General features: G+C 42.8%; 3 protein-coding genes across 4 annotated transcripts; 2 read left to right on the top strand and 1 right to left on the bottom strand.

The window, feature by feature from the left end:
• Positions 1–7732: 7732 nt before the first annotated feature.
• On the bottom strand, positions 7733–14542 carry LOC129818174 (ADP-ribosylation factor-like protein 9). 2 transcript variants are annotated; one of them, XM_055873848.1, is made up of 4 exons: positions 14174–14540; positions 11006–11180; positions 10453–10628; positions 7733–10047 (listed from the first exon to the last, which is right to left on the bottom strand). In XM_055873848.1, the coding sequence occupies exons 1-4, from the start codon at positions 14309–14311 to the stop codon at positions 9880–9882; spliced, it is 657 nt and encodes a 218-aa protein (XP_055729823.1). In that variant the 5' UTR covers positions 14312–14540; the 3' UTR covers positions 7733–9879. The 2 variants fall into 2 exon arrangements, with proteins under 2 accessions (XP_055729823.1, XP_055729832.1); XM_055873857.1 differs by having other exon boundaries at positions 9946–10047; positions 10373–10628; positions 14174–14542.
• A 28466-nt stretch (positions 14543–43008) lies between these two features.
• Positions 43009–93108, top strand: wwc1 (WW and C2 domain containing 1). Its single transcript, XM_055873801.1, has 22 exons — positions 43009–44099; positions 50364–50473; positions 50627–50830; positions 51323–51399; positions 53695–53774; positions 54945–55074; positions 57617–57766; positions 58026–58096; positions 60568–60810; positions 62303–62392; positions 69675–70264; positions 72993–73110; positions 80800–80970; positions 82724–82916; positions 83243–83383; positions 83565–83629; positions 84025–84178; positions 84479–84652; positions 86156–86248; positions 86934–87164; positions 88318–88436; positions 89053–93108. The coding sequence occupies exons 1-22, from the start codon at positions 43981–43983 to the stop codon at positions 89117–89119; spliced, it is 3390 nt and encodes a 1129-aa protein (XP_055729776.1). The 5' UTR covers positions 43009–43980; the 3' UTR covers positions 89120–93108.
• Positions 93109–93370: 262 nt separating this feature from the next.
• Positions 93371–106358, top strand: LOC129818167 (arginine--tRNA ligase, cytoplasmic-like). The gene is made up of 15 exons (XM_055873835.1): positions 93371–93520; positions 95322–95456; positions 95777–95965; positions 96233–96341; positions 96755–96855; positions 96948–97069; positions 97443–97563; positions 97806–97935; positions 98640–98744; positions 98964–99142; positions 99647–99756; positions 100526–100631; positions 102204–102376; positions 103408–103655; positions 106091–106358. Exons 1-15 carry the CDS (start codon positions 93476–93478, stop codon positions 106198–106200), a joined length of 1983 nt encoding a protein of 660 aa, XP_055729810.1. The 5' UTR covers positions 93371–93475; the 3' UTR covers positions 106201–106358.
• The last annotated feature ends 1867 nt before the right edge of the window (positions 106359–108225 follow it).

Here is a 108225-nt window from a genome sequence, read left to right as displayed (position 1 = left end):
AAGCCAGTGAATTCTATGCTTTACAGCTGGATGAGTCAACAGATGTGGCGGGCCTGGCACATGTCCGTTACATTTATGGGAAGCCAATTAAGGAAAACATCCTCTTCTGCAAACCACTGGAAACCAGGACATGAGGTTTTTTTTTAAAAAGTACTGGACAGCTTTGTGATGTCATGGACTTTGGTGGTTAAGATGTGTTGGTATCTGTGCCGATGGCATAAAAGCCATGACAAGGAGACATAGTGGAGAGGTAATGCGCGTGCAAGCAGTTGCTCCTGACACCACTTGGGTACACTCCAGCATCCACCAAGAGGCTCTTGCTGCAAACGAAATGCCTGACAACTTGAAAGACATTTTGGACACAACAGTGAAAATGATTAACTTTGTTAAAGCATGTCCCCTGAACGCTCGTATTTTTTGCATTATGCAATGATATGGGCCGCGACCATCTAACGCTTTTACGACATACAGAAGTGCGCTGGTTATCAAGGGGCAAAGTATTAACATGTTTTTTTTTAAATTGAGAGATGAGCTTAAAGTTGTCTATACTGACCATTTTCATTTGTCTGATGCTTGCATGATGATGAGTTTCTCACACGACTGGCCTATCTGGGTGAGTTTTTTTCTCGCTTGAATGATCTGAATCTAGGATTACAGGGACTCTGCAGCTATATTCAATGTATGGGACGAAATTGAGGCTATGATTAAGAAGTTGTAGATCATCTCTCTTTGCATTAACAAGGGCAACATAGGTCTTTCGATCATTGTTTGATTTGTTTGTGTGCAGATGAACTCAAGTTTACGGACAATGTCAAATGTGAAATAGCGAAGCACCTGAGTGAGCTGGGTGCCCAATTTCAGAGGTACTTTCCCATAACGGACGACACAAACAATTGGATTCGTTATCCCTTTCATGCCCTGCCTCCAGTCCACTTACCGATATCTGATCAAGAGAGCCTTATCGAAATTGCAACAAGCGGTTCTGTGAAAATGTAATTGAATCAGAAGTCAGGGGCTGCGCTTAGAGTATCCTGCCTAGGCAAATCGTGTCGTTAAGCTTGATGCCCTTTGCAACCACGTACCTATGTGAGTGTGGATTCTCAGCCCTCACTAACATGAAAACTAAATACAGGCACAGACTGTGTGCAAAATGATATTAGAATGAGACTCTCCAATACAACCCAGCATTGCAGTTATGTGCATCCTTTCAAGCACACCCTTCTCATTAACCTGTGGTGAGTTATTCATAATTTTTGATGAACAAGTAAGGTTTTATATATAAGATGGCTAAATAAAGAGCAAAGTTATTGATTATCATATTTCTGCCCTGATCCTATAAGAGTTCTTTGTCACTTCCCACGAGCCAGGTTGTGAAAAAGACTCACTCATTCTTATGTTTAATAAATGTATCATATTGTGTGTGTGGCAGGATAACAATGATGGCAAAAAACTTTTGAGAGTGCGCTAACACTGGTGCTAGAGGGGTTACGCAGCTGGAGGTTGAATGTTTGAAGGGGTACCGGACTATAAAAAGTTTGGGAACCACTGTTCTAGGGGATTCTCAGGAAACACTAGCTATATCAAGGAACAGTTTGTCCTTAACGAAATACGTATATGTGCGCATTAGGTTTGAATGCGCAACCTGGAAATATTGCATTCATAAAATGTTGCAATTTAAGGCCATTTTATATAGTGAGAACTAGATTCTTGCATCTTCAACCTAGACTCAGGAGCAAAGCAGGACGTGTACCCATCAATATGCTGTGATTTGTTGATTCAACTGAACGGATATTTACAAAAAATACATTCCATTTCATGTGCCACATCCGTTAACATTATTTGAATGAACGTTCTACATTACTATTGACATTTTTTAATCACAATACCAGGTAGCCATTGCGTGTGTACCAATGAGTTTACCAGTCAAATTGCCAGGGTTAAGGCTGGTTTTACAGTCTGTCTAGCCACATGTCTGTAGACAATTGCCGTAGCGACATCATTTACATTCTATTGTCGTCAGACATCAAACTTGTCTTTATGAAAAATAAACAAAACGAAAGCCTCTGCTTGCAGCCCGATGCTCCAAGTAGCATACTTTCTCTATTTTAACACCAATCATTTTCAAAACAATGTTTTGGTTCGTTGCTAGTTAGCTGGCTAGCCAGTTCAAGTAAAGACCAGAGTAAAGCTGACAATGTCTTTAGCTACTTTTTATTCATATTACAGGAAAAGAAACCCACAACATTATTCACAAGGTAATGGTGAGCTTACAGAAAATAGCGTACTGCCACATTGGGATGAATTAAAAGTAGATCATATGATCATTTTAGAATTCCTGCATCTTGTCACAGGAGGATTTGGTCAGGTTGCAGAGACTTATACTTTTTGTCATGTCTGCGACAAGGAAACTAACGGTCACAGCGACGGTCTACAGACATTCCAGTAAGGATGGTAGGGATGGGTGAAAAACAGTGTTAAGAAAAATAATATAGTGGATTAGAAATGATGTAAACAATTAAAATGATAGAACCCACAATCTATCTCTGATATTAAAGCTGATCTACCCCCATAAAAAAAAGTCCCTCTACTTTCCCACTGTGTCAAAAAACCTAAGATTTAAACAAATAAGGCCATCACTTTAACAACCACACTTCACTTTAGCAGTCAAACAAAACACACAGAAGTGTTACTGCAGTAGAAACATGGCATTACAATTCATACATAATTTAGGAATGACTGGTCATTGATAACAAGGTTGAAGATAAGACGATTGAAAGGTATGTTTCAATAAAAGCTGTCTGCAAAACAACTGCCTCCTAAAAGTTAAAACATACAAATATTTAATAATTCAAACAGCATGAATTTCTCAACAACAACAAAGTCCATACACCTATTTATATTAATCTTACATCAATTTACATGCTTAGCTTATATTAACTGGGTCATTCTATGAAAATGGTGGCTTCTTGAACAGCCAATGTTTTACAAATTGTAATAATAAAATAAATAAATAAACTTAGTCAGATAATAGTTAACCCCTTAACATTATAAATAAACAAATGACAGCTTAACATTTTTATTTTTTTACTACATTACATTAAAAAAATGCTTGTGCTGCCTTTTTTTGGCACTGGTGTTACCTATATTTTAGATGACAATTCAGGCTTTCTAGAATGTAATTTCAGTCTTTGATCATATATGCAAATTAAAGACAAAGGTTTATGGTAATACTAAGAAAGTGTTTGGATTGATAATTTACTTTAAACATGCATGTGTAAAGTTCTATTCTCTAACATTTTTCCATTTATACACATTTTTTTGTTGTAACATTCAAAATAATTAAGGTTGAGTCATCAAAATTGAATGATCATGTCCTTAAAATGTTTACTAATGAATGTAGCAACAGTTAGGTAGATACAAAAACCATATTCAATTAAATTGGGCAACTCTGATGCCAGAACACCAATATGCCATACAGTGACACAATGTGAAACCAATGACAAACATAAGATTATTTCAAAGAAATTGTATCAATTTATTAGTAATTTTTAATTACACATTTCAGATTTCATGAGATGGGTTGATTTAATATGAACAATAAAATGAGGGTTATTGGTCAAAGATTAAGACCAAAAGATTGATTGATTAAAATGTGTCTTGTGTCATAACACAACAGATTCGTTGTCTGTAAAGATGTAATATATAATTGTATTCGATTTCCAGCGTAAGATGCATGCAACATAATACAAACATGAAATCCTACTCTCACGCCTATCCACAAAATCGCGTAGCTTGTTAAAACAGTATATCAATTCTTGTCGTGACAAATATTGTGTAGGTCTACTTAGTTTTTCTCAATTGCTAAAACACAATTTCTGAAACCTTGCTCCATTTCCTGAAAACATTAAACACAAAACCTCATCTTCAAACACTATTTACATAACCTCTGACGCCTCTCGCAAAATGAAACATTCGCCTCAACTGTTTTACCTGTCTTCAAATTCAAACACTGCTCTCAAATCATAAAAAAAGTTATCAAGATGATATACTCTCAAGCAGTCAGTAAACAATACACCGAAAAATAGAAAACACATTGTTCAAAACATACAATTCTCAGGGAGAAGTACATTTTTAATCTAAAAAAATATTCATATTTTTCCGTCATTGTCTTTTGATGAACGAAAATTGAGCTACTATGATAGAACATGTTTATCAGAAATTAATACTCTGCCTTACTCTTTGCAATTTCGTTTTTTGTTCTTCCTCCTCCGTGTACCCCTATTTTTACAGTACTGTACCCTGCATCTCACAAACTTGTCCTTTGTCTCTGTGATACTGTAATTCTTGTTCTTTGTTGATATGAACCTGCAACCAGTCAAAATCTATTGAGCAGTCAGTACTGTTAATAAATGGAAAGCACATTGTTCAGGGCCATACAATTTGTCCATTGTACAGTAAACAGCCTACAATGCACTGTACTACAGTATACAATACTAAAAGGGACAAAAATCAAAGGAGTAACGTGATCAATGTGTTTCTTCTTGTCTTTGGGCTGGGTCAAACCAGAGCACTTCGTCGACATCACAAGCAATATTGTCCCTCCTGAGGCAACGGGGGAAGAAGCCTCTTGTGTGCCGTATCCAGCCCTGACATGATTCCTCACCTATATCACCACAGGCTAAATCCATGGCTTGCAGCAGATTTACTCTGGTCTAGGGTTGTCTATCATACACTTTCCATCTCCAAGAGGAGAAAAACTCCTCAATCGGATTCAGGAAAGGCGAGTATGGAGGGAGGTACAAGTTCATAAACTGCCCATTGATGTTTCAACCATTCCCTTACCCGAGCAGCTCGGTGGAAACTGACATTGTCCCACACTATCACATAGGTGGGAATGGGATTCTCATTTAGCTCTTGACCCTGCTGCTCTTGAACCTGCTGCTCAAATAAAATATCTCTTAGATTGGCAATAAATCTTAGAAGGTGCTCGGTGTTACATGGCCCGAGTGTAACATGGTGATGTAGAACACCATGGTTGCTGATAGCAGCACAGATTGTGACATTGTCACCTCCTTGACCAGGGACTTCAACAATGGCCCGCTGTCCAATCATGTTTCGGCCTCTCCTTCTCCTCTTTGTTAGATTGAAGCCTGCTTCATCGACAAAGATGAACTCATGGGGTCTACCAAGGATTCCAAGTCAAATATTGTCTGTGTAGAAATACAATATACTGTATGTAGGATTTTGTAAGTCATACAGAGATGGTGCTATACTGTAGAGTACAATTAGGCTTCTGATTCACATACATTGTATGTACTGAAGAGTAATGTCATTCACATAGTATGTGTTAGTACTGTAGACAATCTGGATTACAGTAAATGTTTCTGAATGTACACTTGCACATACTGAGCTCGCAGTTCTTTCACCCTTGGTGAGTTGCGCTCAAAAGTTACTCTGTATACTTGTTTCATTCGCATCCTGTTACGATGGAGGACACGGTCAATTGTGGAAATGCTCACACTGTCGATTCCCTGGAAGTGTGTGTTGTGTTGTATCACTCGTTCCTGGATTTCTCTGAGTCGTATTGCATTATCTTGAAGGACCATGCCAACTATAACGGCCTCTTGCTCCCGAGTGAATATAGCTGTCCTTCCACCTGCATGTGGCAGCCTTGCAATTCTACAAAAAGTAGTTGTGCAGTTACAAAACATATTCATGCAGTACAATAAATACAGTGGTTAACTTTACAAATGTCTATTGAAACAGCTGCATATAGTTTAGTACAGTAAATTTGCAATTACAAAAATACAGTAGTATGTACCTGGTCTCTTCTCTGAATGTTCTTACTATGGTGGACACAGAAAATCGGCTCAAATTGGGTTGCACTCTAAGTCCTGCTTCCCTCATTGTCAGTCCATGGACAAGAACATGGTCTATAACTGTTGCTTGAATTTCATCAGATATTTCCACTCTTTGTCTTCCTCTTCGTCCTCTTTCTTGCCCTCCTCCTCTTCGTCGCCCACCTCGCACTCGTCCTCGTCCTCTCACATTGTTTCTTCTATCCATTCTCAGACTTTCTCCTTCCCACCTTCAACAACCTGTTGGCTCTCTGAACTGGCTTATATTGGTCGTGTCGCATCATTTGAAACAGGTTAAATACATTTTGAGTGGTTGTGTTCAATCAATGACATGTGTTCTCTATTTGTATTTTATTGTTGCCACTTGTGTTGACCAGTATGGATGACATGTGCATTAGAGTGCAGAATGTGTTTTCAGAATGAGAATGTGTTTAGAGTTTTGCTGAAAAGTCTAAGTGAGATCTGCATATTGGGTTTTACCATGTGAAATGGTTTAAGGTATTGACAACAGACTGCATAATTAGCTAAATGAGTCCAGGCAACTGAGAACTTTGTTCAGCCAATGGGTTTTAGTGTTTTAGCAATTGAGCAAAACTGTAAAGGGTTAGTTCATCTGAATTACGCAATTACATATTGGTTTCCTTACCGTATACGCAGTCTATGGACAAGGTATTTTTGTATTTTTAAAATATAATTGTTGAGTTTTAAAACATTATTTTGAGAAAAAAGATTGTGGTGTTATTGATTGTAACTGGCGTTATTGTCATGTCCCTGGTGTTACCAGCAAGAACAGTAACACCAGTGATAACGCCAGTGACAAATCTGCAGACAAGATGGCATATCTAAGATGGCGGCCACTGTTGCTCAAACAACACTTCTTAAATTGTAAATAAATCACTTAATCATGCAATTTTAATTTTAATCCAATTTCCTTTCCCCTTTCTATAAACTGTATAACACCAGTGACACATCTTAAGTCTTTGCATGAAATCACCAAGTTAATCATCAAATTGTTAACATATGAAGAGTACACACTCACCATGTGCTTTTCAAAACAGTGCCGTCTCCAATGAACCTTTGATCCAGGAAGAATTTGGCAAGGATGTTGTATTTTTTCAAAGTTTTGGTGGTTTTTATACATTTTAACACCAGTGACATGAAATTGAGGGACAGCTATTACTTGTAAATTATTTGTAATATTTATTTGATATTTTAATTTAAGTAGTCCACTAAATAACTGTAATACTTTTCGTTGTATTATGACATTTAAAGAGGGAGAAAAATATATTTTTAAACTCAAAATGTCTCTAAACAATGACACCTGACTTGAGGGACAAGCCAATTTCATGGTACTGACCGTGCTCTACAATATATATATATACACTGCTCAAAAAAATAAAGGGAACACTTAAACAACACAATGTAACTCCAAGTCAATCACACTTCTGTGAAATCAAACTGTCCACCTAGGAAGCAACACTGATTGACAATAAATTTCCCATGCTGTTGTGCAAATGGAATAGACAAAAGGTGGAAATTATAGGCAATTAGCAAGACACCCCCCAAAACAGGAGTGATTCTGCAGGTGGTGACCACACACCACTTCTCAGTTCCTATGCTTCCTGGCTGATGTTTTGGTCACTTTTGAATGCTGGCCGTGCTCTCACTCTAGTGGTAGCATGAGACGGAGTCTACAACCCACACAAGTGGCTCAGGTAGTGCAGTTCATCCAGGATGGCACATCAATGCGAATTGTGGCAAAAAGGTTTGCTGTGTCTGTCAGCGTAGTGTCCAGAGCATGCAGGCGCTACCAGGAGACAAGCCAGTACATCAGGAGACGTGGAGGAGGCTATAGGAGGGCAACAACCCAGCAGTAGGACCGCTACCTCCGCCTTTGTGCAAGGAGGTGCACTGCCAGCGCCCTGCAAAATGACCTCCAGCAGGCCACAAATGTGCATGTGTCTGCTCAAACGGTCAGAAACAGACTCCATGAGGGTGGTATGAGGGCCCGACGTCCACAGGTGGGGGTTGTGCTTACAGCCCAACACCGTGCAGGACGTTTGGCATTTGCCAGAGAACACCAAGATTGGCAAATTCGCCACTGGCGCCCTGTGCTCTTCACAGATGAAAGCAGGTTCACACTGAGCACATGAGCACATGTGACAGACGTGACAGAGTCTGGAGACGCCGTGGAGAACGTTCTGCTGCCTGCAACATCCTCCAGCATGACCGGTTTGGCGATGGGTCAGTCATGGTGTGGGGTGGCATTTCTTTGTGGGGCCGCACAGCCCTCCATGTGCTCGCCAGAGGTAGCCTGACTGCCATTAGGCACCGAGATGAGATCCTCAGACTCCTTGTGAGACCATATGTTGACACATGCACATTTGTGGCCTGCTGGAAGTCATTTTGCAGGGCTCTGGCAGTGCACCTCCTTGCACTAAGGCGGAGGTAGCGGTCCTGCTGCTGGGTTGTTGCCCTCCTACGGCCTCCTCCACGTCTCCTGATGTACTGGCCTGTCTCCTGGTAGCGCCTGCATGCTCTGGACACTACGCTGACAGACACAGCAAACCTTTTTGCCACAGTTCGCATTGATGTGCCATCCTGGATGAACTGCACTACCTGAGCCACTTGTGTGGGTTGTAGACTCCGTCTCATGCTACCACTAGAGTGAGAGCACCGTCAGCATTCAAAAGTGACCAAAACATCAGCCAGGAAGCATAGGAACTGAGAAGTGGTCTGTGGTCACCACCTGCAGAATCACTCCTGTTTTGGGGGGTGTCTTGCTAATTGCCTATAATTTCCACCTTTTGTCTATTCCATTTGCACCACAGCATGTGAAATTTATTGTCAATCAGTGTTGCTTCCTAAGTGGACAGTTTGATTTCACAGAAGTGTGATTGACTTGGAGTTACATTGTGTTGTTTAAGTGTTCCCTTTATTTTTTTGAGCAGTGTATAAAAAAATGTTTGCAATACAACTGTCTTACATATGTTTTTATTAATAATAACAAAACATTTTAAACACCTGTCAGGAACGGGTGTGGCTGAAATAGCCGAATCCTCTAATTTAAAGGGGTGTCCACATACTTTTGTATATATAGTGTATGTACGCAATTTTCAGGGACCACTTTTGGTTTGTGAGCGCTACTTTCCAAACTCATGGATAGCATTTTTGTGTCTCTGTGTCCAGTATGAAGGAAGTTAAAAGGTAGTTTCGAGAGACAATGCTAACTGGCGTTACAAGGGCTCCAGGACCAGTGGAAGCAAAATAGCCCCATAACATCAACAATCCACCACCATATTTTACCTTAGGTATGAGGTACTTTTCTGCATATGTCTCTGTTTTTAAATGCCAAACATACCTCTGGTCTGCGTGGCCAAAGAGCTCTATTTTCATGTGATCTGACCATAGATGACTTGAAATGGAGCTCTTTGGCCATGCACATCAGGGGTGGGTTTGGCGTTGAAAAAGGGAAGCATATGGAAGCATTATTTGAATTGAAGAGGGCAGTCCATAAGCGCAAACTAAGGATATCAAGGATCTGGAAAGATTCTATATGAAGGAATGGTCTAAGATCCTTCCTAATGTGTTCTCCAATCTCATAGTCTTTTTAAAGAGGCTCAGTGTCGTTATCCTCGCAAGGGTACTGAAAACAGGGGTGCCAATAATTTTGTCCCCTATCTTTTGTCTATTTTGAAAAAAATGTATTTTTTATTACTTGTTAAACAAAATCTCTTTGAGCAACTTTATTAGTATAAAATATAAAGTATTTATTATTTTATACAGTCTTTTGTGCTCATCTTTATCAAGGGTGCCAATAATTATGGACCTGACTGTGTATCAAACAATTTTCGCTCCCTGCCTTCCAGATGGCCCTGAAGGATCTACTGTAGTTCAAAAGTATTCACACACAGTCATGGCCAATTGCCACTGGTCCTTACCACACGGGCACATCAATGGACCACTTTCCCCATCCCACCTGCCTGGTCAACCCCCTTTTCACTACTCCTGCCCTGGGGCGTCAGACGAGCTGTAGGAGCAAGTCCTGGAAGGCCTGCAGATTACGGGAGACAATCAGGCCATCTGAGCCTAGCTGGGCAGCCAGTAGGAACAGCCTCCTTTTGTCAGCCACCGCCCCCAGAGACAGGGCTTCATGGAGCTCCGACACACTCAATGCGTTTGGCTTGTCCTAGAGGGGACACAAGACGGACAGTGAAGTTTACTATCAAGTCACACTGGGTGTGATGAGCACCTGCTAAAATGACTAAATCATAAATAAAACAGTTTGACAATCTAAACAGCAATGCATGGATGTGTCACAATACTGGTCATGACAGTTGTAACATCACACTTATAACAGTATTACAAATTCTTTATAACACTGCTCAAGTGAGGGGTTACTAACAGTATGTGCTCACTGGAGAGCATTCATGTATCCAGTATACGTGTATCCATATCTGAGACACTCATATTGCCCACACTAAGATCAACATGTTTAGATAAAAATTGAATACGTTTCCATTCTCTTGGTGTTTCTATCTCCGATGGAAATCTGCCCATAGACAGTATAAGCCCGTATAATAGTCAAGGTCACTTGTTTGTTCCCCAGGACCACCACAGGAAGTTGTGAGTGCAGTCTGAGGAGGCGATGCAGCTCAGCCTTGGCCTGTGGGAGACGTCGTCTATCAGAGGAGTCAACCACGTACACCAGGGCATGCGTCTTCCCCAGGTACTCTGCCCAGTACATACGCAAATCCTCACCCCCTCCAACTGGAAGACAGCAGACAGAGGTAGGAAGTTTACTTGAGAGGTGTTGCTAGGCAATAAGGAAGATGTATGAACTTATGTTTTCTACTTTGTTATTTGTTTGACACACTACAAGAAGGCCAAATGAATTATTCCACTCAAGAAAAGGTAAATGATGCATGTTGTCCAAACGTATGAGTGAGTCTAAGCAAAGGCACATGATTATATTGCTTTTGGTAAAGCCACTGGCATTTTCAGGGCTAATCTGATAGTTTAAAATCCATGTGACAAAATTAAAGGTGATAGAGAAGGCTTAAAGCACTCTGCATGGAGTCTTACAGGCCAGTTGAATTGCTCTGCAAGCATATGCAAAAATCTGTTGTGCAAACTGCATAGCTTACTTTCTAGGAAATCCAGCTGACGGGCAGGGGCACTGAGGCTTATAAAGTTGAAGCCCCTGGTGGGACGGCAGTGCCCTCTCTTGTCTCCGTCTGTGGCTGTCAGCCCCTGAAGCATACTGCTCTTCCCAGCTCCTTCTAGGCCAAGGACTAGCACCTGGCGCTGTCCATCCTCCTCCTGCTCAACATGCAGACACAGCAGGATGCCATCAGAACATCTGTTCTCTCACAACAGCAACATGAAGTTATCTTATTCCATTTTTCTTTCTTCTCAAAGGTACAGATATATAGATCATTGTTGCTCCTGTAAAGTGCAGAACTGCAACATGTTTTGTTTACATACAGTGCCTTCGGAAAGTATTCAGACCCCTTGACTTTTTCCACATTTTGTTACATCACAGCCCTATTCTAAAATGGATTAAAATCCCCAAATTCCTCAGCAATTTACACACAATACCCCATAATGACAAAGCGAGAACAGGTTTTTAATACAAAACAGAAATACCTTACATAAGTATTCAGACTCTTTGCTATGAGACTCAAAATTGAGCTCAGGTGCATCCTGTTTCCAATGATCATCTGTGAGATCTTTCTACAACTTGATTGGTGTCCACCTGTGGTAAATTCTATTGATTGGACATGATTTGGAAAGGCACACACATGTCTATATAAGGTCCCACGGTTGACAGTGCATGTCAGAGCAAAAACCAAGCCATGAGATCGATAGAATTTTCTGTAGAGCCCCGAGACAGGAATGTCGAGGCACAGATCTGGGGAAGGGTACCAAAAAATGTCTGCAGCATTGAAGGTCCCCCAAGAACACAGTGACCTCCATCATTCTTAAATGGAAGATGTTTGGAACCACCAAGACTCTTCCTGGAGCTGGCCGCCCGGCCAAACTGAGCAATCGGAGAAGGGCCTTAGAGAGGTGACCAAGAACCTGATGGTCACTCGGACAGAGCTCTAGAGTTCCTCTGTGGAGATTGAAGAACTTTTCAGGAGGAATACCATCAAGGCCTTTATGGTAGAGTGGCCAGACGGAAGCCACTCCTTAGTAAAAGGCACATGACAGCCCGTTTGGAGCTTGCCAAGAGGCACCTAAAGACTAAAAATAAGATTCTCTGGATTCTCTGATGAAACCAAGATTGAACTCTTTGGCCTGAATGCCAATTGTCACGTCTGAGGGAAACCTGGCACCATCCATACGGTGAAGCATGGTGGTGGCAGCATCATGCTGTGGGGATGTTTTTCAGCGGCAGGGACTGGGAGACTAGTTATGATCGAGGGAAAGATGAACGGCGCAAAGTACAGTGAGATCCTTGATGAAAACCTGCTCCAGATCGCTCAGGACCTCAAACTGGGGTGAAGGTTCACCTTCCAACAGAACAACGACCCTAAGCACACAGCCAAGACAACATAGGAGTGGCTTTGGGACAAGTCTCTCAATGTCCTTGAATGGCCCAGCCAGAGCCTGGACTTGAACCCGATCGAACATCTTTGGAGAGACCTGAAAATAGCTGTGCAGCAACGCTACCCATCCAGCCTGACAGCTTGAGAGCATCTGCAGTGAAAAATTGGAGAAACTCCCCAAATACAGGTGTGCCAAGCTTGTAGCGTCATACCCAAGAAGGCTCGAGGCTGGAATCACTGCCAAAGGTGCTTCAACAAAGTACTAAGTAAAGGTTCTGAATACTTATATAAATGTGATATTTCAGCTTTTTTAAATTTGATAAATTAGCAAAAAAATCTAAACCTGTTTTCGCTTTGTCATTATGGGGTATTGTGTGTAGATTGATGAGGGGGGAAAACGATTTGATCAATTTTAGAATAAGGCAATAACGTAACAAAATGTGTAAGAAGTCAAGGGGTCTGAATACTTTCTGAAGGCACTGTACATCAGTATTTTTCACTATCTGTCCCTGTAGGATTACCAGTAAAGTATAGATAATGCTGCAGTATTTCACAATCACTTGCATTTTTGTGTGCAATGCAGGCAACAGCCTCTGTTGTTGTGACCCCACGGTACTCAAACCAAAAACAGATTTAATGAATCGCTCACTTATGTATAGAGCCATGTCATCATGGAATGCTCTGCCACCAGAGGTTACTCAGGCAAAATCCAAGTTTAGCTTTAAAAAACAGATGAAAAACATATTGTATCACAGCTCATCTCCTCTTTCTAAAGATCTAATTTAACTGTACAGTAAATAAGAATATAAAAATGTGTTTATGAATAGTGTGTAAATAGTATGTTGTCTCTCAGTGTCTTTCCTATATATAACTCTAATTTTTATTTTGAATTTAATGTAATATCTTATGATGTTCTTATCTCTTACTGTTCTGTACTTTGTATGTTTTATGTGGACCACAGGAAGAGTAGCTGCTGCATTTGCAGTAGCTAATGGGGATCCTAATAAACTAAACCGCCAATAGCTGTCTACTTGTGCCACAATAACTGCATTTGCACTTTGACCACTATGTAATGTTGTTATGGCACCAATGTTAGTTACATCAGCTCTATACCACATCATTGGTTTGTGAGAGGCAAATTTGAGGAGTCAGCAAGTTTCTCAGCAATTCTCGTTCGATTACATTAACTGTAGTCTAATCTGGCCTCTTTGTGTGAATCAAGACCAATGAGCTCCTGAAAATCATATTAGTTAATTTCAGGTAATATGCCAATGTCCGTATAGGGCAGGCTATAGTCAGAGGAAATGCTTCAAGTATTATTATGACTGTGAATTACTTTGGAATGATTTGCATTTTCTACTTTAACATTAGACTATTAGTGTGTATTCTCTTCTACTGTAGCTTTCTTGGACCGTAAATCTTGTATGATTCTCATTATGTGCATCATTCTTTATCAAAACCCTTCATCATTATCAACGTGAAGTCAGATTGTCAGTTTATCAACATGGTCTGAGATGAACGCGCATCATTGTCATTTGCATTCTCTGGGCTGGAAGGCCCCATGTCGATACATAAGTGATTCGTTAAATCATCTCTATGCCTGTATGCGTTCGATTCCACATTCCCCTTCAGAACTTTAACGCTCTGGCACGTAAAGAATCCAGAGATAAACCGTGAAAACTGTGCGTCTGTCCCCCGATTGTAACAGTTACAGAGCCATAAACTTATGCCGACTGAACATTCCTACATGGCAAAGCTTACCTCTTTGATCATGTAATATTCCGCTTCGGGAGACCATATTCGCCTTCTGTATAAATAATTTAAGGCGATAAACAGCGCGGACCCGAATGCAGCCACCGCTGCAGTTAGGGCGATGGATATGTGCCGAAGCAGAACCATGTTGCACTTCTGGAAGCCCGGATAATGTTGCGTTCCAGGACACAACAGATAGCCAAGGATGAAATTATCTAATCACTTCCACTTTTGAGTGCACCTGATCTCTCCGCTTTGTTTGTATTGGAAAGAGCCCCGTCAGCACCCTCCTTGTACCCTTCAGTCGGTTCGATTCGTGACGACAGCAGAGGGTACGGGCTGCGCAACAACAGCTACTGACTGGCCAAAAGTTTTGAGAATGACACAAATATTAATTTTCACAAAGTTTGCTGCTTCAGTGTCTTAGATATTTTTGTCAGATGTTACTATGGAATACTGAAATATAATTACAAGCATTTCATAAGTGTCAAATAGTTGTATTGACAATTACATGAAGTTGATGCAAAGAGTCAATATTTGCAGTGTTGACCCTTCTTTTTCAAGACCTCTACAATCCGCCCTGGCATGCTGTCAATTAACTTCTGGGCCACATCCTGACTGATGGCAGCCCATTCTTGCATAATCAATGCTTGGAGTTTGTCAGAATTTGTGGGGTTTTGTTTGTCTACCCGCCTCTTGGGGATTGACCTCAAGTTCTCAATGGGATTAAGGTCTGGGGAGCTTCCTGGCCATGGACCCAAAATACCGATGTTTTGTTCTCCGAGGCACTTAGTTATCACTTTTGCCTTATGGCAAGGTGCTCCATCATGCTGGAAAAGGCACTGTTCGTCACCAAACTGTTCCTGGATGGTTGGGAGAAGTTGCTCTCGGAGGATGTGTTGGTACCATTCTTTATTCATGGCTGTGTTCTTAGGCAACATTGTGAGTGAGCCCACTCCCTTGGCTGAGAAGCAACCCCACACATGAATGGTCTCAGGATGCTTTACAGTTGGCATGATACAGTACTGGTGGTAGCGCTCACCTTGTCTTCTCCGGACAAGCTTTTTTCCGGATGCCCCAAACAATCGGAAAGTTGTCATTCTCTCATCAGAGAGAATGACTTTACCCCAGTCCTCAGCAGTCCAATCCCTGTACCTTTTGCAGAATATCAGTCTGTCCCTGATGTTTTTCCTGGAGAGAAGTGGCTTCTTTGCTGCCCTTTATTGACACCAGGCCATCCTCTAGAAGTCTTCGCCTCACTGCGCGTGCAGATACACAGCTGGTCAGCTGGTCCTTTTGTGGCAGGGCTGAAATACAGTGTAAATGTTTTGGGAGATTCAGTTCATTTGCATGGCAAAGAGGGACTTTGCAATTAATTGCAATTCATCTGATCACTCTTCATAACATTCTGGAGTATATGCAAATAGCCATCATACAAACTGAGGCAGCAGACTTTGTGAAAATTAATATTTGTGTCATTCTCAAAACCTTTGGCCACGACTGTACTTTGTGGACGAAGCCTCTGAGTTCACTTTGAATGTAATTGCAGAAGGGCATGTCAGTTCCCTTGAAATAACAAAAATATTATCTATATAATAGTGCCTAAATATTTTCCCTACAGTACAATTTACTGTCACAGATGTCCTGTTTTCTTTTGAACTGTAGTTTATAACCAGATCATAATGATCTATATTTAAAACACTTCCAGTTGTGAAATTAGTAAATATTGAAAACATTTGTGAACCACACTAAAGTAACCAGTGGACAGTGAAATCATTGTCAAAAAAATGAAGAACACCTTCAATAAAATCTCACCATTGCAGGGCGTCACACACTTGTCACACAACACAGAGCAACAGACATTTTTCACCAAACCAATTATTTAATTGGCTCGTGTCCTTTGTTATAACGGAAGAGTTCCACATTATTCCAGATTTAAAACCTAACAAAATGTTAATATTCTAGTAAAAATAGGGTGGAATAAAATGTTGGGCATAGCCTCTCTGCATATGCTGCGTTCAAAGCAACTGGGAACACGGAAATCTCCAACTTCTGACTTTATTGCGTTCAAGACAACTGAGAACTCTGGGAGGGAAAAGAACAGCTCCGACTGGTTAAATCCAACTTGGAATTCCAAGTCCGAAACTCTGGCATTTTTCTAGAAGTCGGACTTTCCGACCTGAAGATCACTGACGTCATGATATGACCTCGTTTTTTTTCAGAGTTCCCAGTTGTCTTTAAAGCACATATAGATCTGACACAGCTGGCGTAAGCAACCAATAATACAAATTCAATACTCTGTTCTACTCTTGTGCCTATTGGCAAGGGGTCAGTTTGCAATAAAGCATGCATATGCCAGTTTTTACGCAAAAGTTGCCATTTATAAAACATTTACTTGACCAGTTGTCTTAGGTCTCTCTTTGTGTTGTTCTCTTGTCATGATGTGTGTTGTGTCCTATATTTTATATATTTTATATATATATATATATATATATATATATATATAGATATAGATATAGATATAGATAGATATATATAGATAGATATATATAGATAGATATATAGATATATATAGATATATATAGATAGATATATAGATATATATATATATATATAGATATATATATATATATATAGATATATATATATATATATAGATATATATATAGATATATAGATATATATATAGATATATAGATAGATATATATATATAGATATATATATATATATATATAGATATATAGATATATATATATATATATAGATATATATATATAACAAAAAATCTTCATCCCAGCACCCCTCCCCACAGTAGGCCTTTGGCCTTTTGGTAGGCCATCATTGTAAATACGAATTTGTTCTTAAATAAAGGTTAAATAAAAACATTAAGATAATGTGCTTAGATTCTAGAAAACTTGAGACCATGCGAGCATACTATTTCTGGTGGTTGAAGTATTTCATTGCAAGCAGGTAAACGGTATTTTGTGCAAATAGGGGATATGACACGCTTATTCATAAAACCCCAAAAATAAGAAAATACAACAAGATTGAATAATTTGCCCTTAGTGGGATGAGCAAAAATCTTTGCCATAACAATTTAAAAAAATCTATTTCGTGATTATTTTATTTCCATGATCATTGCAGAATCAAATCAAATCAAATGTATTTATATAGCCCTTCTTACATCAGCTGATATCTCAAAGTGCTGTACAGAAACCCAGCTTAAAACCCCAAACAGCAAGCAATGCAGGTGTAGAAGCACGGTGGCTAGGAAAAACTCCCTAGAAAGGCCAAAACCTTGGAAGAAACCTAGAGAGGAACCAGGCTATGAGGGGTGGCCAGTCCTCTATTGGCTGTGCCGGGTGGAGATTATAACAGAACATGGCCAAGATGTTCAAATGTTCATAAATGACCAGCATGGTCAAATAATAATAATCACAGTGGTTGTCGAGGGTGCAACAAGTCAGCACCTCAAGAGTAAATGTCAGTTGGCTTTTCATAGCCGATCATTGAGAGTATCTCTACCGCTCCTGCAGTATCTAGAGAGTTGAAAACAGCAGGTCTGGGACAGGTAGCACGTCCGGTGAGCAGGTCAGGGTTCCATAGCCGCAGGCAGAACAGTTGAAACTGGAGCAGCAGCACGGCCAGGTGGACTGGGGACAGCAAGGAGTCATCATGCCAGGTAGTCCTGAGGCATGGTCCTAGGGCTCAGGTCCTCCGAGAGAGAGAAAGAAAGAGAGAAAGAAAGAGAGAATTAGAGAGAGCATACTTAAATTCACACAGGACACCGGATAAGACAGGAGAAATACTCCAGATATAACAGACTGACCCTAGCCCCCCGACACATAAACTACTGCAGCATAAATACTGGAGACTGAGACAGGAAGGGTCAGGAGATACTGCGGCCCCATCTGATGATATCCCCGGACAGGGCCAAACAGGCAGGATATAACCCCACCCACTTTGCCAAAGCACAGCCCCCACACCACTAGAGGGATATTTTCAACCACCAACCTACCATCCTGAGACAAGGCCGAGTATAGCCCACAAAGATCTCCGCCACGGCACAATCCAAGGGAGGGCACCAACCCAGACAGGAAGACCACATCAGTGACTCAACCCACTCAAGTGACGCACGCCTCCTAGGGACGGCATCGAAGAGCACCAGTAAGCCAGTGACTCAGCCCCTGTAATAGGGTTAGAGGCAGAGAATCCCAGTGGAGCGAGGGGAACCGGCCAGGCAGAGACAGCAAGGGCTGTTTGTTGCTTCAGAGCCTTTCCGTTCACCTTCACACTCCTGGGCCAGACTACACTCAATCATAGCACCTACTGAAGAGATGAGTCTTCAGTAAAGACTTAAAGGTTGAGACCGAGTCTGCGTCTCTCACATGGGTAGGCAGACCATTCCATAAAAATGGAGCTCTATAGGAGAAAGCCCTGCCTCCAGCTGTTTGCTTAGAAATCCTAGGGACAATTAGGAGGCCTGCATCTTGTGACCGTAGCGTATGTGTAGGTATGTACGGCAGGACCAAATTGGAAAGATAGGTAGGCGCAAGCCCTTGTAATGCTTTGTAGGTTAGCAGTAAAACCTTGAAATTAGCCCTTGCCTTAACAGGAAGCCAGTGTAGGGAGGCTAGCACTGGAGTAATATGATCAAATTTTTAAATAAATTCTTAACATTTGATGGTTTCATACTCCCTAAATAACATATTCAACAAATTAGAATACAATTAATTTGAAGATTCACTATGCAGAAATTGTGCCATTTCCTGGTTGCGAAAATTGTAATAGTTCGCCAATTTCAGTTTGGGACTAAACCATCTAAAACGCTGTGAAATGTATTTTCCATATCCCAAAATATTGTATTTTCAGCTGGTGTACAAAACAGAAAGTAAAAGATGCAAAACCGAAACTTAAGAACATGAAACATAGCACATAGAACAGACCGCTTGTTAGACTTGCTTTCAATGAGAATGACAGATCTAACACACTTTTCTGCGAATTGGTTGGGTGGCCCAAAAAGTTACATATTGCATATTTAATTGGACCTACTTCAAAGTATTAAATAGATAAGCTATTTCAAATATTATGCTATATATGATCAGATCCGGACCTCAGGTTAAAATGTTACATTAGAACATAACAGTAGAACAGAGGATTCACTTTGTTATTTCAAATGTCTAGGGTAGGCCTAGACAATGTTTCAGAATTTGTGGGCAGTTCAGCATATTTAGGTTCCAGGGAAAATAAAATGCATAAAAAAAAAAAATATGTTATCTGCAAACTCGCCAAACCCACTGGCTCCAGGTCATCTACAAGTCTTTGCTAGGTAAAGCCCCGCCTTATCTCAGCTCACTGGTCACCATAGCAGCACCCACCCGTAGCACACGCTCCAGCAGGTATATCTCACTGCCCCAAAGCCAATTCTTCCTTTGGCCGCCTCTCCTTCCAGTTCTCTGCTGCCAATGACTGGAATGAACTGCAAAAATCACTGAAGCTGGAGACATATCTCCCTCATTAGCTTTAAGCACCAGCTGTCAGAGCAGGTCACAGATCACTGCACCTGTACATAGCCCATCTGTAAATAGCCCATCCAACTACCTCATCCCCATACTGTATTTATTTCTTTATGCACCCCAGTATCTCTACTTGCACATTCATCTTCTGCACATCTACCATTCCAGTGTTTAATTGCTATATTGTAATTACTTCGCCACCATGGCCTATTTATTTCCTTACCTACCTTATCTTACCTCATTTGCACACAATATATATAGACTTTTTTTCTACTGTATTATTGACTGTATGTTTGTTTATTCCATGTGTAACTCTGTGTTGTTGTATGTGTCGAACTGCTTTGCTTTATCTTGGCCAGGTCGCAGTTGTAAATGAGAACTTGTTCTCAACTAGCCTACCTGGTTAAATAAAGGTTAAATCTTTTTTTTTTAAATAAACTGCAACAATTTGCCATAGTTTTATTTCAGAAATAGTCACTCCTTTGCTGAATACTACAGTGAAAGACTGAGTCACTGCAAAACATTCTGGCAACACCTTCAAGAACTTTATCATCTAGTTTGCCATGGCCCTCCCTTTTTGAAACTTGGTGGCCTAATTCCAAATCAAACAGCAAACTAGAGAAGTACATTTCCTGAAGAAAATGTGTGTGCTTGCTAGCTTTTTCAAAAGTATTTATGGTTTGAAGTTAGTTATAGTAGTGGTAGTGACTGCAGTAGTAAGGGTAGTGACTGGTTATACTGTTGAAAAAGTAGGTAGATGGAAAAATGTATTAATTGGCTGATTGATTGGATAGAATAGCCTGAACACGAGAACGTTGGTTAGGTGTCTCTACCTTGAACGGTTCAAGAGTAACTGTTGGAGAGTTATTTTATGCAAATGTATATAGTTATAGTTGCTACAAGTTAATTATTTGAAGTTAGCCTGAAAATGAGAAAATTGGTTTGGTGTATAGCTTGAACAGTGAAACAGTTACTGTTGGCGAGTTATTTTATGCAAATGTATATGGTTCAATCGAGTACAAGCTTAACTGAATGACAACAGAGAGAATATAATAAGGAATTTTATTGAATAGTTTGGGGTAGGCCTCGTTTCCAAGGAAGGCTCCTCAGAGCCAGATGCTGATGACCGGTTGTCCTGTGCTGGACATTTGGCATTGAACCCCCCCCCCCCCCCCCCCCCCAATGAAAAAAAGTTACTCAACAGGGAGAAGGGACATGGCGGAGAAATGGTTGGATCTAAAGACAAGATGAATAGATGTAAAAGAGATGTATGTAAAGAATAGACAAAGTGCAATTCTTCTGTAATGGAAAGTATCATATGGAATGTGTTTGGTTGAAATGAGACATCTGCGTGTACGTCTACACAGCCACGCATGCAGTAAGAGACATGCATGATTAACATGAAACACTAACCTAGAATTGAATCCAACAATGCATGCCGTAATGATTGACATGAAACACTAACCGAGCTTTAGTGCATACCAAAATGCAGGACGATATGGGCATCTGCCCGAGTCACAGGCCCAATAAGGACCTGCTAAGTGCATTGTTACTCTGAATTATTTAGAATAAATGTTATGTATGATGGTACAGTTGAAGTCGGAAGTTTACATACACCTTAGCCAAATACATTTAAACTCCGTTTTTCACAATTCCTTACATTTAATCCGAGTAAAAATTCCCTGTCTTAGGTCACTTAGGATCACCACTTTATTTCAAGAATGTGAAATGTAAGCATAATAGTAGAGAGAATGATTTCTTTCAGCTTTTATTTCTTTCATCACATTCCCAGTGGGTCAGAAGTTTACATACACTCAATTAGTATTTGGTAGCATTGCCTTTAAATTGTTTAACTTGGGTCAAACTTTTCGGGTAGCCTTCCACTATCTTCCCATAAAAAGTTGGTTGAATTTTGGCCCATTCCTCCTGACAGACCTGGTGTAAACTGAGTCAGGTTTGTAGGCCTCCTTGCTTGCACATGCTTTTTCAGTCTGCCCACATATGTTCTATAGGATTAGGAAACTTGCGACCAAGTTTTAACTTCCTGACTGATGTCTTGAGATGTTGCTTCAATATATCCACATAATTTTCCTGCCTCATAATGCCATATATTTGTGAAGTGCACCAGTCCCTCCTGCAGCAAAGCACCCCCACAACATGATGCTGCCACCCACATGCTTCACGGTTGGGATGGTGTTCTTCAGCTTGCAAGCCTCCCCCTTTTTCCTCCAAACATAACAATGGTCATTATGGCCAAACAGTTCTATTTTTGTTTCATTTGACCAGAGGACATTTCTCCAAAAAGTACGATCTTTGTCCCCATGTGCAGTTGCAAACCATAGTCAGTTTTTTTAATGCGCTTTTGGAGCAGTGGCTTCTTCCTTGCTGAGTGGCCTTTCAGGTTATGTCGATATAGGACTCATTTTACTGTGGATATAGATACTTTTGTACCTGTTTCCTCCAGCATCTTCACAAGGTCCTTTGCTGTTGTTCTGGGATTTATTTGCACTTTTCGCACCAAAGTACGTTCATCTCCAGGAGACAAAACGCATCTCCTTCCTGAGCGGTATGATGGCTGCGTGGGCCCATGGTGTTTAAACTTGATTACTATTGTTTGTACAGATGAACGTGGTACCTTCAGGCGTTTGGAAATTGCTCCCAAGGATGAACCAGACTTGTGGAGGTCTACAATTTTTTTCCTGAGGTCTTGGCTGATTTCTTTTGATTTTCCCATGATGTCAAGCAAAGAGGCACGGAATTTGAAGGTAGGCCTTGAAATATATCCACAGGTACACCTCCAATTGACTCAAAATATGTAAATTAGCCAATCAGAAACTTCTCAAGCCTTGACATCATTTTCTGGAATTTTCCAAGCTGTTTAAAGGCACAGTCAACTTAGTGTATGCACATTTCTAACACACTGGAATTGTGATCCAGTGAATTATAAGTGAAATAATCTGTCTGTAAACAATTGTTGGAAAAATGACTTGTGTCATCCACAAAGTAAATGTCCTAACCGACTTGCCAAAACTATAGTTTGTTAACAAGAAAGTTGTGGAGTGATTGAAAAACGAGTTTTAAGGGCCTCCCGGGTGGCGCAGTGGTCTAGGGCACTGCATCGCAGTGCTAGCTGCGCCACCAGAGTCTCTGGGTTTGTGCCCAGGCTCTGTCGCAGCCGGCCGCGACCGGGAGGTCCGTGGGGCGACGCACAATTGGGCTAGCGTCGTCCGGGTTAGGGAGGGTTTGGCCGGTAGGGATATCCTTGTCTCATCGCTCTCCAGCGACTCCTGTGGCGGGCCGGGCGCAGTGCGCGCTAACCAAGGGGGCCAGGTGCACGGTGTTTCCTCCGACACATTGGTGCGGCTGGCTTCCGGGTTGGAGGCGCGCTGTGTTAAGAAGCAGTGCGGCTTCTTCGGAGGACGCGTGGCTTTCGACCTTCGTCTCTCCCGAGCCCGTACGGGAGTTGTAGCGATGAGACAAGATAGTAATTACTAGCGATTGGATAACACGAAAATTGGGGAGAAAAGGGGAGAAATTTTATAAAAAAAAGAAGAAGAAAAAAAGAAAAACGAGTTTTAATGACTCCAACCAAAGTGTATGTAAACTTCCGATTTAAACTGTATGTGGAACCCAACCACACATTCTGTAATGCGATTTGTCAAATATGAGACGTTTGCTTCTTTCGAATCCAGTCGTGCATGCAGTAAATGAGTGATGGGGACGCATGCCAAATAATGACTGACCCAAAAGCCGGGTGTAATATGAATGACCGCAACATACATGCATATCATTAGAAACTCTGCAACTAAATTAGCTATGGTAAGCAGCCATTGCTGAGAAGAAGTCAAATTGATTGGGCCTAACAAGTGAGGTGTAGCAGAGCATAGCCAGTGGCCTAGTTTCTGGAGAGTGATGGTGGAATTATACCTAATGTAGCTGCGGTGGTTACTGCTCCAGTTCTGAAAGAAAGACCAGTGTAGTTTAGAGGAGAAAGATAGCACCTTTATATTATTTAAGAAAGGAGAGGAATGAAACAGAGGGTTGAATAGGAAGGATGAAACGAGAATGAATGATAAGGACCGGAGTGGGGTTGAGCATGAATAAATATAAGCATAAAGCAAGAGAAATGATAAGTGTAAGTGGGTGCCATCATGATAGTTCTGCAGGAACCCGATTTAGATTGCTTAGGAATGAGGCTAGTGATTAAGGTGAAAAGACCACATCAGAAAAACCCTAAATCACATGAAGAAAATGGTAAATAGGAGTTGTGAACATTGAAGGAACCATGAATAACCAGTAAGAATACGACATCGGAGACGTCAAGCGGAGGAAACCGCCTTGTCTGAGGCTGCGAGCATATGCTGGAAAATAAGAAGTAGCAAGTAGTTTGTCTTGTTGTGATGAACAGTCGTTCTGATGAGATAAAAATCGGGAAAGATGGCACGAGACAACACAACTAGACGTAGTAGTGCCTGACTAATGTCATTCGCCCAGTGTGCCACATGCTGACTCTAGGCTTATGAATGAGGCCCACTAAAGATGAACCGAGTATCTGTAACGTAAAAGGTAATAACCAATGCCTAAAAATTCCCTCAAAAGTACACGGATGGGAAGCGTCCGTAGTAAACCCGTACTCAGAGCCAACTGTCTATAATGAGATCTGAAATCAGGATGCTATTGCTACATGACCATAGAAACTGTGGCACCAGCTGTAAAAAAGGCACTTGAGTAAAAGTGTTATTAAAAACGGATTGCTACCCAAACCTGTGCAGGTGCCAGATGAACCTTGTACTGTAGCAGTAAAGGAAACAGCGTGGTAAACCCATTGCTAGGTAGTCTTCATTTGTAACCAGAAGGTGGTGGCTATGGGACCAAACAGTTGTTAGTAGGGTATGATGTTTGAAGCTTGCATAAAGAAGAATTTCCACAGATCAGTTCAGCAAGTTGTCACACATTCTTAAGATACTGAAGCTCCACCTGTAATAAGAACAAATTGTTAGAATGATGACAAAACCATGAAATTGCATTTAATAAGCTACAGGCAACATTACTGAAGCGGAAAGCCACAGTTCTTGATTGATATATTACTGTCAATGGCCACCCTGCCACAGTTTGCTGCTGGAGAATATAACCATTAATCAAGATAGAACTGATTGCAGGGACCAACACGACCAATCATGTAAATGGAAAACATTTCGTTTATAACGAGATGAAATACAAAAGGCCAAGAGTGATGAGCAGTATTAGGTCTACTGAGCTCAGAAAGCATGGATTACATTCCATTTGAATCACTGACGAATCAATTGGAGTACTAAGCTAACATATTAAATTGTTTTAAGATGGTCATACCATGGATCATTTAGCTATTTGAATTAGAATTTTAATGCCCCCTTTGGTATAAAAACAAATATTAAAAAATGATTTGGTAAATATTGTATTTGGCATTTACTACTATAGCCCACAGAAACGCATTGAATAAAACATTCATAAATAGCAAAAAAGACAATCATAAAATAAATCATAAGGAAGAAGGGTTTGAAGTGTCTGTCCTATATCTAGGAGATACAAGAAAGCTCAGGAAATATTTTAGTTTTTTGTACACGTTTAACCCCTTATTTTTATTGGCACAAAACTACCTACATACTTCATTTGTAAGGGTTACCTGAGCGTCTCCCCTTTCCATAGAGTGGTCATAATACACTGAACAAAAATAAACGCAACATGCAACATTTCAAAGATTTTACTGAGTTACAGAGTATATAAGGAAATCAGTCAATTGAAATAATTTCATTAGGCCCTAATCTATGGATTTCACATGACTGGGAATACAGATATGCATCTGTTGATCACAGAAAGTAGAGGCATGGATCATAAAACCAGTCAGTATCTGGTGTGACCACCATTTGCCTCATGCAGTGCGACACATCGCCTTCGCATAGAGTTAATCAGTCTGTTGATTGTTGCCTGTGGAATGTTGTCCCATTCCTCTTTAATGGCTGTGCGAAGTTGCTGGATATTGTCAGGAACTGGAACATGCCACCGTACATGTCGATCCACAGCATATCAAACATGCTCAATGGGTGGCATGTCTGGTGAGTATGCAGGCCATGGAAGAATTGGGAAATTTTCAGCTTCAAGGAATTGTGTACAGATCCTTGCAACATGGGGCCATGCATTATTATGTTGAAACAGGAGGTGATGGCGGCAGATGAATGGCACGACAATGGACCTCAGGATCTCGTCACGGCATCTCTGTGCATTCAAATTGCCATCGATAAAATGCAATTGTGTTCATGGTCCATAGCTTATGTCTGCCCATACCATAACCACACCGCTACCATAGGGCACTCTGTTCACAACGTTGACATCAGCAAATCGCTCGCCCACACGATGCCATAAATGATGTCTGCCATCTGCCCGATACAGTTGAAACTGGGATTCATCTTTGAAAAACGCTTCTCCAGCGTGACAGTGTCCATCGAAGGTGAGTATTTGCCCACTGAAGACGGTTACGAAGCCGAACTGCGGTCAGGTCAAGACCCTGGTGAGGACGACGAGCAAGCAGAAGAGCTTCCCTGAGACGGTTTCTGACAGTTTGTGCCAAAATTATTCGGTTATGCAAACCCAGTTTCATCAGCTGTCCGGGTGTCTGGTCTCAGACGATCCCGCAGATTAAGAAGCCGGATGTGGAGGTCCTTGGCTGGTGTGGTTACACGTGGTCTGCAGTTGGACGTACTGCAAAATTCTCTAAAACGACGTTGGAGGTGGCTTATGGTAGAGAAATTAACATTCAATTCTCTGGGAACAGAGAATTGTATGCCAATTGTATGCCAATTTCCCACTCTCTCAACTTGAGACACCTGTGGCATTGTGTTGCATGACAAAATTGCACATTTCAGAGTGGCCTTTTATTGTCCCTAGCACAAGGTGAACAGATGTAATGATCATGCTGTTTAATCATCTTCTAGGTATGCCACACCTGTCAGGTGGATAGATTATCTTGGCAAAGGATGAATGCTCACTAACAGGGATGTAAACAAATTTGTGCACAATATGAGAGAAATAATATTTGTGCATGTGAAACATTTCAGGGATATTTTATTTCAGCTCATAAAACATGGGACCAAAACTTTACATGTTGCTTTTATATTTTTGTTCAGTGTAGTTTGTCGGCAGTTTGGACGCTACAGACGTTTTCGTGAGAAGTTACATTTTCTGGATGTCTCATGGTCTGACAAACACCAGTGTAGCTCGGCCACCTTCCACTGCAGATGCGGGAGGTTACTTAGATTGGTGCACAGTTGCGTCAATAGATTCTTAGAATTATATATTCATTGTAATGGTTTTGATTTTGCCCGCCTTGACAGAAGGCGCACCTTAGTTCCCGAGTCCACTCTTATCCAATGATATAGCTGGGAACAGCACGTCAGCAATTGCCCTGTGTAGACCAGTGGACGGGAGTGCTCACGGCCTGCGTGGGACGACCATGAATTAAAGACGTGCCGGTGTTATGGCGTTCCATACATTCTAAAAAATTAATAGAGAGGAGAGAGCGATAGCGATGGAACAGGAAACATGACAACATGTAAGGGGGAAAGAGTAGGCGCGTGGGCTACACACCGTAAACCAAACAAAGCCTGCACTGCAAACGTTCGCTAGATCAACATTACATAATAACATTTGCTTAGCCCTATGATGTGTGAACAAGATTGGCAAAAGTAAGCATGTCATTGAACTCTGAAGCCTACACCACCTTTGTTCTGTACATATGACAATACAATTTCATTTTATGGATTTGTGCAGGCAAGATATCTGCTACAAAGTCTATAGAGTATTATAATGGCCATGCCCATGCATTGCATGCAGAACTTAAGAATGAAGTGTCAATAAGTAACGTTGAAAATCATCAAATAATAGACTAAGAATGGATTATACTTGCGAGCCACGACCAGCTGCATATGTGTGCCCTTGTCCCTGCAGAGGATAGATTTGGATATATCTCTGTGCACTTCCTGCAAAAGAAGGTTTGACACAAGACAACATATTGTTTACCAGACAGGCCTTGTGGGTCTAAAAATGCCCGAGACTATGCATAAACGTGCATTTACAATGATCCATCCGGATCTGATAGCTGAATTAATTTATATTAACATGGGATGATGGCTAGACGTAGCAGCATGATGGGGGAATCAAAATCCCGCCAAGGACATGCGATGCAGTGATGAGAAACAAAAATAGCCTACAGTGATATCCTACTTCAGTGGCAAACGTCGGCTGTGCAAATACCCTGTAGCTGTGTGCTTAACTGAGCTGGGAGATGAGAGCTATCCCCTGCAAATCGAAATACAGAGGATAATGATAATGATAATGATCCGTTCGAGTGTCTGGGGTAACCGCTTGAATCGATTTGTGCAAATAATTCCACATGTTGAATAGCGGCTCATGAATTCTAAAATACCCCACGGATAATTAAATGAGCTGATCGAAATGAGTAACAATTCCCACGCAGAAATGCCCTCCAAGTGCATGCTGAAGCCTGAGGTAGCCTACACGATTGCCAAGATGGCAAAGCATGATGGTGTAAATCACCGAGATGATGTGTTTGAGTTGTCGAAGACTGTTGCTGTAAAAGAACAAGTGGGAGACAAGGTTGCCTCATTCCCATTGGTTGAATGGAAGGAAAGCGATTATTGCATGAGTGAGCCAATAGGTTAATCAGCAACCGTGGTGGAATTGCCTTAGTGTGCCATGCTCATAGGCTTAAGTCAAATCAAATCAAATCAAAATCTAATTTATTTATAAAGCCCTTCTTACATCAGCTGATATCTCAAAGTGCTGTACAGAAACCCAGCCTAAAACCCCAAACAGCAAGCAATGCAGGTGTAGTAGCACGGTGGCTAGGAAAAACTCCCTAGAAAGGGCAAAACCTAGGAAGAAACCTAGAGAGGAACCAGGCTATGAGGGGTGGCCAGTCCTCTTCTGGCTGTGCCGGGTGGAGATTATAACAGAACATGGCCAAGATGTTCAAATGTTCATAGGTGACCAGCAGGGTCAAGTAATAATAATCACAGTGGATGTCGAGGGTGCAACAGGTCAGCACCTCAGGAGTAAATGTCAGTTGGCTTTTCATAGCCGATCATTCAGAGATAATAGGTAGATAATAGATGAATGACAGTCTGCACACTTGCTTATAGGAAAGGAGGAGGAGAAACGTGAGGTAAAATTATGACACTACCCTGTAAATACCTGCTATGCTGACGAGGTAACATGAGAGTATTTTGCTGAGTCAAGGGAAAGTTAGAGGAAGTGGATGCTGAATTAGAATCAAACAGCGCGTCGAGCAAAGTTGGTGAAGATTCTGAACGGACAACATTAGTGTTGAAAAATGTAACAAAAAGGAAATTGTCTAAAATTGGAGTGGAGGATACGTGTATGAACGACAATTAATCGTTTCCTGTTGGGATGCGTTTGTTTTGAGAGGTTATTGTTAAAAGATTATAAATAGTGTCAAAAAGCTGTATGCAGACAATCTAAGTTAGTCAGTCTGCACATTCAAAAATTGTTGTGGAGATGACATCTTAAACTGTTCAAGAGGAATAGCATGTCAATATTTTTGATTTTATGCAAATGTTAAACATTTGTATTTTTTTATTTGTTTTATTTCACCTTTATTTAACCAGGTAGGCTAGTTGAGAACAAGTTCTCATTTACAACTGCGACCTGGCCAAGATAAAGCAAAGCAGTGTGACACAAACAACACAGAGTTACACATGGAATAAACAAACATACAGTCAATAATACAATAGAGAAAGTCTATATACAGCGTGTGCAAATGAGGTAGGATAAGGGGGGTGAGGCAATAAATAGGCCATAGTGGCAAATTTATTACAGTATAGCAAATTAAACAATGGGGTGATAGATGTGCAGAAGATGAGTATTCATAGGTTCATAAGTATAAATAGTATCAAAAAGCCATATGCAATTAATGTAAGGTGGGTCAGTGTGCACATTTCAACATTGTTTAATGTTGATATCTTAAACGGTTCAACAGGAACATTTAGAAGTTTTTACCATTCAAGTCTTCTGCCCTTTTATTGCCATTAAAATGCACTGGTAGCTCATTTAAATATTGTTGTAATACAAAAAGTATGGATGCTGTCAAAAATGTTTTCTTAAAGCTCCAATGCAGATGTTTTTATGTCAATATCAAATAATTTCTGGGTAACAATTAAGTACCTTACTCTCATTGATTTCTATTAAAATTGTAAAAAAGAAACAAAAATTGTTTCTTAGCAAAGGGCAATTTCTCAAGCAATAATTTAGCTAGGACTGTCTGGGAGTGGTCTGAGTAGGGAGGGGAAAACTGAAAATGAGCTATTATTGGCAGAAAGGGTTGAAACTCTCTTTCTTATTGGTCTATTAACTAATTTACCGCATGGTGATGTCACCAGGCAGGCCAAAACTCCATCCCACCAAAACTGGCTGAAATTTCAGGCAGTCTTTTCAAATAGCTCTTACACTAAAAGGGCATTATTCTAATTTTCACAATTTCACAGTACTATTAAAACCTCATAGTATGGAGCTATATACACTGAGTGGAGAAAACATTAGGAACACCAGCTCATGACATAGACTTCTCATCGACGGAGCTGTAGTGGAGCAGGTTGAGAGCTTCAAGTTCCTTGGTGTCCGCATCAACAACAAACTAGAATGGTCCAAACACACCAAGACAGTCGTGAAGAGGGCACGACAAAGCCTATTCCCCCTCAGGAAACTAAAAAGATTTGGCATGGGTTCTGCGATCCTCAAAAGGTTCTACAGCTGCAACATCGAGAGCATCCTGACTGGTTGCATCACTGCCTGGTATGGCAATTGCTCGGCCTCTGACCGCAAGGCACTACAGAGGGTAATGCGTACGGCCCAGTACATCACTGGGGCCAAGCTTCCTGCCATCCAGGACCTCTACACCAGGTGGTGTCAGAGGAAGGCCCTAAAAATTGTCAAAGACCCCAGCCACCCCAGTCATAGACTGTTCTCTCTACTACCACATGACAAGTGGTACTGGAGTGCCAAGTCTAGGACAAAAAGGCTTCTCAACAGTTTTTACCCCCAAGCCATAAGACTCCTGAACAGGTAATCAAATGGCTACCCGGACTATTTGCATTGTGTGCCCCCCCAACCCCTCTTTTACGCTGCTGCTACTCTCTGTTTATCTTATATGCATAGTCACTTTAACTATACATTCATGTACATACTACCTCAATTGGGCCGACCAACCAGTGCTCCCACACATTGGCTAACCGGGCTATCTGCATTGTGTCCCTCCACCCTCCACCCACCACCCGCCAACCCCTCTTTTACGCTACTGCTACTCTCTGTTCATCATATATGCATAGTTACTTTAACCATATCTACATGTACATACTACCTCAATCAGCCTGACTAACCGGTGTCTGTATGTAGCCTCGCTACTGTATAAAGCCTTTCTTTTTACTGTTGTTTTATTTCTTTACTTACCTATTGTTCACCTAATACTTTTTTGCACTATTGGTTAGACCCTGTAAGTAAATATTTCACTGTAAGGTCTACACCTGTTGTATTCGGCGCACGTGACAAACTTTGATTTGATTTGACTGACCAGGTGAAAGCTATGATCCCTTATTGATGTCACTTCAATCAGTGAAGATTAAGGGAAGGAGACAGTTAAACAAAGTATTTTTAAGCCTTGCGAGAATTTAAACATGGATTGTTAAAGTGTGTCATTTGGGTGATTTAAGTGCCTTTGAACGCGATATGGTAGTAGGTGCCAGGCGCACCGGTTTGAGTGTGTCAAGAACTGCAAAGTTGCAGGGTTTTTCAATCAACAGTTTCCTGTGTGTATCAAGAATGGTCCACCACCCAAAGGGCTTCATGCCAACTTGACACAACTGTAGGAAGCATTGAAGTCAACATGGGCCAGCATCCCTGTGGAACGCTTTCGACATCTTGTCCATGCCCCGACCAATTGAGGCTGTTCTGAGAGCAAAAGGGGGTGCAACTCAATATTAAGATGTTCCTAATGTTTTGTACACTCAGATTATGAAACACAGAAAAATCACGTTTTTGATTGCAGTGGGCCTTTAAGCATGTAAGTTGCTGTTTGCACATTTGAAAGTTGGTTTCGTGTTTATAGCTTATAGGGTTAAAGAGTTGTGGCGTATGTTCTAATATGCAAGTGAATTCATATTAAAACTGATTAAAAGATGGAGCAATGACAATCTATGAATCTAAGTGTTTCCATCATCATAAAGTTGGTTTGAAGTTTCTAACTTGACTGGTTAAAAGCAGTGTCACTGTGGATATCTACCTCTCGTTGTCGCCATTTACTCTTATGTAAATATTGCACATTTTAAATCATTATAGTTCAAAAAGCATAAATAGTATACAAATTCTGAATGCAAGCAATCTCAGTAGGGTCATTCTAAACACCTCAACATTGGTTTGATGTTGATAGATTAAACAGTGAAAGAGGAGATGTCTCCATTTTTGTAACCATTTAAGTCTTGTAACCATTTAAGTGTAACCATTTTTTGTAACCATTTAAGTCTATGGCAATTGAGTTGCATTGAGTTTTATGCAAATAAGGTTGTAGTATAAAAAGTTTAATAGTATCAAAAATATTTTCTCAAGCAAGCTAAGTTAGGGATGTCTGCACATTTCAAAGTTGGTTTCATGTTTATAGCCTAAATCGTTTAAGCTCTAGAGCTGTTAAATAATAACTAGATGGTCATTTTACATTAAGTAAAATTGTGGGACTTTAGCGCTTTAAAAGTATTTTTTTGTGGTATTGGAAGGAGTGTTCTGATTTTATATTTGAAAAGCAGAGAAGTAGATTAAGATTTCAGTGGCTCTAAGTTTTTGACTTAGTTGTTGACATTTTTTGGTCAAAATGTCAGTTGAGATAAAATGTAGTTGATGTAGTTACTAAAACAGCTGTACCGTTTGAGCTGTATAGTATATTTCTGTTCTGATTTCAGATTTGAATAGCAACGAAGTAGACTCAGATCTCATATGTTCTAAGATTTGTCTAACTTGCTGCAAAAGTGGTCAAAACAGCAGTTGTTTAAGTAGTTGATGCAGTTACTGAAACAGCTGTCACTTTTGATTGGTAGAAGATGACTCTATTCTAATTTCAGATTTTAATAGTAAAGAAGTTGTCTGAGTTGTTGGGAAAGTGGTCAAAGTAGCTGATTTGGACAAAAGTCACAATAGGCGTTTTCCCACTGTATTGTTCTTAGCCCCGGGCTATCCTTAATATTGCCTCAAGAAATTGCTAGTGTGTCACGCCCTGAACATAGTAAGCTGTTTTTTCTCTGTGTTGGTTGGGGCGTGATGGTGACTTGGGTGGGTTATCTAGGTGAATTTGTATGCCTATGGTGGCCTGATATAGTTCCCAATCAGAGGCAGCTGTTTATCGTTGTCTCTGATTGGGGATCATATTTAGGCAGCCATTTCCCTTTTGTGCTTGTGGGATCTTGTCTATGTTTAGTTGCCTGTCTGCACTATTTGTATAGCTTCACGGTTCGTTTGTTGATTTTTTGTTGTTTTTGTTCAGTGTTCATTCATTAAAGAGAATGCACGCATACCACGCTGCGTCTTGGTCTCTCTCATACGACGATCGTGACATAGTGTATCATCATCTTAAAACTAGAAGCACCAAGATGGTAAATCTGATCGTTTTCAATTTTGTAATTTCAATAGCTTAATTCCAATAAAAACATTGAACCCATCTGTCCCTGACTTTTTGTAAATATGTGTATTTTACACTCTAGCAGTACTTTCAGACAAATATCATAAAAAAACAAAACTTTCTGAGCATTTCATCCTCAAAGCGCCATGACGGTCAAGATGCATATTTAACAGTAGAATAGCTGGGCCTTGAGGAATACCAATAGCCATCAGTATAATAAATCAATTTAACTAGAACATATTTGAAAAGAACATAATACAATTTATTAGTTTATGTTACTGTAGGCTATATGTAAAAACAAAATACAAAAAAATATTATAAGTGTAATATTGTATTTGTGGAATGGCTTTGTTATAACTATTAAACAAAAAGCATGTGCGTTGAAACATAGTAAAGCTTATTTTTATAATTACAAAACAAATAAAAATATCCAAATCGCAAGACACGCAGTCAATTCAGAACATTTCAGTAGCCTAATCATCAGTATAGGCGCCAAGGGTGCTTCTGATTTCAGATTTGAATAGCAGAGAAGTAGAGGAAGATTTCATATGCACTAACTAAGTTGTTGGGAAAGTGGTCAAAGTAGCTGAAGTGTGTCAAAAGTTAATTGTTGCATTTTCAGTGAACTGGATGTTGTGATGTCACAATGGGGCCTTTGAAATGCTGAGGAAATCCCATGAAAGTGGATGGAGGACAAAAAGGACACAAACTGTAATAGTTTAAAAAGTATAAAATAAATCAAAAAGCTGTATGCAAGCACACTATACCAGACCAGTCTACACATTTTAAAGGTCTATGGTAGTGTGAAGGAAAATGTTATATTGGTGCTTTTCTAATAACCAATTTGACTGGGTTCAAGCTAGTGACTGATTGATTGTGCCTAGGAGGAATCCTCACTATAAATATTGTCACGTTCCTGACCTGTTTTCTGTTGTTTTGTATATGTTTAGTTGGTCAGGGCGTGAGTTGGGGTGGGCATTCTATGTGTTGTGTTTCTATGTTGGGCTTAATGTGTTGCCTGATATGGTTCTCAATTAGAGGCAGGTGTTTGACGTTTCCTCTGATTGAGAACCATATTAAGGTAGGCTGTTCTCACTGTTTGTTTGTGGGTGATTGTTGCTGTGTCTGTGTATGTCGCACCACACGGTACTGTTTCGTTTCGTTCGTTCGTTCTTTCGTTTTTTTTTCGTGTGTTCCTTCCTGTTCGTGCGTTCATGTTATATGTTCTCTAGTTCAGGTTTGGTCACGTCGTTTATTGTTTTGTAGTTCAAGTGTTCTTCGTGTTTCATCTATGTTTAAATAAATCATCATGTATTCATCACCCGCTGCGCCTTGGTCCGCTCATTCATCACAAGACGACCGTTACAGAATCACCCACCAACAAAGGATCAAGCAGCGGGTTAACGGGCAGCAGCAACGGCGCAAGAAGGAGGAATGGACATGGGAGGCAGTTTTGGACGGCAAGGGTTGCTACACATGGGAGGAGATCCTGGCTGGAAGGGTTCGCCTCCCATGGGAACAGCTGGAGGCGATTAGGAGAGCAGAGGCAACCGGAGAGAGGAACCGGAGTTATGAGGGTACACGAGAAGCTTGTGAGTCAAGCCCAAAAATTTCTTGGGGGGGGCCTACAAGGGAGTGTGGCGAAGTCAGGTAGGAGACCTGCGCCAACTCCTCGAGCTTACCGTGGAGAGCGAGAGTACGGGCAGACACCGTGTTATGCGGTAGAGCGCACGGTGTCTCCTGTACGTGTGCATAGCCCGGTGCGGGTTATTCCACCTCCCCGCACAGGCAGGGCTAGATTGAGTATTGAGCCGGATGTCATGAAGCCGGCCCAACGCATCTGGCCACCAGTGCGTCTCCTCGGGCCGGCATACATGGCACCAGCCTTACGCATGGTGTCCCCGGTTCGCATACACAGCCCAGTGCGGGTTATTCCACCTCCCCGCATTGGGCGGGCTACGGGGAGCATACAACCAGGTAAGGTTGGGCAGGCTCAGTGCTCAAGGGAGCCAGTACGCCTGCATGGTCCGGTATATCCGGCGCCACCTCCCCGCCCCAGCCCAGTACGACCAGTGCCTACACCACGCACCAGGCTTCCAGTGCGTCTCCAGAGCCCTGTTCCTCCTCCACGCACTAGCCCTATGGTGCGTGTCTCCAGCCCATTACCACCAGTACCGGCACCACGCACCAAGCCTCCTGTGCGTCTCCAGAGCCCTGTTCCTCCTCCACGCACTAGACCTATGGTGCGTGTCTCCAGCCCATTACCACCAGTGCCTACACCACGCACCAAGCCTCCTGTGCGCCTCCAGAGTCCTGTGCGTCCTGTTGCTGCTCCCCGCACTAGCCTGAAGGTGCGTGTCCTTAGCCCGGTACCTCCAGTTCCGGCACCATGCACCAGGCCTACAGTGCGCCTCAGCCGGCCAGAGTCTGCCGTCTGCCCAGCGGCGCCTGAACTGCCCGTCTGCCCAGCGGCACCTGAACTGCCCGTCTGCCCAGCGGCGCCTGAACTGCCCGTCTGCCCAACGGCGCCTGAACTGCCCGTCTGCCCAACGGCGCCTGAACTGCCCGTCTGCCAAACGGCGCCTGAACTGCCCGTCTGCCCAACGGCGCCTGAACTGTCCGTCTGCCAAGCGCCGCATGAACTGCCCGTCTGTACTGAGCCTTCAAAGTCGCCCGTCTGTCATGAGCCTTCAGAGCCATCCGCCAGACAGGAGCCGCCAGAGCCGTCCGCCAGACAGGAGCCGCCAGAGCCTTCCGCCAGACAGGAGCAGCCTGAGCCTTCCGCCAGACAGGAGCAGCCAGAGCCTTCCGCCAGACAGGAGCAGCCAGAGCCTTCCGCCAGACAGGAGCAGCCAGAGCCTTCCGCCAGACAGGAGCAGCCAGAGCCTTCCGCCAGCCAGGAGCAGCCAGAGCCTTCCGCCAGCCAGGAGCAGCCAGAGCCGCCAGCCAGCCATGAGCAGCCAGATCCGCCAGCCAGCCATGAGCAGCCAGATCCGCCAGCCAGCCATGAACAGCCAGAGCCGCCAGCCAGCCATGAGCAGCCAGAGCCGCCAGCCAGCCATGAGCAGCCAGAGCCGCCAGCCAGCCATGAGCAGCCAGAGCCGCCAGCCAGCCATGAGCAGCCAGAGCCGCCAGCCAGCCATGAGCAGCCAGAGCCGCCAGCCAGCCATGAGCAGCCAGAGCCGCCAGCCAGCCATGAGCAGCCAGAGCCAGCCAGCCAGGATTCACCAGAGCTGCCCTTCAGTCATGAGCTGCCCTTCAGTCATGAGCTGCCCTCCAGTCATGAGCTGCCCGCCAGTCATGAGCTGCCCTCCAGTCATGAGCTGCCCCTCAGCCCGGAGCTGCCCCTCAGCCCGGAGCTGCCCCTCAGCCCGGAGCTGCCAGTAGTCCTGAGCTATCTCTCTGTCCTGAGCTACCTCTCTGTCCTGAGCTACCTCTCTGTCCTGAGCTACCTCTCTGTCCTGAGTTATCTAGGGGGGACCGGTGTTAAGGTTCCTAGACCAGGGTCGGGGGGCGAGGATCGCCACTCGGAGGACGCTAAGGAGGGGGACAAAGACAATGGTGGAGTGGTGTCCTCGTCCTGCGCCGGAGCCGCCACCGCGGACAGATGCCCACCCAGACCCTCCCCTTGAGTTTTAGGGGTGCGCCCGGAGTTCGCGCCTTGAGGGGGGGGGGGGGTTATTGTTGGTGGGTATTATATGATAATTATTGGTCATTTAAGTAGTAGTAATTTATAGTGCAGAACAGAGCTAGTGCGAACCAGAGCTAGCTATTTGTAACCAGAACCAGAGCTAGTGCAAACCGGTCAGTAGATGTGTAGTTGTGTTGCCGGTTCTTTGGGCCCTACAGTATGGATTTGGCCAGTACTTGTGGTCAGCAATTGTGTTGTGGTCATTAGTTGTGTGGTTCAGTAGTTTTGTGGTTCATTAGTTGTGGTCAGTAAATGTGTGGTTCTGGTCAGTACTTGTGGTTAATAGTTTTGTGGTTAAGGTCAGTCATTTTTTTAATTTTACCAGGTAAGTTGACTGAGAACACGTTCTCATTTGCAGCAACGACCTGGGGAATAGTTACAGGGGAGAGGAGGGGGATGAATGAGCCAATTGTAAACTGGGGATTATTAGGTGACCATGATGGTTTGAGGGCCAGATTGGGAATTTAGCCAGGACACCGGGGTTAACACCCCTACTATTACGAAAAGTGCCATGGGATCTTTAATGACCTCAGAGAGTCAGAACACCCGTTTAACGTCCCATCCGAAAGACGGCACCCTCCACAGGGCAGTGTCCTGGGGCATTGGGATATTTTTTTTAGACCAGAGGAAAGAGTGCCTCCTACTGGCCCTCCAACACCACTTCCAGCAGCATCTGGTCTCCCATCCAGGGACTGACCAGGACCAACCCTGCTTAGCTTCAGAAGCAAGCCAGCAGTGGTATGCAGGGTGGTATGCTGCTGGCTATAATTGTGTGGTTCATTAGTTGTGTGGTCAGTTGTTGTGGTAAGTCGTTTAGTGGTTGTGTCAGTATTTGTGGCCAGTAGTTGTGTGATTGTGGTCAGTAGTTGTCTTCAGTAGTAGTCAATAGATGTGGTTAGTAGTTTTGTGGTTGTGGTCAGTAGTTGTATGTTGTGGTGGTCAGTAGTTGTGGTGGTCAGTAGTTATGGTGATTAGGTGTGTGGTCAGTAGTTGTGTGGGCAGAAGTTGTGTGGTTGTGGTCACTAGATGTGGCCAGAAGTTGTGTGGTTGTGGTCAGTAGTTGAGTGGTCAGTAGTTGAGTGGTCAGTAGTTGTGTGGTTGTGGTCAGTAGTTTTGTGGTTGTGGTCAGTAGTTTTGTGGTTAGGAGTTTTGGTCAGTAATTGTGGTCAGTAGTTGTGTGGTTGTGGTCAATATTTGTGTGGTTGAGGTCAGTGGTTGAGGTCAGTAGTTGTGTGGTTGTGGTTAGGAGTTATGGTCAGTAGTTATGTGGTCAGTAGTTGTGTGGTTGTGGTCAGTAGCAATGTTCCTTCTGTTTTTCAGCACTGAGAAAATGTCAGGTCTGCTCAGCGCAAACTTGAACATTGTGAAAATTCTGTGCAACTTCCAGTGCGCATTTACTATGAACACTGAAACGGTAACTTAAAGCAGTGGTCAAGTAGGCTACTGTGGCTATTTGATTATAATGTAGGCCTATCAGAGTGGCCTATCATAAAAAAACAATGGAGAAAATGCACCCCATAACATTATAACATGGAAAAAGCTGTTCTATCATTCACCCCAGTAGAAACCAATTTGTGGTGTTCAATGTAGGTCTACATTCCATGAGACTTTTGATAAAAACATGCATGGCTTGACATTAACCTGTTTATCCGCTTATCCATCAGACAAGGAGGGGACTGAACATGTTGTGTTTGATGCAAGAAACCACTTTACAAAATAAAAATGTGACTGACCAGCTCAATTTGGTTTTATGTAGCAAAAATTGAAATTGTGTTTTTTTGATTGGATACAATTAGAGACTCTGAATTAGAAAATGATATATCATACACTGCAGTTAATGAACAATGAGAAAGTAATTATGCTTCAAAAGTTGAACTTTTTGAGAATATGGCTTGTGAATATTTTGGTACACCTACTGGAGAGCTCTTCTTTGTCTACACCCATTAAGCATTGTTCACACCCTCTTAAGCCTTAGCACCACCCATCTCTTTAAGGATTCACAGTGTAGTAAACAACCAATGATTACAAGACTAAAAGTGGTGAAAGTAGTAGCAAAAAGTAGTAGTAAAAATAAACTTTATCTAGTCCTTGGCCAAATCCTAATCTGACTTTGGTGCAGGTCATGTTACCATCTCTGGTAAACACACACTATATCAAACCAAATCTATGGATTTGATCTATGGATCTGGTCAGTAGTGTTGTGGTTGTGGTCAGTCATTGTGGTCATTAGTTGTGGTCAGTAGTTGTGTGGTTGTGGTCAGGAGTTGTGTGCAGTAGCTATGGTCAGTGGTTGTGGTTGTGGACAGTGATTTTGGTCAGTGATTGTGGTCAGTACTTTTAGTTAGTAATTGTGGTCAGTAGTTGTTTGGCCAGTAATTGTGTGGTTGTGGTCATTAGTGGTCAGTTGTGGTCAGTAGTTGTGTGGTCATTAATTGTGTGCTTGTAGTCAGTATGTTGTTGTAGGTAGCTGTGTGGTTGTGGTAAGTAACCAGACGGAAGAATTTTCTTGTTTTTTAAATTTAAGGATAGCCAGGGGAACACTAACACAGACATAATTTACAAACGTAGCACTTGTGTTTAGTGAGTCTGCCAGATCAGATGCAGTAAGCATGACCAGGGATGTTCTCTTGATAAGTGCGTGAATTGGACAATTGTTCTCTCCTGCTAAGCATTAAAAATGTACCTTTGGGTGCCAGGGAAAATGTGTGTAGTAAAAAGTACATTTTATTTAGGAATGTAGAGGAGTAAAATTAAAAGTAGTAAAAAATGTAAATAGTAAAATAATGTACAGATACCACAAAAAACGACTTAAGTACTCTACACCCCTGGTGGTCATTAGTTGTGGTCCGGAGTTGTGTGGTTGTGGTCATTAGTTGTGTGGTTGTGGTCAGTAGCTGTGGTCAGTAGTTGTGGTCAGTAATTTTGTGGTTTTGCACAGTAGTTGTGATTGTGGTCATTCGTTTTGTGGTTCAGAAGTTGTGTAGACAGCAGTTGTGGTCAGTACTTGCGGTTGTGGTCAGTAGTTGTGGTCAGTAGTTGTGTGCTTCAGTAATTGTGATGAGTAGTTGTGGTCAGTAGTGGACACCATTTTTGGTCAGTAAAAAGTGGTCAAAGTAGCTAATTTGTGTCAAAAGTTGCAATGTTGCTTTACAGTTATTGGAAGATGGAAGTGATGATGTCACACTGGGGAGTTTTAGAATATTGAGGAAATCCCATGCAAGTGGATGGAGTGCAAAAAGGTAAAAAAGTTGTATGCAAGCAACCTAGTCTACACGTTTTAAAGTTTGAATGGCGTTTCCACCTTAAACGGTGTAAGAGTAGAAGTGTTCAAAATAATAATAATATGTCAGAAATAATTTTTACCATATTGAAGTTTACCACTATAAATCAGAAATAATTTGTGCAATTGTAGAGTGTGGCTGCTTTTGCAAGCCACACTAAAAAGTCCAAAGTACAGTATGCTGAATATTTAAACAGGGACTTTTGCTGTCACAAGTCCCATTAATAAGAGAATGTAATAAATCAAGAGTTGTGCTTTGCCTTCAGCAAGCGCACATCTAATAATAAGGGCGTTATTGTCACCATAACCTAACATAAGCATAAAATAAACGCCTGCAACTAGATTCCTTGCATACTGGTCTTGACAAGAAGAAAAACTGAGGTTTTCTTCTGCACTGTTCAACCAATCTAGTAAATGTTGAGGAGTTAAGATGAAGTGTGCCTTGTTAACGTCCTAAAACGAAAGTCCCTAACCCTGACCATACTGCTAATCTCATGCCTAACCTTAAATTAAGACCAAAAAGCTATAAAAAAAAAAACAATCATGAATTTTTACGATATTGCCAATTTTGACTTTATGGCTGTGGTTGTTTTCAGGGCAGAATTATAATGCTTTTTCACAATGATTTTATAACGGGAAACATGCATGGTGTGCGCCAAATGTATGAATCTCAATTTTGAGGTATGCAGTCTTTTCAGAAATGGCACATGCAGATATTTAATGTGACATTTAGGTAAAAGTTATAAATAGAAATTAGCCTTTAAAAAAACAAAAATATATTAAAAAAAAGTATTTTATTTTTTATTAACAACAAATCAATACAGGAAGAACATGTGGGAGCAAAAGTAAATATAAATGAGCCCCCAGTACTGTACATAGAAGCACCTGTATGACGTAATTCAACAGCATCGCGAGCCTTGAACTTTCGCGAATCGCACATGTGTGAAGCTAGCCACAATAAGGATTAGCCACAATAGAGGTATTTACAGTTTGCCTTCAAAATAAAAGTCGTCAATTGAATGATTGAAACAAAAAGTGGAATCATGCCTTATCTGGACTAGATAATGCTAAACAAGGTCGGAATGTTGTTATATAAATTCAACGACAGACAATCATTTGTTAATTTTACACCAAAAAGTTGAAATCCGTTGAAATCGCACTATGTAGTCTATGTATTAGACTTTAGAATTGCATTGGGGGCATACTTATATGCACTGTACAGTGTCCTCCTCCCAGAGCGCTAAGAACCTTGGCGTGATCCTGGACAACACCCGTGATCCTGGACAACACCCTGTCGTTCTCAACTAACATCAAGGCGGTGGCCCGTTCCTGTAGGTTCATGCTCTACTACAACATCCGCAGAGTACGACCCTGCCTCACACAGGAAGCGGCGCAGGTCCTAATCCAGGCACTTGTCATCTCCCGTCTGGATTACTGCAACTCGCTGTTGGCTGGGCTCCCTGCCTGTGCCATTAAACCCCTACAACTCATCCAGAACGCCGCAGCCCGTCTGGTGTTCAACCTTCCCAAGTTCTCTCACGTCACCCCGCTCCTCCGCTCTCTCCACTGGCTTCCAGTTGAAGATCGCATCCGCTACAAGACCATGGTGCTTGCCTACGGAGCTGTGAGGGGAACGGCACCTCAGTACCTTCAGGCTCTGATCAGGCCCTACACCCAAACAAGGGCACTGCGTTCATCCACCTCTGGCCTGCTCGCCTCCCTACCACTGAGGAAGTACAGTTCCCGCTCAGCCCAGTCAAAACTGTTCGCTGCTCTGGCACCCCAATGGTGGAACAAACTCCCTCACGACGCCAGGACAGCGGAGTCAATCACCACCTTCCGGAGACACCTGAAACCCCACCTCTTTAAGGAATACCTAGGATAGGATAAAGCAATCCTTCTGACCCCCCCCTTAAAAGATTTAGATGCACTATTGTAAAGTGGCTGTTCCACTGGATGTCATAAAGTGAATGCACCAATTTGTAAGTCGCTCTGGATAAGAGCTTCTGCTAAATGACGTAAATGTAAATGTAAATGTACAGCCTAACCTAAGGATTTTGCACCCATGAAATGGGTTATTAGCCTACTCAGTGACACTCGCAGAACACAACTGTGTAGAGTTTACACAAATATAAGCGTCTTAGCTCTTGTTGGAGGACTTTGACTGTGGGAAATCACCTTTCTAGTCAGTCTATTGTGTGTACAGTATTGGACATTCATATTGTACTGTACAGCCTAACCTATGGATTGTGCACACATGAAGCCTACTCGGGGACACCCACAGAACACAACTATGAAGAGCTTACACAAATATAAGCATCTTAGCTCTTATTAGGGAACTTTAATTGTGGGATATGCGTTCACTTTAAAGCCTATTGTGCGTATTAAACATTCATATTGGACTGTACAGCCTAAATATGAAACACCAGTGCGAAATGAGCCACATTAACTTATTATTATATTTTGTTGAATTTATATAACAACATTCTGACCTTGTTTAACATAGTCCAAATATGGCACGATTCCACTATTTGTTTTAGTTTGAATCACTTTCAATTGCGGATTTTTATTCTGAAGGCAAACGCCACTAATGGCGCTAATCCTTATTGTGGCTAGTTTCACACGGGTGTGAATCGCGACCAACCGAAACAGTACTCTGGAAGGCGACTTGCTACTGCCTCTTTAAGGAAAAATGGAAACATTTTAACAAACAATTATAGATAGATGGCTAAGTAGACAACTTCAATGTGGATTTACCGGAATTTTGTACGAACATTTACCGTGAATGTGGAGATAAATGGCGCTTATTTCTGTGGAATAAGGGGATATATGATAGAGCACGAGAGGGTGACTGGTTAGCATAGTTCTCGCTAGCTAAACATGGTGGCCAGTGAGCGAAAAGGGATCTAAAATATTTAAGAAAAGCTTCTTGTTGGATGGTGAGACAACCTTGGTGAGTGAGAGTAACCTTTCTACTCGTACTCCAAACCTTGGCTGGATTTGCAGGTTTCAAATACACTTTTCGGTTCATCTGAATATCCAGTAAGGAGTCGAGCTGTCCGGACACAATCCTTGGACAACCCGCTTGAAAAGTTATAATGAAGTTTGTTTCATGTTCTACAATGTATTGTACATAGACGAACAAATAAGCATTGAACAACGATGATTTCAAATGCGTGTTTGGGATTTATCTCGTGGAACATCACTCTCTCTCAATTCCAATGTGAGCATGGTTGTAATATTGTTAGCCTACTGCTGAGTTCAACGGCTACAAAATAACTAGTATTCTGTAAAGACATAATTTAAGCATCAGTGCTGGTAACATTGTTTCATTTAGGAAATTGTATCATATTGCTTCGTTGTGAAAACACCCACTATTTGGCAAACATTTTCTACTCGTACTCTGGGAACATTCACGGCGAGACGTGATGGACTATAACGTAATCCAACACACACACAGGCCAGAATTTGTGAATTGATGGAAACGAGTGATGGTTTTAACATTTGGGATTTTACGATACTTCATACAACAAAACGTGGATTACCTTCGATAGAATTTAGAGGACTTGCAGAGAATATTACATGGAGACTCGTCTGACATGCCAAGGAAGGAGTTACCACTACCAGAGGGTTGGGAAGAATCCCGGGATTTTGACGGGAAAGTCTACTACATCGACCACATCAACCACGCCACCAGTTGGATTGATCCAAGAGACAGGTATGGTATAACATTCCAGTGACTCTAAAAGCAAGCAGTTGAGTCTTGCTCATAGATTGGTGATATGCGCTATCAACAACCATCAGCATCCATCAAGTGCTCATAATCTAATGGTTCACTTGGCAATTAATGAATGGACTCAACTGCAATCTTTGAGTTTACATCACAATTTCTTAAGTGTCACACAATGTAACAAAGTAGGCTATAAATCTAGCCTGGGCAGCGGGGAGTGTGCGCTATGGAGCTGCACTATGGTCTTGGTTTAATGTGCCCAGCCGGTAATAAACAAGTGTCTCCCACGACCAATTCATACATTTTACATTTTTTTACATTTTAGTCATTTAGCAGACGCTCTTATCCAGAGCGACTTACAGTAGAGTGCATACATTTTATTACATTTTTTACATTTCATTACATTTTTTTTTTTTTTTACATACTGAGACAAGGATATCCCTACCGGCCAACCCCTCCCTAACCCGGACGACGCTATGCCAATTGTGCGTCGCCCCACGGACCTCCCGGTTGCGGCCGGCTGCGACAGAGCCTGGGCGCGAACCCAGAGACTGGTGGCACAGCTAGCACTGCGATGCAGTGCCCTAGACCACTGCGCCACCCGGGAGATACATACATAAAACATCCTCCGTTCAGGCTCTATAAGCATCGGTTTCCTCTAACTAGCTTTAATGGCATTTCGCGTATTGTCATAATAAAGCACAATTTTCCATCATCATGCTAGAGTGGCTAATGCTACTTCCTGATGTTGCCCCTCGCATGTAACAACCAGAAGTGGTCCGAAAATGGGGGCAAATGCTGTTTAATTACAGTATGTATACATTTCCCGTTTTTTTTTCTCGAATCGGCACGCCATTAAAGGTAATTGAGGAGACCGATGCATTTGCAGCCTGTATTTAGGATGTTTTATGTACGAACCGATCGCCGGAGGACAAGTGTATTATTACTGGTTTGGCACATTAAGCCCAGATGATAGTGGAGATCCATAGCGGCTGCCCAGGCTACTATAAATCAAGCCTAGGTGTTGATGGGGGAAAAAACATGAAGATTTTCCTCAGGAATGTGGCTCATGGTCAACGGGCATTCATTTGCATTCCTGTAATTAGAAATTAGCCCTCGAGGTTTGAGTTAGTTTCCCCCCTCGTAACATTTTAGTGTAATAGGCTTACAATATGTAGAAATGGGTCATGACAGCCAGGGTCTCATTTATACAGAAACTCACTGTCAACCATACTTTGGAACTAATTTCGTTTTACCAGTTACTTAAATCCACTCGGACTTTGACACAAAATCTCTTTTAATAGCTTAGTTCTGGAATTCTTGAGATTATGGGATTTTTTTATTCTCATTCAGCCATGGTTCTGGATAAGGATAGGTCTTCATATTATATTACAAGATTTTGAAAATAGGCTTTGTGTCAAAAGTTACACCTGTTTTCCTTGGTGGCTGTCATTGTTGCAGTCAGCACACAGAACCATAATTAAAAGCCAATAACATGACAGAAGCAAGGGCACAGATCTCCCCACCTCCCTGGTGAAATTCCTTGGTAGCAGCAAGACCAAGATGGCAGAACTTTGTAAACAAAGACCTCAACACACATTCCTAAAATGCAAGGCTGAGGAGGGCTGAGCACAGAGGCTGTAAAGACTGATTCATTTAAAATCCCTTTCACTGCTTGCCAATGTGCACAGGGTCAAAGTACAACATCACAACTTGGGAAAGAGTTGCGGTCAAAAGGAGAGGGGTTGAGCCAAGTGAGGAGCATAGACTGTCACTGTAAAGGGTCTGTCTTCTGTAAATCATATGCCTGTCTCCTAATATATAATATAGGCCATTTAGCAGACACTTTTATCCAAAGTGACAAGTCACACGTGCATACTTTTTACATATGGGAATTAAACCCACAACCTTGGCATCAATGGCGCCACACTCTACCAACTGTGCCATACAGGACCGTTTCTCCTATGCTGTTCACTGATCGGTTAGAGGGCACAGCAGAACATGAAGCCAGCCCAGAGTACTAAGTCTGAGATGAGACACAGCCATTCTCAAAGTATTGATCTGACTGAAATAACCATACCAGACTGGCCCAAAACTGTCATTGGACTTTTACATATCTTTCTACTGCTGTTCAGCACTAAGACATTTATTTTGCTGAGCAACAGCTGATGAAGAGTTAGTAGGAGGCCTACTGATGATAACAAATTCCTATTAGACTGGTCTGTCCAATTGGTGAAAAATGTGCTTTCACAAACACCTCTCACTGTGCAACCAAAGAATGTACCAGCCAAGTGTGATCAAAGTTCTATTATACATTCTACAGCTATTACAGGCCTATAAGATTTTCAAATACTACAAGATATCCCAAAGCTATTGTTGTATGGCAATCTGACCATGTAATCATGAAAACGTTTGCTCTTTGGTCCCCTTAGCCTATCAAACCTGAGTAATGTTCTCTTTTACACTCAAGAATGAAGCCTGTTAGGCTTAATGGAGATGGTAACTGGAGGACTCAGCCCAACATTCATACCATGCATACATGCATGCATCTCGTTGGCCCCTGCCCTGTCCGTATCTTTCTGGGTTGCATTCGCATACCTCAGCCAGACATATTGTTTATCCACCCTCATGGTGACGCACACACCCAGCGCATTCTGTCAGCTGAATGGAATGTTATCTCCCAGATACCAAGCTATTGCAGGAGGGGAGTTGAAGCAGCTCTACTTTATTGTTGGACCTTGAGCGCTATGAAATGTAGGTTGGAGTCTCATAAATTTCACTTGAGGAATTTATAGTGCATGAATGAAAGTCTGACTCATCATTCAGTTATGCTGCCACATGTTTGCACTCTGCCACACTCTTTGTCGCTTTGCATTAGAGCATTATCACCTGCTTTTGACTTTGTATGCAAACCTGCCTAGTGTTTTTTACACTGCCACTCGACTAACTAATAATGCTGCAGCTCACCTAGGGCCTCTTATCAACCATGCCTTATTAAAACTGTTTGCATACATGGAGATTCTCGGATTTGCGTGCACAACAAACTATTGGGATTTCAAACTGTCGCACGTAACATATACGCATGTTTTAATTGATAAATCAGTGCCATACAATATTTCTGCACTTGTGAACGAGCTTTACAACTCCACTTGGAAAATGCCCTGCATTCATGGTAACAAAAACTGATTAGAAGCACCTGCTGCTCATCAGTTGTTTACCTGTGTTGCCTACAAATACTGTGGATGTAAAATATTTGCACCTACACACTGAACAAGGCTGCAAAGCAGAAACGTCGGTGTACGCTATCCCTGATGCAGTGAAAATAATAATAAAAAATGAATAAAGCTTTATGTGACATTTTTGAGTGAGGACGCATTACAACTTTTTATTTATCTGAATTCATGGGTTTTACACACAAACCACACTACCGGGACAGTGCGATGGTCTCTTTTTTGATTATGGTAACAAACGCCCTCATTTACTGTATGATTTGGAGATGTTGGAACTGGACCGTGAGTTTCTAAAGCGCAGTGCCAAATTTGATCATATTTCTGTGGAGGTGTGTGCAGTATGTTTTTTCTTTTGCAGTGGCTTTTTAAAAACGAAAAATGCATATAGCGCGTGCCAAACACTTCTGCAAGATTGATTGTCTTGAATAATTTTGAAAGTAAATGTTGCATACAGCCCACACTGATATTCAAAAGATGAATTGTTGTTCAATATTTTGTTTATCAATACGTGCCTGTGTTTTATCTTCTGCCTTGGTATAGGCTCTGAGATTAAATAGGCTATTATGTCGCACTTTTGGCTATTGCACCGCAATACTGTAGCCTACCCATACTGTCATAGGCTACCGGTCTATTTACTTTCGAGCATGGTTGCCTATTGAATGCGTGATGGATAAATGTTAGCCTATTATTGTTGTTTAGCAGGAATAAACCAGTGATGTCAGAAAAGGGGAGACGTGCCCTGCAATATGATTGATTTGGGCCTATTTAATAAAAGTAAAATATTGTGTTCATCTTAGGTGACATGTTGCTATGCAATCTTCTCACCAACTGCAAATCTGTCTGTTTTATCATTAGGCCTACGTTTTAATGTTTTTGTTATTAGTCTACCATTATTATAATTCCTGTGTATCAAACACCCACATTTCCACAAAAATAACTATTTGCTTGCAATACAGTTGAGCAACCACTAGAAGTTTTGTGTATTCATGGTCTGAGATTTGCGTGGCGATGTGCACACTTTCCCGTCAAGTTCAAAATGGATAAATACCAACCTTTGCGGGAAAACTGGTGCAGACAAGGTTGTCTTTTTTTGTGCGCACGCACCTTTTGATAAAAGATGCCCCAGGAAATGCCAGACCCCCGTTCTTTGTTTGAAACACTTAACACAAAGCAGTCAGCCCAGGAGGACAAGTAGAGGCGGTTGAGATGAGGGGGGCACATCTGGGGGGGGGGGGGGGGACATCCAGGGGGTTTCAGACTGGTCCAGAGCCTTTCATCAGGGCACTGTGGACTTGGCATCTCTGAAGCAGCACTTCTCAGTATTAGTCTCTAAAGTCAGACTCTTATGGGTAGAATCCTCCACTACCGATGTGTAGCGCCCACCTGGGTGAAGCCACGACAGCTGCGATGGCACCAGAAAAGCACACCAAGTCAGTCGAATAGTCCACATTGAAGCTAACCGCTGGAGAAAACTTCAACGAGCCTGCCAACTCCAAACACCATCCCTTTACTTTGAGTCAAAACATAGCTGGTTTGTTTGCTAGCAAGTGAGCTAGCTAAGCTTCTTGATGACAGTGACGCATTAGTTAGGGGAAACCAACTAATGCTTGTATTTGTAAGCAACTCACACACACTGCCCATACAGTAGGCCTAGTAGTTTATGGGTTTACATAGATTCAACAGAATCTTGAAAAAACCCTATCCTCCAGGGGAGTGATTTCCTAAGGGTGGGTCGCGCCTGGTATTTCTTGTATCACACAGCTTATGGAAAAGGCTGCAAAGAAACAGGATTTGTTTTATCATGTGGTTCACAAAAGACAATTATAGAAGCCTTAAGGGGGTCACTCAATCACTACCCACATGAGTTATTGAAGACTCATCACTGTCTGAAGAGATTAGGAGATGTCTAGCCTGGTGTCCACTTCAGACAGACTGGAAGAGGTCTTGCATGCCAGTGAGTGGCTCACGCTAAGCTCTGGACCTATTTAAAGCCCTCTGATTGGTCTATTGAGACAGCAAGTCCGCGCTTTTCGGAGGGTGATGATGAATTCGGCCATCAGTTCCGAGTGATTAAGGGACTGGATTTGCAGGGGTGAGAGGACAGCGACAGTGGAATTAATCAAATAATGGGATGATGCGCACACAGTCACTCAAAGAACTTGGCACCAGCAGCCAGCTTTTCGGGAATTTTAGTTTTTTTTCTCCGCAAAGCCTTTTCCTCTGTGATACATTTAGAACAGGCCTTTTTCATTATTCATAAAGTAAAAAAGGAACCCGTTGGGTTTCACCCTGAGCAAAAGTCTCTGTGAGGATGGTAATATCTGCCGTCTGCAGAAAAGAGTTTGAGCAAAGGAATAGATCAAGACAAATTTTCCCACATGTAGCCTACGCCACTGATAACTGGCATAAGCTTATGTATTCTATCCTTCAGCCTAGGTTTATGTCATAGCTATGAGGGAAATTAGGATTAGGATAATTGTGAACCCAAGTGTGCCAAGTTAGATCAGCATGAAAAAGACAACAACCGAATATATCCAACCCAGCTAATGTACGAACTGAAAGGCTGATTCTTGGACGTTACTCGGCAAATAGCTCCCTTCCTTATTTCCATTGGCACTTTGCACATTGGTCGTGCTGGTAGAGTCTTTCTGAGGGGCCTTTTGTGTATGGTGGCCACTGAGGTCTCCTGGGTATCCTGAGCCTGGCTTGGTGTTGGAAAGCCTGGAGGGTTTGCCTCAGAAACCTCTAGGCAATTTGTTAAATGCCAGGTCCCAGCTTCCGGCTATTGTGCTTTGCAAACCCCACTCGAGGCGAATAGAGACCTATTCTAATTGGACCCCTTTTATTAGAGACACACACACATCGTGCAGTTCTGGTAGCCCTCAGTGACAACCAAATTATCTATCTTTGCATGGACCCTGGATGGCCCACTATCTTGTCATGGTCATCCTGATTTACTCTTGCTGTGACACCTCTAATTCTTACCATCAGTTGACTGTTGTTTCTTGTGTGTGATTTTCAGGCAGACTAAACCTCTGACATTTGCTGATTGCATTGGCGATGAGCTGCCAGTGGGTTGGGAGGAGGCCTACGACCCCAATGTCGGGGCCTACTATGTGGACCATAACACAAGTGAGTCCAATTCTCCATAACACTAACTTCTGTCACCCATATTCATCACACATTTGTGAAGAAACACATGGCCAGTCAAATCAAGATGCAAAATGTATTTCTCATTTTTTCTTGTTTCTTATGTTCTGTCTCTTTCCCCTCTACCACCATCAGAGAGCACTCAGCTGGAGGACCCGCGGGCCCAGTGGCAGCGGGAGCAGGAGGTCATGCTGCGGGATTACCTGGACGTGGCCAAGGACTCGCTGAGCGCCCAGAAAGAGATTTACCAGGTGAAGGAGCAGCGGCTTCGCCTGGCCCAGCAGGAGTACCGCCAGCTCAACGACGCCTGGAGGGACAAGTCCACCTCTCAGACCAGCTGTAAGGACAAGCCAGGGGGGCAGGTTTATGCGGTGGCAGAAGGAACAGGTGTGCAGGTAGCAACAGTGATGAGGATCAAATTGGGGCAGAGAAGCCAGGAAACTTGAAGGGCTGTACATAAACAGGGGGCAAGGAACCAAAGAGATTAGGCGGCAAAAGAGAAGAGAACTAGAGTGATTGGTAGTCTTTTATTACTCTTCTGAGTGACGCAACGCTTTTGACACTGGGGAGGTGCACATCAATTCGATCACAGGATTACAGCACATCATAGTTCACTCAAGTTGTCAGTAATTTACATTTTTGGGGAATTAAAGCTACTCCCTACTAATTTAACTTGACTCCATTCCTAAGAGGAATCCTCTGCCATTGCTCAGACTTGAAGGGGTGATTTACAGTATTTTGATAACACACAGGGGATTGATGAGAAGGGCCTTGAAGTTGAATAGCGCGATGTAGAGGATTAGATAACACCCTGGCTCTTATCTCCCACAGTGAATTCCAGATCGTCCTCCAGCAGTAAATATGACCCAGAAATCCTCAAAGCCGAGATAGTAACTTCCAAAAGTAGGGTAAGAAACCGTTCTTTTATTTATTTATTTTTTACACCATCTCTGTACTCCAACTATGGCCTGCTTTACTTGTGTTCAGTAATCATTAGGAATGGATGCGTATACCCATATGTGTCCTTAAGTCTCCTGCTTTGGCTTAATTCTCATCCCTAAGATTTGCAAACATTAGTGCATGAAAAAGGCTTAGTCCAATGGACTGTTGCTAAGTGACTGAGTGTCCAGCCTTTATCATTGTAAAGGAGGAATGTGTGTAAGTGACATCTTTGTCTGAGACCTCCACCCAGGGCTGGGTCCCAAATTGCACCTCATTCCCTATATAGTGTACTACTTTTGACCAGGGCCCTTATGGCTCTGGTCAAAAGTAGTTAACTACATAGGGTGCCATTTGGGACGAATCCCAGAGCTGCCGGTTGGCGTTGTGCAACATTATACAACGGGTGGGCTAATGCTGATTGGTTAAAAGCGCATTCTAGCCAGTGTCTATTCCACAAGTTACCACTAGCTAAATCTATGATGTTAAAATGCCTTTTTACTCTGTTCCATTTGACTGTGCAAACCACTGTCTCACCAGCCCAGGCTGGGAAGTTAACATGATTTCCACCATTAAAAAGCATATAAATGTTTTCTCTCATTTCTTTTAGACTAACATTTAGTTCTCAGCAGCGGAGATTTGTATAAACCTTACTGTCCGTCTCTCCGATATTTGCAACATTGTTTCAATATTCAAACTGTCCCATAGTAATGAACGTGTAGGGGTCGGGAAGAGAGTGGCAGGCATTGTTTCTCAGCCAGTCGAAATCATGAATCAGCTGGCATCATTTTTATGGATATATACAAATAAATATCAATTGAAAAAAGGTAAAACGTAACAAAGTGCAGCTAGTTTGCACTCTTTCCAGCTTCAGTTTGAAGTTATTGTGTCCTAACGAGAGAACATATTTTCTCTGCAAGGTGATATCGTGCCTCATTTAGCTCATTGTTATGGATGTATCCAAATAAATGTCACTAGAAAACAGCTTAAACAAATGCAGCTACTGTTGTTGTTTTTGCACTGTTTGACATGACTAAGTTAGCTGTAGTTGGCTAGCGAGCAAACAAGGGATAAGAATGTTGCCAGTCAGTATGGCAATGGAACATTTAGAATGAACGACTGGGTCCATAGATACAGAACAAAAAAGACTGAATGACTGGGTCGCGTCTCTGGCCACTGAACCAATAGAAGCAACGACCAGCCGGCTTGGCTAGCAATTGTAGTTTTGTTTCGGGACTGTATCTTGTGGAAGGATGAAATAGTATGAATAGGGCCTCCCGGTGGCGCGGTGTTCTAAGGCACTGCATCGCAGTGCTAGCTGTGCCACCAGAGACTCTGGGTTCGAGCCCAGGTCTCTAGGTGAACAGTGTTTCCTCCGACACATTGGTGCGGCTGGCTTCCGGGTTGGATGGGCATTGTGTCAAGAAGCAGTGCGGCTTGGTTGGGTTGTGTTTCGGAGGACGCATGGCTCTCGACCTCAGCCTCTCCCGAGTCCGTACGGGAGTTGCAGCGATGAGACAAGACTGTAACTACTAACAATTGGATACCACCACAAAGTTGGGGAGAAAAAAGGGGTAAAATAAAAAATAGAAATAGTATGATTAAATTCATCAAAATAGTGTTTTTAATGAAAATATGTCGATCATTATTTGAAAATGTTCGTCTCTGGCCCAACAACACCGGTGCTAATATATCCTCCGAACACTGGCTTCTCGGGCATTTTCACTTTAACTCCCTCTGTTGGATTTTTTGGTGATGTTTCCTCCATCTTTCCTTCACATTTCATAAAAAAAACAATAAGGGAATGTTTTGCTTTAATAATATGTAATTGGGCTATAAGTTAAATTATTTGGATATTTCTTCATGAAACAAACACAATCTAAATATAGCCGAATATAACAAAAGCCGAATAATTATATCCTCCGTAATCAATAGTATTACAACTGGGGATTTTTAATTTCAGTAAAATATGCAGTGTGTTTCTCTCAGTTGAATAAGCCGAACATAATCATATTGCCAGTAATCAATAGTATTTCGATTTGGGCACCGCCGCTCGGCCATCGCTCATCCATATACATATATGTACATATTCTCATTCAGCCCTTTAGATTTGTGTGTATAAGGTAGTTGTTGGGGAATTGTTAGAATACTTGTTAGATATTACTGCACTGTCGGAACTAGAAGCACAAGAATTTCGCTACACTCGCACTAACATCTGCTAACCATGTGTATGTGAGAAATAAGATTTGATTTGTTTGTCTCAGGTGAATAAGCTGAAGAGGGACCTCGCCTGCATGAAACAAGAATTGCAGCATAAAGAGCAGGGCTTTGAAACGCTGAAAGAGTAAGTGCAACCCGACATCATTACACGATCACAATTACACGTAGTAGTAGGCTTCTGCTTTTTTCGATACAGCCGTAAAAAGATTCCCATTATCAACACACTCGAGGCCCTCCTCTCACTATGGTCGAAAAGGCAGCTCCCTGGCTGAATTTGATGACCCTCAAAATGGTCAAATATCACAATTTTTGTCTGTGAAACACATTTCTCTTTGAATGCCTGGAGAGCCGCCTTTTGCATCTGTGTTGTGGAAAAAGACAGACGGGCCCTGCCTCAGTGCAGTGTGTAATTTCTTTCTAAAGGAATGACAAGCTACATAGTAGTTCGACTGGATTCCAACCGTTCTTCCGTGACCTTCATTTTGCTATCAAATTTCAAACCTTCCTTTGCTGTCAAACATTTACCAACAATCATGAAACCGTACTAATATACAAACACTGCAACATCCTGTCTGTCCTAAACTCTCCTTTCCCAGAGAAAATACTTCAGCGTCTTTATAACAAAAGACCAATATAGAAGTAGTGTATCTATTCTAACAGCATGTATTTATACTGAAGTGGAAAAGGCTTGGATAGGCTTCACTGGTTCTAGTTCTCCTTGGTCTTCAGTGAAGGAGTGCTGCCCCCTCCCTCCTTTCCTCCCTCCTTCGCTCTCTGAACAATGTGGAAAGACCTGTTATTCCACTGCATGCATGACTTGCTGTTGACTGACTTTACATATTTGATGCTGCTGCCACGGACGGTCTCTCCATGTGTAGCTGACTGTCTGGGCTTCAGGCTCTTTCCTCTCTCTACACTTGTGGCCCTTAAAATCCAGTTTGGTGCCCGTCCTGGATCCTTAGTTTTGTTATTGTTCACTCTAATCCAGATTAGATCAGGATGGTTTAAAAGTGTCACTAGTATTTTCATAGTGAAAATGAAACATGTTTTTTTAAACAACATACCTCTTTAACAAACACCAAACTAAAGATGAATAATATGAGAGCAAAAATGTACAAGGTTGATAGTGCTATCTATGTAGTTTTTAGGCCTACTCATTGATGCACAGTTTCATAACCTATATCACTGTCTGGTCAGTTTCCAACTTGTCTTTTTTTCACTCTTTCTCTCCCTCTCCCACCTTATCCCTGTCCCACCTTATCCCTCTTCCTCCCCTCCCGTCCCCTCCCTCCAGGATCGATCACAAGGTGTCCAGTGCGCCGTACGGCTTCAAGCTCCATGAGGCGCAGGCCATTCTGAACGAAGTCAAGTCTATCAAGGACGCCATCAGCTCCGGGGAGAAGGAGAAACAGGAGCTCATGCAGGTAAGCGGGGAGGGGGATGAGGGAGGGAGGGAGGGGATGGGGGTCAGGTGTTGTAGTGCTATGAGGAGATGGGTAGATGACAGCCTGTCAGCTTCATATGAGACGATGGGGGGATCAGAGGATGCGGGAGTGAGGGGGAGAACGGGTGGCTGTTTTGAGCTAGGCTGACTGGAGGAGGGGTTGGTAGTCGACCTACCTTCTTCATACTTCCTCCTCTGCTCTGACCTGAGGGAGTGGGTCACACGTGCGCTCATGCACACACACACACACACACACACGCGCACATCAAATGTGCCCCAGTTTTAATCTGGGTGGCAGTAGAAAACAACAAACTGTGTTTGTTAGTAGGGGCTGGGTTGTGTTTAATAATGCAGAGCCTCTCTCTCTCTCTCTCTCTCTCATGTGCTCTCATCAAGTCTCCCCTCCCCAGCCTTCTGCAGATGACAGTTCAGTTGTATGTACAGTTTAAGTCGGAAGTTAACATACACCTTAACCAAATATATTTAAACTCAGTTTTTCACAATTCCTGACATTTTAATCCTAGTAAAAATTCCCTGTCTTAGGTCAGTTAGGGTCACCACTTTATTTCAAGAATGTGAAATGTCAGAATAATAGTAGAGAGAATGATTTATTTCAGCTTTATTACTTTCATCACATTCCCAGTGGGTCAGAAGTTTACATACACTCAATTAGTATTTGGTAGCATTGCATTTAAATTGTTTAACTTGGGTCGAACGTTTCGGGTAGCCTTCCACAAGCTTCCCACAATAAGTTGGGTGAATTTTGGCCCATTCCTCCTGACAGAGCTGCTGTAACGGAGTCAGGTTTGTAGGCTTCCTTGCTCGCACACGCTTTTTCAGTTCTGCCTACAAATGTTGTGTATGATTGAGGTCAGGGCTTTGCGATGGCCACTCTAATACCTTGACTTTGTTGTCCTTAATTTTAAGCCATTTTGCTACAACTTTTGAAGAATGCTTGGGGTCATTGTCCATTTGGAAGACCCATTTGCGACCAAGCTTTAACTTCCTGACTGATGCCTTGAAATTTTGCTTCAATATATCCACATCATTTTCCGTCCTCATGATGCCATCTATTTTGTGAATTGCACCAGTACCGTCTGCAGCAAAGCACACTCACAACATGATGCTGCCACCCCAGTGCTTTCCGGTTGGGATGGTGTTCTTTGGCTTGCAAGCATCCCCTTTTTCCTCCAAACATAACGATGGTCATTATGGCCAAACAGTTCTATTTTTGTTTCAGCAGACCAGAGGACATTTCTCCAAAAAAAAAGTGCGATCTTTGTCCTCATGTGCTGTTGCAAACCGTTGTCTGGCTTTTTTTATGGTGGCTTTGAGGCAGTGGCTTCTTCCTTGCTGAACGGCCTTTCAGGTTATGGCGATATAGGACTCGTTTTACTGTGGATATAGATACTTTTGTACCTGTTTCCACCAGTATCTTCATAAGGTCCTTTGCTGCTATTCTGGGATTGATTTGCACTTTTCGCACCAAAGTAAGTTCATCTCTAGGAGACGGAACGTGTTGCCTTTCTGAGCGGTATGACGGCTGCGTGGTCCCATGGTGTTTTATGCTTGCGTACTATTGTTTGTACAGATGAACGTGGTACTTTCAGGCATTTGGAAATTGCTCCCAAGGATGAACCAGACTTGTGGAGTTCTACAATTCTTTTCCGAAAGTCTTGGCTGATTTCTTTTGATTTTCCAATGCTGTCAAGCAAAGAGGCAGTGAGTTTGAAGGTAGGCCTTGAAATACATCCACACGTACCCCTCCAATTGACTCAAATTGTGTCAATTAGCCTATCAGAAGCTTCTAAAGCCGTGACATAATTTTCTGCAATTTTCCACGCTGTTTAAAGTCATATTCAACTTAGTGTATGTAAACTTCTGACCCACTGGAATTGTGATACAGTGAATTATAAGTGAAATAATCTGTCTAACAATTGTTGGAAAAATTACTTGTGTCATGCACAAAGTAGATGTCCTAACTGACTTGCCAAAACTGTAGTTTGTTAACAAGAAATTTGTGCAGTGGTTGAAAAACGAGTTTTAATGACTCCAACCTAAGTGTATGTAAACCTCCGACTTGAACTGTATGTGTGTGTGATTTGTATTGTCTGTCTGACTGCAGTGTATGAAGCCTGTCCTACTCAGTCAGCATTGTCTTTTGCCAGTCTTGTCTTTGCTGGTTTTGCTTGAATTGTGTACTTTAATATTAAAGATGAGGTTCATTCCACTCTGTGCTTCAGTGCTGAGCCATTTATTATTTATTTTATCACTGACTGCACTGATTTTATCATTGATTTAAGTAGGTTACCATGTTTGGCCACTTGCAAAAACACATCTTTATGCAATGTACAGGACTCTATCTCTATGAACACGACTATGGTCTGTATTATAGATTTAAACCATAGGACAGGAGCTTTGTGAATGGAAGACACACAGTAAAATATGTAAACAATACTAGCTGTGACTTCTCTCTGATGTGTCAAGCCTGTATACAGTATGTTTGTCTCCTCTCCCTGTAGAAACTAGCAGTGCTTAAGGATGGCTTCCAGCTGGACTCAGTGGATTCTCAGTCTGACCTGTGGGGCAGCAGCCCCTCCCTGGCCAACTCTGAGCTGTCCATCCCTCGACTCTACTCCGAAACCAGCTCCCAGACAGACATACCTGCTGAGGTGAGAGGAGGTTTTGTTCAGTTGGCACCAAATGAACCAATTGGGAGGCACTACCTGGACTTGTCCAATAAGAAACGCTTGTTTTCTTTTTCTGTTTAAAAATGTTTTGCTTTGGTGTGCCGTAATGAACAGGACCCAGGTGTAACCTTTGGAAGCGTGCCATGGAATGATGCACAGATACTGGTTGCATCACTAATTGATCAGAATGTAGGTTTGTCACACCACACCTTCAGTTCTGTTATTCTTTTGTTTGAGCCAGTTTGGGACCAACACCAACAAGTTGGCACAGAAGGTTCGACTAAGCCTGAAGTATGAAGAAGCAAAAAGAAGGTAACTTGTGTAACCCAAATAAGGGGTTTTCAAACTTTTCTTTCCCAGGCCAACCGGCGACCCAGGGAACCCCATCGTATGTTAGCACATAAAAATAAAAATAAAGTAAAATTTAGTCTTCTCGTCAGGTGAATGATATTGGCAAGTAGAAGTAATCAACATTTTAAAATGACTAGATTTGGTAGACAGTTGTTTTGACCTCCCCACAGTTCATTGGAAGAGGAAGTGTAAAACTCTAACAATAGTCTATTAGCTAGAAAGGTACACTGCATGACCAAAAGTATGTGGACAATGCTCGTCGAACATCTCATTCCAAAATCATGTGCATTAATATGGAGTTGGTCCCCCCTTTGCTTCTTTTACAGCCTCCACTCTTCTGGGAAGGCTTTTGACTAGATACTGGAACATTGCTGTGGGGGCTTGCTTCCTTTCAGCCAGAAGAGCATTAGTTAGATCGGGCACTGATGTTGGGCGATTAGGCATGGCTCGCAGTCGTTGTTCCAATTCATCCCAAAGGTTTTCGATGGGTTTGTGGTCAGGACTCTGTGCAGGCCAGTCATTCCACACTGATCTCGACAAACCATTTCTGTATGGATCTCACTTTGTGCATGAAAAACAGCCCAAGACCATTATTCCTCCTCCACCAAACTTTACAGTTGGCACTATGCATTGGGGCAGGTAGCGTTCTCCTGGCATCCGCCATACCCAGATTCGTCTGTCGGACTGCCAGATGGTGAAGCGTGATTCATCACTCCAGAGAACGTGTGTTCACTGCTCCAGTCCAATGGCAGGAAGCTTTACACCACTACAGTCGATGCTTGGCATTGCACATGGTGATTTTAGGCTTGTGTGCGGCTGCTCGGCCATGGAAACCCATTTCATGAAGATCCCAATGTACAGTTCTTGTGCTGACATTGCTTCCAGAGGCAGTTTGGAACTCTGTCGTGAATGTTGCAACCGAGGACTGATGATTTTTACGCGCTTCAGCACTCGGCGGTCCCGTTCTGTGAGCTTGTGTGGCCTACCACTTCACGGCTGAGCCATTGTTGCTCCTAGACTTTTTCACTTCACAATAACATCACTTTCAGTTGACTGGGGCAGCTCTGGCAGGGCAGTAATTTGACGAACTGACTTGTTGGAATGGTAACATCCTATGATGGTACCACATTGAAAGTCACTGATCTCTTTATGGCCATTCTACTGCCAATGTTTGTGTATGGAGATTGTGTGGCTGTGTGCTCATTGTTAGTGATCATGGGAGCCCTGACATTGAGTTTGAGTGGAATAGGATCACCTGTTGCGCAGTGGGGGCCAGCTCCTCATAGCTGGTTGATGCATGGAATGAAATGTGTTCCTATAACCCCGAGTTGCGCAACATTTCCATAGGATATGCAATTGCGTGAGAAAATACTTTTGATGGCCTCTGTTAAAAAGAGGAAGATTCTATAGGCTAGATCTACTATATTTATTTATTTATTAAGCAACTTCCCTAATATTGCTTTGCTTTACAACCGGAGTAGCTTACCAGGCTGGCATGAAAATGAACTGTGGGAAAACGTCCTCCTTCAAGCGCATACCGATGACGTCTTCTATTTTCCACCGCCCCTGTTCCGACAGGTGCATGATAATGGCCCATTTCTAAATTATAACTATTTTCACACACATTATTTAGTACATGTAAAGATTAAATTGAGAATAGTCTGATGGGTGAGAATATTATCACACAGCCACCCAATCTCCACTTTTTTGGTTACATGATTTCATATGTGCTTATTAATAGCTCAACACAGAATAGTCGCATGTGTGCACGCCCTCAAATCGTTTGGAGAAAATATCCTTTAAATTTTAGTCAGCTTTGTTCAATTATATTCTTCATAATATAAAATAATACCACAAAATTCTAAGCATATCTTGTCTGCCAAATGAACTAGTGTAGCCCACAGCCATTTGGCGTAGCCAGATCAGGCACTACGTAAGGACAATTCATAGTGTGCTATTCTGTTCTTCTGAAATGGACTACATTTTCTTAATTTCATGCTTCTTTAGACCTGTCTAAAGATCAGTGTGGAAGCCAGGAGATGCTAAATGTGTTTGTTAATTAACGGTCAATTACTGTGAGAATGACAGTTATTGGCTTGACAATCACCGGCTGACAATTTCGTGACCCCCACAGCCCTACTCGTGAAACGCCCTCTTACTTCCTTCATACTGGACACAGACACATGAAAATGGTATCCACAATGGTATTCTGTTGCAGCTAGTGATATTCATAAAATCATTATTTTTCACGTTATCCAGATTACTCATTCCCAACGCAACCCATCAAGTATCAGTCTAGTGACTTTATAACTTGCCTTTATAATGACCTTTAACATATTATAAGCCATATTATATCTCTATTAAACTTCTCCTCCACACAATTAAATACAACATAAAAGAACATGAATTATATGATGTCCTCTCAACCCCAGGATTGCCACCATCGAGGTGCAGATAGCCAAACTGGACAGTGAGGCTTGGCCGGGGCTGCTAGACCCGGAGCGTGACCGCCTCATCCTCATCAATGAGAAGGAGGAGCTTCTGAAGGAACTGCAGTACATCAAGCCCTGCAAGAGAGCGCCCAATGAACAGGAGAAGATTGAGACTGAGAAGAAGATGCTTGAGAGAGACCTGCAGGCTGCCAGGGACAACCAGAGCAAGGCCCTGACTGAGAGGTGAGCATGGGAGGTGACGCGAGTGATGTGCCCCCTTTCGTTTATCCCCAACTAAGTAATCGTGGTCACCCTGTTGCTCACTGACTTAATGAGAGTTGGCCATCACTCCATCCCTGGGTAAGGTCACGGTCAGGGAAGGAGGGATAAGAGGGAATACAGCTGCACACCCGGAAAGCATTATGGTCACATACAATGATACAGGAGATTCAATTAGTCATCCACTCTTCTGTCTTTGCAGGAAACTTTTATTGCCACTTTTTGGCGTTTTAATGTTCCATTAGTCAGCACCTCACCAAAAGAGTGCATTATTTTAAATGAATTTATACATCTCATTTCAATGCTTGCCAGACAACGGGTCGGCGTGTCTGTTGCGTGAAGGAGAGAGGGGGCCAATGGAATCCCACTGGAACTAGGCTGCAGTATATTCACAGACAGGGAATAGATAGGCAGAGCAAGGCCCACAACATACTGTACTGTACCGTAGCTGCAGTGAAAAGACATAGTGCAAGTGCCTCAGGTGCAGCACCTGATATGACTGTTACATTAACACAAAGGTCTACTCCCTGATGTGGACATGGTGATGAACTGGGCCCCGTGGCTCTGTTAAATAGAAACTAGACTGAATACTAACTATGGAAAACAGACTGACGTCTCCGACTAGGTTCAAGAAAACACTGTCAAACAGGTTGAAAAGCATCACACTGTGCTCTCTATGTTGACCTAACGTTGTGTATGTCGACCCAATGCTGTAAGAGTTACTCCCAGACACACGACACACCTGTGCACCTTTTGTTGTTGGCTGCTTCAATCCGCATAAACTGTTTTCATGGCCCATGATTGTAATTGGATCACAGACTGTAGAAGTGGATAGTATATGTACTGTAGTGTAGAACCCATAGCCTCTTACCCATCACTAGCCCTCTGTAAGGTGCATTTTTACCCTTTAGTGATTGGACACCTGCACTCTGGATCAGGTAACCAAGGGGACTACAACAATTGGGCCTTGTGACTATGGTACATTCTCCTCTCACTCACATTCTCTTCTCCCTTTCTCTCTCACATTCCTGTCTCTTTTTTCCTCTTTCTCTCATTCATATTCCCCCTCCCTCTCCCCCTCTATCTTTGCTAAACAGCTACCTTGTTCTCTGTTCTCAATACTGTACCTGCATTGAGTTCCCTCTCTGGTTTCTCCCTTCCTGTAACCTGAGCGTCACTAACCGGGGATGTAGGTTGGATACAAAAGATGCCTTTTTCTAACTGCTGGTTCTGTAACCGCGGCCTGGAAGATGATCAAAAGACTCAGTTATTATGTTATGGCCTGTTTCCATTAAAGCCTCATTACACTGACACACTCCACCAATAAATAAAGAACTGGATAACAAGATGTCTTTTATGAGACACAAGTGTCTGCCTTTTGCTCTTTTAACTGTGTCGATACTGCGGTAAATATTTTCAATCCGGCTGTGACCTAACATGTTTTGTTTTCTATCAGATTGAGATTGCACTGTAAGAGAAACAAGCTGGTGAGAGAGCTGGAGGAGATGGTTCGCCTGGCCTCATCACTACACACTCAGCTCAAGAGGTATGCACACTCACCCGTCTATATAACAAATTCAGCTACTGTCTCCCAACACTTCCACACTGTCAGTTCAGGAGGCACAATCACTTAAATGTATCTACTAAGCATGTAAACTCCTATTGCACAACTCGATGTGCACATTTAAAATGAAAAACGATTTAAGAATACATTTTATTGTGTACATGGAGACACAGGCAGCATTTTTACCGTGGAGGTCTTGGTGAGGTTATAGTCACTAAGGTGTAATGGTACACCGCTACTGCACTCTGCTCTAAAGTTGTTCACGAATCACTACACTTCTATGAGCACAGCCTCTTCTGTCTCCTCTCCTATCTAGCCTCTCATCTCAAAATGGGCTTAGTGCTTCTGAACATTCAACATTTTCATCCAATTAACCCATTTCACCTCTGAGGCAACTGTAGAGTTGCAAGCTGTTTCATCAGGTATTTTCAATAAACATCACAACCCGGCCTTGCCTGGCGCCCTGAGCCTACTCGCTACCCTTTGAGGGGAAAGAGTGGAACTTTAATCCAAGGTCTACACGGGAGCTGGGGAATGGTGAAGATCCCATTCCCCTCATTCACATGAAAGGATTTTATCTTTCATTTCTTGAACCCCATAAGTTCACATGAGGTCTGTTCTAGACTACAGTATTTTCTAGGTATGCATGATATATCGGTGAACATATCGTAATTGGTCGATATTAGCTTCAAATGCCAACATCGGCCTGATGTCTAGTTTAACGCCGATGTGCAAAACCGATGTCAAAGCTGACTTGCGTATGTACATGACGTAATGACGCCACGTAAAATGTAGCGCTTCACGTGAAACGCAGCATTCCTAACCTAGCCCACAATCTCTGCTGTGTGGATCAAGAGGGTCAACAAGTCGAGCGGTCATTTGAAAGAGTAAGAACATTTCAGCAAGACAACTCCATGTCGAAATCCATTAACGCCAAGATAATGGAATTCGTTGCCATTGACAATCAACTGTTCTCTGTCGTGGATGATGTTGGCTTTCGCCGACTGGTCGAGCACCGGTACACACTACCAAGTGCGCTATTTTTCAGATGTTTCCCTACCGGAGTTGCACAGTAATAGCGTCCCTGCTATTAGCTTCACGACTGACATTTGGACCAGCGATGTCAGCCCCATGAGCATGCTGAGTCTGAGCACAGTGGGTCATCGAGGATTTCGTACTGAGGAAAGTTGTATTGCATGCTCATGAATGTGCTGGTTGTCATACCGCTGCTGCCATTTCAATGACATTTGAGAACATGTTTGAAGCTTGGAAACATGAACACGCTAGCTCCATTCGAACAACTGACTCGAGAAATAAGCTCATCAACTGCGCCTGAAGCAGATGTGATACCCTCTGTCATGGCATTGAAACGCCTGCTCAACAAAACTGCCGACACAGGCTGTGAACAAGCGATTCGGTGGCATTCTCTGAGCCTCTTTACTGTGTCGCCACCATGCTCAACGCTATGTACAAGGACTGCTACTTTGATGCATACAAGAAACAGGGTTTACGTGAAATGTTACATACATAGCTGGACCAGATGGAAACGGACACAGTGACAGTGTGCACCGAGGGAGAGGCCACGGACAGACAGAGCTGAAACTTCCCTGCTTGACATTTATGATGAAACCATGATTGGCTTGACTTCGAGACGTGTTATTCGGGAACGGTGTCCCTCCTACTCTATAAAGAGTTCGATGCAACGTCTCTGAGTCATTCAAACATCTCGCTTTTCATCAGAAAGCTTACCTCGACAGGACCTCATTTTCCAGAAATAGCTAAACTGTCCACAGACGTGAGCTTACAACTCGCTCGCCGGGCTCTATTCTCGGGATTGTGCAACGGTGACAATTTTTCCTTTCCCTTCACCATAGCTAGAGGAAAAGTATTAGAGGGAGTAACGGTTACTGCTGTGACACGTCTAACTCGTTCACGACCAAGTTAGCTTTATCCAAACAGTGACTAGTCGTCGGCAAGCTAGCTTTTGGGGTTTTTACTTCGGCAAGAAAAGTTTCTACTAGCTACATCAAGATATCTTTTCTAACCTGTCCTCTCGAAACAGTATCCGGCCATCACACCGAGTGTTACCGTCAGAGAGAACCCACGCTAATCGCTAGCTATCGGGGACTAGCCTACCATGCTATTTTTTCTGACAGTTAAAAACGTAGCATCCAAGCAATGGCGACAAAGGCATCTTCCACCCAAAATGAGAAGCTCCCGACACGAATCTGTTCCTGTGGGAATAAGGTATCGGAAATGGTGTGAGGAGAAAGAGGGAGGGTGAAGCCCTCCAGCTCTGTATGCCCAGGAAGACACAGCCCAGTGCCTCGCCGCACCTTCGCCCAGGCCGCAGCAGGTCGTTCACCCTTAACCTTTTAAGATCCCGGTTCGCAGCCTGGGGAACCTTGGGCCCCTGGTCTAAGAAGCCCTCCTTCCCGCCCATGGCACCCAGGTGCCAGCCTGCTACTAACCCCACCCAGGGGGTAAGGAGGAAGAAGCACATGGCCTAGCGATGTTCCCATCGCCAGAGAGGCAAGTACAGTCTCCCCCAAGCACTGTTCTATCCCCTGCTCCAATCCTGATCCTGTTCCAGGGTGAAAGTTCCCAGGCACCTCAGTGTTCTGTCCGGCGTACCAGGCCCGAGTTGGTACAGCCCAAAGAGAAGAGACAATATTCAGATGGATGCTTCCACAAATCCCTCCTCTTGTCTCACACTCCCCAATGTCAGTTCACAATTATTTCTTTTCACAATACAACGTATTGGGCTCTTTGGGCTCAGACCAAAGAAGTCATGATGGACGCCCCTCTTTCTTGTGTTGGGGTGTGACCCACAAGGGCAGAACAGTCAACGGGGTGTGGGGACCCCATCTCAGTTCTACTCACATAAACTGCCTGGAACTCCTTGCAGTGTCCCTAGCATTAAAGTTGTTCCTCCCATTTTTGGAGGGTTGTCATGTTCTAGTCAGAACAGACAATACCACTGTTGTGGCTTACATAAAGAGACAAGGGGGACTGCGATCCGCTCACTTACACACACTGGCACGCAGACTGATTGTGTGGAGCAGTGTGCATCTCCAGTCACTGAGAGCTACTCATGTACCGGGAGTATTGAATCTGGGGGCAGATTTACTTTCCTTGGGGAATCCTCTATTCGGAGAGTGGAAACTTCACCCAGAGGTAGCCAATCGGGTTTGGATGCACTTCGGCATTCCAGGAGTGGATCTTTACGCATCAATGGAGAATACTCAGTGTCCACTGTTTTTTCCCCTGAGTGATCAGGATGCATTGATGGGAGTGGCCAGGCGTCCTCCTGTATGCATTCCTCCTATTGTCCCTGATTTTCCCCCACCCTAGCCAGGGTGCGGGAGAAGGGGCTATCACTCATGCTAATAGCGCCACATTGGCCAGGGAAACACTGGCTAGCGGAGATCACTCAACTACTATGTGGTCCTTCGTGGCCCCTCCCCCTGCGTCGGGACCAACTGTGCCAGACGCGAGGCGAGATTTTACACTCTCACCCGGAACGGTTGGCACTCTGGGCCTGGCCCGTGAATGGTGCATCTTGAACACTGCCGGGCTTCCTCAAAATGTAATTTAGACTATTCAGAGTGCTAGAGCCGCATCCACCAGGCCCCTTTATAATTATAAATGGCAGGTGTTTGAGGAATAGTGAGCTAAAATACAGATAGTGTTATTCCAGTGCTCTGTCTCAGTAATTCTGTCTTTCTACAGGAATTATTAGAAAAGGGAAAGGCTTTTTATACTATTAAAGTATATCTGGCAGCTATTTCGGCTTGTCATGTGGGTTTTGGGAACACGACAGATGGGCAACACCCCCTTGTCGCCCGTTTTATGCACGTCGCTTGCGTCCGGTGTCCAAACAGCTGGCCCCGTCATGGGATTTATCAATTGTTTTGGATGCTCTATGCCAAAAGCCTTTTGAGCCTCTGGATCAGGTGGAACTGAAGATGCTTTCATGTAAGACCGCGCTATTACTAGCACTGGCAACACGTGTAAGTGACATTCAAGCATTCTCTGTGTACTCGTCCAGTGCGCAATTTGCACCTGGTAACAAAAGGGTATCATTGCAGCCTAACCCCGCATTTATCCCTAAGATCATGAACCCATCTTTGATGCGTCTTCCCCTTGAGCTTGTAGCTTTTTATCCCCCACCGTTTTCCTCTCCGGAACGGCAACGGTTGCATATGTTGTGTTCAGTACGTGCTCTGCGCATCTAGATGGACAGGACTAAGGGATTTAGGAAACGTGATCAGTTGTTTGTTTCCTGGGCGAAACCACGCACAGGTAAAACGCTCCCTAAACAACGCCTCTCCCACTGGATAGTGGGGGCTATAGCTTTGGCCTACACAAGTAAGGGTCTCCAGTCTCCTGCTGGCCTACAGGCTCATTCTACTAGAGGAATGGCTACGTCCTGGGCTTTATTTAAGGGCATATCTATCCAAGATATTTGCTTCGCAGCGAGTTGGGCTTCGCTTCATACATTTGCAAGGTTTTATAGGCTCGATGTTACTGCACCGACCCTGGCGCATAGTGTTTTACGTGTAGGATCTTCTGAGGGGCAAGGCCCATTTTGTGTGATATATAGACCAGGGCAGTCGGTCGTCAGGATAAGCTTGTCTGGGAGTCAGTATATCCCATAGTGAAATACCGAAATTAATACTTGAAAGAGAACTATAGGTTACGACTGTAACCCCGGTTCTCTGATAGTATGAGTGAGGTATTTCACCATAACGCCCTCCTTCCACCGTAGGCATGGTGCCAGGTTTCCTCCATATGTGACGCTTGGCAATCAGGCCAAAGAGTTCAATCTTGGTTTCATCAGACCAGAGAATCTTGTTTCTCATGGTCAGAGTCATTTAGGGGCTTTTTGATAAACTTCAATCGGGCTATCGTGCCTTTTACTGAGGAGTGGTTTCTGTCTATCCACTACCATAAAGGCCTTATTGGTGAAGTGCTGCAGAGATGTTTTTCCTTTTGGAAGGTTCTCCCATCTCCACAGAGGAACTCTGGAGCTCTGTCAGAGTGACCATCGGGTTCTTGGTCACCTTCCCGACCAAGGACCTTCTCCCCCGATTGCTCAGTTTGACCGAGTGGCCAGCACTAGGACGAGTCTTGGTGGTTCCAAACTTCTTCCATTTAAGAATGATGGAGGCCACCCAGATCTGTGCCTGGACACAATACTGTCTCGGCGCTCTACGGACAGTTCCTTCCAATATTTTTCTTGCCAAAAAAGAACTAGACCTATAGCCGATATTTAACATTTTAGCGGCCTTTTAAGCATTCTAGTACAGTTAAATAGTTGAAACACACACATTGACCAAAAAGTTATTTTGTTGGCATTTACGTATGTCCCCATTACCAGTAAAACCTTTTTTCTTTCACTTACTTGCCGTTTCATTTGCACAGTCGTTTCGTTCTCAACCAGGATTTTATCATATATGTCAAGAAGTGAAGTTTCAGCTCTGTCTGTCCGTGGCCTCTCTTCCTCAGTGCGCACTGTCACTGTGTCCGTTTCCATCTTGTCCAGCTGTGTCTAACATTTCGAGTAAACAGTTTCTTGTCTGCATCGAAGTAGCGGTCCTCGTACCTAGCATCGAGCATGGTGGCGACACAGTAAAGAAGCTCAGAGAGAATGCCACCGAATCGCTTGTTAACAGCCTCGAGTACTTTTGCAAGTTTTAACCCCATGGTCTGTGTTGGCAGTTCGTTGAGCAGGCGTTTCAATACCATGACAGAGGGTATCATGTCTGCTGCAGACGCAGTTGATTAGCTTATTTCTCGAGTCAGTTCGAATGGCGCTGGGAGTGTGTTCATGTTTTCGAAAGCCATTGAAATGGCAGCAGTGTAATGAGAACCAGCACATTCTTGAGCATGCAATACGGCTTTCCTCAGTACGAAATCCTCGTCAACCCACTGTGCTGTCAGACTCGGCATGCTCATGGGGCTGTCATCACTGGTCCAAATGCCAGTTGTGAAGCTAATAGCAGTGACGCCCATAGCAAGAAGCTCATAGATGTGCGTTTCAACAATACTGTGTAACTCCGGTAGGGCAACATCTGAAAATTAGCGCCTACTTGGTAGTGTGTACCGGGGCTCGTGGTGCTCGACCAGTCGGCGAATGCCAACATCATCCACGACAGAGAACGGTTGATTGTCAAGGGCAATGAATTCCATTATCTTGGCGTTAATGGATTTTGCCTTTGAGTTGTCGCCCTGAGATTGTCTTAGTCTTTTAAATGACTGCTCGATTTCAACTTGTTTAGTTGTTGGAAGTGTGTGCTTACTATTTTTCTGCTTTTGTTCTGTGTATCACTATTTTTCATGGCATCATCTACCTACGTTGTATAGGGATGCACGTCAGCTTTGACATCGGTTTTGCACATCGGCGTTAAACTAAACATCAGGCGGTAGTTGCTGGTAGTTAAATGTTTTTTAATTTTATATCGTGCATTCCTTATTTTAATCAATTTTAGAATAAGACTGTAATGTAACAAAATGTCAAGGGATCTGAATACTTTCCGAATGCATTGTATTTGGTTTTGGTTGAAGATCTGATAACGTTCAGTCTCAAAAATGAAGAAAATCAGAAAGTGGGCACTTTTTCACAGCACTAACTTCAACAATAGAGAGAGACAGAGAGAACATCGCTGTCTCTGTCTCTGTGTCTGTCTGTCTTTGTTCTCCTATCATGCCTAATTCGTCCTCTCTTTCTGGCTGATATACAGTACATCAAAGGGCTGAGATGCAGAGAAACTCCCCTGTGTCATTCCTTATGAACTTGCCAAGCTATAATTAGGATGTTTGCTGTAGAGCAGAAACTGCATTTGAAGTTACGGAGGGCTAAATGAGGGGAGGAAAATAGGGTTTTCAGTGCCCACACAGACAGGGGAATGGTTACGGAAAGCATAGGTCAGACCAGCCGTCTGTGAGCTGAAGCGCAGCTGGGTCATAGGTCTGCCTGGAGTGTGCTCCTAGTGCTTCTAACACTGGTCTTCTCTCTCTCTTTGTCTCTGTTGGTCCCTTGCTCCCTTTTATTCTGGTCCCAATTCTCTCTCTCCCTCCTCTCTGCCCTCTTTCTGTCTCATTCTGTCCCTCCTTCTTTCTCCCCATCCAATCCTCTCCTTTGCCACTTTTTCTATCCATCTACTTCTATCCCCTCTCTTTCTCTCTCTCTCTGCCTTCTGTCTCATTCTCTCTTCCCTCCTTCTCTCAATCCAACCCTCTCCTCCCTCTCTTCCTACAGTCTGTCGGCCAGCACACTGTCGTGTTCGTCAGGCAGCAGCCGTGGCTCGTTGACCTCCAGCCGGGGCTCTTTGGCTACCACCTCCTCCCTGGGCTCCACCTCCTCCCTGAGCTTTACCGACATCTACCTGGAGCAACCCGAGCTGGGAGACCCCGACTTCCAGAACAAACTGGAAACCCTACTGCAGGAGGGCGGCCCGGTGGTCAGCTTCCGACCCTCCAGCTCCATCACCACCATCCACGAGCACGAGGTGGTCCCTGTAGTAGATGCCGGGACTGGGGCTGTTGTCGGCGGGGGAGCGGAGGCCGGCACCAGGCTACAGGCGCTGAGACTATCGGAGACGCCAAGGTCCATGAGCTCGCTGTCGCCGAGGTCTTCGCTGTCGTCGCTCTCGCCACCCTGCTCGCCCCTGGTCATGGACTCCACATTCCTCTCAGGGGAGGGGTTTGCAGTGTTGGGGGGCCCGGGGGAGCTGGATGTGGAGCTGCATTGCAGGCTGACAGAGCTGGGGCTGGACAGGGAGGAGCAGCAGCGAGGTGGAGGGGTGGAGATGGACACTAAGCAGGCCATGGCTGGAGAGGTGCTTAAAGGTACAGTCACTGTCTATTATCTGAAATTGGTACAGCATTGTCAGAAGTCATTGTTTGAACTGTGACTGTGTGGTGGTGGAAAAAGTACTCATGTTTTCATACTTGAGTAAATGTAAAGTGACTCGAGTGAAAGTCACCCAGTAAAATACTACTTGAGTAAATATACTTCAGTATCAAAAGTACATGTAATTGCTAAAATATACTTAAGTATCAAAAGTGAACATATAAATAATTTCAAATTCCTTATATAAAGCAAATGTCATAATTTACTTTATTTTTATTTTTATGTATGGTTAGCCAGGGGCATGCTGCAACACTGACATAATTTACAAACTAAGCATGCGTTTAGTGAGTCCCCCAGATCAGAGGCAGTAGGGATGACCAGGGATGTTTTCTTGATAAGTGTGTGAATTAGACAATTTTCCTGTCCTGCTAAACATTCAACATGTCATGAGTACTTTTGGGTGTCAAGGAAAATGTATGGAGTAAAAAGTACATAATTTTCTTTAGGAATGTAGTTTAGTAAAAGTTGTCATATACATATTAAAGTACAGATACCCCAAAAAACTACTTAAGTAAAAATACTTCTAAGTACTTTACATTTACATTACATTTAAGTCATTTAGCAGACGCTCTTATCCAGAGCGACTTACAAATTGGTGCATTCACCTTATGACACCTTATGACATTTACACCACTGTGACCGTGTACAGTCTGGTATTGGGTTACTATGTGGTGGTGTGGAGTGTATATAGTCATCTCCATTGTGATACATAAAGAATGAATGTTTGAATTATTTAATTATTTTGCAACAGTTTGAGATCGACACAACACATTACAAATCAGAGCAGTGTCAGCGTCACACTAAGAAAAATTTGAATGTGAATATACAGTTGAAGTCGGAAGTTTACATACACTTAGGTTGGAGTCATTAAAACTCGTTTTTCAACCACTCCACAAATTTCTTGTTAATAAAATATAGTTTTGGCAAGTCAGTTAGCACATCTACTTTGTGCATGACACAAGTAATTTTTCCAACAATTGCTTACAGACGGATTATTTCTGGAAAATCAGCCAAGCACTCAGGGGGAAAAAATCTGGTTCATCCTTGGGAGCAATTTCCAAATGCCTGAAAGTACCACGTTCATCTGTACAAACAATAGTACGCAAGTATAAACACCATGGGACCACACAGCCGCCATACCGCTCAGGAAGGAGACACGTTCTGTCTTCTAGAGATGAACTTACTTTGGTGCAAAGTGCAAATCAATCCCAGAACAGCAGCAAAGGACCTTGTGGAGATGCTGGAGGAAACAGGTACAAAAGTATCTATATCCACAGTAAAACTAGTCCTATATCGACGTAACCTTAATGGCTGCTACGCAAGGAGAAGCCACTGCTCCAAAGCCGCCATAAAAAAAGCCAGACTACGGTTTGCAACTGCACATGGGGATAAAGATCGTACTTTTTGGAGAAATGTCCTCTGGTCTGATGAAACAAAAATAGAACTGTTTGGCCATAATGACCATTGTTATGTTTGGAGGAAAAAGGGGGAGGCTTGCAAGCCGAAGAACACCATCCCAACCGTGAAGCACCGGGGTGGCAGCATCATGTTGTGGGGGTGCTTTGCTGCAGGAGGGATTGGTGCACTTCACAAAATGGATGGCATCATGAGGCTCGAAAATGATGTGGATATATTGAAGCAACATCTCAAGGCATCAGTCAGGAAGTTAAAGCTTGGTCGCAAATGGGTCTTCCAAATTGACAATGACCCCAAGCATACTTCCAAAGTTGTGGCAAAATGGCTTAAGGACAACAAAGTCAAGGTATTGGAGTGGTCATCACAAAGCCCTGACCTCAATCCTATAGAAAAATTGTGGGCAGAACTGAAAAATGCATGAGCAAGCAAGGAGGCCTGCAAACCTGACTCCGTTACACCAGCTCTGTCAGGAGGAATGGGCCAAAATTCACCCAACTTATTGTGGGTAGCTTGTGGAAGGCTACCCAAAACGTTTGACCCAAGTTAAACAATTTAAAGGCAATGCTACCAAATACTAATTGAGTCTTTGTAAACTTTTGACCCACTGGGAATGTGATGAAAGAAATAAAGCTGAAATAAATCGTTCTCTCTACTTTTATTCTGGCATTTTACATTCTTGAAATAAAGTGATCCTACCTGACCTAAGACAGGGAATTTTAAATGTCAGGAATTGTGAAAACTGAGTTTAAATGTATTTGGCTAAGGTGTATGTAAACTTCTGACTTCAACTGTGTGCATGCATGCATGCATACATACATACATACATACATACATACATATGGGTGTTTTAGAGACAGGGCTGTATCAATATACACACTGGTGATGTAACATTCAACACACTCTAACTGTATTGAACTGGATGGTCCGGCTTCCTCCACTGCAGTAGGGGTGTGAGGGCATGCACCTCATAATGAATTCAAGATTGCACCTGAAACCTGATTGCCAATGGGGGCACTACAGGGGGAGAAGTGAGAGACTGGGGGTTGAGTTATGGCCCACTGTTACCTGTGCTGGTGTTGTAAAGTGAACCTACTCCAGCTATGCAACTCAACACCGGTTTCCATGGCTGCAAGGGGGAAAGGTTGTGACTGTTGTCTTTCTCTACACTCCTCTTTTCCTCCCTTCTCTTTTATTCTCCTCCTCTTCCCAACCCCTCCCTATCCTCTTCCCAACCCCCTTTTCACATAGATGCCGTAGCGCAGGTCCGAGGGACGGTGGGTGCTGGGTCGAAGAAGATGGGTGTGACGTCAGCAGTGTCTGATGAGTCGATGGCGGGTGACAGCGGGGTGTATGAGCCCTCTGACAGGTGGGTACTGTAGTAGCTACTGGGTCACCTGGAGGACAAGTGTCTCTAATTTCTTTACACTGGAGCCTGACCCGTCACGGATAGTAAGAAAGGATTGGTGCTTCATTAACACCCCTATCTAACTATATGAAAGTGAACATCGTTGTCTCACGCATTGACTGTATATATGAATGGACAAAGCTATCGATCACGTAAGGTCTCATGGAGACATAACGTGCACAGTTTGAGCTACTCCAGGAAGTGACATTGCAGGCTAGCTCAGTGCTGCCCCCTCATTGAGTAACTCAAGTTAAAGGCTGACCGGGGTACTGCAGACTGCCATTAGCAACTCAATTATCCTGTGCATTTTTATTTTTGTTGTTTCATGGACATACATTTGGTGTATTAGAAGCAATTATTGGTACAATGATCATGTAAAATTAATAGTATTTTAAGACAGATTGTCCACTAAGATTGCCCTTTTTCCATCCAATGAAAGATACTGTTTTCTGCAAACAATGCCTGCAGTACCACGGTTGGCCATAAACTTCCGTGAGAGGGGACAGTCATTCTCCCCTGGTCTCACGTCAGATGGCGTCACTCTTACGAGATGCTCGTCCCTCAACCGATCTGTCTTGTAGGACTTGGAACTCATCTCTAAAAATCGCGGTTTTGCTCATCCACCTAATGCCACGTACATATTGTAACATATTTCATTACGCCGTTCGTCATCTTCATGCAATCTCGTACCGCTACTGGACGGAGAGCATAGGGTTTCACAATGCATGACAAGATTGTGAGCTTAGTCTCTCGTCAAAGATCACATTTATTTTGGGAGATTGCAAAATATGACCTTTTCATTCACAACAGGAGAAACCTATTGTTTCAGGTGATAATATACCTGTTTAGTTACTTTTTCCTTAACTTGTTTCTCTAACTTTATAGCAAGTCAAGCTGGCTTACAGAACAGCTAGCTAAACGCTTGGCTTGGTTGATAATGTAGCTAGCGACCTCCACCTAATAATTATCATAAAAAACAAACGCCATTACCATCACAATAAACTAAAACGGATTTATAACATAATTGGCTTAACAGCCAATGTGTATTATTTAACATTACTATTAAAGTGGGACTCACTTATAGGAATGGGTAATTGTTTACAAGTTGCTAGATATCCCATAAAGCCATCGCTGAAAACCACATTTTCATCTTGTTCTGTGGTTTTGTAAATTCCTTTCTTTTTTTACTTGTAAAAAATCTCCAAACAATACAAAAGACAACATACAGACGCACACAAACATCAACATCACTCCTGCCCAGCCCTATCTGTTCTCACCCCTATCTCCACTGCCTGCACTATTCATTTCCATTTCCATTCATTTCCAGTCCTCAAATTGCGCCATTTTGTTCCTCTCTGTCGCCCACGCTCTTTCAATATTCAGATAATGACGCATTTTGATTTTTCCATTGTCTTAAAGATGGGGGATTGGTTGATTTCCAGTTTTTAAGTGTACGTTTTTTCAAGAAGAGAATTGTCCAACCCATCGGGTATCTCACTGCTCCCTCATGTTGTGACATGTCTTAAAATATGCAGACAGACGGATTAAAAGTACATTTACATTGGAATACTTCTGACAGCCAACTTTCTAACTCCACCCATAACTTTTGGACTTTATAGCATTCTCAGAAGGCATGAATTATTGAGTCGTTAGTTTTACACTTAAGACATGACTCTGTTGTTATGCTGCAGAATTTGTGAATTTTGGTCTCAATAGTTGAGTTTATACTGGATTAAGCGTACATTTTCGTTACCTGTAATTTCGTTCGTTAGGTTCAAATATTCCCTCCAACTTGTTCCAATAGTTTATTTTTTTCCAAGAGGTAGTCAGTTGGATAGGTTCTCTGCAAGGTTTTATAAAACTTACCCATCATAGGAATATCCTTTTCTGACTCAAATAGGATTCCTTCAAGATTGGAAATATTTTGGATATCAGAGCAATCTAAATTTTGTAACATTGACCTTTTTAAGTTGCATGTATTTGAAAATATCTGCGTTGGTTAGTCCAAATTTTTTAATTCTGTCATGGAAATAAATGTATTAGCTATTACCAAGTCATTGACGGTTTCTATGCCTTTACATTTCCATGTGGACCAATTTATTGGTGTATTCTGAAGGATTGTTCCATAGGGTTGTGTTTGTGGGAGTGATATTGGTTCTTGTAGAATCCAATTCATTTTCTACCATATTGTTCTTAACTATGAAGTTGTTAATGCTCTTAGCTTCATCCTTTTGAAAATAGACATGTGAAAAGTTTCTGGGGGTGAGCATGCTCATCTTCATATGTACCCATTGTTTGTCTTTAATGCATTTAACAATATGTCTCTAGTGAAAGCCTTGGATGTCAAGTTGATACAATTCCTAGTCTGGGAGGTTAAAACCACCCTCAGTTAGGGTCATGTAAAACTTTCCTATTTATTCTATTAGTTTTATTTGCCCAAATGAAGTCTGTTAAGACAGAGTATGTATTTTTTATAAAGTATGTCTTCGGTGGGGTAATTGGTATTACTTAGAATAAATATAAAAACTTTCGGAGCCATGCCATTCTGAAGAGGTTTATTCTACCTGTAAGATTTATGGGAAGATTGTTCCATGTTAAATAGATCTGCTTTCATATTGTTGAGTAATGGGATAAAGTTTATCTTTATATATTTATCATGTATTAAACATCGTAAGTATTTTTTGTGGTCCACTTAAAGGATGGCTGTAGATAATGAGTTATTTTTCCTATTACCATTATTTCGGTAGGTGGTTAGGTATATCAGCAGATCATCGGCAAATAAGTTAATTTTATATTCATGTTTACAGATACCTGTTACGTTTAGGTAACTTCCTGTTTTATTGACTGACTCTGCCTGCAATGAAGGCGACACAAAGTTTGGAAAAGTTCCAAGTATGTGGCATCCGTTTCGCAACTGAGCCTTCAACTGCAAGGGGGCGCTGCGATACCACTCTGTTGTGAATGGTCCCCATTGAAATGAATGATATCTGGCGGAACGTAACAGACTGCTCAGTTGTAATGTGAATGAGACTTAACCTCCTTGTGCTTAACACTAGTTCCTAAATCTGAAAATCACTCTGTTCTCAGAAGCTAGGACGAGCGGGCTACTACTGCAAACCGTGCTTGATAAGCTGACCAAACAGTTAGCAGCCTAGTGCAAGCTTGTTTGAATGGCCATACGTTAGCTAGTTGGCCAGCTTGTTGAAGTTGTACGGCACCAAAGTTATGGGACTGTTACAGGAATCAGCTTATCTGACTTTGACAGCTGGCATTGTGCTTCACTACTTGAACATTTGGCCAACACAATAACGTCACAGAGAGCAGTCAGCTATGCTTTAGAACTCGGCGATCTGTTCACTGCAGAACATATATCATGAAAAGTAATTTGTGTATTAGCTAGAACTTCACTACACTAACTAGCTATCTAGAGGGAGTATTCGGCACTGTGTGAACTGCCATTGTTAGTATCCCTTTCATTTCCTATGGATTGATTTTAGACTAGTTCAGCCAGTCAGTAGACACTATGCGTCAGCTAGCAAATTTTTGTGCACACAACACCTTAGCGAGATGTAGAATTAGGTAGACTTGCTCATGACAAAAAAGTGTACATTTTAGCTACAGGGATATAGTTTTTGGTAAGACTGCAAATATGAGTGGCAATATAGTCCCCTACCGTCCTCAGTCATTTTCCATCCAAGTTGTCAATACCAGGAGATTTGTCAAAGTTAGTCAACTTTAGAATAAAATGGTGTTTGACCAGATACAATGCTATTTCACAGTAAACACATTTTCTGACTCAGGATGCTTATAGGGAAGGTCCCTCAACATTTACATTTACATTTTAGTCATTTAACAGACGCTCTTATCCAGAGCGACTTACAGTAGAGTGCATACATTTTATTACATTTTACATACTGAGACAAGGATATCCCTACCGGCCAAACCCTCCCTAACCCGGACGACGCTATGCCAATTGTGCGTCGCCCCACGGACCTCCCGGTTGCGGCCGGCTGCGACAGAGCCTGGGCGCAAACCCAGCCCGGCCTGGGCGCGAACCCAGAGACTCTGGTGGCGCAGCTAGCACTGCGATGCAGTGCCCTAGGCCACTGCGCCACCCGGGAGGTCAACATGCAACATGTATAGCACTAACACAAATGACTGATGATAGACTGAAAGGAATTGGTAATAATACGATTGTGGGAGCTGTTAGGCTGCATTGCAGCTTTTGACATTATTGATCAAAGCCTGCTGCTGAAAAAAATCGGTGTTATGGCAGTGGATGTAAAGCCTTATCGTGGATCGAGAGTTGTCTATCTAACAGAACACAGGGTGTTCTTTATTATACAACGGGTGCGTCTAATGCTGATTGGTTCAAACCGCATTCCAGACAGAGTCTATTCCACAAGTTACCACCAGCTAAATCTGACATTATAATAGCTATTTATTCTGTTCCATCTGACTGTGCAATCCACTGTCTCATCAGCCCGGCAAGTTATAAACTTAATGTCTAGATGCTTTTTATAGTGGAGATTATCTCACATTTCTTTTAGACTAACATTTCGTTTTCAACAGCGGAGATTTGTATAAACCTTGCTGTCTGTCTCTCCGACATTTGCAACATTGTTTAAATATTCAAATTTCATCTCCAGCTGTTCCATAGTAATTAATGAGTCGGGACAAGAGACAGGCAGGCAGCGTTTCTCAGCCAGTCTAACTCATGAATCAGCTTTCATTTTTATGGATATATACAAAAATGTCAATTGAAAAAATGTAAAACTAAACAAAGTGTAGCTACTGTAGTTTGCAGTCTTTCCAGCTTCAGTTTGAAGTGATTCTGTTAGCTGTGTTGTTGGCTAGCTCCTCTGAACAAGTGTCCTGACGAGTGAGCACATTTTCTATGTCAGGCCGAATCGCACCTCATTGTTATGGATGTCACAATAAATGTCACTTTGCATAAACAAATGCAAATACAACTACTGTTATTTTGGCTGCACTGTTTCAAGTGACCGCAAATTAGCCGTAGTTGGCTAGCTAGCAAGCAAGGGATAAGAAAGTTGCCAGCTAGAATGGCAATGCAACATTTAGAACGAATGACATAGATACAGAACAAAAAGACTGAATGACTGGGTCGAACCAACAGAACGAACGACCAGCCAGTTTGGGTAGCAACCCTAGATTTGTGTTGGGACTATATCTCGTGGAAGGATGAAATAGTATGAATAAATTAATCAAAATAAAGTTTTTAATGAAAATATGTCAATCATTATTTGAATATGTTGGTAACCCGTTGTATAAAAGTGATAATGCCCTCGAAGCCGGTGTTTGGAGGATATATTGGCACGGTTTGACGACCCTCAGCTTCGTCTCGGGACTAAGAACACCCGTGCCAATATATCCTCCAAAAGCCCTCGAAGCCGGTGTTATCACTTAAATGGAAGCCTCTAACATAAACCAGGTAGAGTCTGGCATACTTCAAGGCAGTGGTTTTGGCCCCTTTTTTCAATTTTTACTAATGACCTAGCACTGAGTAAAGCTTGGTTATGTACGCTGATGACTCAACGGTATACACGTCAGGTACCACAGCAAGTTAAAGAGCTGCAGTCAGTTTTAGAATGGGTGATAAGCTAGTCCTAAATATATATTTTTTAAACTAAAAGCTTTGCATTTGGAACAAATCATTCGCTGAAACATAAATCTCAACAAAATTATGTAATGCATGTGGCATTTGAGCAAGCTGAGACTAAACTGTTTGATGTAATCAAAACAACGGTAGCTAGGATGGGGAGAGGTCTGTCATTGAAAGACACTGCTCTGCTTTCTTGACATCATAATCAACAAAACAAGGCCTACAAGCCCTAGTTTTATCACACCTGGACTACTGCCCAGTAATATGGTCAAGTGTTAAAGAGGGGCATGGGCAAATTACATTTGGCCCAGAGCAGCATGGCTGGCCCGTAAATATACACAGAGGCCTAATATCAATAAGATGCATGTCAATCTCTCCTTGTCTTCTGTGAGAGGTATTGATGTGTCTGTTCAAACAGCTAATACACAACTCAGACACCCATACATACCCCACAAGACATGCTAACAGGGGTCTCTTCACAGTCCAGAACAGACTCTGGGGAATTTTTATTTATTTATTTATTTTACCAGGTAAGTTGACTGAGAACACGTTCTCATTTGCAGCAACGACCTGGGGAATAGTTACAGGGGAGAGGAGGGGGATGAATGAGCCAATTGTAAACTGGGGATTATTAGGTGACCATGATGGTTTGAGGGCCAGATTGGGAATTTAGCCAGGACACCGGGGTTAACACCCCTACTCTTACGATAAGTGCCATGGGATCTTTAATGACCTCAGAGAGTCAGGACACCCGTTTAACGTCCCATCCGAATAACGGCACCCTCCACAGGGCAGTGTCCCCAATCACTGCCCTGGGGCATTGGGATATTTTTTTTAGACCAGAGGAAAGTGTGCCTCCTACTGGCCCTCCAACACCACTTCCAGCAGCACCTGGTCTCCCATCCAGGGACTGACCAGGACCAACCCTGCTTAGCTTCAGAAGCAAGCCAGCAGTGGTATGCAGGGTGGTATGCTGCTGGCAATCACACAGTACCACATACTGTAGAGCCATGAATACATGGACCTCTCTTCCACATCAAGTAACTCAAGTGAGCAGTAAAATCTGATTTAAAAAAACAACAACATATAAAACACCCCACGGTGGCACAACGCGGCCTGTGAAGAGACACACATAAACACGCAAACACATTTGTAGGTTTGTAAATGTAATGTTGTGAATTTGTGGTTGTAGAGTAGTAATGTGGGGATGCCTTGCATGATGTATTGTTTGTTTGTGATGTAGGCTGTTGCGTTATGTTATATCATTGTTTTAATCCTGTTTGGACCCCAGGAAGAGTATCTGCTGCCTTGGCAGTAGCTAATGGGGATCCTAATAAAAATGTTTATAATTAAATTTATTTTTAGGATGATATCAGGACGATGTGAGCTTAGTAACATTTTTTTAAATGTTTGGAATGTATATTGTAGCCAAACAAATTTTTTGGTATGAGTGTTTGCGAGTTATGAGTGCAAGACGTCCGTCACGCTATCTGACGTGAGACAATGAGTGAACATATGTGTTTACACAGAGAGGAAGAGGCAACGCGAGAGGGTTTACTCCCATCAAAATCTGTCCACGATAAGCAGACCAATAAGCAGATCGCCTGCCTGGGACAATGACCCCGATTTGTTAGGGCGGCTCGAGACAAGACGATCTCGTCATGATATACAGTATCTTTGGTTTACATCAAGTGATCGCTGGAGACAAGCTGTCTGCAGTACTATTTGTCAAACAAACATCCAGCATATTTGCATTGTGTTTTGTTTGCACTGTTTGGCCCCGGAGCGTGAGGGGCTTTTTGCCATATACTGTATGTTGCCAGTCCCTCTCACAACTTACTCTGCTATTTTGAAGTCTGGTTGCCATATGTTTGGGCTGATATCACCTCCTATATTTTTAGTGACATGACTTCAATGTAAGGTTAATAGCTAAAGCACAAACCAGGACTGGCTTCCAGGTACTGTATTTGATAGCCACTTTGTGGATCTAACCCTAAACCTGTTGTATGTGTCACTGTTCCCAGGCCTGTCCCCCCAGCAGAGCTGCTGCTGGGCTATGAGGAGAGGGGAGGTCCTCTAGGCTGTGCCCAGGTCAGACTGGGCCTGAAGTACGAGGTGAAAGACAAGCGTTTCACCGTGTTAGTCATGCAGCTCTCCAACTGCAGTGCCCTCACCCTGCTGCCCAACCACAAAATGTATGTAGCTAAGTTAACTTTTCTCTTTGCTTTAGGAGTGAATGCCTGTCATTACTTGTTAGGTTATGTCACAAACACCTCTCAGATGACTGTCTGAGCATACAGTGCATTCAAAGTATTCAGACCCTTGAATTTTCCACATTTTATTATGTTACTGCCTTATTCTCATCAATCTACACACAAAACCCCAAAATGACAAAGCAAAAACATGTTTTTAGAAATTAACAAAAAAAAAAGATCACATTTACGTAAGTATTCAGACCCTTTACTCAGTAATTTGAAGCACCTTTAACTGTGATTTACAGCCTCGAGTCTTCTTGGGTATGACGCTATAAGCTTGGCATGCCTGTATATGGGGAGTTTCTCCCATTCTTCTCTGCAGATCCTCTCAAGCGCTGTCAGGTTGGATGTGGAGCGTCGCTCACAGCTATTTTCAGGTTTCTCCAGGAGAGCTGTTCGACCGGGTTCAAGTCCAGGCTCTGGCTGGGCCACTCAAGGACATTCAGAAACTTATCCCGAAGCCACATTGTCTTGACTGTTGGTAGGTGAACCTTTGCCCCAGTCTGAGGTCCTGAGCACTCTGGAGCAGGTTTCCATCAAGGATCTCCCTGTAATTTGCTCTGTTCATCTTTGCCTTGATCCTGACTAGTTTCCCAGTCCCTGCTGCTGAAAAACATCCCCACAGCATGATGCTTGCACCACCATGCTTCACCATAGGGATGGTGACCGGTTTCCTCCAGATGTGACGCTTGGCATTCAGGCTAAAGAGTTCAATCTTGGTTTCATCAGACCAGAGAATCTTGTTTCTCATGGTCTGCCAAAAGGCACCTAAAGGACTCTCAAACTCCAAGCGGGCTGTTATGGGCTTTTTTATTGAGGAGTGGTTCCGTCTGTCCACTCTACCATAAATGCCTGATTTGGTGGAGTGCCGCAGAGGTGGTTGTCCTTTTGGAAGGTTCTACCATCTCCACAGAGTAACTCTGGAGTTCTGTCAGTGTGACAGAATCAGGTTCTTGGTCACCTCCCTGACCAAGGCCCTTCTCCCCCGATTGCTCAGTTTGGCCAGGCGGCCATCTCTAGGAAGAGTCTTGGTGGTTCCAAACTTATTCCATTTAAGAATGAAGGAGGCCAGTGTGTTCTTGGGGACCTTCAATGCTGATGAAATGCTTTGGTACCCTTCCCCAGATCTGTGCCACGAACACAATCCTGTCTCGGAGCTCTACGGACAATTTGTTTGAACTCATGGCTTGGTTTTCGCTCTGACATGCACTGTCTACTGAGACCTTTTATACACAGGTGTGTGCTTTTCCAAATCATGTCCAATCAATTGGATTTACCACAGGTGGACTCCAATCATGTTGTAGAAACATCAAGGATAATCAATGGAAACAGGATGAACCTGAGCTCAATTTCGATTCTCATAGCAAAGGGTCTGAATACTTATGTGAATAAGGTTTTGTTTTTATTTGCTAAAATTTCTTAATCTGTTTTCGCTTTGTCATTATAGGGTATTGTGTGAAGGTTGAGGAAAATGTTTTATTTAATCCATTTTAGAATAAGGCTGTAATGGAACAAAATGTGGAGAAAGTCTAGGAGGCTGAATACTTCCGAATGCACTGTATGCTGTCTGTGTACCCACTTTTCTCATTTAAGTTGGTGCGTTTGTATTGAAAGTACTGTGTCATTTGTTCTCAACGTTACACTCAACTGTGTGCACATTGTCTAGGTGTTTAACTGTGCTTCCCTTCCGTAGGTACATCCGTGTCGCTGTCCTCCCCTGCTCTGAGACCACCCGCTGCCTTTTCCGGACGCGTGGCTCTCTCCCCCAGGACGCCGTGGAGGTCAACGAAGTCTTCGGCATCCAGATGGCCCACAATGTTCTGCGGCAGAAGACCCTGAGGGTGGACGTGTGCCACACAAGCCTATCTGGCCGCGAGGAGTGTCTGGTGAGTTTAACGACACACATTTGTAAGTTAGCGTCAACAAAACAAATAGTCCTTACCACCAGCACACCCATATACAGTAGAAACACTGCCACCCACAGTGGTGTATTTGCAATGTGTACATCGAAATCCCAATGTATACCTTTGAAGCTTCCACACCTGTTGTTATTGAATCATATGACAGTGGTTTATTGCCATAAGTGAGCATAAGTGGATTTTTGTCGCTCTGACACTCTGTATTGTGTCTCATGCATGAAGTCTGTTACATCAGTGTATAACATCCTTCAGTAAACCACCTTTTAACTCTTATAATGTCTTCTTCTGGGCAGGCTGGTGCTCAGATAAGCCTGGCTGATGTCAACACCTCTGGGGAGAGATGTGTCAAGTGCTACAACCTCCTGAGCTACTCCTTCATGCCCCAAATCAATAGCAAGGACAAAGAGACCGGGACGGCTACACAGTCTGAAAGGGTAACATAGACCTTCATTCGTCATGTATAACAATAGGCTGCATTTCAAAATGAACTGGCTCTGTTGTTTTAAATCTGTATGTAGACGTGATACATAAGTGATCTTTCATTTATAAAAAATACTGTATGTATCTCATGAATGCATGTAATAGATGAGTAACTGTGTTTGTGGTGTGTTCCAGAGCTCCGTCACCACCACAGAGAGAGTAGCAGGCAGTCTGGAGGGTGCACCAGAGGAGGATGAATGGTGAGCTCTCCCTACGTTAACAACAGCACCTTTATGCCTTTATTCTCCCGTCTTCTCATCTCTCCTCCTCCCCCTTTCAACCTCTATGGAGGACAGGCCATTCTTCCATTCTCGTCACACACACAAACACATCCGGAATCCCACCCTGCAGGTTCAAAAACACAATGACAGTGCTTGAATTTCTGATACACTCCCCCCTTTTATCCCTTTCCCATCTATCTCTCCCGTGGGAATAAGCTAAGACGTTAAGTGGCGATTTCGAAAGCCCAGTGGCATACTAACCACCTCTCCACTCCCACACCCCCTCACAGGTAGAATCCGATAGATGAATAACTCATAGGTTTCTCCCTCCTTCCCTCCCTCAGTCCATCTGATAGTGTTTCAACCCTCCACAGGCACAGTGAAGTGCTGGAAGGAGATGTATTTGAAGATGAGGGAGACAACCGTGTAGAGGGACCTGAAGAGGAGGAGTTGTATCCCGAGAGCAGTCAATGGGAGGGAGAGAAGGTGGCGGCCAAACCTACTCAAACAGGAACTATGACTGAGAGAGTAAGTGGGGACTCCAACTATACAATATGCATAAATGAATGCAATTCTATTTGACATTTTTTTATTTGTTTTTAATTACAGAGGATTTTAATGGGAAGTATTTGAGTAAAAACATGTTCATTTGGTTCAAACTCAACCGTTCGACAAACTCCTTAATATGCAGACTCAAAACGTGCTCAACAGTTCTAAGACATGACTGTGAATGGCATGATCACAGTTGTAAAAGTAACTGAACATAACAGTAAATCTGTAAGCCAAGCTTGACTGTGTGAAATGACTGATCTCGTGCTCGGTCCCCAGGTGAACAAGGAGACCAGTACCAGCCTTAACCACCACCATGCAGCCTCCTCGGTGGTCCGGCCCAAGGAGCATCGACTCCGCGATGTTCCCCAGCAGAACCCCTTTATCCGGGGAAACACCATAATCCGCTCCAAGACCTTCTCCCCTGGGCCCCAGAGCCAGTACATCTGCCGGGTGAGCAAACACACTCCTCATGGACATATTTAGTACTTATCTAGAATATACTAGTGCATATCTATACTAGATATAGATTTACATTAGTACATAATGTATCTACTCTCAAACTTAGTAAAATGCATAGCCTCATTTTTTAAATTGTACTTATTATACACTACATGACCAAAAGTATGTGGACACCTGCTCGTCAAACATCTCATTACAAAATCATGGGCACTAATATGAAGCTGGTCCTCACTGTGCTGCTATAACAGCCTCCACTCTTCTGGGGAGGCTTTCCACTAGATGTTGGAACATTGCTGTGGGGACTTGCTTCTATTCAGCCACGAGCATTAGTGAGGTTGGGCACTGATGTTGGGCGATTAGGCCTGGCTCGCAGTCATCCCAAGATGAGGTTGAGGTCAGGACTCTGTGCAGGCCAGTCAAGTTTTTCCACACCAATCTCGACAAATCATTTCAGTATGGACCTTGCTTTGCGCATGGGCGTATTGTCATGTTGAAACAGGAAAGGGCTTTCCCAATACTGTTGCCACAAAGATGGATGCACAGAATTGTCTAGAATGTCATTGTGTGCTGTAGCATTGAGATTTCCCTTCACTGGAACTAAGTGGCCTAGCCCGAACCATGAAAAACAGCCTCAGACCATTATTCCTCCTCCACCAAACTTTACAGTTGGCACTAGGCATTAGGGCAGGTAGCATTCGCTTGGCATCCACCAAAGCCAGATTAGTCCGTTGGACTTCCAAATGGTGAAGTGTGATTCATCACTCCAGAGATCACGTTTCCACTGCTCCAGAGTCCAATGGCAGCGAGCTTTACACCACTCCAGCCAACGCTTGGCATGGCGTATGATGATTTTAGGCTTGTGTGCGTGCGGCTGTTCAACCATAGAAATCCATTTCATGAAGCTCCCGATGAACAGTTCTTGTGCTGACTTTGCTTCCAGAGGCAGTTTGGAACTCGGTGGTGAATGTTGCAACCGAGGACAGGTGATTTTTACGTGCTTCAGCACTCAGCAGTCCAGTTCTGTGAGCTTGTGTGGCCTACCAGTTCGCGACTGAGCCGTTGTCGCTCTTAGATGTTTCCACTTCACAATAACAGCACTTACAATTGACCGGGGCAGCTTTAGAAGGGCAGACATTTGATGAACTGACTTGTTGGAAAGGTGACGGTGTCACGTTGCAAGTCACTGAGCTCTTCGGTAAGGCCATTCTACTGTCAATGTTTGTGTATGGAGATTGCATGGCTGTGTACTCGATTTTATACAACGGGTGTGGCTGAAATAGCCGGATCCACTAATTTGAAGGAGTGTCTACATACTTTTGTGTATATAGTGTAAGTTGATCTGGATAAGATTAAAAAATACACTTCACTTTGACTACTGTTTTCAGTTAAGCTTAGCAATGCATCCTTAACCCAACAAAAGCTGTTATTTTTGCTATTCTTGTTCTAACTTTCTTAATTTAGTTTGTTTTTGCCTTTCTAATACGTTATCATCAGATTAACCGCAGTGACAGCGACAGCTCCACTCTGTCTAAGAAGTCTCCATTCGTCAGGAACGCATCGGAGAGACGCAGCATGCGCATGAAAAAGGTAGAAACTACCCACTTAGATCGTATCCATCCGGCCATTGATCCTATCATTCTATATTTCTACGTCGTATAAATACCCACTTCATCCTATCGATCATTCTATATTACTATTATATAAACCACTCACTTTGTACCTATCCTACCATGGTGATTCTTCCTATCGTTCTATATTTCTATGCTATAAATACCCATTTAACTTTAATTTTCTGTCTGTTTGCCAAGGTTCTTAGTATAACAAGCACGTTTTCTTATTTTTCAGTCTATTTATGCAAGTGCTTTGCTCTGTTCTCACAGTTCTGGCTCCTGACAGTCTAATAGTGCAGTCAAGTCTCAAGCTATGGCCACATTATTAGATACACTCAGCCGTTCATTTACGTTTATGGTTCCATAAACCAGAGGCTCAGCCTTCAGTAAAAGTGAGTCTTAATATTTAATGGCTGGTTGAATTGTTAATGTGGCCTGACATTCTCTGGCCTCTATTAATGCTGGGACAAGGAGTGATCTATGTCCAGGACAGATCTGTGTGTCTGCTAGGAGAGGGAAGGGGAGGGGGCCACTGGGAAATTGCTGCTCTATCTCCTTGTACCTTCCTATGTGTGTTAGGAAGAGAAAGATGTGTGTGTGTTAATGTCTGAGAGTGTAATGTATCAATCATAAACTCACCGTTTCCATTTTCCTCCCCCCAGCCCCCGGTGCCGGTGCGGGGCCTGGACGGGCTGCTGCGGACCAGTCTGGACCTGGAGCTGGACCTGCAGGTTTCCAGGACTCGTCACACGCGGCTGTCCCAGGAGCTTCGAGTCCTCAGGGAGCTGAAGGAGCAGCTGGAGAGAGCCCGGCAGCAGGGCACCAGAGACCTCCCCACCTGGGTGCAGGACGACGAGCGCTTCCGTCTGCTGCTCAGACAGGCTGAGAAACAGGTGGGAGAGGGAGAGATACTGACCCCCGCAACAATCGGTCTGTCACCAATACGTTTTCGGGTGGTTCTAGAATTGCAACCTCTAGTGCAGTAGTGCACTATATAGGGAATAGGCTGCCATTTCAGACAAAGACTTTGAAACCAGTAGGAGACTCTCACCTAGTAGTTATATAAACTCAGCAAAAAAAGAAACGTCATCTCACTGTCAACTGCGTTTATTTTCAGCAAACTTAACATGTGTAAATATTTGTATGAACATAAGATTCAACAACTGAGACATAAACTGAAAAAGTTCCACAGACATGTGACCAACAGAAATGTAGTAATGTGTCCCTGAACAAAAGTGGGTGATCAACAAAAGTGGGTGATCAAAAGTAACAGTCAGTATCTGGTGTGGCCACTAGCCGCGTTAAGTACTATTACCTATTGCGGACAGTCTGAGCACTGATGGAGGGGGATTGTGTGTTCCTTGTGTAACTCGGGCAGTTGTTGTTGCCATCCTGTACCTGTCCCACAGGTGGGATGTTCCGATGTACTGATCCTGTGCAGGTGTTGTTACACGTGGTCTGTCACTGCGAGGACGATCAGCTGTCCGTCCTGTCTACCTGTAGCGCTGTCTTAGGCGTCTCACAGTACGGACATTGCATTTTATTGCCCTAGCCACATCTGCAGTCCTCATGCCTCCTTGCAGCATGCTTAAGGCACGTTCACGCAGATGAGCAGAGACCCTGGGCACCTTCTTTTGGTGTTTTTCAGAGTCTAGAAAGGCCTCTTTAGTGTCCTAAGTTTTCATAATTGTGACCTTAATTGCCTAAGCTGTTAGTTTCTTAATGACCGTTCCACAGGTGCATGTTCATTCATTGTTTATTGTTCATTGAACAAGCATGGAAAACAGTGTTTAAACCCTTTACAATGAAGATCTGTGAAGTTATTTGGATTTTTATGAATTATTTTTGAAAGACGGGGTCCTGAAAAGGGGATGTTTCTTTTTTTGCTGAGTTTATTAGATTTTATTATGCATTGTTGTTCCAATACACACCTGTGAAATATTAAGAGAGGGTTTAAATGCTGTTCTAGCTGTTGACTGGCCATGAGGAGTTGTTTAAGCCTTTTTTCCAGCTTCTCTCTAAGCATCTGTGTGGTGTTGTCTGCAGACCCGTGAGGAGCAGCTGCAGGAGCAGAGGGTGGAGAAGATGATGCGCGCTGCAGCCAAGGACGTCCACAAGATCCGAGGCCAGAGCAGGAAAGAGGTGCCAGAGGTCCAGTCCTTCAGGTCAGTACAGTAGAATACATTACAGAACAGCAACAGTGCAGTGTAACATACCTCCTGTAAGAGAAGTTGATCCATTAAGCCAATATCTCGTTCCCCATGTATTGGATGAATGTCAATGTGTACATTTGTTTTTAGCTTCTCTCACCAGGTCTCATTAGGTCCAGTTGAATGAAGTACAATTTGTGGTCCATTCCATTTGTATGCCAGTTAGTCTAGGAATGTAAGATGATAGGGAATTTTGAGTGGGGAAATGGCTATGATGTGGACTGGGATTGATTGACCCTGGCTCTGAAGTGACTGAAAGACGTTTGCCTCAGTGAACACGTAGTCAGTGCTTGACTTGGGCTGAAATAGGGCTGGTAATCATGTTGGGTGCCGGTAATACTTATGTTTAGGTGCAGGAGCTCAACAATACTTTTGAGCTGATATTCTATAAGGAAACTCAAGCAGTAGAACATTTGAGGTGCCGGTACTCAGCTCCGGTGAGCTCCTGCCTAAGTCAAGCACTGCACATAGCCCACCATTCAAAATAAAAATCTGTTCTGTTCACCGTATAGAAGGGGATGTTAGTTGTGTTTTTAGGCTCATGTGAAGATAGAAACTCTTCTGATTTCAGAGAGAAGATGGCCTTCTTCACTCGTGCAAAGATCAACATCCCCGATCTACCTGCCGACGACGTGTAGCGCATTTCAAGTATTCTACAGTCTTAACTGCTGTTTCCAAGGAGATGACTCTGACACAGACTTCTGGTGGTATAATGAAGAATGGAGAATAATAATGTATAGGAAAAACCGTCACATTTTTAGAACTTTATTTTTTATTTTTATCTCAGTTGCTCATCTGTATAATTTGTTATTAGCACCTAGCAACATGCATTTTTTTATTTTCTCCACTCTGTAGCATTATTTTACTGTTACTAATAAGTGGATGTTGGTAGCTACCTTTACATGTTTTACGGTAAAATCGTCATTCCAATACCACACCGGTGCTTTCTGTGTGAAATATGAAAACATAGAGACGACAAATGCTGTTATTTTCATTAGCCAGGAACATTTACTCGCTGTAATCTAAGATGTGAATATAGACCCCCAGAGGTACTTTACTTCAACATGATTTATAGCACAACACATCTACAAAATCAACATTCTGATTGAATGATGGTGTACTGTGACTGGATGAGTGGTTGGTTGTACAGTATACCGTAACCTGCTGTCTGTCCTTAGTGGCATTGTGTTCTCTTATTACTGCACACTGTCTACTGTGTATGTGTTACCAGTCAGGCCATCTATACTGTACATGGCTCTTGTAGTGACTCTCACTGGTGCACACACTATCTCTCAGCATTGTGTAAGAACTGCACTAACTCTCTCTAATACTCAGGTAGTTTATCGGATAGTTTGTGCACTTTTAAAATAGGAATCTAAAAAAGAGTGAAGGGGTTGAAGAAGTGGGAGGAGTGCTCTTCTCTGGGCAGGATTGATTGTTGAATCACCATTTAACGAAGCACATTATGATTGTGAAACAAAAGAAGTGCATTTTATGAAGGTCATTAATTTGCATTTGATGAAGATCATTGCTGACGATAAACTCCACATTTTATTGTATGAGTCAAAACCCAAGTGAAGTGATCCAAAAATCATGGAACAACTGACAACTCCCAAGTATACAAATGCAACAACAGGGCGCTGAGATGGGTGAGCCCTGGGAGGGCATAGGCCTACCCACTTGGGAGCCAGGCCCAGCCAATCAGAATGAGTTTTTTTCCCCCACAAAAGGGGTTTATTACAGACTGAAATACTCCTCAGTTTCATCAGCTGTCTGACTGGCTGGTCTCAGATGATCCCGCAGGTGAAGAAGCCGGATGTGGAGGTCCTGGGCTGACGTGGTTACATGTGGTCTGTGGTTGTGAGGCCGGTTGGAAATACTGCGAAATTCTCTAGAACAACGGAGGCGGGTTATGGTAGGAAATTCTGACAACAGCTCTGGTGGACATTCCTGCAGTCAGCATGCATATTGCATGCTCCCTCAACTTGAGACATATGTGGTATTGTGTTTTGTGTGACACAACTGCACATTTTAGTGGCCTTTTTATTGTCCCCAGCACAAGGAGCACCTTTGTAATGATCTGGCTGTTTAACCAGCTTCTTGATATGCTACACCTGTCAGGTGGATGGATTATCGTGGCAAAGGAGAGATACTGCATGGAGCATTGTCACATCAATGACCACAGGAGTTGGCGAGACAGCACTAACAGATCTGGAACCAGGCTCAAATACTAGTACCATATGGAGCTGCTTAAACCAGCCATGTCGCCCTCTCTCTCTGTCAGGAGACCTGACGAAGTCCTGCACGGTGCCTTGCAAAACTGGCTTTCAACACTGCTCTCGATGTGTCAGTGGTAGAGTCGGGAGCACATATATGGCTCTGTGTAGCGAATGATCACGTCTGTCATCTTCAGAGGCGACTTGTAGTGTCTGTGTTTAATGAAATGTGATGAAGTGAAACGTGTTAGTGGATCAACAGGCAGTACAGGGAGAAATGAGCTGTTTATAACTAGGCCACTGGAAACTGTACAGGGTGGGTGATCTAGATTAGATCAGAACAGTCAGCTTGCTACTCACATTCCCTGTAAACACTTGGATGGCATTTGAGATGATAGAGATGTGTTGGATGAGAGTTTGGAGGGGTGATCATAAGGGGATATATACACTGGCAAGGGCCCCTGTTCACATATTCAATGCAGATGCAAATGTCTGTGGAGTGTTTTGGATTTAGCTTTTAAACAAATCCTACTCACACAGGCCTTTTTTTGGTGTTGACCAAGCATGGTTGTGATACCAATTATAAAAGGACTGAATTACATTCTAGTCATATTGGAGAAGCCAGAACTAACCTTACTTTCTACAGAAACATAGCTAGCTTATTTCCCTCTCAATGGAAAACTGTTTAACACCATACATACGTAGCACCCAAAGACCTGATGTGGTCAGAGACGATATAAAGCTCAATTCAACTCTAGGCTAATACCACTGTGGTAATGTAGAGATTTGCCCAATCCACAACAGGCTGGATGACAATGAAACAAACAGGTTCATGCTATTTGAATTTGACCATAGAATGGGCGCAATGACTAAAGGTGGAGAGGAGTCAGTGGAATGAATCACATTCCCTTCCTCAGCTGAATGGTCGTCCAATGAAGTCACCTTCAGTGTTGATGACACGAGTGGCCCAGCAACTGAATTTATGTAATAGCACATGACCTTTGTTGGATTTGAATGGGCATTAATTGGCTCTAACGTTCTGCAAATGATGAGCAGAACTCACTGGTGTCCAGTGTCCCACCCCAGTTGACATTGCCTTGTAGTTTGATGAATACATTGCATGTTTCATACTCTGTGAATAAAATGATACCCTGATTTGAACATCAGAAAGGATTTTTCTACTCTACCCCATACTAATAATGTTAGATTAGATAGTGTTTCATTCCTACTCTACTTTTTTAATCTATCTTTTCCTTACTGGTTGTCTTTTGCCTTGATGTGCACTATTTTCATAAACTGGACCTGTGAGCTTTAGCTAGTGATAAAGAATGTTTCTTGGGTTATTGTGATACTCCACTGTCTTTTATCGCTAAGTTGTCATTTTGTTTTCTCAATTTCACTTTTCTGTTAAATGGTGTAGGCAGTCACACAGGCACGCACCGTCTTAGTCACCCAACTGGATATAATATGAGTTGCTTTCTTGCGTACTCTAGGTTAGTGTGATATCTTTATAGCCTCTTTGTCATACACAATTAGCTAGACACCCCTTGGAAATGGAATACAAACACACAGTTTAATTTAGTTAATTAAACTGTACAATGTTGCACTTCACTACTGTAAAGGAAAGCCACTGTTGACGGCACAACAATCTATTCTACTGGAATCGGACATGAACTCTATACTGTGAATGGATCCTTTGGAGAGAGTGCTGTTTTTAGATTAAATCTGATTTTAACTGGAGTTGAAAATGTGGTCACCATCCAAGAAGAGAACACTACTTTTTGTTGCCTAAAATAATGTGTACTGTTTGCAGTTGAATGTGAACTGTTTACTTAAAAATAAATCACGATTTACTCCAGTGTAGAGAGAGGGAACAGAAGTCTTACATTAGGACTTCTGATTGGAATACACTGTGTCTGGATGGAACAGTACTATGTGATTAACTGAAGCTAGTCACGATTGACTAAAGGCTCAAATGTACTTTTCTATAACACCACCCGGTATGTATATTGTAGAAAAGTCAATTTCATCAGAAACAAATTATGTAGTAGGTCTTGCTTCGAGTAATCAAAAAATCATGTCAGAAACTGATGCTGGTCATGAATGATTTGTTGTCTTGTAGGTTGTGATATAATTCTTGTTTTGAAGTTCAAGTGCATTTTTGTTTATTTGCTCTGTTGTATTAAGGATGGCAATGAGACTGGTATGTGTATAGAGATAGTTTGAGAAATGCAGCATGTATTTATTGCACTTTGTGATTTGGGTGTGCTGTTTGTTTCCTTTCTCGTAAGACTCCTGAAAGCTGTGAATTTTATTATGGACACTACTGTCAACCAGATTTGTAAATATTTCACCAGCACAAAAAAAAATGTTTTGTAGTTTCACAAATAAAAATAAGTTCTTTTGTTCTACTATTGCCTGCGCTTTCCCCTCTGTTTTGTGTGTCTGTGGTGTATTTAATGTAAAGAAACTCATTTGCAGAGCACTGAATTTTGACAAACACTTTGACAAAAAAAATAAACGGCAATAAGTAGCAATAAAATGTAACACTGTTGCTATGTTTTGAAAGTTCAAGCATAACGTTATAGCCTATGACTAGTACCTACCTATTCGTCTGTGGTAGTACATTGGGTACCCCACACGAGGGCGGTAAATAGAATTTCCGACATTTAACTTCAATGCCTCTTCCTCATCTAAGCCGGGTTCAACTCGCATTCAAAGAAAGTCATTTAGCAACAGAAGCGAACGCTAACTTACTGTTCTATACTTGTACTGAAAATGGGAGATCCTGTGGCTGGTTACACGTCCCGACTTCAACAGCAGGTCAGCTCTGATACTTTACGTATACCTACCTCTTGGTTTGCAATAATGAAATTAAGCAAGTGTAGCTCCGCCAACGTGGACATGTTGGGCTAGTTGCTGACGTAATGTGTGGCAAGGCAGCTAGCCAACTTGTAGTTCTGCTTGTAACTGGCTAAACGTTGCAGCAGCTTGCTAGCTGCTTGAAATCTGCTATAAAACGTGAATTCAGGCTAAAGTGTTATCTTTATTGTATTCTAGCCAGCCAGTCTCACTCTGCGTGTGAAAAATTACCCAATTGTCATACTAAAAGTGAAGATATCTTTAATAGAAAACGACTCAATTATTATTTATTTATCCTTTTATTTAACAAGGTAAGTCAGTTAAGAATAAATGCTTGTTTACAATGTCGGCCTACACCGGCCAAACCCGGACGACGCTGGGCCAATGTGCGCCGTCCTATGGGACTCCCAATCACGGCCGGTTGTGATACAGGCTGGATTGGAACCAGGATGTCTGTAGTGACGCCTCTAGCACTGAGATTCAGTTCCTTAGACCGCGGCACCACTCAGCAGTTAGTTACTTGAGTAAAAGTACAAAAGTGGTTTTAAATATACTGAACCTGTTAAGTATCAAAAGTAAATGTAATTGCTAAAATATACTTAAGCATCGAAAGTAAAAGTATTAGTAATTTCAACTTCCTTATAAGCAAACCAGACTGTACGGATAGGCAGGGGCACACTCTAACACACAGACATTATTTAAGCAATAAGGCCGGAGGGGTGTGGTATATGGCCAATATACCACGGCTAAGGGCTGTTCTTCCACGGAATGCCTGGGTACATGCCTTAGCCATGGTATATTGGCCATATACCACAAACCCCCGAGGTGCCTTATTGCAATTATAAACTGGTTACCAACGTAGTTAGCGCAGTAAAAATAAATGTTTTGTCATACACTGGTATAAGGTCTGATATACCACGGCTCTCAGTTAATCAGCATTCAGGGATCAAACCACCCAGTTTATAATTACAAACCAAGCATGTGTGTTTAGTGAGACTCCCAGATCAGAGGCAGTAGGGATGACCAGTGTTTTCTTGATAAGTGTGTAAATTTCACCATTTGTCTGTCCTGATAAGCTTTCAAAATTGTAAAGAGTACTTTTGTGTGTGTCAGGGAAAATGTATGGAGTAAAAAGTACATTGTTTTCTTTAGGAATGTAGTAAAGTAAAAGTTGTCAAATATATAAATAGTAGTACTTTTACACCAATGGACAGGTAACAGGTAAGTCAGCTGTCACTCATGCCGCATTCAAAACAACTGGGAACTCAGAAAAAATCCAGATCCGACTGGGAAAAATCGTTTTGAACGGTCATCCAACTCGGAATTGAAAGTCGGAAACTCGGGCATCTTTCTTGAGCTCCGACTTTCAACCTGAAGATCACTGACGTCATGATTTTACCTATTTTTTTTAATATATATTTTTTTATATATAAAGTTCCCAGTTGTCTTGATAACACCTTTGATGTTGATGACGAAGGAAGATGCAGTGTGCACGCCCTTCCCATCTAGACATTTACTGATAACAATCATATTAAATCAACATTATTCTGTAATAGACAATTATTTGCTAGCTAACTTAGCTAGCTGACGGTTTCAATTTTGTTCTGACATCTGATTTCCTCAATCTGTGCTGATATCAGTACCTAAGCCTTAGTTTATGAGTCAAAGGCCTGAATATTGTCATACACTGCACATTGTACCTCAATCAATGTTTTTGTAGAGGCAGGACATGTTGTTGACAGTGAACCCTTTCTCCGTCTAGGAGCTGGAGATCCATTCCCTGACTGCAGAGCTCGAGAGCCTGAAGAACCCACAGGGCCTGGGCTTGTCCCCACACCTGGATGGGCTGAGAGAGGAGAATGCCAAGCTCAAATACCGCCTCAATGTCCTCAAAAGGGTGAGTGATCACGAGTAGGAATTTCCACACGCCGCTCTAGCTACATTAATGTTATGAGATTGAGCTATCGTTTTTGTTCATGCACACAGGAGGTGACTAAATGCTTAGTTTCACCTGTTATGTCCTCTTTCATTACTGGTCAGAAGAGAGGGTGAGAGAGAGACAGAGGCTGAGTTGCTCTATATGTTCTACTGAAGGGCTGTCTCTCTATGCTCTCCCCCAAAGATCCTGTGGGAGGGGAGGAGAGATTCTGGGTTGCCTTTATAGGTTGTCCTCTATACATTGTATTGTAGTGCTCTCTGTATATTTTCCCTATCCAGAGTCTGCAGGAGGAGAGGAGCCAGTGCAGTAAAACCATGATGAACATCAACCAGCGCCTGCAGGAGATCTTTGGGGAGGCCATCCGGGAGGCCTGCCCCGACCTGGAGAACCCTCCCCTGGCCGTCACCCCCAACCAGCAGGCCAAGTTTGGGGACTACCAGTGTAACAGCGCTATGGCCATGGCCCAGGTGGGACTAGAACACTGATGGATCTTATTCTCTGACTCTTCTTTTCTCTGAATCTCTTTTACACTCGCTCTTAATTTCTTACCTGTTTTGATATGTGTTTGTGTTGTCTCGCTGTCCCTCTGATCTCTCTACTGTAACTCTTTCTTTCAGTCTCTATCGATTGCTCTTTCTGAGAGAGTTTAGCATATAGCCTAAATATCAACAGTCATTTGAGCAGTTAGGTGGTGAATGAAATGGGAGTGTAATTGTTTTGGACTTGTGTTTCAGATGATGAAATCAAAGGGCCTGAAAGTTAACCCCAGGCAGATCGCTGAGAATATTCAGCAGAACATTCCTGACAATGAGCTCATTGAGAAGACAGAAATTGCTGGACCAGGTTTTTGCCCGCATACAATATTTAAGATAGTCCTTAGTTGAAACAAACACAAAGCTGAGGGATGGGCCTGGAGAAATGTGACCACTCTGAAATTCATAATCTGAGCTATAGATGCCAGGACTGACCATCCATGATATAGTTTTAACCATGTTTTAAGGCTATATACAGTGTTTGTTCACATTTACATAGTTTACAAACAATGGAGCAAAGCAAGCTTATTTTGGGTTCTGAAGGGGTATTACAGTTTGAGCTCATGAGGCATTTTTAAGTTATATTCTTCAAGAATCAATGGGTATATATAATTAATTTCTATGTCCAAAAATGGATGCAGCAACTAAGGATTCTAGATTTAATTGATTATAGTCATGTGCTCAATGAACTGAGGGCTGTTACATTGCTTTTTGTACCCTCAGGGTTCATCAATGTTCACCTTAAGAGATCGTTTGTGTCCAAACTGCTGACCAATCTGCTACTCAACGGTGTCCAACCTCCTCGCTTAGAGAGCAAGAAGAAGGTAGGCGAACATCCTGCTTTTACAGACCCAGCCGTTGCCCTTTTCCCTTTTTAAATGTGGGGATGAATCTTCTGTGTGTTTGGGTTTTCTAGGTTGTTGTGGACTTCTCATCTCCTAACATCGCCAAGGAGATGCACGTAGGTCACCTGCGCTCCACAATCATTGGGGACAGCATGTGTCGTCTCTTTGAGTTCCTGGGCTACGACGTCTTGAGGTCAGTCAAAATATGAAGTAAAAATATAAATTCAGTTTATCTCTTTGAAGTGTACTGGTAACACTTTATTTTATGGCACAGAAATGACCAGGTGTTTACTTAAAGTACATGCTAAAATAAATGGTAATAAAACAGTACCTAAACAAAACCTATGAATGTGTGTATAGTTTTTGTGGTACATTATTAAACATCTGTAGCAAATGCCAGTCACTAATATACCATGACTCAGCCAAATTAATGCCAACTGAGCCAGAGTCACCCCTACAATGCACCGTATGCTAGTTTATTTATGTGACATCCTGCCCTGCAGTATATCATTTTTTGTGTGTGCGTTTGTTGTCATTACTGCATTTATTTGTGTTTTGTACCCAAGGCTGAATCACGTAGGGGACTGGGGCACCCAGTTTGGGATGCTCATCGCTCACCTGCAAGACAAGTTCCCAAACTACCTGACCGTATCCCCTCCTATCGGAGACCTGCAGGCCTTCTACAAAGTGAGTCCAACCAAAACATCTGCCTTTTCTATAAAGTTGACCACTAGATGGAAGTGGTGGGTTTAAAAAAGGAAAAGGGTATGGCATCAGACATGGCATGTCCTTTCCTCTGGCCAACTTTTGAGTTGTGTAGACTATCCTAGGCATACAATACATTCTGTTCCTTACTAGTCGTCATCAGATATTTTACCTATTGTCTCCCCTGCTGATATGATTGATTCCTCACTGTTTGTGTGTCCCAGGAGTCTAAGAAGCGTTTTGACGAGGAGGAGGACTTTAAGAAGAGGGCTTACCAGTGTGTGGTCAAGCTGCAGAGCAAAGACCCAGCTTTCATCAAAGGATGGAACCTCATCTGTGACGTTTCCAGGAAGGGTGGGTGGGATGAATGGATGATGAAAGTCAAAATGTATTATAAAGGTGTTGATCTAGGGGTAGTTAGACCATATGCCAAGTACTGTGAAGAGTCAAAGATAACATTATTTAGCACAAGTAAATTCACAAAAATAAAGATATAGGCTGCAGTAGTTTAGCTTTGAAGGAAAGGTCACAATCAGACACACATGAAGTTGTGGCATTGGCCATATTGGTCTGTTTGATGTTTATCAGTGTCATGGAGTTGTTAAAATCTTCAAAATGGCAGGTTCACATGGGGTGATGAGGTTCTTCACACTAGTTTTCAGGGTGACTGCTCTATTGTCAGTCCTGTTTAATTTGTGTGTGTGTGATAAAGGTCATGGCAGGCGTGAGGCGTCGGACGTCTGACAGGTCACAGCTCTCCATACTGTGTGCGATCTCTGGAAGGATTTAAACCTTGACGTGACAGATAGGGAGAGAGAGACAATATGTTCCCAATGCCTTTATCAGCCATCAGTCCCCACGGAGACCCAGCTGAGGAAGGGCAATTAGGTTGCTCCATCCTTTTCTCTTTTTTTCTTCCTTTCACTGAATGAGTAACTTCATTTCCTCGAGTCTCATCCAAAGACATACAGTGTGTTTAGTACTGATATTCCCCTGGTGTTGCTACTGTACTCTAACAGAGATTTACCCTCCAACTCTTGTCTTTATGTCTCTCGTAGAATTCCAGAAGGTCTACAACTGTCTGGACATCCAGATCATCGAGAGAGGAGAGTCCTTCTACCAGGATAAGATGACCGCCGTGGTCAAAGAGTTTGAGGCCAAAGGTCATTCAGTTTGAATCAATCAAAACAAAGATAGCTTTACGTTGTCATTCAGTTGATTTTCAGCTTATTCATATTGAGCTAGAAGGACATCATGTACTGTTCGGCTCAGGTTGGTTGCTGTAGTTGGCCTATGTGACCAGAAGGGGGCACTGTTGTCTCAGCAATACTCGCACTCATTTTTTCCTCAATCACTCTCGCTCCCTCCCTCCCTCCCTCCAGGCCTGGTGGAGATGGATGAGGGCCGTAAGATAGTGTTTGCCCCGGGCCAGCAGATCCCCCTGACGGTGGTGAAGTCTGACGGTGGCTACACCTACGACACATCAGACCTGGCCGCCCTGCGCCAGCGGCTCTTTGACGAGAAGGCAGACATCATCATCTACGTGACGGACAGCGGCCAGGTGAGAAGGGTGTGGAGGGAAGTCTGATTGCCAGTCTGTTTGTGCTATCATTCCTACTCATTGTCATGCGATACATGTTTGGCTTTGACAAGAACAGCATTTGGGACCAACAAATTTGGGACCATGCTACCTCTGTTGTGCCTCTGAGGTCCTAGCTTTGACATCAGCGGTGTCACCTGCGGAAAATGTAATCCACTTGGGGTCAGCTGTCTGTGTCTTGGTTTCTCTGTGAGAAGACAGTCAGGGACAGGTATGAGTAGAGGACTTCAGAGTGCTGCCCACTCACTAGTTCAAGACCACAAGCATTGCCTTGTCTGAGTGTTCACTGTTATTTTTATGCTGTTGAAGTTTCTACTGGACTGGATCGTACATGCAAAATCATTAGGCTCACTGTCACTAATAGCCTGTCAAATTCTGTCAACATTCAACTGGTGTTCAATTATTTTTTTGTGCTTTTTTTTGTGACTAGTTTATTATGCGCATGTCTGTTTTTTTTCACAACAGGGCACCCACTTCCAGGTAGTGTTTGCAGCGGCTCAGATGATTGGCTGGTACGACCCCAATGTGACACGAGTGGAGCACGCTGGTTTCGGAGTGGTGCTGGGAGAGGACAAGTGAGTATCTACAAATTATTTAAGTATTTTTTTTCCAGGGTCCTATTCATTAGGGCACAAAACAATAAAATAGTTTGCAACAGAAAACAAAAATGTGTGATTCTTATTGGACAAGTCCAGGGTGCCCCTCCTGTTTTAGTACATTTTCTTCCATTTGGTGCCTAATGAATGCGACCCACATTGGCATACTCTGACATTCACAGACACATGCCTAATTTAGTGTTTTATAGCTCAGTATACTGTACTGGGCCATCCAAGAGAACACCCACCCACTTGTGGCCTCAGCAGCCTATTGAATTAGCACACTTCACTTTTATTTGTCCATTATTTGCTCTATTGGCCAATTGGTCGCGCATCGTCTTGTTGTGTATGGCTAATCGGAGTATCGTTACCGAGCAGATAATGTCACGTAGTGCATTAATAAAACATCAAACACAGGCAGAGAATATGTTGTGTTGGTCATAAGAGGCTGTAGTGGAGGTGAGAGGAGCCAACTAAGTGGTGGTTAGCGCCTGGTACTTCGCCGTAGGCTGGGAGGAAGCTGAAGCACTGTCAAACGCTGGTCACGGTCCAATACGGGAAAGTGGAAAAGCACACTTCCTTTCTCATGATCACTAATTGAACATGATTTCATTCATTGAACATGATTGGATAGAGCCATGTAAGTGGAACACTACTTATGTTAGATTAGTGGTGAAGGAAGGAAGGATGTGTTTTTGAGGTGGATTTGACCAGGGCCTGAGTGTTGTCTTTGTCTGTTTGTCCACAGAAAGAAGTTTAAGACTCGCTCCGGGGATACGGTGAGGCTGATGGACCTGCTGGACGAAGGCCTGAAGAGGTCCATGGAAAAACTCAAGGAGAAGGACAGGGACAAGGTGACGAATGGATGCTGCCTGTCTTTCCAACACTACTGCATAGCCATAAACTCTTCAACGCTTCGCAAGGCCAAATCAGGTGTGATAGTTGATAGTACTTGGCTGGGACGAAAGTGCACCGCCCACGCACCCACCCAAACACTGACAGGAGAGTGTAGAAAACGTCATTACTACAGCCTGAACAGTCATCTTACTAATGAGCGTGAAACTAGCCTGGCTGTGTGAAGTCTTTACTAAAGCACGACAGTGAGTCCATTTGGAGTTTTTAACAGAGAACAAACAGCTACTGCTCTTGCAGATTGTCTCCTGCGTTGAACACAGCGCTGTGAACGATGCCTCTCTCTCTAATCTTTGTGTTCTAAAGGCTTTTGGGATACAGAAACGCATACTGCTTCCACCTGGCATAGCTGTCTGCCTGCAAATCGCAGCCCGCCTCTTTTTGTCTGATCCTATTACTTGTGTTTGTTTCTATGAAGCAAGAAAAGGTCCTCTGAAGTGTGGTTTGGCTGATATGTTTCTGCTAAGCCTATAATTGTCAAGGATATTGAAAGTTACACACGCTGCATTAAATTATGCGGAAAAGTTAGTGGGCGTATAATTGCGCTGTTCCCTAGGGCGTAATCAATTAAGCAAACGCCGGCTGAGGGAGCCAACTCAGATCTATTCTGAGATCTTTTTATTTTGTTAGTGCAGTAAGCGTACCCCCCTCAGCCCGTTTCTCTCCAGGCCCCTACGTAGCATCGTTGGCACCACAGGGCTGGCCACGTGCCCAACCCTGCCACATGAAGCATGCATGAGAGAACCAGCTGTTCCAGACGACCAAGTATGTTGTGAAGAGGTTACGACAAAGCCTTTTCCCCCTCAGGGACTGAAAAGATTTGGCATGGATCCTCAGATCATCAAAAAGTTCTACAGCTACACCATCGAGAGCATCCTGCCCCCCCCCCCCCCCCTTTGTTTTTACATTGCTGCTACTCGCTGTTTATTATCTATGCATAGTCACTTTACCCCTACCTACATGTACAAATTACCTTGACTAACCTGTATCCCCCACACATTGACTGGCTATCGGTATCCCTTGTATACAGCCTCATTATTTTGTTGTAACTGATTTATTTTTCATTTTTTGCTTTAGTTTATTTAGTAAATATTTTCTTAACTCTATTTTCTTCAAACTGCACTGTTGTTTAAGGGCTTGTAAGTAAGCATTTCACGGTAAGGTCTACACTGTTGTATTCGGCGCATGTGACAAGTAAAATTAGATTTTTGTCCCAACCTCAAAATTAACCCGCCCTGCTCAAAACACTCAAGCACAAACATCCTATACATACAAGTGCTAAAGAACACAATCCACTCTCTCTCGGTACTTGTGAGCCTGTCCGTACGTAACAGGGTATTTGACTCGACATGGGTGTCAGAATGCCAGGTCCAACTCATAGCAGTACAGTACTTCAACTTGTCCCAGATATCTTGTGACACACAGAAACAAGTTGTGACCCATCTCAGATACCAAGTGACTGAACACATGCTGATTGGCTGTAACTCTGATCATAAGACGTCTGTGTGCCCCAGGTTCTGAGCACGGAGGATCTGACCAAGGCCCAGCGCTCGGTGGCGTTCGGCTGCATCAAGTATGCCGACCTGTCTCACAACCGCATCAACGACTACGTGTTCTCCTTCGACAAGATGCTAGACGACCGGGGCAACACGGCCGCCTACCTCCTCTACGCCTTCACCCGCATCAGGTGAGCCATCCCTGGGGAGCTACACTCACCCCCTACCCTTACAGTCCCCTGGTGGTATTAACCCAGAGTGGCCACGCCCCCAATCTGTCTCCATTTATCTGTACATGAGTGGAGGGGGGAAAAGCCGTCTTGTTCAGGGTGGTCGATGGTAACAGACTAAGTCAATAGTGCACTCCCAGGTGGCGGTGGCTCCTGCTGTGGAGGGGTTACACACGCTTGTTTGAGAATTGGGTTTGAAACCCCGGATGCTGCTCATCTTGTAGATCTGCGGTTGTAGATAGCCAAAGAACACAATGGCATTGTTCTGGGATCATTTGGTTCACTGTCAGTCCCAGTAAGGATCAGATATAGTCTCTTTTGATAGCCGGCATAATGCTCCAACTAATCTCGGTTACCCAGAAGTAAAATTATCTCGCGTAAGTTTATCATTTCCTGTTTTACTTCTGGGGGGGAAATGCCATTGACAATTGTGATTACCTTTGTGCAAAGGAAGGAAGCGAAGTCTCCTCCCTCGCAAACGGAAACTCTGGGCCAAACCACTCCCTTCGGCTAATTTCACCCATGTTTATCATGGCCAAAAAGGGAATGTTTGCTTTCATTACTTTTTATGATATAGACAATTTTGACTTTGTGGCTGTGGAACCTAGTGGAAACCGTTTATCATCCTCACACAAGCTTGAAAGTCACTGTGCCAGTTTAAGCACTGCCTTCGCCGCATCCTGATTCGTCCGAATAATCAATGATTCAAACCCTAAACCAGGAACTACTGCTGCTCGTAGTCACGAAATCCTATGTGAGCTTTGACAGATTTTCACAATTTCATCTGTCCAAGAGAGATTATGCTCCAACGAACTGAACTATCTGGATCTGCAAGTCAATTGTAGTCCAACCTAACACGTGTTGCTATAATCATGTGATAACCTGCCTACCGTAGTTACAATGTAATCACAAGGTAGGTACACTTTATAAAATGGAACTGGTCTGCCATTTATATCCTACTTCACATATCCCTTCCCCTCCTGTGTCTGCAGGTCCATAGCCCGGTTGGCTAACATCGACGAGGCAGCGCTCCGTAAAGCAGCAGAGACCACGGAGGTGCTCTTGGAGCACGACAAGGAGTGGAAGTTGGGCAAGTGTCTCCTGCGCTTCCCTGAGATCCTGCAGAAGATCCTGGATGACCTGCTGCTCCACACGCTGTGTGACTACCTGTATGAGCTGGCCACGACCTTCACAGAGTTCTACGACAGCTGTTACTGTATCGAGAAGGACCGCCAGACAGGTAGGGCAGAGACACTGGGGTGATGGAGACTGAGAAAGTATCTGTCTTTCTATAAGTTGATCTGTCTCCATTCATCTATACATTCATCCATCCAATGGTCCATACTAAATGCTGGTTATACATATCCCTTTTAGGAGTACTCTTAAAATCTGCAATTTCTTTTCTTTGCCATTCGGTAGTTGCTTTCGTGCACAGCCTCAGACTTCGGCTGGCCTCAAATAATCCTTAATATCCCATTGTGAGGGACAATCACAAACCACACCAGTCAGAGGTGTCAGAGAGCAAGTGACATTGTAAGCCAATCCGCTCACATCTGTAAGCATTTACCCTACAGTGGGCCGCATCCCTAATGTTAAGTCCTATTTACCCAGGGTTTAGCATATCACAGAGTGTTAGCTTAACGTGCTGCTCACGAGTTAGCCCCCAAGTTAGACCTCCTCGCAACCAAATTGAGTGTGAATTATAGCACATAAACCCCCTAGAGTCGATTGATACACACTACACTATGGAACTCTATGGAAAGGGGAGACTCTCACAAACACGATCGTGTTCTCACGACCCCACAAGTGTCACGGCACTCGTCTGAAGGTAACCGGTACCCTATTAAAAAAACTAATGGAAGTAAGAAGGTGCCTACCCCAAAACATGGGTTAAATATGTTTAAAAATAGCTGGGTAATATTTGATATTATATTTTATGTACAGTACCAGTCAAAAGTTTGGACCAACCGACTCATTTCAGGGTTTTTCTTTATTTTTACTGTTTTCTACATTCTAGAATAATTGTGAAGACATCAAAACTATGAAATAACACATGGAATCATGTAGTAACCAAAAAAGTGTTAATTTAATCAAAATATGTTTTCGATTTGAGATTCTTCAAATATAAAACCACCCTTTACCTTGACAGCTTTGTACGCTCTTGACATTCTCTCAACCAGCTTCACCTGGAATGCTACTGTGTGTGTGTATGTGTGTATGCCTGAACAAGGCAGTTAACCCACTGTTCCTAGGCCATCATTGAAATTTTTATTTTTTTATTTTACCATTATTTTACCAGGTAAGTTGACTGAGAACACGTTCTCATTTGCAGGAACGACCTGGGGAGTAGTTACAGGGGAGAGGGGGATGAATGAGCCAATTGTAAACTGGGGATTATTAGGTGACCATGATGGTTTGAGGGCCAGATTGGGAATTTAGCCAGGACACCGGGGTTAACACCCCTACTCTTACGATAAGTGCCATGGGATCTTTAATGACCTCAGAGAGTCAGGACACCCGTTTAACGTCCCATCCGAAAGACGGCACCCTACACAGGGCAGTGTCCCCAATCACTGCCCTGGGGCATTGGGATTTTTTTTTTTTTTTTTTTTAGACCAGAGGAAAGAGTGCCTCCTACTGGCCCTCCAACACTACTTCCAGCAGCATCTGGTCTCCCATCCAGGGACCGACCAGGACCAACCCTGCTTAGCTTCAGAAGCAAGCCAGCAGTGGTATGCAAAATAAGAATGTTCTTAACTGACTTGCCTAGTTAAATAAAGAAAGTGTGTGTGTGTGTGTGTGTGTGTGTGTATTAATTTATTTTAGGACAGACACTTCAACCTTGTTTCTTATGATTTATTCTTTGACTGTACCTTTTTTCCATTTATTAATATTATTCAATGGGCTTTAGTAGTTAAGGTCAACATCAATATTTTATCAAATAATTTGTATATATATATATATATATATATATATATATATATATATATTTTTTTTTTATACCTAAAGGGTTCCTAAAATTCTAAATCAAATAGCTAAATGAGCCATAGTATGACCATCTTTAAAAAAAAAAAAAAAACATTTAAATTTAAAAATCCATGTGTCAGTTTAGCACCCCCCCCCCCCAATGTCTATACTAAAGAATTACATTCTGAATGTCAGCTTGTTTTCCACCCTTAGTAAAAATGAAGGCCAATTTGAGTTTTAACCATACAAATGCTGGTCTACAGACCAATGGAAGTCTTTCATGAGTAGTCTATGGGTGGCTCTCAATAACACCCTGTCTTTGCTTTTGTCATCCTTTGCTAAACTGGTTTTAAAAGAGCTGACTGGGGTGTATATCATTGGATGACAATGGCATGGACATTACCAAGTGCTTGAATGACTCTAATATGACAATAACAGATGATTTGTTAGTGTAAATGAAGGGGAAGTGGTATTGTTTGTCAATTACATCAATGCCCATGTCCTATAATGACTCGTCTGTTTAATTTGCCCTCCCTCTGGCTTAATTTCTATTGGATCTCCTGATTGTCCCATGGATCGTTGAATCGTGAACATTGATTTAGTGACTGCTCTATTATTGGGATGTGATTCTGTGTAATTTTATTGGATTGAAATGACCTCCGATCTATGTGTTGACCCATCTCTCTCTCGCTGTCTCTCTCTCGACAGGTGAGGTGGTAAAGGTAAACATGTGGAGGATGCTCCTGTGTGATGCCACTGCCGCCATCATGGCCAAAGGCTTCGATATCCTGGGCATCAACCCTGTCTCCAGGATGTGACCTCATCATAGTGACATCACAATGCCCTCGTCCCATCTCCTCGGACGACAGAAATAAAGAGCCACTTCAACCCATTAACGTCACCTGGGATCTTACTGTATACAAAAAAAATAAATAATTACTGCTTGTAAAAAAAAAATAAAAAAAAAAGGATCTAGTACCCTGCTCATCATTCTCCATATAAATGTCAGAATACCTACCAAGAGATTAAGGAATGTCTGGAGAGGCTGCCAAAACAGCAATACTAACTTGAGCTACAGCTCAATCATTGCACAGGGATTCGAGATGTATGTGTTAGACCAGGGGTGTCAAACTCATTTCGCATCGTGGGCCACATACGGCCTAGGGAGATGTCAAGTGGGCCGGACCATTAAAATTATACCATACTCTGCTATAAATAACCAAAATATCATGTCTTTCCTTTGTTTTGGTGTAAAGAAGCACAAGAACATTAGGAAAATATTGAAATTTAACGAACTATCCTTTTACAAAACATTTCATGAAACACCTCATATTTCCTTAGACAAATGTGCAATTTACTTTTATCATTCACAAATATGCATTGCAACTGATCCCACTGATTGTACAAAGGCACAAAACTTTAATTGGTACTGAAAAATATAGTAATGCACTTTAAGATTAAATGAGACTTTTAAAGAAAGGAATTTTTAAACCACTTACACATACGCATATAAAATCTAAATGTAATCCCTGCGTACACCTTACAAACTAAGGAGAGTGATTTTAAATGTGTAATGAAGAAAGTGTTCGCCTGTCCTGTAAATCTGTAAACTTCATACATGAAACATACATACACATACAATACATACTGAAATCTCTTCTCAGTTGTCCTTGCAAGCCGTCATATTTTTCGCTGTGATGAGTCTCGTAGTGGCGTCGAATATTATATTCCTTCAATACCGAAACTTGTTGCAAACACACCAAGCACAAAGGTTTTCCGTGCATCTCTGTAAATAAATAGGACGTGGTCCATTTTTCTTTGAAAATTCTACACTCCTTATCTACTTTTCTCCGTTTGGATAACGACATTTTGGCTAATGAGGGTGTAGCGGAGAGGTAGAGACCAAGGTATTAACAACGTCGTAACAAGCAGCAGATGGCGCATTGATACCGTCTGCTGTTTTCAGTCTGTCTCAGTGATGCGGCTTGTCTTCTACTCTGATGGAAAGAGTGCGCCCCTTAGCGGATAATCCATGAATTGCAGCGAATTAAAAATATTAATTCCATGTCTTTTATGCATTTTTTCCACTTTCAAATTATCCTGCGGGCCTGATCGAACCTCCTTGGGGGCCGATTCCGGCCCGCGGGCCGTATGTTTGACACCCCTGTGTTAGACATTGACCTCTGTTTATTGCAGTAAATCTGGGCTGATCCTGACCCGGCCAAATCATACAGTATTTCAGATGAAAGACGTCAGTCGCGAAGGAAGGAAGCATAAGTAGCTAAACATGTATCCTTTCTTGCCGTGTGGACGGTTAAATAGAGCATTTTTGGGGCCTTTGAAATCGACAGGTTTTCTGTCATCTTAGTCCAGCTACCCCATCTGTCATCTGACTTGAAACCCATATACATATTTGTAACCCATGCACCTGTGGTATTGGTCATTTTGAGGACAGCCAAGTGCAGAAGACTTTCCTGTCCTGAAAAAGATTGAATCAAAGTATTTTAACCATATTGTAGACTTTTCAATCCACTTTCATATCAATAGGCAATTATTGCTCCCATTTATATATATTTTTGAAAATGTATTTGAAATTGCAATGATTTTCAAATTCATTTTAATTGTATTGATGCCATTACATTTTATCTACGGTTTTGTTAAAGCCTCCATAATTTCCTCACAGTAGAGACTCAAATGCATGATTCACACTTTAGGTCTGACTTAAACCTGCTGACTGAATATATATATACACTGCTCAAAAAAATAAAGGGAACACTTAAACAACACAATGTAACTCCAAGTCAATCACACTTCTGTGAAATCAAACTGTCCACTTAGGAAGC

Source organism: Salvelinus fontinalis, chromosome 2, assembly GCF_029448725.1.
Source record: "Salvelinus fontinalis isolate EN_2023a chromosome 2, ASM2944872v1, whole genome shotgun sequence".
Lineage (NCBI taxonomy): Eukaryota > Metazoa > Chordata > Actinopteri > Salmoniformes > Salmonidae > Salvelinus > Salvelinus fontinalis.
The sequence above is the reverse complement of the archived record's forward strand: the minus strand, read 5'-3'. Positions and strand labels throughout refer to the sequence as shown.

Excerpts from the sequence above, each read along its gene's own strand:
- LOC129818174 (XM_055873848.1), bottom strand. The coding sequence starts at position 14,311 with ATGGTTCTGCTTCGGCACATATCCATCGCCCTAACTGCAGCGGTGGCT. Across the intron at positions 10,629-11,005 it reads TCAGCTGGATTTCCTAGAAA|TTGGAGGGGGTGAGGATTTG; the intron begins GTAAGCTATGCA and ends GCTGTCTTCCAG. Across the intron at positions 10,048-10,452 it reads TGGTCCTGGGGAACAAACAA|GACAAGCCAAACGCATTGAG; the intron begins GTGACCTTGACT and ends TGTCCCCTCTAG.
- wwc1 (XM_055873801.1), top strand. The coding sequence starts at position 43,981 with ATGCCAAGGAAGGAGTTACCACTACCAGAGGGTTGGGAAGAATCCCGG. Across the intron at positions 58,097-60,567 it reads TATGAAGAAGCAAAAAGAAG|GATTGCCACCATCGAGGTGC; the intron begins GTAACTTGTGTA and ends TCTCAACCCCAG. Across the intron at positions 87,165-88,317 it reads TCAGACAGGCTGAGAAACAG|ACCCGTGAGGAGCAGCTGCA; the intron begins GTGGGAGAGGGA and ends TGTTGTCTGCAG.
- LOC129818167 (XM_055873835.1), top strand. The coding sequence starts at position 93,476 with ATGGGAGATCCTGTGGCTGGTTACACGTCCCGACTTCAACAGCAG. Across the intron at positions 96,856-96,947 it reads GCTTAGAGAGCAAGAAGAAG|GTTGTTGTGGACTTCTCATC; the intron begins GTAGGCGAACAT and ends TGGGTTTTCTAG. Across the intron at positions 97,070-97,442 it reads CTGGGCTACGACGTCTTGAG|GCTGAATCACGTAGGGGACT; the intron begins GTCAGTCAAAAT and ends TTTGTACCCAAG.